The following is a 141097-nucleotide window of genomic DNA, read 5'->3' as shown; positions in this document are numbered from 1 at the left end:
ATTCCCGTGTTATGGTAATTACAGTGGCCATTTATAGCGGTCGAGTTCCAGAATACACCAACAGTGTTGAAAACATGCACCAATAGTGTAATAAAACACACAACAATGTGATTTTTCCTATTCCGGTGTTTTATGACAAGTTTACCCTTACAGTTCGCTGGGTAGTAGAATGTGCGTGAAAATACTGGAAAAAATCTTGATTAATATGATTCATTAGATCTATCTAATCTAATGGTCTATAATTGACCATATGACCACACCTAATAACATGGCCACTTATATATATATATATATATATATATATATATATATATATATATATATATATTATATAAGTGGATCATATATACATGTGTGAGTATAATTGTAAGATTTTGATTTGCATGGGTAAGTGTGATGTGAAAGATAACAGAGAATCAGATATCCCAGTATAGTCCTCAATTATTTACCCCCCAAATATAGCATATACAGCTTAGCTTGCTGGATCCACGTTAATTATGATTTTCAAATAATGTTTTATTCGATTTGATTTAGGTGATTTGGAGACAATCAATCCATGTAAAGTGACAATGTTTGACAAAGTCTTGACATACTAAGAAAAACTCACTAACATTAATAAGTCATTTTTTATGTCACTGATTTTTCTTTGGAAGTTGTCAGATGAACCCTAACGAGTTTTGGGGCTCAATATATTGAATTGACATGTTGATGAGATTAATTGTAACTTTTAAAAGCTTATAAATCTAATTCATTTCTCGTATAAAGTTCAATTCGGAGGTTTATTTGAGCTCATTTCCTTATTCAATTAAAATATTTGATGTTTAGATAGAAATTGTGTTCATTAATATTACTCTATGCTAAGCCACTCTACAAACACAAAATCTAATTTCCCGGCAGCTAAAAGTGTACTACGTATCGATCATGCATGTCTATTTGTCTAGTGAACTAACTTCCAATTCTAGCTGCATTATATTGCGTACTACTCAAGTAAACCCCCAACTTTACTTATTTTTATGAGTTCTACTACATGTACTCCCCAAATTTACTCTCTAAATTTTACTCCCTGATGTGACAGATTTTGATAAGTTATTTATTTATTTTTTTATGTGAGACCCAATACAAGTGTCTACATAAGGTTTTGTGTTTGGGAGTACAAGTTGGGAATACAAAATGAGAGTACATGTAACATTTTCCTATTTTTCATAGCTCTACATACATTCCTATGAAATATTAAACGTATTTTACGACGTTATACCTTATTGTTAAGTTCTAAAATCAATACTTATTAGTTAGATTAATTAGTTACCGATTGAATGGTTAAGAAAAAAAAAAAGTTACCGATTGAATATTTAATTAAAGACAGATATAGCCAATAATCGAATTTGTGGGGCAGGAAGTGACTCTCCTAAATGGGAGGCCATGAATTCGACCTCGGTGACAGTTTGATATTAAGGATTTTTGAGTCAATTATTATTAAATTGCATAAAGGCTTAAAAGATTAAAAGGGCTGAATTTGTACACAAAACGCTAAAGTATTTGTGAATGATTGAATTCATTGTTGAGTGTTAAAACTCATTATGGTTATGCATTGTTGGATAAATTATGTTCTTGTTTTGGCAAATGGAAGTAGAATGAGTGACATGATATGACTTGTATTGGCGAGAGGGGCCAATTATGCTTTGGACTCGGGTCCAAAACAGAGTCCTTTTACTTTAAAATGATGTCGTCTGAATTTTTTTTTTTATAAAAAAAAAAAAAGAAGAAGCTTCCTTTCTTGTCATTAACTTGTCATTTGTCTTTAAAATTCATTCCCTTATATTCACAATTTTTTTAACTCTATATTCATAATTTTAGAATTGAATATTCACAATTTTTTAACTCTATATTCACAATTATATCAACAGTATAACACAATTTTTGAATCTATATTCACAAATTTTGAAATATATATATATATATATATATATATATATATATATATATATATATATATATATATATATATATCATTGCGCTGAAGAAACGGTGCCACTGATGACACCGTTATTCCAGGCGGGCAAAGCTGGGTCGTTTTGGACCTGGGTCCATGGCATAACAATTGAGGTGGGCAATTTATATCGTGGACTAAGGTCCACATAGCATTGTGGATCCGACTTGGATCAAAATGGCGTTGTTTTGATCTTTAATTTTAACTGATTATGCAGTTTTCTCGTTTCTAATGTCTCTATACAGCTACTAATCTATCCTAAGTATAGAATTCGTACTCTTAAGGTTTAGAATTTCATAATACAGGACACAAAAAACTCACACCACATACACATGTAATATATATTTACTTTTATTTTCAAATCTGATTTAGGTAGAGAATTTATGTTCTATAGGTACACAAGACATAAATTCATAACATAAGGCACATAATATGTTGTGTGTTACATAACTACTAATCTATTCTAGGTACAAAATTTTATATCACAAGACATACACATATTATATAATGTATTTACTTATTTTCAAATTTGATTTAGGTAGAGAATTGTGTTCTATAGGCATGGAATTTCACAACACAAAATATAAATTCATAACATAAGACACACAATATGTTGTGTGTTACATAGCTACTAATTTATTCCAGGTACAAAAGTGATACTCTTAAGGTACAAAAGTTCATAATACAAACACAAAACAAATACACATGCTTTAAGTTTAAACAGATATGTAACGTGAATTGAACAACTAAACGTTTGTTGTCAAAATTAAATCAAAAATGACGTCGTATAGGACTAGGGTCCACAATGCACTGTGGACCCTAATCCATGGTATAAGGATCCGTCAAGCTAAGGGTAGGTAGAAAAAAAAGTATAATGGTCGGTCGGATGATGGATATAGTCAACCCTGACCCACCTCGACCAAGTGTCAACCTACTTATAAAAAATATAAATAATATTTTTTTTTCTTTTTTAAAAAACTTTTCATTAATGTTATCTACCAATAGTTGGTCATCATAATAATTTAATTTTCACTAAAACACAATAGATAAAGAAACAAAAATAAATATGATGGGTAGAACATTCACTACTGGAAATTATGAAATTTTTGACCACCTGAAAGTGATCTTAAATCAAGTTAAAAGTCTTGTTCCGACCACTTTTGGTATCCGGAAAAACCTTTGTTGCTATTTCCGACCACTTTTTGGTATCAACTTAATTTAAGATCACTTTCAGGTGATCGAAAATTCCATAATTTCCACTAGTGATTTTGGTGGTTCAAAGATCAACTTCCGCCTAAATGGCCAGCTTAAGCTCATATTTTTTCGAGACTAATTGAGGATATGCATCGTTTCACTCATGGAAAGTACATCTAAAAAGATTTTGATCTGATTTTAAGAGATCACTTTCTTAATGATTTAAATTAGGAAATTACTTTAATGTCCATAATTTGTGGGATTTACTTCCTAGTTTAGGCTGAATATTTTAATTAGTCAATTGAAATGTAAAAGTACCCTAAAAAAGGACTTTGTAAATAGTTTTGAATCTTTTATACCCAAAGCAATAATAGTAAAGTGCATTATATTAACCATTGAAGTCTGTGATTGAAAGCCTCTCTCCCACAGGGTACAAAGTGACGAATTGAAGGTCGTCGAATACCACCGTGAGGAAAAACACAAACTTTTCATCATCATCAACTTTACATATTACAATAAATATTTCTAAAAAAATTAAAAATAATTACCATAGGACTCCTTTGCTTCATACCCCATATTTTTGAGTTAGCTAGTTAATAATAATAACACAATATATATAGGGAAAGACTATGATGTTTTCTCTTCTCGTCCTTGAAAAGAAAATACGGGGGTCAATTTTAACCAAACAAAAAACCGTCTTTTTTTTGCGACGAAAATAACCCCATTTTCCGATACTAGGAGTAAGAGACACCGAAATTGCGGTTTGTTTTCTTGGGTTTTTACCTAAGCATTGACGTTAGAGATTCGAAGACGTGTTCGTCGCAAGGGATGGTGAGACCCATGTCGTGATCGAAGCCGAACTCTTCCTCGGCTCGCCGGAGAAGGCCCTGGAACTCCGGCCGGGTCAAGAAAGAGATGGGAACAATGTAGCGGCTCCGGTTAGCTCCGACGTAGACGACGAAGTGTCCCTTGGGCACGTCGAGGGGGAGGCCGACAACCTCGTCTTCATCGTCGTAGCCATGATGTTTCTTTCCCAAGCTGGAGCAGCGCTTGACGATCTGCTTGATCATTGCCTTTTGCGACGATTTGTTCGATTTCGTCACGCCCATTTTGGGAGGAGCAACTTTAGTTTCTTGACAAAAGGTGGAGACTAGAGAGACACTTTTTTGTGTTCTCTCTTGGGAATAAATGTTGTGTTAGAGAAGAAGAAGAAAAGAAAGTGTGGTGGGAATGAGAGGAGTGAAAGGGGTATTTAAATTGGAAGTTGGGGATTGCTATTATTACTTTCAAGGATAAAAGAGTAATATTACACATTTTTACTTTTTTACGAAAAAAATTGCAATCACTATTTAAATACATATTTTGAGTGAAATTCGTTTTGTGACCCTAGTCAGAAGGTTCGAAGTTTCACCCCTAAGTGAAGCTCGCCTTGTGACCTTACCAGCAAAAGATCAAACATGTAAATCAGATTAGGTTATCTATAGCTGATTGACTCAAACCAAGAAGGTCACTAGTTAAATAATTTTCACAGAGAGTTAAACTTGAAATCTTGTAATTATCAAATTAATTGTCTAAATAATTTTTATTCTTTTTTTTTTCCTCTTTCTAATAAAATCAAAATGTGTGACAAAAATTTTACTCAATAAGAACACACTAATTATTTTTGAAGGTAAAGAAAGTAAAAAAGAGAGGGCATGTGAGGGTGTGGGGGGCAAAGAAGAGACAAGAAGGGTGTTTTTGGGGGGAGAGCAAAGGCTTAAAAGGAAATGGTGGGAGGCAATGACATTGGGCTTATTGCCATTTGTTGGCCTCTATCTAGGACAAAAATAGACCATTTATCTCATTTTTCGAAAAAGATTATGTTATGTGTATTTAATTTAATTAAGTTTACCTCATTAAATGCTCTCTTAAAAGTAAAGGAAAACGGTAGCTGTACCTTTAAAGGACACTCAATTAGGGGCGGCATAATTTGGATCATCTGAATTATCATTTGAAATTAATCTAAACTAAATTTTAAATTTTAGATGAATCTGAATAGTTATTAGTTTAAATATTTTAAAATTTGGTATATTCAAACATAAATTTGATTCGGATATCGAGTATTAAAATATATTTATACCCGAACTAACTGAAATTTTATTATAAATATAATAATATAAATTATATATTTAATTTTAAATGTATTTCATAATTAATAATATCTTAATTTTCATAAGTCTCTTAATTAGTAATTATTCTTTTGTCTTATTTTTAGTTTCATAGTATATGGAAAAATATAATAAATACAAAAATAATAAAATTATTAAAAACTCAATATTGATAAAAAATAAAATTTTAGGTATATCAAAACTAACTCGGAATAATTTCATCCAACGAAATATATCCGAATTAAATTTGGTTCGGATATCGGGTGTCAAAAATATCACTTGAAATTTTCATATATCCGAAATAAAATTTCGATGTCACCTGAACCGAACCGACGCCCACACCTACATTCAGTTCACAAAATGTATTATTACTTTGCAGAATTACATTTTAAAATGTAAAACCAAATTATGAAAATATAAGATAACTTAGTTTGTTTAGTTAAAATTGTAAGGATGTGTCTGAACAGATGGTCAGGTAGGTAGATTATGATTTTTAATTTATATTTGGATAGTTATGCGTTCAATTCTTGCTAACACTTTCTTGGTTGAGTCTATCATATAAGGTTTTTTAAGTATACAGACCTTTGAATAATAATTATGGCTTCCCACCTCATTTAAAAAAAAAAAATCATTATAAAAAATTATATATGTGTTGTATACAAGGCAAAATTGAGATATTTAAAACTAATAGTACAATAATTAAGAAAATGTAAGTAATGGCATTATCTTCATTATATCTCATTTTCTTATATGACAATAATGTTATAATACCATATGTTAGTTTGGGAAGAATAGTACCATATGTTATCACATAACTTGAACAACAAAATATACTCCTAATTACAAAAAAGTTATGATTTTCATATCTCGATAACAGCAAAGTCGTAAAATATTGTTGCAATTTTATTCATATTTTCCAATTAGCATGTATTTTAGGTTAAAGTTACATATAGATATTCTTTTTTAAAACTAATTGAGATTCATAGTTTTGTTGTTCAACGACTAAGAATTATAAATTTTTTACAAAGTTAAGAATATACTAGATAATAACACTTGGAAAAACAATTAAAACAATACAACTAAAAAATTAAAAACATATTTTCCCCAAAAATTTGCAATTTACAATTGTAATGGTCAAATAAGAGAAGTGGATAATTTCTTTAAAAATAACTTTTCATATAATAATCGACAAATCATACAAAATAAGTAAAATAATATTAAAAAAATATAATATGACATATTCAATCAATATAAATAGATAACAAAAATCAAACTCATAACTTTTAAATATGTTTCGCTTGCTTGGTGAACCTTTTCGGGGCTTTAAAGCAGTTTTCTAGTGTGTAATAATTCCTTCTTCCACCTCTAGCCAGGCGGTTCCATGTCGGGGTTTAAGTAGAAAGTGGACAACCATCATAACATCCACTACTTTGTTCTTTTACTATAAGCACTTACACAAGATAAAGATATGTATTTTACATAAGACACGTGCAGAGAGTTTATTGAATAGTTATGCTGTGCATCCGTACGTACGGATGCAAAAACGACATGGTTTTATTAAAAACGTGTGTCTTTTCTTAAAAAAAAAAAAAAAAAATCAGGTTCGATTCCCAGCAACAACATTATGTTGTTCATTCATTCTGGAATTTTAGTTCATAGATTATGGAATTTCAGTTCATTGATTCTGGAATTATAGTTCATCGATTCTGGAATTGTAGTTCATTGATTTTGAAATTTTAGTTCATAGATTATGGAATTTTAGTTCATTCATTCTGAAATTTTTAGTTCATAGATTAGATTCTGGAATTTTAGTTCATAGATTTTGGAATTATAGTTCATCAATTCTGGAATTATAGTTCATCGATTCTGGAATTTTAGTTCATATATTGTTGCTGAGAATCGAACCTGATTTTTTTTAAGGGGAGACGCGCATTTTTAATAAAACGACGTTGTTTTTGCATCCGTATGCACCATGCATGGTGCATACGGATGCACATCGTAATTTGCCGAGTTTATTCATCACATATTCACATAGTTGTTTTTCTTAATATAAAATTATTTTACCAAATTTATAATGTATTACACTTTAAATCTCTTTGGAATAAGTTCAAATAAGCTCTTAAAATTATCTGAAAAGTCAATTAGGCCTCTAAACTTTTAAAAAGTGTAATTACATCCTTTAACATGTTATATTATAAACTAATAACCTTGTGTTCTAGTGGCACAAAGTGATTTTCTCATATCCGGTCATGAGTTTAATCCCCCGTAGGAGCGGTATTGACTCTTTTTGCTTCTGTAGGTTGAGAAAGTAGTAGTTTATGAACAGATAATAGTACATTGTAACAGAGTCAGTGGTATTTAAAAAAATATGTTATATTGAAACAACGAAGCCAAAAAAAACTGATAAATGAACTACTATTACATGTCATTAGGGTTTCAACATCAATTTTATCATCTCCGGCGGCCGGTGACAGTTCAGTACGTTGTCACCGACCACCGGATTGTTGCCAGAGATGATAAAATTGACGCCATAATTCTAATGACATATAATAACAAGTTATTTGTCGGTTTTTGAATTTCATTACTTCAATATAATATGTTAAAGAGCGCAATTGTACTTTTTAAAAATTTAGAGGTTTATTTGACTTTTTTCCAATCTCTTTTAATTTATGGGAAGAATCGCAGCTGCTACCCAAATGGTGATATATAATACTTCAAATCTCCTATTACTGCAACTTCTTGATATTGATGATATATATTTTTAATTGGTACTATATGCATTTATTTTGATACAATTACCTAAAAATGCTAAACAAAAATTTGGAATACATCTCACTTGAACTAAATGTATGGTAGAATTTCTATGCAATAAATTTTAAAAGAGTTAATTCTATTTGCAGCTCTACAATTTTAGATTGAGTTAATACCCAAAATGGTCCCTCGACTATACTATAATTACTAATTTGGTCCTCAACTATCATTCTTACCTAATTAAGTCCTCAATTATGTAACTTTTACTCAATTAAGTCCTCAACTATACAATTCTTACCCAATTTAGTCCTCAACTATACAATTCTTACCCAATTTAATCATCTGTATTAATTTGACTGTTTGTTGACTGTCAAAAGTCGTGATAAAATTATAAATTTACAAGATTTCTCCTTCCTCTCTATTTAGCAGCGCCAAACCATGCAGTAATACACTCCGATCAGATTTCGATCGTCAAAAATCGTTGGAAATCAAATTCATGGGCTATTCGATGCATAACCACTACTTCGATACTGACAGGTTTAGAACCCAACCGGAGCTTATTGCTACATGGTTTGGCGCTGCTAAATGAGGAGGAAGGAGAAAACTGGTAAAATTACAACTTTATTTCCACTTTTGACAGTCAACAAACAGTCAAATTGACAAAGGACTAAATTGGGTAAAAATTGTATAGTTGAGGACTTAATTGGGTAAGAATGATAGTCGAGGATCAAATTGGTAATTACGACATAGTCGAGGGACTATTTTGGGTATTAACTCTTTTAGATTTGAGATTACAACTTTTAGTTAAAATGCATATGGCTATTGACTTGAGAAATTGTTCCAAATTTGGGGAAAAAATATTCATCACGTTAGGCTCTCAAATATGTTATTGAAAAATTAAAAGTAAACGACTTCATAAGTAGATGACAAATATGTTGGGCACATATGTATCTGTGAGATATTTAATCAATCCAAGGTGTTGAGGAGTCAATACTTGAATAGGGGTACGATCAATTAGTTTTAACGAAGTATCATTGCATTCATGCCACTCTTACTATGGTACAATTTGAAAAGTACAACATTTTCTTTGATTTATGAGAAAGTCTTTAATTATTATTCAAAGGTACGTTCTGAGTAAAACACGTTTTGTAATCCTAGCCAGCAAAAGACTATAAGGAGATAAACTAGAGTTCAGTGAAGTTTGTCTAGTGATCTAGCCGACAAAAAGACATAAGGAGATAAGTCAATAACCTAGGTTGTTCATAGTTGACAAGCTCAAATCAAGAATGTCTATGGACAACTCTACCGAAATATTAATTAAATGAGTTAATTACCGATTTGGTCCCTCGAGTACGAGGATTTAACCAATTTGGTCATCAACTTTTAAAATTTCTCAATTTAGTCACCAATTATGCCTTTTTTACCCGAAATGGTCATAACCGTTAGACATCCGTTAACTCGAGACCAAATTGATAATTTTTCTATAATCAAGTGACCATTTCAATAATTAAATTTCAGAGAAAATGATGCATGTGATGATCGAAATGGTGCCTTGACTATAGTAAACTTATCAATTTGGTCCTAAGTTAAAGGATGTCTAACGGTTAGGACCATTTCAGGTATAAAAAAAAAATTAAAAAAAAAAAAACATAGCCAGGGATTAAATTGAGAAATTTTAAAAGTTGATGGTTAAATTGGTGAAATCCTCATAGTCGAGAAACCAAATCGATGATTAATTCTTAATTAAATTTAAAATTTTATGATTATCAAATCAATTATCTTATCAACTTGGCTGGAGTTTCCTATCATATTCAATATAGTTAATTAAACATGAAGCTATGTTGTTAATCTAAAATGTGGCTTCAAATTTGGCAATGGGTTTTGGATTTGGTGAAGAAGATAGGTGGGCGGTTAAAGATTAGGGGTGCAGCGCCGAAAGATTGGGAACCGCTCTACGAGAAAGATCTAACAATCACAGAGGTAAGAGGTTAAGGGGCTGTTTACTAATTGGAAATTTAAATTAAAAAATAGAAAACATAAAACATGTTTACTAACATAGTTTTTCATTTTGAAAACTGAAAATAATTTCTAAAAATTTCTGAAAAATTGAAACACACTTAAAAACTGTTTTCGAAATAGAAAACAGAATCATCTATCATTTATTTAGTTATATGTTACTATAACCACATTGCTATGATTGCATTCATTATCATTTTATTTTACTTATCACGTACTATCTTCTATCTTTTCTACTTACTTATTTAAATATAATTTATTTGCTTACACTTTAAAGTTAGACATTATTTACATTATCAAAATTAAGAATTAAACTCTATATAATGTCTAAGATTTTGATTGAACTCAATAGATTATTATTTCGAATATTTTTAATTATGTTACATCATAATCAAGTTCGGTCCAGATATCGGATATTGAAATTTCACATATATTAGAATTCAAAGTAAAAGTTATATATTCATATACATGTCATTCAAATGAATATATCAAAAAAAAAACATTATAAATATTAACTCAAACAAATATTAATATTATCTAAACTAAATTTTAGGTGAAAACTGAAAAATTAGAAAATAAAAAATAAAGAATAGTTTTCAGTTAGTAAACAAGTTTTCTAAATAGAAAACAGAGAATGAAAAATAGAAAATTAAAACTGAAAAATTAAAAAACAAAAAATAGAGAATAGTTTTTTGTTATTAAACGGACCCTAAGATTCCTGACAAGGGAAGAATCGCAGCTGCTACCCAAATGGTGATGTATAATACTTCAAATCTCATATTACTGCAACTTCTTGATACTGATGATATATATTTTTAATTGGTACTATATGCATTTATTTTGATACAATTACCTAAAAATGCTAAACAAAATTTGGAATATATCTGACTTGAACTAAACGTATGGTAGAATTTCTATGCAAAAGAGTTAATTCTATTTGAAGCTCTACAATTTTAGATTGAGATTACAACTATTAGTTAAAATGCATATGGCTATTGACTTAAGAAATTGTTCCCTATTTGGGGAAAAAATATTCATCACATTAGCCTCTCAAATATGTTATTGAAAAATTAAAAGTAAACGACCTCATAAGTAGATGACAATTGACAAATATGTTGGGCACACAAGCTATTGAGAGAGAGAGAGAGTGTGTGGAGATAAAAACAAGTACAATTTGGAAAGTACAACATTTCTTTTGATTTATGAGAAAGTCCGTAACAACTATCTAAAGGTACGTTCTGAGTAAAACTCGTCTTGTAATCCTAGTATCCAAAAGACTATAAAGGAGATAAATTAGGGTGAAGTTTGTCAAGTAATCCTAGTTGACAAAAATACCATAAGGAGTTCGATAAACCAATAACCTAGGATGTTCATAGGTGACAAACTCAAATCAAGAATAATGTCTATGGACAACTCTAACGAAATATTAATTAAATTTAAAATTTCGTGATTACCAAATCAACATGGCTGGAGTTTCCTATCATATCCAATATATATAGTTAGGGATATTAATTGCACCCGCACCCGACGGAGAACTCGATTTCCCGCCCCTACAGGGACGGGGATGGAGACAAAAATAGGGGATAAGAATGGGGACGAGGAGTACTCTCCTCGCCCCGCCCTCGAGATATATATATATTGTGTGTGTGTGTAGCCACACAACACACATATGTATTACTTTGTATATAATATATATAATTTTAGAAACATTCTTATCGTTGTATGTCTTGTATGTCATGCTTATGAAATACATATTTAGATAAGATGTTTAATTGTAAAATATTGAATACTACTTTCATGTTTATATGCGTTATTTATTTAAATATTTTTTAATGTTTAATTTTTAATTTTCTTATAACTTATAAATGAGGTGGGTCCGTCTCTGAATAATCCCGGAATGAGGGAATTTTTCTCTTCCGATCCCCAGCAAGAATAGGGACGAAAACGGGAAATGAGAAGAAAGTCGAATGCGGGGATGGGGGTATGTCCTCCGCCCCCTATCCCGCCCTGTTGACATCTCTAAATATAGTTAATTAAACATGGAGCTATCTTGTTAATAAAATGTGGCTTCAAATTTGGCAATGGGTTTTGGATTTGGTGAAGAAGATAGGTGGGCGGTTAAAGATTAGGGGTGCAGCGCCGAAAGATTGGGAACCGTTCTACGAGAAAGATCTAACAATCACAGAGGTAAGAGGTTAAGATTCCTGACAATGGTGTGCCGGCCTGAGTTTATGTTATGTCCGTTTCATGCTAAATACTATTGTCTGCTAGCTACATATATATATATATGTATGTATGTAATAATGTGTGGGGAAACCTTATTTGCTTATAATTCTGAATGGGACATGATTTCGACCAGCTGACATGTTCTAGATCAACATTGTTGTGTGCTTGAAGAGCAGCAAGGAAACACCATAAAGAATAACTCATCAATTCTCTTTTTACGTATACATATATACAGCAAAGAATAAAGGATATATATGTAGTTTGCTATATTTCTTGATTTGTGTGTCATCATTGTTTGTAGAGAGTTCTATTGTATCACGCTTAACCACAGAGTTTTATGGTGGGATGACAATGGGGCGGGGCGTGGCGGGGACTATACTCTCTGTTCCCGTCGCCAAAATTCCAACCTCGTCCCCGTTCCGATGGGGAATTAAAAATAGTCCTCATTCCCGTCTCCGCGGGAAATTTGACAGAGATAGGAATTTTTCATTCCCGATCAGCTTTTAGTCAAAAATTTTAAATTAGTGTAATTTTTAATTTTAAAAACTAAAAACTTAAGTATTAATTTTAAAAAATTAATATATATATATATATATATATATATATATATATATATATATATATATATATATAAACTTATTTTTTATTTATTTTAATTATAATAATTATTTAGGGACGGGGAGGGGTATCCCCATCCCCGCCGGGAAATTGCAAAAAGTCCCCGTCCCCGATTCTCGAAATTTTTTTCCATCCCCGTCCCCGTCCCCTACGGGGGCGGGAATCCTCGACGGGGACGGGGCACATTGTTATCCCTATATGGTACCTAGTTGTCATATCCTATTGATCGGGTTAGCTGAGTTCAGCCCCAGCTCAATTCGAGACGTGGCGTTGTAGCTTATCATGGAGATGTGTGGTTAAATGGTTACGTTAATGTTCACCTACTTATCACTAATTAATTTTTAGTAGGATAATATGACAAACAGGCACCATAGAACTCTGTGGTTATCCAACAGCTTGTAACTCAATGATATTTCTGTGGTGTGATAAAATTAGTAGTACTCAAAAAAAAAATTATAACTATTAAATAAATATAAATTCATAATATATAAAAGTAAAACATTAATTACACTTTGAATTACTGCCTCTTATGTAAAATATCAATTCCTTACCTCATGCATTATTGAGTTTCATTGAATTCCTAACCTCATGGCTTTTACAATTTCAAAGTTTTTATTAAAACTTTGCAGACACTTATTAATTAGCAGCTGTCTTAGGAACTGTATAATTTAAGACCAAACTTTGTGAAAATGAGACATGCACCCACTCGGCCACTCTATATTATAAGGTCATGAATTCAACACCCTTAGCTTATATATCTCATATCTTATCCTAGCTACTTAGCTAGGATTAAGGAGCCCCACTAATAAATAATAGTAATTAAAATACTACATGCATGATTTTTCTTTGGAAAAAATCACTAATAGTTAATTGGTTTATTAATTAATCGGCCGATAGTCAATCATAGCATAGCCCTTTAGGAGGGATGAAAATGATGTTTGATGTCTTGAATGGAAGTTGACTGAGCGAAATATGATTCTTGTATCAAAATATTATGAATTTGATTATTGTGATACGGGATTTTTTTAATGTGATTTACTTTTTTCTATATACTATTAAAAGTAGTGATTGTGGGTTTTTCTTGTCACCCAAAACAATGATGCTTAATTAGTTTCTTTGATTATTATGAATATCATTTTGGTGCGATTCATTTTTATCTGACGTATATGTAAGCTATTCTATATGAGCATGGTTTGCCCAAACATACTACCGAGTAGTGATTGATCTGGAGCTACAAGCTAGCTAAGTTGGGTTCGAACATGAAATCTTCAATTTGGGAGAGAGCCACAGTTATGCCGCTCAATCACAAAGCTTTTGGCATCATCATAGATATTTTCTTAACACCCTACTAATGTTATGTACTCAAACTCGAGGGAAGACCTCATCCGATCCACAAGTTTAAGTATCATAATATCTTACAAAATTACCTTTAAACAAAACAAAATATCTTACAAAATTAATTAATTATAAGAAATCATATTAACCGTACTTTTTTCACCAATTTCATCTAGAATTATCTTTTATACTAGTTTTTTTTTTTATGCGCATTGCCCGATTAGGATAATGCCCAATATTTTTTTTTTAAAGTACTTTAAAGTATATCAATACAAGGTTATATTGGAGTTGTTCATGCATAGATAATTGAATGTTGAATTTGCGTATTTAAATAGGTAATTCTAAATTTACAAATGCAAGATAATATAGTCAAGATTGATTATAATTGTCAATAAAATAATTGTATAGATATTGTTGAAACCAAATACGGGACATAAGGGAGAGCAAAGAAAAATTAGGGCATAAAATATTAAATATATACTAATATTGAAGAGCTAACTGTTGATTACCAAACAAAGACATTGCGTGGTAGTTTCCACTTCAATTTGTTGTGTGATTTGAATACTCTTTTTGACAATAAATCCCCCAAGTAGTTAATATGATTGGTTTAATTATTTTTTTTTTATTTTTTATATATTTTTAAAACAATTATTATTATTATTATTATTATTATTATTATTATTATTATTATTATTATTATTATTATTATTATTATTATTATTATTATTATTATTATTATTATTATTATACCCTAAGGTTATTTTACATGTTAATCTAAACAGCTAATTTTTTCAAATATCTTTTTACCAACCGTTGATATAATTCGCTACCGCTAACCGCTAACTGCTGATTGTCAAACAAGGACATTGCAAGATAGTTCTCACTTTAATTTGTTGTGTGATTTGAATACTCTCTTTGTCAACAAATTCCTCAAGTAGTTAATATGATTGACTTTATTAATTATATTTTTTTAATTTTTCATGGTATTAATAAAATATTTGGTAAATAAATATATAGCATTACTTTGTATTATAACTTTGATATTTAATTAAAAAATAGTGCACAAAAAAGATAATAGACAATGTAGTGAATATAATCAATTGATGAATTTGAATGTAAAGAATTTTTGTATTGGAGAAAAATAAAGACAATATAATTAATAAAATTATTTCTCTTAATTAATTTATTGATAATGAATATATATTTTTTAATAAAGACATTGTAGGGACAATGTAACGAATATAATCAATTGATGAATTTGAATGTAAAGAATTTTTATATTGGAGAAAAATAAAGACAATATAACTAATGAAATTATTTCTGTTATTTAATTTATTGATAATGAATAATTTTTTTGGAATAAAGACATTGTAGATACATAATTCTAAATTAGAGAAATGCATATGTATTTTTTTTGTAGCACTAAATTATTATAATAATTTAATAAGAGTAAAATAGAGTACTAATTATGCCAAGTTTGATTGGGATGGGAGTTTGAACCTAAGACTTTTCTTAGGGGGGTGTATTCAATCATGACTTTTGTAGAGTTTTAAAGACTTTTAAAATGATAGATTTTAATAAACTTTGATTGACTTTCACAGAGTCGTTTAAAACTTTTTAAAACTTTATAGGACTCTATAAAAGTCTATATAAAAAACATTCATAGACTTTTATCAACTTTTTATTTTAAAAAGTCTACAAAAGTCATTGAAATTCTAAATTGAATACACCCTTACAAACTTTCAATGACTTTGATTCTTATCATTTATAATTTTCTTACAAAACATTTATAATATATCATAAAATTCTTCTTATTATATAGTTCTTCACCCACATCAACATTCTCAAGATTATTATTTTTTATCCCTAGTATGCTGAGACTTATATGCTAATTACTTATTATTCAAAAAAAAAAATGCTAATTACTTATATATATTATTAATAAACATCAACAAAAAAAAAAAAAACTATTTCATTAGAAAGTCATAACAATATTATACAATAAAATTTATAATAAAAGAATTGATCAAATAAAATATTTAAAAATATAATTACAAGTTCCATAAAATAAAAAAATAAAAATCTAATATTAATAATATATATAAAAAAAATTATACTTGATATATTGCTAGACATCTATCACGCAGAGTACTATTATTTGCAATAGCAATTTAAGACTGCAAACAGCAACAAGGTGCTATTGTTTGTAACCCCAAATTGTTATGGCGAACAGTAGTTCGCTATTCGTAGTAACTTGTTCGTTAAAAAAGGAAAAATATATATTACAAATATAAGCATAAAAAGAATAAAAAACAAAATATATAAGTATTTATATGAATATTATGAAACTTATACTAAAATTTGACAATGAAAAATTTGCTTTGTTCATGTATTTAGAGGGAATTAGAGAAAGTTAGGGATAAAAAATTTATAGAAAAAATAAAAATCAATATAAACAAGCAATAATGAAGTAAAAATAATATTATTTCAAATTTTTAGATGAAGATTGTAAAATTTAGGAGAGAGAAAAATTAGTAGAGTTTAGGTATGAGGAAAATATAGGATAATGAAGAAAAAAATAATTTTATTGAATTTAGATATGTTTATAAAGTTTAAATAGGGAGAAAAAAATAGAGTTTTAATAGAGAGAGAAAACATTCAAAGTTGTAAGAAAGAAAATTTTGAAATCTTGGGGTTGATGGTTGGATTTCAACTATTTATATTTGAGAAGAAAAAGTCTACAAAAGTCTTAAAATTAAAAAGTCTACAAAAGTTCATAACTTTTGAATACCACATGACTTTTAAAGACTCTTTAAAAGTCTTAATCGAATACTATACGACTTTTAAAGATTCTTTAAAAATCTTGATTGAATACCGCCTGACTTTTAAAGACTCTCTAAAAGTTTGAATTGAATACCTCCAAACTTTTAAAGTTCATAAAAGTCTTTAAAAGTCGATGAAAGTCATGATTGAATACACCCCCCTTACTAAAATCAATGAGTAAGTTACCCGTGAACTAACAAAAATTAACGAAAAAAATAATATTTAACGAAAAAGTTAACGGATAATCATAGGAATAAGGGTCAAATAGGCCATTGAACTGCACACAATAATGCAATTAGGCCACTGAACCTTAAAAAACAACAATTAGACCACTAAACTAACAAATTTCATTCAATTAGTCTAATTTACAGGTTTTATAGGTTAGTAACAGGTCACCCAAAAAATTTAAATTTTTTTTAAAAAATTATTATTTAAAAAAATAATAAATTAAAATAATAAAAAACGTTTCCTCGCTCTGCCAGAAACGAAGAAACTCGTCTCCGGCGGAGACGGTTAAACTTTTTTTTTTTATATTATTTTTAAATAATAATTTACAAAATATATTTTAAAACTTGGGTGACCTGTTACTAACTTGTAAAACCTGTAAATTGGCTTAATTGTATGAAAATAGTTAGTTTAGGGACCCAATTGTTGTTTTTTTAAGTTCAGTGGCCTAATTGCATTATTGTGTGCAGTTCGATGGCCTATTTGACCCTTATTCCGATAATCATATTCATTAATGATAAATTAAGAAATCTTAAGAAAAAATTAAAATCTTATCAATCTGAGCCATTCATTTGATTAAAAAATTTAACCATTATTTTTTCTACCTATTATAGACCTAACTCTATTGGGCTCTTATTACTATAGTAGATATGATAAATTTCCCAAAAGTTGTGAACCAATCAATTAAGGCCTTAAATTTAGTAGAGTGGTCCATGAAATGTGAAGGAACCAGAAGATAGAGTGATAGATGACCAAAAGAAATAAATCCCATCTGTACTACTAATGTATAGTAACTAGAAACCACAGGCATCATTATCACCAGCCAGCCAGCCAGCCCCAAAGTTTAATGAATACGCAGTAGAGCTAAAAGCACCACAACCCATGTTCCATGGCTCAGATAGTGAGATGAGAAGTTAAGCACACAACATGCATATATGTTATCCGTACGTACCACCACCTTAATTTGCTTAGCTTCGTCGGTAGTCACATGATGTAGGTTTCAATGTTGGCATCAATGTTTAAGTATCTTAAAGAAATCATTAAGACATTTATGGAGATTCTTAGGTGGACGCCTGAAAGGTCAAGTCCAACACTAGTTGGTTAGGAGATTATTGGGCGGATCGGAGGTTTGAAGGGTCAAGTTCAACACCATGCCTAAAAAATTGCGGCGATGGGTTGCTATATATGCATGTATATAAAGAAATAAAGTTACATCTTCGTTAAGTCTAATTAAAATGACAAATCTAGGAGGACTTGGACCGGACAGCGTTGGAGAGCACCTTATCCACCCGGTTGTTGCCGAAAGTCATTGGGAGAGCTAGTATTTTTTGGTCAGGCCCTGAGATGTTCTGAGCAGGGTCTAACTGTAGGAGGCACCTTTATAGGGCATGACGGTCAACGGTTGGAGAGCACCTTATCCACCCAGTTGTTGCTGAAAGTCATTGGGAGAGCTAGTATTTTTTGTCAGGCTATGAGGTGTTCTGATCAGGTCCTAACTGTAGGAGGCATCATTACAGAGCACGACGGTAGGTCCTAACTGTAGGAGGCACCTTTACAGGGCACAGTCGATGGTTGGAGAGCACCTTATCCACCCGGATGTTGCCGAAAGTCACTGGGAGAGCTAGTATTTTCTGGTCAGGACATGAGGTGTTTTGAGTAGGTCCTAACTGTAGGAGACACCTTTAAGCCCGTACCATACTCTAGACTAATCCTCATTCACACCGGGCCAACCCAATTAAGGGAAAAAGTACTGGTCAAATTAATTTTTCCATACAATATGGGATTTGGACTGTACTGCAGACCTTTCTTAAGGGATTAGAGTGCATGACCACTCACGCCAACCAAGCTGGTTGGAGATCCCAAACTAATATAAATACTTTGAACACTTGTCTACAAAGGACAATGTGGTCTTTCCTTACCACACCATCATTGTAATTGCAACAAGCGATGAATAGAAAGAAACAAGCATTTTCCTATTCTGTTACACTGTCTCATTCATGTCATTATCTTGAATTAATCAAAATAACTCTTCGTTTTAATTATTCTCATATGACATATCACACAATGTAACTTACCCACCAAAACTCCAGGGTAGGTGCAATAGACATTATCGAAATTAAGATGCAATTTTATTTTGGTACCACCCAAGCTAGCTAGCTAGCTAAGCCGCAGCCTGCTATGGCTAAAACAACCAAACCAAACAAAAGCAAGCAATTTAATGATAGTAGCTAGGTACCACGTTATCTTGGTACGGCTAAGTCCGGTCTTCCCTGTCCCCTTATGCTCATGTCCTGTCCCCATTCAATTTTGTTTCGTTACAAACTAAATTGGCTACTATTACATGGTACCATACTTCACTCTACCTTGTGGTGGCATGTCTATATATATACTACGTCTCCTATATACACTAGGATTCGAGATATTTATAATCTAATTTAGTTGTAAATTTGATTTTGATTTTGTTAAAGTATTGGTGTACGAGCATTTAATTAAGCCATATAATTTAGTTAGGACATATTTTGCGATTTACCTCAGAGAAACAATGAAGGGTCGTGTTCAAAGTTATAAAACAGACACTACTGGAAATTCTGAAATTTCCTACCACCTGAAAGTTATATTAAATTAAGTCGAAAGCCTTGTTCCGACCACTTTTGGTATCCGGAAAAACCCTTGTTGTTATTTCCGACCACTTTTTACTTTCAACTTGATTTAAGATCACATTCAGGTGGTCAAAAATTTAATAATTTCCAGTAGTGAGAGGACGACATACAGCAATCTAAATCCTAGAATATCAACCCGACAAAGAGTTGAAGTGTCTGTTTCAGGACAAAGAGTTGGAGAGAAAAGGAATGAGAGTAGTGGAGGCCATATATCATTATATATATCCCATGTTCTGCGACTAAGGTTGGTTGATGAGCGATGGCGGCCCCTCCGAAAGGCACATCGTTGCATGTTTTATTGTTTGGCTATGGGTTTCTGACTCTCTGGCCGGCGTTGCAAGGTGACCCAAAACTTCATTTGGTGAGAATGGCTTACCACCTAACCCACCATGCATTATAAAGCGGATAAGGTCTGGAGTTACACTATGAGAATAGGGATTAGGGCACAAGAACATATAAGGTCTAGTGTAGTGAGTAGTGGTGAGATGATGTCTCTAGTAGCGCAGAGATTGCGCTATTTATACTGGCGGTGTTGACCAACGACGTGACTATTGGTGATAGGTAGGGTTGATGTGGTGCTCCCGTCACTGCTGGAAATTATGGAATTTTCGACCACCTGAAAATGATGTTAAATTAAGTCGAAAGTCATGTTCCGACCACTTTTGGTATCCGGAAAAAACTTTGTTGCTATTTCCGACCACTTTTTACTTTCGACTTGATATAAGATCACTTTCAGGTGGTCGGAAATTCCATAATTTCCAGCAGTGGCGAAAGATGGTAGTCAGCTAATGCTTCACGTCAGGCGGCACACTAAGCCTAGTTACGTTATCCCCTCAAGCTTCCTACCTTATCGCATCATAGGATCCTACACGCCCCGATTAATTAGGATGTCTTATAAGTTATAACCCCATCAATATATACATACTTGATAGGTGGTGTAATTATGTAAAATAATTGAAAAGTAATTGAGAATTAAAAAATTGTTGTTGAATCTCTAATCCCAAAGGTCCCTCAAGCCCGACATGACAGAGCATATGAGAAGAATTAGAAAATTATTCATCTAGGCAATAGAGTCTTTTAGTATTATATTTCAAATTGGATACACACAAACACAAGTTCACACCCACATTTGACATTTCTAACAAAGTAGAACAAAGGCGTTTTCAAACCCCTCATTTCAAACTTAATTCCACATTCAAACTAGCGCACTCATTTCTTAACTTACTAGAAAATTTGAATCCATCCAAACCGATTTAAATAACTAATGAACTTCACTCAAAATAATGTATATCAAAATAACCACCAACAACGTACCAAAAATATCCTAACATATTATTAGTTTAATTATTTTTTAAACTAGTCAACTTAGCAACCTACCCTAATCTAAAGGGCAAAAGGTTCAATTTTATATCGTGCACGGGGGCGCGCGTCGCATTGTGCGCCCTGGTGCAAAACGACGTCGTTTTAGATTTTATTTATTTTTTTATTTTGGAAATTCTGTTTTCCTGTGTCGGCTATTAATTTTTTTAAAAAAAAAATTTCATGTTTCGAAAATGTACATAATTGTATTCTAGAATGTACATAATTGTATAAAAGAATGTACATAATTGTATAACAAAATACACATACTTTATTTGAAAAGATAATACACATAATCTAACATAATACATAATACGCATAAACTCTTAGCATAATACACATAAATTCCCTATTTCGGATGTACATAATTGTATAAAAAAAAATGCACATAATTGTATACAAAATGTACATAATTATATTAAAAAAAATGTATATAATTGTATACCATAATGTACATAATCGCATCAACTCCCTAAATAACTTATTAAAACGACGTCGTTTTAGAAGACGCAAAGCACACAATGCTATGTGCGCCGTGATGCAGGGTATAACAATTGTCAATTCTCCAAGCCATACCCATGGAACCTTTTTCCCATGATGTGATCATGCATAAATAATTAAAGTCCATTTTCTCTGTAGAGTGGCCCATACCTTCGGTGCATAACACTATACGGATTGGGCCTTGTCGGATGGTGGAAATTTCTAAGGTTCCCCATTTTTCATGACAATTTATATCATGGACCAGGATTTGCATACATTATGGATCCTGGATCAAAACAATGAGTTACATAATTCATACTCGTACAATCGTTATGCTATAGATCCGTGTCCAGCATGCATGCTGGACACAGGTAACAGTGCCGTTAGGCACTGTTATCTCTTTTTTTTTTTTTTTTTTTTTTTTTTTCTTCTTTTTTTCTTTTTTTTTTTTTTTAATTTCAGACCGTTTCGTTATAGGAGTATATGTTCATAATTTTATTACTATATGTTCATAATTGTAAGTTCATAATGTCAGAGCTCTATGTTCATAATTTCATAACTGTACATTCATAATTCCGTAACTGTACATTCATAATTCAATAACTGTAACTTCATAATTTTCGAAACTCTATGTTCACAATTTTAGAGCTCTATGTTCATAATTTTATCACTATATGTTCATAATGTCAGAGCTCTGTGTTCATAATTTCATAACTGTACATTCATAATTGCATAACTGTACGTTCATAATTGCATAACTGTACATTTATAATTGCATAACTGTACATTCATAATTCCGTAACTGTACATTCATAATTCAATAACTGTAAAATCATAATTTTCAAAGCTCGATGTTCAAAATTTTAGAGCTCTATGTTCATAATTTTATCACTATATGTTCATAATTGTAAGTTTATAATGTCAAAGTTCTGTGTTCATAATTTTATAACTTACATTCATAATTCCATAATTATACATTCATAATTCCATAACTGTACATTCATAATCCCATAACTGTACATTCATAATGGCACAAACGAATAACGCCGTTAACGGCGTTAACGACGAGACAAAATCAAAAATTTTGTTTTTTTAACTGAAATGATGCGTTTTCCCTGAAGACGACGTCGTTTTGGACTCGTGTCCACAATGCATTGTGGACACGAGTCCACTGCATAATTTGCCATACTCGTAAGGTACAAAATTTCATAACACAAGACACATGCACATGTTATATATTTACTTATTTTTCAAATCTGATTTAGGTACATAATTTGTATTCATAGACATGGAATTTCATAACATAACACACATAAATTCATAACATAAGACACAATTACTAATTTGTTTCGGGTACATAATTCATACTTTCAAGATACAGAATTTCATAACACAATACATAAAAACTCACAACATAAAATATATACGCATGCCTCAAGGCTCACAATGCACTGTGAACTCTAGTCCATTGTGTAAGGATTTATTTTTAATCCTTAAAAAGTCAAATAAAGCATACTCATTTCAAACAAAATTTGAAAATTTACTTATGAAACTATGCCAAACACTCTAGTCGTTATGTTTGTCCAAAACAACAAGCTTAATGGGTAGGTTTATTCGTTCTTTTTATACCAGGGACAAACCTGTTTTTTCAATCAGTTTTTTTTATAAAGTCATTTTGTATGTAATCACCTATCAGCTAACGATTAATTTACCAAATTTCTTTAGCTAATATTATCAACTAGTCAAACTCACTAATCTAATCAATTATCAGATACCCGCTAACAGCTATTAACCAAACACTCTCATATTATTTTTACTAAAATTTAATCCGATTACTAAATATTTAATTTTGATTCCATGTATGAACCACATCTCCTTGAGTACAATTGTAATGAATATTTTACTAAACTAAGATCATGCGCAGAGCATGGTAATAGATTAATTGACGAGTTCAAGAATATAATAGTGAGTATTGTTTATTAGATTTTCTCTTCAAAAAAAAAAAAAAAAATTGTTTATTAGATTTTAGGTAGGCAGTCTACTTTCCCACAGCCTGGGAGGGATCTGAGGCTGCCCAATCCCTGCCAATTTTCCTCTTGCAAATTAAATTGACATAATTTTAAAAAAAAATTAAAAATTTCTCCACCAAGCACAAAAGTTCTCAGGCACTCCACAGATTTTATACTTGTTTGTTATTATTTTTTTACTCGTTCAGTTTCATTTTATACGTCTGATTCAATTAAAAAGATTAGATCAAGATTTTTTAAATTCAATTTTTTATGATTTTAAATTTAGTATTAATATATAAAAATTACATATTTACAAAGTACATTAAAAGTATTATTAAACACACAAAAAAGAATACTAAAGAAAATAAGCAAAGAATAACGAATTGGTTTGACTAATAAATAATAAACATGACTTGTAAAATGTAATAGGGGGAGTATTAAAATCGAGTTGAAACTGTAAGAATATGATAGCGAGATTCACATTTGAAAGTGAGTTAAAATTGTACGTAGAAATGTAAAGAAAATAAATAAAGAATTATAAATTTGATGATGTAAGAGTATAATCAATTTTTAAAAATAAAACACTATATATCATAGGAATAAAGATAGTATGAGCTTTGAATCTTGAATTGATGGATAGGATTTCTTTCATATGTTGCCTGCAGATCTACGTAATGTACTTTAAAGCCTCCTTTCATGAATAATTTAACTGTGAATCTGTGATGTATGAACACATCTTGACCTAATTCTGCTACAATTTAACCACTCATATAATTTTATAATTAAATAATTAAATATATTTTAATACCCATGACTATTAGAAACTGGAATAAATAAATAAATAAAATATATACACACATACCAAGATAAGAATTGAAAGAGACCTTATATGAAGTTAGTTAATTTTTTTTTTTGAATGCTGCTGGCCATATTACATTGTAGTATCTGTTCATATACTTTCTCAACCTACTGAAACACAAAGAGCCAATAACGCCTCCACTGAGGCTCGAACTCACAACCTTCCAAATGGAAGTCCAACCCGGATACCATTAGACCACATAGTCCTGGTTATGAAGTTAGTTAATTAATTAAACTATATACATATATGATATGAAGTCATTGATGACGCATTGTCAACTATTAAGGTAAAAACAATAATAAATAATAAAATATTTGCATTCATTACTAAAAAAAACACAACAAAAATATTGAATATAAAAAATTGTATTGTTACATTTAATAATTTAACAATTCACAGTTTGATACAAATAATTCTGTTACAAATACGAAATAGTAATTTTCTAGTGAAATATTCATTTCACTTAAGAAAAAAATGTTCCCACATTTTTTTTCATCATGCAGCGTGCAGTGTGTAGGAATAAGAGAGAGTGCTTATAGTATAATTCTTGATTTTAAAAATATTGTGTATAGTAAAATTTGAATTGATAGTGCCAGTAATAATGTTACAAGTAAATATTTAATTACGAAGAGAGTAATAAGTAGTAGCATTTTTTATAATAGAATTTATGTACAAGATTTAAGTGTGCTCCCAGCTTGTCATCATATTTATATTATTTTAGAAATACTTTGTCTAATTAAAATAAAAAGGTTGTTTATAAATATCATATTAATAGAGATGATATATAATTTATTTTAACAATATAATTTCATATTTTACCATAAATATATTTATTCTTTGCTCTTACTAAATAAATTTTTTGAGTCTAAGGTATAAAGGTCACCTACGAAATTCATCTCAATAGTTAATATATGGTATAATAATGTTAATAAAAAATTATTAAAATCGGTTTAATAATTATAATAATGGTTGGCAGACACATACGTTTCTCTCATTTTTCACGACAAACTTCATCCTCAAGTCCCTCAACTAGTAGGAAACGTCACCATGACGCCATTGCATATCCGAGTCTCGACTTGTACCACACCACCTACCGTCAAGGAAGTAATTAATTAATGAAAGCTAGGTATGGATTATGGAAAGAAATCATCATTTTTATTTTTTTAAATGATGAAAAAAATACTCAAAGTTGATAAAACCTTTGTCCTCCAAATGAGAACCACTCTTCCTATGAAAACATGGGAACTACCTTATGTAACCCGTAATGATAGATTGTACAACTGCTACTACTTGATTGTATAACTTGTAATAACATATTGTGCACCTAAAAATTGAGATCAAAATACACTGTAGATTATTTTTAAAAAAAATACAGTAACAATTTCGTAATTAAGTTAAACTTATGATTGTGCAACATGTAATGCCTGGTTGCGCAACTACTACGACTGAGTTATGCAGTTCGCGCATTTGCACCGGGAGCCTGGTTCTCGTGTGTGTGTGTGTGTGTGTGAAAGAGAGAGTATATATATATTTTATATATATATATATATATATATATATATATATATATATATATATATATATATATATATATATATATATATATAGAGAGAGAGAGAGAGAGAGAGAGAGAGGATCATCTTAGAACAATAATGTCTTAAGTGAGAATGTGAGAACTCCATGACTACACACAATCTACTATATGAATACACACACAACTATTCTAGGGTTTTTACGGTCATTCAAGCATGTCTGGGAGTAGATTGTGTGCACTCATACAGTAGTTCGCTGTTTCTCACCAAATACATATATGAAAACTAGTAACCCTATGAAAATGAGTAGAGTAATCTAGTCCGTCCATATACGATGATTAATGGCTAGAAATTAGAAAAAAAAAATAGAAAAAATGTGATGATTTTTCTATAATTACGAGGTTACATTTGAAAACGTTTGATATTGCATTCGCAGATAATTAATAATGCATACAATTAAATCCGATACTATTGACACTAATCTCAATTGACATTGTAAATAATTTTACCTATGTATTATGAATTTTTCAATAGTTGAAAGGGTGAATAGGTCCAAAATTCATTACCCTTTTCCCTAGGGCTAAGGGTGTGGTTAGATACATGTATTCTTGATTCTTCCTTTATCTTTTTCTGCTACCTTCCAAGAAGATGAAAGAAACCTAACTCGTTTTTTGTGTGTATGATGAGAATATGAGATGTAATATTAATTTCCATAATAATCACATCAAATATATCTTAATCATTATGTTAATTAACGTATAAATAATAGGGATTAAAAAACCAAGCATTGGTCAAAGACTCAACCGATATATAATTATATATTGCTTCATCACCACTTGTCAGTGCTTCAAATAATAAAAAATAATTAATAAATAGATAGGAAGAAAGTTCATACAAACTGCATTATGTAAGCTCCATGACTTTTGAGCCACACATAATAAATTGCTTGATTATTGGAGACGCAATTGAGCCTAATGAAAGCAAAAAATTTTAAATGAAAGTCAAGTGAAGGGATATATAAAATTAGGATCAAATGAGAATATGCTATTTTGTAAAAAAAAAAAAAAAAAAAAAAAAAAAATTAGATTGATATGATTCATTAGGGATGATATGACAGATAAAGTTAAAAATTTAGAAAGGTTCGGATTAATCTTATATGTTCATATGAATTCATCAACGATGGAAGGTTTTAATAAAATAATATGAGATTAATTTTATAAATATTTATTTTTGATCAACGATAAGGGTACCCTACCACTCAGAGCTAATTTGGGCTCATTGCCCTTGGAATCCCCATCAAGTCTACATAAACCTATGCCGATGGTTGATCGAACACGATGACTCCATTCTTCTTTGAAAGAGCCAATCTAGCCACGTGATTGGTCACACCAATTGTGGAAAAAATGAGAAAAGTACAGTGAAATTTTTGTAATTACGATGGTAAATTTGGAAACGTTTTTTCATTATTATAGATTATGAGTGCATTATTAGTTATCCACGAATGTACTATCAAGTGTTTTTAATGCATCGTCAAAATTACAAAAATGCTATTGCCTTTTTTCATTAATTTTTAACCCTTGATCATTTTAAATCGGCAAACTACACAGAAGATGTAAACTGTATTAAGATGACTACACAAAAGAAGTAAACTGTGGGAGCCCCCCAACCGGGCCGGCTGAAGCTCAACACGGACGGAGCTATGAAGTCAAATACGGGAATTGCTAGTGCTGGGGGGCTTATTCGAGATGAACGTGGTCGTTGGGTTAAGGGTTTTTCAACTAAACAGCGGAGCTATGGGCCTAAGGGAGGGTCTACGACTCTGTTTGAGTGAAGGGATTCACAAGATTTGGATGGAAATGGGCTCAGCGACAATGGTTGCAATTATGAACAGGGGGATCTGCAAGGAAGAGACAGTCGTTGCTTTAGTCAAAGACTGCTTCGACCTCATCAACAAGTTCAACATGGTTAGAATTACTCATATTATGATAGAGGGAAATCAATGTGCGGATTGGCTCGTAAACCTTGAACAAAATATAGATTGGAGAACTCTCACTCTGGATTCATCCCCGTTGGATCTAATGCTCTTCTGGACGCCGATGTCCGCAGCAGGTCGGTTCCAATTAAGGATCAGATAACGCCTTCCCTTGAGGGCGTTAAACGTACCCCCCCCCCCCCCCCCCCCAAAAAAAAAAAAAAAAGTTAACTACATTATGAAGATCACTACTACACTACGCGATAAACTCACACGATCAATAGCGTACAAAATCAAACTTGTAACCTTTAAGTAGGAAAATCATATTTCACCCACATGATCACTCTTTTCAAAACAAATACATTATATGTATATTTAAACATTTTATTATTTTCTTGTAGGGACCCTTGTGCACCCAGCACCCCACCACAAGGAATTTAAGGATTCTTTTGTTGTTTCAACAGTCAAAAGAATGAATGCAAACCTCATCAACAAGGAAAAAAGGGGAGTTTTCATTTGGAATATCCCAACGACCCAATTGGAAAATTAAAGAAACTCAAGAAATCATCACAAAGCATAATTAATAATTTAATACTACTTTATGGAAAGGAAAGGCAAAATATAATGAAAGCTAAGTAGGAAACAACACTTTCCTAGCTTTCCGATTGGTGGCTGCAGCACACATTTCAACAGTTGTGAGGTTCTTCTTTGAATTTGCACATACTTTTAATTTGCTAAAAGTTGGGGTTGAATTGGGGGGAGGGGGGGGTGAGAATAATTCAATTCTAGTACACACAACAACCTTTGACGACACATATAGCACACTACAGTTGTCTGTACGAGCTTAACTCACTGGCTCGGTAGATATTATATTTGGGAGAAGAAATCAAGATTCAAATCTCGACAGCGATAATGTAACAATTATGCTCAAAGTGAATAAATTCATTTGTGCGCACCAGCATTTGACCATGTCTGCAGAGTCATTCGTACAGTTGCTTCAATAGTTCAATTCAATCTCTCTCAATTTATTGATGTGATTTAATGCGTTTAGCTCTCAACTAATTAAGAGGAATTCAACCTCATCTTATATATGTTGTTGTTTGATTCATTTTTATGAAATAGATTTATTCTGTTGTTTGATTCATTTTTTAAATCACAAAATATGTCAATTACATTCATTGTGTAATCTTATTCCTATTACTTCTATTTTCATTATATGAATCAAATTATGTAAAAAGTTTTTTTTTTTTTTCAAACATATAAGCACAATCATTACTTATATAATATTATATAATCATAATTAAGTATCTAAAAAATATTATTATTGTGGTGTGCTGCCATTGACCTTTTCATTTGAAATGTTCAATGAAAGGAAACAAACTATAAATTGAAGTAAATTTCTCAATTCACCTAAAAAACGACACGAGTGTAAACCTAATTAATGAATGTTTATTAGTCAACTAATAAATACGAAAATTTACATGTTATAAATTAAATATAATTATTGGATGGTTGAATATTGGAGGACCCATCCACTAAGCTGGTTTCTTCGAGTTGACAAAAGGAGGAAAAAAAACAGTTATTATGTCTATCTATTATCATACCAAAAAAAAAAACAAAAAAAAAAAAAAACAAAAAAACAAAAACAAAAAAAAAAAACAAAAAAAAAAAAGAAAGAAGAGAAACTCATCATAATTACTATTTGAGAATATACACTGAATAAACTTATTCCTATAATATGTTTTTGGTCTATCTATAATCATATTAATCATTTTTGCAAGTCCACCAGGCCTATGCACACTTTTTAACAGGTGCGAACAATATTTTTTGTGTTCGCACCACGCACAAAAAATGAAACTTGAAGGCTTAATCGTTTTAGTATCTTGGAAAAATTGTAGTATAAATAGTAGTTTTACATGTTTTACCCATATCTGAGTTTAGACTTGTATTGTTATTCTTCTATTTCGATTATAGACAAGTATACTGAGATTTTTCATTAACCACTTAACTAATAATAGGAATAAGGGTCAAATAGGCCATCGAATCGCACACGATAATGCAATTAGGCTACTGAACTCAAAAAAACTACAATTGTGTCTCTAAACTAACCAATTTCAAGCAATTTGTTCAATTTGTAAATTTTTTTCATTTCTAACAGGTCACCTTAATTAAAAATATTTTTTAAAAATATTTTTTAAAAATAATTAATTAAAATAAACTAAAAATAAAAATCAAACTCTACCCTGATTTATATTATAGGTTAAATATTATCACTGGAATTTATGAATTTATTATGATGAACGTGCACCACTAGCTGGTCCTAGAAGTGAAGTTTGAAAAGAATGATCAGGGATCGAGTCTCACCAACGGCAATGTAGGGTAAAGGTCTAGCCTTTGATTTACATGCTCACAACTACTCTGTCGGGTTGGTTTTCAACCTTTTGAAAAGAAAATTATTAGAAGACTTTAATTAATAAATGATTGTTTTTTAAAAAAAAAAGTTAATTAGAATAAATAAAAATAAAAACTTTAAAATCGAACTTCTTCGTCAAGCTCAGGGACGGACCTACAGTGGGGGCAGTGGGATCAGCTGCCCCCACTCACCCCACTATCACCCCTTATATAACCCTTGTATGTATATGTGTATATATAGTACAAGTTTTGATTATGTTCATATTTTGTTATGAATATTTTTATAATGTTTTGATGTGTTTTATAATTTTCTTATATCCAACATTATTTATAGCTATAATTTTTAAGTGTTTCATTTTTTTTTCTAATTATCAATTTTGCTTTAATATTTTGTCCCCGCTGAAAAAAATTCTTGGGTCTGCCACTGGTCAAGCTTCTTCGTCCATGGCAGCTTAGATGCCATGCATGGACAAAGAAGCTATGGCAGCCAAGTTACCATGGACAACTAACCCGCAGCTTAGTTGTCATGTTTTTTTCTTTAGTTTCTAAATTTATAAATGAATATTATTATATAAATTTTTATAAAAAATATTAATCTAACTGGCATTTTACATGGCAAGTTATTTAGAAGTAACATAATATCATAGGTCAAATAAATTAATTGTACAAATTTAATAAATTTAAGGATCTAATTCGAGTTTTTTTAGTTTCAGAGACCTTTATTCCTTATCCCTTCTATATTTAATGCATGGATAAATTTTTATTTATTTATTTATTTATTTTCCACTATTTAAAAATATGAGTAAAAGGATAATAAGTTTTGTAATTACTAAATAATTTAATTTCAATAGTATGAATGTATGATAACCAAAAAAAAAAATGATAATGGGTATGAAAATTTACCTCTTCATAAATTTAGACGTGTTTATAGGATTTAAAATATAGTTAGACAAAATCATAAATTTAATCATAAAAATAAAAAATCATGTGACCCATGCCAGGTTTTGCCAAGAAGAATTTCTGTGGGAACCACCTTATCAATCGCAACACGTGGCGCCCTGCGGTTTCAGTGTGCCCCACATTGGGAGGGGGCGGACCCGGAGCGGTCGATCTGACTGATTGTTGTTAGATGCCGGATGGACGGTTCTGATCGCTCCCTCCCACGCGCCAGTTTGACGGCAGGTCTTGGGCCCCACTTGGCGACGCAACATCCCTTCGTACCAGCTCTATGACTCTATGAGCTTTATGCAGAAAATGACACCATTTGGATAAAAGGAAAAAAAAAAAAAAAAAAAAAAAATTCTACCGTCCAAATTTAGCAATTTATCCATTTACAATTATATATATATATATATATATATATATATATATATATATATATATATATATATATATATATATATATATATATATATATATATATATATATATATATATATATATAATAGTATATAAAATAGAGGAAAGTTCAGGTGCGCCGGACCCTTCTCGCGCGGTGGTGCGACATTACCAATAGTTAAGTAAATATACATCATTAACATTAGAAAATGCACTACAAAAACACACACAAATTAGGTACGCATCACCAAAAAATACCATTAGATGTGGGTAAAAGCACCATACAGTATTCTGAAATACATCATTAGGGGTGGTGAGTTATATAGTGTATTTTTTGGGTGTGTTGTGTATTTTTGCATTTCATTGTGGTGTGTTCTCCTTACACTGTTGGTGCTTATCGTTAACACTGTTGGTGTATTCTGGAACTCCGCCGCACGAGAAGGGTCTGCCGCATTTGAACTTTTTCCTATAATAATAATAATATAAATCTAAGAGCCAATAATGTTAGGCCCTTAACGAAAACAAAAATATATATATATATTGTTGTAATTGTTTGTTAAAATTAATGGTTCATATTATTTTGATTTCAATATTTTTTTTTATGATTTTCCTTATTTACCTTCTATTATATTATTTGCTTCTCTTAAATAACCTTTCATTCTGTTAGTATAAACTTTACTAACGGAATATTCTGCTAACTATTTATTATTTATTAATTTACTCATTAATTTCTATAAGAAATATCTTAGGTTTGAACCTCATCACAATCAGAGTTGAAATAATTGTTAAACATATACTACTAATATGTTAAATTGTATTAAAAATATACAATATAAAATTTAACATAAATTTTGGTTAAAGAATTAGTCCTACTAAATACATAACATTCAAAGTTGAGCATCGATCAAAGATTATAAATCACCAAAAGTAGTATTTATTTAGACTACCGTTATTACAAACTTAGAAACATTTATTTTAGTGACAATTATAATCACTCTCATATATTATCTTGCATTTATATACTTTGAATTACTAATTTAAATAAACAAATTTAACATTCAATTACATATGCATGAACATCTCTTATATAATCTTGTATTGATATACATTGAAGTACTTATTTAAAAATAATTATTGGGCTAGGTCCAAATTAGAAAAATCCTAATCTATAGAGATAAATGATTTATGAGCTTTAACGTTTAAGATATAATTAGATGAAACAAGAAAATTTAAATAATAATAATAATAATAATAATAATAATAATAATAATAATAATAATAATATCAACAATTTTTAGAAAACCAATTTCTATTCTCACTTATAATAACCAAAATACCCTTACATTATCCATTGTTAGAAAGAGAAACCAAAATAAGAGACGTTGTGTGCTCTAGAAGATACAACAATGTGCATTCGAAAAAGAAAAAATGTACACTAGGAGAAAGGAAAAAAAAAATACAATAAAAAACAAAAAAATTTAACTTACATAAAATTACCATAATGCCACCGTATTTTTTTTTAAATAGCTTCATTCTTAACACTTGATCTGAACTGAATCAATAGATGAGATTAAACACTATTTTTCACCTAAGAAAGTTTTTTGCACCTGATCCGTTATATATATATATATATATATGTGTGTGTGTGTGTGTGTGTGTGTGTGTGTGTGTGTGTGTGTGTGTGTGTGTAAAAGTTTTTAACAATTAAAAAATTGACCCCTTATTTGTTTTATTAAAACTCTTAACTATTGATGATTGTTTTATTAAAACTTTTAACTATTGATGAAGGGGTAAGAACACTCTGTTATGATGAAATGAGAACAGAGTGTTCTTGCCCCTTCATCAATAGTTAAGAATTTTAATAAAACAATCATCAATAGTTAAGAGTTTTAATAAAACAAATAAGGGGTCAATTTTTTAATTATTGAAAATTTATATATATATATATATATATATATATATATATATATATATATATATATATATATATATATAAACTTCGAGATTTACAGTTCTACACCAAATTATACCATTCTGCTAACAAAGAGCCTAACCCTAACTCTAAATCAAATTGGTGGAGCTCATCCCAGATTGTTTAATTTGAGGTAGTGTAAGTAAGAAGTGCATAAATCTTTAAAAAAAAAAAATTTTGAATATGGTTTATTGGTTGAAAAGATGTGTATAACTTAGTAAAGATAAGAGTCTATTTGGTGCAATAATGATGGAGAGAAATTGCCAAGTGTGTGTATAGTAGTGGAGAAGTGGCATTTGATATTTGGATATAAGAAGGGGCCAATAAGGCCAAACAACTAACAAAACACAGCATTCCCTCCCTCCTCTACCTAGTAAGACTCCCTCTTTATCAATTAAATTCTCTTCTTGCCATACAAATTTCAGAGAAGTGCAGAAAACTTGCTGACCCACCTCTAAACTCATCCACACCTATTACCAATCCATCTCTCTCTCCCTCTATCTCTCTCTTTCTCTCCTTGGATTACTACCAGAAAGCACCAAGAACAAAAGGGTACTACACAAAATTGCTTTTTTCACAACTATGGAAAACACCCACCAGTTCCAATCCCCATCTCCTCCTTCTCATCAGCCCACAAGGCCATCAAGATTCAAGAGGGTCTGTGTTTTCTGTGGCAGCAGCCCTGGCAAGAACCCTAGTTACCAGCTTGCAGCTATCCAGCTAGCAAACCAACTGGTATGTCATAAAGTTAAGGTCTTTCTTTTTGTCCCTGCAGAGATGAGTGTTTTTACCATGTTCCCAGAAAAGATGATAGTTTATACCATGTAAAGTTGAAGTCTTTTTTCCCCCTTCACACAATTGTTCTTTCTGTCATGTTCATGCAAGAACCAGAAGATATATTTATAGCCTTTTTGTGATCTAACTAGAAAGTGGTTTGGTGCTGTTTATGATTGAGTAAACCAGAAACAAACATCAGACCCTGTTCCATTTTCTTTGTTTTTTTGTTTTTTTTTTTTTTTTTTGTTTTTTTAAGTTACTAAAAAATCCTACCGACACTACTCGATGGTGTGCACGGGTTGAATCCCGCTTTGTAATCCTAGCTGACAAAGGATTACAAGAAGGTAAACCAGCTTAGGTTGTCATGACAGATTTAAACCTAAAAAGCTAATAGGCAATACAGTCTGACCAACTTGACTGGTTGTCCCTTTTTTGCAAACATGATTGGAATGCTAATGTTTTGTTTATTAGCAAGTAATGTCAAGAAAGATTTGCGTGTAACTTTTCTTTAATTGATTCAAGTTGTAATTAAATTGTGTGCTAATGGAAGCAATGCCCTTTTTTCTAATCATATAAAAAATTATTTTTTAAAAATTGACAGGTTGAAAGGAACATAGACTTGGTTTATGGAGGTGGGAGCATAGGCTTGATGGGTCTAGTTTCCCAAGCTGTTTATAATGGTGGAAGACATGTTTTAGGGTATTTTTTTTTAAATTCTTTTCTATTTTTTTCTTGAAATTTTAATCTATTTTCTTCTCCCCATTTGTTAATGTTGTTTTGTCTCCCTTCCCTTTGTGTTTTCTGACAGGGTGATTCCTAAAACTCTGATGCCAAGAGAGGTAATTTGTTATGTTTCTTTAATAATATAACTAACTTGTGTTATATATGTAAAGTCAAAATCTTTAGGAATATATACTTGAACCCATCATTCTGTTTCGACCCGAATCGATTTTATCATGTAAAGTCAGAATTTTTAGAAGTATATACTTTTAACGCGTTTTATCTGGGTATGTTAAGGCCTTGAGGGATAGATTCAATGTATATTTACGCAATTATTGACCGTTTAAAGTGTATGGGATGATTTAAAAGTTGAAAGTTGATGAAGATGTGTCCCTAATGTTACCCACAGATCACTGGAGAGACAGTGGGGGAAGTGAGAGCTGTGTCTGGTATGCACCAAAGGAAGGCAGAAATGGCCAAACAATCTGATGCTTTCATAGCTTTGCCAGGTACGGTTGGCTCTAATAAGCTATTTTTTTTCATGTGGGTCCCAATACAAGTGTCTACATTAAGATTTTGTGTGTAGAGTAAAAGTTGAGAATATAAAGTGAGAGTACACATAGCATTTGCCTTTACATTATTATGTGTTTCAGGTTCAAAAACAATGATTAACTTGTTTTGTCTAGAAACATGATTAATGTTGTTGCTGTCACATCCTGTTTGCTTGCTTTCAGTATTGGCCTGGTTCTTGATTTGAGATTTAATCTGGCAATTAACTGTGCTTAGTTTTGTCCTAATCCCATCTTGTTTTGGGATATGATAATGACCTGCAGGTGGGTATGGAACTTTAGAGGAGCTCCTGGAGGTCATAACTTGGGCTCAGTTAGGCATTCATGACAAACCGGTATAAATGTCTTTTCGTCTTTCATTCAGTAAATATATCGTAAACAAAAGTCAGTCCATAACTAACCACGTGTGATTCGAGTAGAAAGAGCTTGTTTAGTCATTTCTCCTTAAACAAGGTCGGATGCTCAACTCTGGTATGTGCACATTAAGACCAAACTTTTCTATGAATAAGAGTCACTCTGCAGGCCACAAGCACAAGCACGATCCGGGCAAAATCCAGATTAGTCTCGCAATAGTGAAAATACCATATAGTGTAACTCGAGAAGGAAGAGCTCGTTTCTCTCCTTAAACAAAGTCTAGATTTAAGGTCAGAGGATCAGCTCCGGTATGTGTGCATTAGGACCAAACTTCATATGAATAAGAGTCAAACTCTGCACGCCATGACCCGGGCCAAATCCAAATTAGTCTCGCAATAGTGAAAATACCATATACTATAACTCGAGTAGGATAAAGCTCGGTTCTCCTTAAACAAAGTCTAGATTTAAGATCAAAGGATCAACTCTGGTATCAGTAGTATGTGTGCATCAGGAAGAGTCAAACTCTGCATGCCACGAGCACGACGCAGACCAAATCTATATTAGTCTCACAATAGTAAAAATACTATATACGGTAAAAATAAAAAGTTTAAAATCGAACATTATAAATGAAATAACAGACAGATTGACAGTAAGAAAGCTTGTTCTTATGGAATGTAACCATTTAGATATTATTTGTGGTGTATGTATAGGTTGGTCTGCTGAATGTAGATGGGTACTACAACTCCCTTCTGTGTTTCATAGACAAAGCTGTCAATGAAGGATTCATCACCCCATCTGCCCGCCACATCGTCGTATCTGCCCCGACTGCCCAAGAACTCATGTCCAGGCTTGAGGTACAAGAGTTTTTGTAGGACCAATGATCTTAGGTCAAACAGAACTCATGAACCATGTTGTTTATCTTAAACTAATCCTATGTATGTTGTGTAGGACTATGTCCCAAAACACAATGGGGTTGCCCCAAAGTTAAGCTGGGAGATGGAGCAACAGCTGGGCTACACGACGACCAAGTCAGAAATCGCCCGTTGAGATCTGAGAATCTTTGTACAGGGAAAACACATTTTCCACAATTCTTGAAAGGCAGATAATTTCTATCACACACAGGCAAAGTTCAATGTAGTTTTAGTTCCACAGTTCTTTTAGCTTCCTGTGGATTTTTTTTGTTTTTTTCGGTTTTTACCATTGGGTGAACAAGTAATTTATCAGTCAATTTGTAACTGTTTGATTCACTTTGTCAAGTAGTGCTACCCAAACCTCAGTAATCAGCAATAGTTTGTTTGTCAAAGGAATGTTTAATGATTGGATTTTTGTGTACCATTCTGCTCTAATCCTATGATTAATGTCTTTCTTAGTTAGGATTATGTCTGTCAAAGGAATGTTTAATGATTGGACTTTTGTGTTCATTCTATTCTGGGCAACGAGGGAAACCCGCAGCCACTACCCAAGGGCGTGCACTGGATAAATCCCGTCTTGTGACCTTAGCCGGTAAAAGACCACAGGGAGGTAAATCAACCTAAGTTGCATATAGCTGATCGGGTCAAACCAAGAAAGCTCGAACTTGTAATCTTGTTTTAATTCTACTCTAATTCTATGATTAATGTCTCATAATGAACAAGATTAAGAATTTAAGCCTGCAAAAGTATGTTTAACTTCATAGAAATGAATAGGAGCAGAACTGGCAGATCATAAAAGCCTTTTTTGCTTAAACATAGATTATATGTTTACACACTACAAAACTCATTTTGCTTTAAACACAAACTAATAAGGGTACAACATAGAAGTTGATCCAAATAATGCAATATCATATCAGAGATGTGTGCACACAGCTATATATACGATGACACGAGCGAGATAACGGTGGATTGCGTGTGAAGCCTACCTCAAGTGAAAGAGCGAACAACTGAAGAGGTCGTAACCAAACCTGAAAGAAGGCCGACGATGATTGCACTGTTGTAGGTCGTGGGCTCCGCTTGCATCGAGTTGTTCCTCGAATCAATATACGTCTCGTTTAGAAATGGTCCACCGACGAGTCCCCCAACCGCAACGTTGGGGTTAGGTTGGGTGGATTCGAGCCACTTGAAGCCATCTTTGCACCCGGTTGTTGCATCGGTGGGTATCGAGGCTCCTCGATGGTGAACGTATTTCGGGTAGTTGTCCCCATACCCAACGAGATAACTCATCTTCATTGGATTGTCACCCAAAACATAATCAGCCTAGACAGAGGAAAACACGTTTGTCTAAGTCCCGAGTACCACTTGAATATACATATAGTTCATTCGTTATCAATGTGAGTGTAAATTTTTTGGTCAGACCACGAGGTGTCCTGAGCAGACCCTAACTGTAAGAGGCAATGTTGAAAAAATTGCTAGGCGCCTAAGGACCGCCTAGGTGGGCGCCTAGAACGCCTAGGTGGGCGCCTAGAACGCCTAGGCGGGCACCTGGGAGGCCGACCGCCTAATCGGCGCCTAGGCGCGATTTTTGCAACACTGGTAAGAGGCACCTTTAAGCCCCTACCATACTCATACAGTCATACTAATCCCCGTTCGCACCTAGCCGGCCCAATTAAGGGGCAAAGTGCTGGCCAGATTGATTTTTCCATACAAGAAAAGGGGTTCAAACTCCCGACCTCTCTTAAGGGACAAGAGTGCACAGCCAATGTGAGTGTAAATTTTGGAACGTAAAGAAAATGGCACCTGTGACATGGCAAACTTCCGCAGATCAGACGGGGTATAATATTTCCCATCGCACGTTATCTTTGCAGTGCGAGACGAAAGCATGTAATCGCTGTAGACTACAGCTAAGAAGGCCGAGGCTACCGGATGCTGCAAAGCGTTCCATTGGCTTATCCATACTAAACCCGCTGCAAATCCAAACGGTCAGAGTTAAGCAGTGAACACACTAAAGGTTGATGCTAATACGAGAATCGAATGAGGGAAAACGTAAAAGACAGAAGATTTACAATCGGTTCTGCTGGAAGTGGCTGTAGGAGATTTCGGTAAGAGCCCACACATAACTGCTTCTGCAGTGCTCCTATACTTCAAGAGAACTTTCGAGTTCGATAAATCCTTTGAACTAAGTAAACTTACCCGGGACAAGAGAACCTGCAATACAATACGATTCGAGTCATTCACCTAATTAAGAACGAGCATTCTTCAATTCACCTAATTGAGAACGAGGAAATAGACAAATACCTGCACTCCCGCGAGTTTGTTATCCCAGCTAAACCAGGTTGGATTTCCAAAACTAGCAAATTCGTCCCCGTTGTCCCCGGTCACATACTCATGATACGATTGATCTCCCGTTGCATGATAGAGCCAGGTCGCTGCCCACAAGAGTTCATCACCGTATCCCGTTGAGTTATAATACGTGGCAACTTTAGGAATGTTTTCACTGTAAGATCCTCTGTGTTTGTCAGCAAAAGTAAACAACTGTTTAGCGTGCTTCAGAAGCACGCTCGAGTATTCAGAGTTGGAGGATCTAAACACGAGGGACGCTGCTGCCATAGCTGCCGCAGTTTCAGCTGCAACTTCGGTTCCCGGGACAGAAGCGTTAATTTGGGTAAGAGGCCTCGATTCAGTCATGTCTTCAGGCCTTTGCCAGCATTTATGGTCTAGGTCGGGATCACCCACCTGGCAAACCATGAAAAAACGCCAGTATAATTGATTACCACTGGCAGACACAAAGTGGACCGAACAAGTTCTGATACCATGTTAGAATCAAAGAAACCATACTAAAAGACCGAATACAATCAATTAGCTAGTCTAGCCATAGCCTTATAAACTCATACTTTTCTCTCTTATTTTCAATGTGACTCTTAACAAAACCGAAATAGAACATAAGCAACAAAAGTACATAAACGGGAAGATTAGAGCAACCTGAATGTAAAGGACGTTGTCATCAGGATGCGCGTTGACAAGGTAGTCAGTGATCCATTTGAGCGAACCTTTGGCGGGTTCTAACTGTTTCACTACCGCCATCTGATCACCATACTCGAGGATCGTCCACGCCAATACTGTCGCAGTATACGCCATCGGGAACCCGAATTTCATAAGGTCCCCAGCATCATACATTCCTTTACTCAGATCTAGACTCGCTGATTTGCCATCTTTGAGACCGGAATCCCCTCGCCACGATATTTTGTTGTCTACCAACTTCCCAGCTGCAACATCAATTCGCTTTTCAAGCCTCGGATACACACACTACTGAAAATTATTGAATTTCCGACCACGATCTTAAATCAAGTCGAAAGTCGAAAGTCGAAAATAGCAACAAAGGTTTTTCCAAATACCAAAAGTGGTCGGAAAAGGACTTTAGACTGATTTAAGGTGGTCGAAAATTCCATAATTTCCAACATTTCCAGCAAACGAAAAACACATAACTAAGGGGCAACCTCAGTCAAATTGGTCAAACTAATGACTTGATAAGTACAAGGTTTCAGTTCAACTCAGATTTATTTACCCAAAATAAAGATCCAAAAACAAAGAAACTTAAAGAAATATAGAAAGAGAGGCTGAGAGGTTTTACACTTCTGAACATCGAAGAACTGCATTGCGATCTTGAGGGCGTCGCCGTATTTCTGAGTAACGGCGCCGGGAGGCCCGGGAACAGGGGCGGCATCCGGCTCCGACGAGCCGCCGCCGCCGTGTTTCTTCTTCACAAGCACGAAAATGGAAACCCCAATCGCCGCCGCAACTATCACCACCAGCAGCCACCCGCACCAACCCCCTTTCGACCTCGACTTATCCCCCATTTTCTCCCCACCTGCATTCCCAACAAAAACGACCCACCACTCAGATCTACATTGACTTGCCAAAAAGCTCCAATCTTTACCCAAAAATCAGCAAAATATATCACCATTAAGTAACATAGTTCGAGAGTACAAGAGTTCAGTACCTTTTATACAGGAACTTCTTTGAGTTCTTCCCACAAAAATCAAATCTTTCTTCTTTTCTTCTTCTTTTGAGCTTGAATGTTGAGAATGGAAATGTCGGTGAGAGGAGTGGAGAGATGTATGGTTGATAGGGGCAGAGAAAAACAGTTGGTGAGTCTGTAAAAATGGGCTTTGCTGATGCAACACAGCACCGACAGTTAACCCGCTGACGATGATTGTTCGATCAAAGATCAAATGTATTGCTTCAAGTTCAGGTTTTGCCGGTCAGGGTGGAAATTACGAGAATGCCCTGCTATTATTTGTATGGAATCTTGTATTTGGGGGTGTAATTGACTGCGAGATTCGTGGGTACAAACATCTCACCATAGTCCATAGCGTACTAATTATTATTATTTTTGGTCTAATATGTTTTATTTTTAATAAATTATAGTAAATAAAACATTTATTAACAAAAATGTTACACCATATTTTGAATTCTTATAAGCGCATCACCATCAATGATTTCGTGGGAGATTTTGGCAGGTTTTAAATCTATGTGGAGAAGAGAGAATGGTGAATTCCTCCTGCAAGACCTAAGTTTTTTGGGAGAGAAGACAGAAGACAAATGTAGTTGTGCCCGTTTCACGCACATACCGTACCCAGCTGGGCGCGTGCAATGCAAGTGTCGACTGACGCGTTAACTACGTTGCTTTTCTTTTTCTTTCTTTTTTTGCATAACATTTACTTTTTCTTTTTTTTTCCCCTCTTTTTTCTTCTTCTCTCCTTGTTGCTCTAAACTAGAACTATGCACACAACAATGTCACATCCATTCTCTTTTTTTGTTTTCATTGACCAAATTCGAATTTTGCATATAAGTCTTGGAGTACATGTACACTAGTGCTCACAACAAGATCAAATTCATACCTTCTTTTTTTTTTTTTTGTCATTAGTATGATTCATATACTAATAGTCACAGCAAGACCCTTATTTTGTTCCGTAGTAAGATTCAAACACTACATTATTACGGCTAATAACATACAACTTATATGTATTCCAATTAAACGTAAGTACAAACCTAAAATTATATATTAACTAAAAAAGCGAACTTAATTTTTTTCTTTTATATAAATAACTTTATCAATTGTATACCAAAACTTTTACACCTTTCAGAATAAAGAGAGTCCATCTTATATAGAAAATCATAATAATAAAGTGTTTTTGGGGGTTGAAGGTTATGGAGAGAATGAGAGATTGAAGTGAGTTTCCATTTGTAATTTGTTCGGCAGCTGCGTGCTCAAGTAGATCAGCCTCGTGGACCAGTGATGATTCGGCATTTCGGCGAACCCTTTGCAATAAAATGTATTATATCGGTTGAAATATTTTAAAATCTCGAGATAAAAATAGTGTCGATATGTCCGAGTGGTTAAGGAGACAGACTTGAAATCTGTTGGGCTTTGCCCGCGCAGGTTCGAACCCTGTTGTCGACGATATTATGTTTTATGGTTCAGCCTTAATTATAGACTTATACTTCGAGATATGCCTATTTGTCCCGAGAAGTCATCAGTGTCGATATGTCCGAGTGGTTAAGGAGACAGACTTGAAATCTGTTGGGCTTCACCCGCGTAGGTTCGAACCCTGTTGTCGACGATACTATGTTTTACGGTTCAGCCTTAATTATAGACTTATACTTCGAGATAAGCCTATTTGTCCCGAGAAGTCATCAGTGTCGATATGTCCGAGTGGTTAAGGAGACAGACTTGAAATCTGTTGGGCTTCGCCCGCGCAGGTTTAGTTAAAAAAAAAAAATTTCGCGCGTGTTTTGCCGCGTTATTTTTTTTTTTTGATTATGAATGTACAGTTATGCCGTTATGAATGTACAGTTATGCCGTTATGAATGTACAGTTATGCCGTTATGAATGTACAGTTATGCAATTATGAAATTATGAAAACAGAGCTCTAACATTATGAACTTACAATTATGAACATATATAGTGATAAAATTATGACCATGGAACTTTAAAATTGTGAATATAGAGCTTCGAAGATTATGAATGTACAGTTATAGAGTTATGAATCTACAGTTATGGAGTTATGAATCTACAGTTATGAGATTATGAATCTACAGTTATGGAATTATGAATGTACAGTTATTGATCGAATTATGAACAAAGAGCTCTAACATTATGAACTTACAATTATGAACATATAGTGATAAAATTATGAACATAGAGCTCTAAAATTGTGAACATAGAGCTTCGAAAATTATGAATGTACAATTATGGAGTTATGAATGTACAGTTATGAAGTTATGAATGTACAGTTATAGAGTTATGAATGTACAGTTATAGAATTATGAACGTACAGTTATGGAGTTATGAATGTATAGTTATTAACATATAGTAATAAAATTATGAACATATACTTCTATAACAAAGTGATCTGAAATTAAAAAAAAAAAAAAAAAAAAAAAAAAAAAAAAAAAAAGAGATAACAGTGCCTAACGGCACTGTTACCCGTGTCCAGCAAGCATGCTGGACACGGGTCCAAGGCATAACGATTGGGTTTGAACCCTGCTGTCGACGGTAATATGTTTTTACTGCTTCAGCCGTAATTATAGTTCCAATATGCTTATTTGTCCCAAGATGTCATCAGTGTCGATATGTCCGAGTGGTTAAGGAGACAGACTTGAAATCTGTTGGGCTTCGCCCGCGCAGGTTCGAACCCTGCTGTCGACGATCATGTGTTTTTACTGCTTCAGCCTTAATTGTGTCCCCCATATGGCCATATGCCTATTTGTCCCACATCGAGGGAAGAGGAAATCCAGCATTTTAGAACAAAAAAAATCATTTAAAAGTGTTACTTGTGCCATCGTTTCAATTTTCAATAATTTGGAATAAAAATGTTGTTCCAAACGTTAGTCAAAACGGATTTGCCACAACATAATATAATGTCATTGTTTACCGAAAGAAAGAAGACAAGGAGAGTAAAAAGGGCCACTTAATAATAGAGAAAGATAGTAATAAGAAAGGAACGCAACTTTTTCCATTATAAAATGGCTACATTATATTTTTGTATTCATTATTTATTTCAATATTTCCAGCAAAGCTCCAGCTCCGATTTATTGCTAACTAAACTAAATATGCTTTCTATTGCAAGTCAATCCAACCTTCAACTGCTCTGAGAAAACAAAAAGCTGTATAATTAGAGTATATACAGTGTCTGCTATAGGCTTTGTTTCTTCTGCTGTTCCAACATCATATCTAGGCTACCGGAACTTGTTATCTGTTGTTAAGAATCTTCGCGTCCCCATAGTTCTGTTGCGCTGACCACCTGATCTGAGCACAACCAGTAGTCATCGCCAAACTGCAGATTGAGAAAACCCCGAGGTTTTAATTGTAACATCATTTCATGTTGACTGATGGAGTAGATATACGGGAAATACAAAGATGGTACTGCTATGGTGTGTACTTACACTGGCATGAGAGGGCATTATCTTGTGAATCTGGGATAGCTTTGTGGTGTTCAGGGTCGAAGTATCTGAAGAAACTGAAGACATTGTGATGTCCATTTTGTTGTCTCCGCTACCCTTCCCAGTTAATGAATCTGAGGATATTGCATGCTTGACGTTAACATCCTCATGTTGCCCATCTTTTTTGCTACACGTGCACCAAAGATAGCCAGCAGAAAGTGATTAGTAAGCACGTCTGTGGATTTTTAATGTTTTCTGAGGATGGATTGATTTGATTCTATACACCAAATCTCAGTACAAGTCAACAAAGAGAGCTAGAGGGAGAAAGGGGATGGGATTATCTATCCACAGGCTAGACTTCCAATACGTTATAATGAATACCTCAAGAGGTACAAGTCTATTGGCCCGGTTGTGCTTCGAACAATAAGCCTGTAATGCTTCTCAGGGAAAACACCATCCTACTCACACAGATACCCAGAGTGAAACACAGTATACATGATTTCATAATGCTAAAAGCTCAGTTACGTACCTCACAAGGATCAGGAACTTTAACTGAACTTGCATATGGGGCTTTTACAGCTATAATAGTTTGATCCTGTGGAACAGTATGTGCTTTTAGAACAAGAAACCAAATAATGTACATGTACATGGGCACATTACACAAGAGATACCAACCCTGAAGCGTGGTAGGCTCATGATATCGTCCTCTGTCAAAAAGAGGTTCCTGGAAAAGAGTCAAAATGGATGTCTAGGAATTAGTAAGATGAATAGTAAATTGCAGACATGAAAAAGGGACAAAGAGCATACTTCTGGCAATTTAAATCAGATTCAAGGGCCCTTAATTGCTCTAGCTTTTTCCTGAAGAGTATATAAAAGACATTAGCCCTGTATTCTAAAACTGATAATTCAAAATCATCTCTCCTGTACTCTGATGGCTGGCAAACCTTATGCAATAATCAAGCTGTTGATCTTCAGTATACAAGTGTTCAACTTCAGCCTGTCATGAAGCTAAAAGCTGTGAGCACATGGAGATTAGAAAAATATATGTTTCCTTTTAAGTTAAAAATTATAAATACAAAACTAATTTGTTGGAAAAAACAATGGAATAACTCATAAGGCAGATTCAAACCCTCTGCCCCAAAGAAATACAGTCGTTATTTCATTCCTAAAACTTAAAGCCTTTATGGAATAGTCATTCCAAACTTTTAAAGAATAGTGCTTCACTTGCAGCAAATTTATACAAATACAAGTAGAACATTTCTAAAGAATAGTGCTTCATTCTTAACATTTTGTTCAACGGTAAGACAAAACTAGTAACCAGTATGCCATTGCACTTACCTTTTCTATCACCAGCAATAAGACTTCAAAGTTTTAAATCATGCAATTCACTGAAAAGTAAAGGTTGATTGGAATGGAGGTATTATTTGTTGCATAGGGTTTTTTGATACATTTTAGCTATATATGGTCAGCAGATAGAGTTGGTTCAAAATGGAAAAAACAACATAAGAGACAGCTTCTTCTTTTTTTTTTTTGGTGTGGGGTGGGGGGTGGCGGAGGAAAATGGCTTTCAGAAATTGGATTATTGTAGAATATATACAGAAACTATAGCAGTAACAGTCTTTAATTTTTTGCACTTAGAATACTTCACATGCAAAGATTACACATTATGTTTACTGTGAGTGCATTGAATTTATACATACATCACTGCAATCAAATACATTTTCATGAATGAAGCATTTGTATAAAGTTTAAAATATTAAGAAATTACAAGCGAAGAGATTTTATAAATTTGAAGAGACCACCTTCAGTCGATAGACTTGATCTTGTAACTCTCTTGATTCAGTTGTCTCAAATCCTCTGTGAAGATCAATCTAGAGGTCATAACTCAAAAGCATATAACAATATAAAAAAACATGAGAAAAATATCAGCTATTTTACTTCCAACGCATGTGATTCTTTTTAGTTTTCTCTATTACGCCCACTCCTTCAAGCACATTTGTAATATCATAAATCCTCCTCTTCTGCACCTGCATAGAAAAGTATACTCAAAAGAAGGGAAGAGAAACAAAAATAGAAGAGGACAGAGAGAATTTTAACTGAGGATCACTAGTCAAAACCCAGTCACAAGTTTGCTTTGTAGCTTATAATTTATGAAATGCTTCACCTCCAAAAGATCTGCAGAACGGTTCAGATCAAGGGTGCCATCTTCAGCTTCCTGGATCAACTGGATAAATTTTTTGGTCAACAAGCCTGACAAAAATCATCATATTCACGTAGTTAAATCTTGCTGTCAGTAGCATATTTTCCACGAAAATAACAAATAGATCAACCACGCATTTTAGACATCTAGCATTTACTATGGTTGACTTACCCAAGGAATTGTCATAACGACAACTGCCAGCTACAGTAAGGCTATCAAGAGGATCTGGTAGACAGGCAAATGATAAATGAACAAAGTCAGTGTCCTCAAAAACAATGCAGCATCAACTCAAAATGCAGTGTATTCTCTTCATGTAACCTGAGTTTATTCCCTGAGTGCCATACTTGGCACGCTTTGTAGCCCTTGCTTTACGGCATTCTGCAGCAAAAGTTGCTTGTTGAAGCAGAGAATTATTGGCAGTCTCAGCAGTCTTTTGAACTTGAATTGTCAGAGTTTTAATATTATCAGCCTCAGAGCAGCCAGTCACATTTTTCTTAATTAGACAACAAAAGATTTGTAAGCTAAGATATAAATATGAGACTTGAAGCAAATTTATATTTGTTCTTACTTACAACAGAATCCAAATAGAATAAAGAACCAAAATTGAATCAAATCAATGGACAGAAATCATAATATAAATATGCCAACAGCAGTAATCTTGAAACCACATTTCTAAAAGTACTAAACATCCCCCCTTTCCACCATATCATAATGGTGGTTTATACTTTATACTTTATAGAATTCCACCTAGAACTCTAGAAGCGGATTCATGCAATTCTATCTAGCAGTTGTATTTAATAATAATAAATGCGCCCGCAATACAAGCCAGGAAAGCAAGCACATTTTTACACATGTTCTTCAAAAATGCACAGGTGGCACAAGACTAACAGTTTAGCCAACATGGCAATAAATCCTAACTTTATCCAGAGATACAGTCAAGAAAACATAATATAAATATACTATGCATTTCCACACAACATAAAAGCAAATGAGGCAAGAAATCCAAGAATATGAATTCTGATCACTAGCAATCTCCTCAACACAGCTCTAATTTGTACCGACTAGTAAACCAAGGTTAAGAATCCACACATCATCGTATACAACTGCAAGTGAGATCATAAAATGATGAACCAAAAATTGCAACTCAAGAGCATGCAAGCAGCAATAAGGTAGCACTACAAGAGTAAAAACAAGTTGAAGAACAATATGCCGCAAACAATCTAGCAAAGTTAAGGCTCAACAACACAACGCAGAGATAGAATTACCAAAATGACAGCCTCGAATTAACCTAGAAATGAATTTCGGAAATTCTAAAAGCAACAAATATAGCTTGATTAGTTTCCGATCATGCACTGAAAACAAAAAGAGAGAGTGATGCGCAGATACAAGTGATGTAAATACTGACAGGAACAAAAACGTCGAGAGGAGCGGAATGCGGCTGAGCAGAGGCTAGAGGCGGAGATTCCGTGCGAAAATCGGAGACGGCGACAGGATGAGGAGGAGGAATGAGAGCGAAATGGTGAGGCCGACAAGACGGAGGAACGAGGCGCGGAGCTTTGGAATCCAGATGAACTTGGGAGAGCGTCAGATTGAGGTCAAGGTCGAGGTCTTCTCCAGAAGCCGCCATTGCAGAGTGAAGAGTAACCGACGAAAAGCAAACAGTGTATGTATCTTTGAAGATAGATACAAATTGATGTAGAGAGAGAAAGAGAAGGAAGCAAAAGGGAGGAGGGTAGAGAATTGTAACTTCAAAACAGCGGGAATGACGGAGGGGTGGAGGGCGGGATTGGGGAAGCGGTGAGTTCGAATCAGAATTTGCCCCGCCTCCGCTCCTTCTCTCTCCTCCACTCCTTTGACGGGTTTTAGGCCCAAATCACCTTAAATGGGCCTGTAGTCGGCTTCACGTTTACATATTTCCAAGTTCAAACCTTAGTCCGATCCATATACTTATCCGAGGATTGTGTTTTTTTGGCTGTTATCCCGCACTATGAACTTTCCCAGATTCTTCATGTCGTACCTTAAACAATCTGAAGAAGTTTATAGTGCGGGATGATACTCCAGTCATTTTTAAACTCAAAAAAAACATAAATAATTATTCATAGCATAATTATAGTTATTGTTTGATATAATCGTGGAGGCATGTGACCTTCTGTTTAAAATGTTATTAATAATGTCATCAGATCATAAGATACTTCACAACATTCTTTACCTCTGTAATTTCTGTATTTGTGTTAAATATTGTGTCTAGATAATATTTCAGTATGATTCTGTTTGAGTGGTTGACTTAGCACTGTCGTAGATAAGTCAGTAGATCAGTGAATCGTCTTGGTACGGAAATTAAAACAAACAGAAGTAAAAGATACAAAATATTGTTTACCTAGTTCGATACAGTGTGTATCTACGTCTGGAGGACGTCACCGTTGCGTCCAATCCACTAACTCATAATCCAATGTACAAAGATAGAGAAAAACGATCTCACCCAAGTGCCCCACACAAGGTCAGTACCCAGTCTACAGAGGTTTAGTGGATTGTTGAAGTCGGAGAGCCGCGCATCCAGAAGTCCAATGAAATCCCTTCAATGGAGAGCTAATTCTGATGCAGTCCGCTTCACTGACGCAGTCCCACGTTGTTACCACAACTGAGTGATCTTCGCGTCCACTGGTTTAAGCATGATTGATTCTTCTCAAGTTCATCTTCTTAAGCACCATGAACTGTATTTCTTGAGAAGGGATGGAATAGCCATAGGTGGGTATTCTTTTAGTATTGAGAGTGTTGGCTTCAAAGCATTCAACCCTAACTTGTGAAGGCTTGTATGCATAAATACTTATTGTCTTTAATTCTCTCCAAAAATAGCTCTGGTTGTAAAAGGTAGGACTTGTATAGCTAATCAATCTTGATTCTTTAAGGAGATTTCGTCCATGCCTAAGGAGAGATGATTTACTGATATTCTTTCTTGAAATATAACCTCAAAACCGCGTTTGCAAGCTCATACGCGTCTTCAATATATAGATGATCTCCAACGATTTTAATTTTGAGACGCTCTGTCGGAATATCTGATCAATCAGAACTTCAGTCTTCAAACTCTGATAGACTCTAAAACAGAAAACCTATCTAATTTGCCATAATAATTTTGCCAATTACATGTTGGGGTTTTAGACTCAAAACACTAACAACCTCAATTCTCATAGGAGTCCCCTATCAAGCAAAATCCTTTGCACCACCTGTTCTCGACATCTGTTTTCAACAAGGTTTTCGTCACTTATATCCTACAAAGTCCTTAGTGTGTGTATATGGATAACTTATATTATATTCACGTGTAGTTCACAAATCACACAAAAAAATATATGGGCGACCGACTCGACCAAAGTTTGTTAGTAATAATTGAACTTGTGACCAATCTTGTAGAAGACCCTAGTCAGGAGCTCAGTGGGCGCCTAGCGCATAGAGCACCTAGGTGTTGCTTAGGCGGCCGAGTACTTCAAGTATTCGTCTTCACTTTTCTTAATCGGAGCGGGGAGTTGTTAGACTATTATAATCCATCAAACTAGTTAACTGCATATGTTAGATGGTTAGTTGAGTACATGGTTGCAAGAATATAGAATAGGAGTAGCCGAGCAAACAAAAAACAAAATACAAAACAAAAACACTCGTCCGAGTTGAGTGCTGACTAGGTCGAGTTGGGCACCGACTCGGCCATGTTAGGCACTCAACTTGGCACCTAGTTGCCCAGCCAACTAAAAGTCGCTTAGGGTTGAAATCGTCTCAGCCTAAGGGCGCCTAGGCGGCCGCCTAGATCGAATGTTACAATACTACATACCTGTGACTTTAATTTTTGATACGAGAATCATATTTTATCTACTCGTGACCGAGATGATAGGCTAATAAATATAGTATATAAATAGGCCCCACGGGTGTGGCGGACACATAGGCGAGTGAAACGTTTGGGGAACAAAATGTGCCACTCATCATCAGAGATACTTCATTAAGCCCTTGCTTTAAGAAACTAAGACAGTCAATCAAAATGCTAAAAAACATATTTATATATAGCGTTTCAATATTAATTTGGTTAAGATGCAGCAGCAGCTTTATCTCATTCATGCATTTCCTCCAAAGTATCATTTTTTTAAAACACCTTTTCATTAATCTTGGTATGAACAAGTCATTGCTTTAAGATTTGTCGTTACATGAAGATTATAAAGCCTTCACCAAATCATTACCAATTCGATATGGTGTTTTGTTTTCCAGCTTGTCAATTATAATTACCAACTAATGTAGCAGGATTATGGTTATGTTGTGCATATGAATAAGGTATTTTTGGTTCAATTCATCCTAAGTCAAGTCAAATTGGAAAGTTTATTATATTCTTAATAGAGTCCTCTCTCAATCTGAGATTGAGTCTAACCGTTTAAGCTTTAAATTAAAGTATTTAGTGAAGAAAACTCAATATTTTATTGTTTTCAATAGGGCTGTTAACGAACCGAACATAAACGAACGGAGGTTGTTCGTGTTCGTTTGTTAAGGAATTTGGAGTTTTCGTGTTCGTGTTCGTTTGTTAAGGAATTTGGAGTTTTCGTGTTCGTGTTCGTTTGTTAAGGTTTTTGAAAATCTTGTTCGTGTTCGTTTGTTAAGCGTTCGTTAGTGTTTGTTAACGTTCGCGAACACGTTAACGAACATTTTCGTAAACGTGTTTGTTAACGTTCGTGAACACGTTCGCAAACGTGTTCGTTAACGTTAACAAACACGTTCACAAACATGTTCATTAACAAGCACGTTCACGAACATATTTATTTACGTTCATGAACACTTAATAAACAAACACCTGCACATGTTCATGATCACAATTCGTTCGTGAACAATAAATAATCTACGTTCACGAACAATAATCAAACAAACAATACAACTACATAACTAATATAATATAATATATATGTTTGTGAACATGTTCGCGAACATTATTAAACGAACAAAAACGAGCTTGTTCACTAAGATTATTAAACGAACATAAACAAGCTTGTTCACGAACATTAGTACACGAACACAAACGAGCTTGTTCACGATCACTTAGCAAACGAGCTTACAACTGTTCAAGCTCTGTTCGTTTATTAACCGAGCTCTAAATTTTGTTTGTTAATGTTCGTTTACCTTAACAAACGAACGCTTACTGAACATAAACACGAGTAGTTTGCCGAAAGCTCTGTTCGCTAACACCCCTAGTTTTCAAGTAACCTTGTAGTTACCGTAACAATCACAAAAATTAAATAAGACTGTCTTAAATAAGAAAACAAATAATATGAACCAATTCAACCAATACTAACATAAATCTTCATCAATGGTCACATCTATCTAGTGAGTTTTAATTAACATCTTTATATGTACAATGTATAGCTACATTATATATGTTTATAATTGCAGTCTGGGACGGACAGCAGAAACCCAAGCAAATGATTTGATCACATGCAGGACATCAATCTTTCTTTCCTAAATATTCCCATCGAGTATCATATATGCAGCCTATCCTCTCCAACAACCATAATATATAAATCCAGGTCGGTTGGTGTTAAGATTATATAATGAACAAAAACACATGATCGAACCCTAATAATCATAATGTAAAATTTAAACCCAATATCGTAAGTTCTTTATAGACACAACTCCACTAATCCTCTCACTTAATGGACAGCTAAATCACCATAATTTATTACTTCAGTGACAGCCCTAATAATCATAATGTAAAATTTAAACCCAATATCGTGAGTTCTTTATGAACACAAAATACTGTACTAATCCTCTCACTTAATGGACAGCTAAATCACCATAATTTATCACCATAGTGATCCTGTCAGGCTAGGTATATGAGGGTGTGGGGTGAGGGAATTTCGATCAATTCGCTTTTTGTGGGCAAGAATATATAAATACAGACCGGGGTGGAGAATCATCAGAACCCTAGCTCAATAATCTTTTTAAACGACAACGTAAGACCGACATGATAGCACTGCACTTCCCGGAGACATTTCTGGCAGTCGTGGAGAGAATGTACACCGATCATTACAAGCTGCCGGAGCAACAGAAAGATCATCGCCGCCGCGGTGACCAGACAACCTTCGTTAGCATTCAAATAGGAACGACAAGTACTGCTAAACCTAGTACTAGTAGTTCCCGGCAAGTGCAGGTTAATAATAATAATAACAAGCTGAATTTTTCGAGCATGAAGTTTTTTGATCGTTTTCGGAAGATTGTTATGCGGCTTTTGTTTTCTTCTGTCCCTTCTTCTTCTTCTGGTAGGGGTGGTGGTGGTGGTAATCGGGCGGGTTCCGGCGCGGCGGCGCAGCGGCGGAGGTCGTGTGATCGGCCGGAGACGCCCAAGTCGTCCTGCAGCTCCTCCTCCTATTACTACTCCTCCAACTCGCACTACCACGAGGCCATCGCCGATTGCATCGAGTTCTTCAACAAGTCGTCGTCGCAAGAGGCGGCGTTTGGCGGCGGCCGCCGATCTGATGCTGTGGTGTGATTTCAATTCGAGTGCTTTTATTTCATTCCAATTCTGCTACATGTTCTCCCAAATCTTACTCTCTTAATTTGTAGCGCGCTCTAATAAACTATTTTTGTAATGTGAGTCACAATACAAGCGTCTAGATTTTGTGTGTAAAAATAAAAATGAGGAGCAGTGAGAGCACACATAGTATTTTCCTTTGTTGTCATCATTTTTTATATATATATGTCTTATTTCGTGTCATGTTCATCAATTGTACTTTTCTTTTATATATATAAATATGTTATAATTACACGGATTGCCTTTTCCTCCGTGGATTCACTGAAACAAGTAACCCATAGTCAATTACTTTATTGCTGAAAATATTGTCTCAATTGACTGAAATGTTGATCGCTAGTGACCTGTAATATCAGTGATTTTTTGACTTTATTGCACCAAAATACAATATACTCACATTATTCAAGCAACACAACAATACATGTTCCATTATGTGTTTGGTACGAGGTTTACTTATATTAATAATCAAAAATTAAACGACCGACAAGATTATTAACTATGAAAGAGACATTATATGTGATATGATTTCATGATGGTTTCCATTATGTCTTTGGTACGAGCTCAAGCTCTTGATGTTGCAGCACCCTTTATCCTGGAGAGAAGCCCTCCGATCAGCGGGATGGATGATCTGTTCTTCTTCTTCTTATTCTTCATCGACGGGAGCCTCTCGAGCCGGGCGTCGTCACTTTCCGGCACCATGACGCGAGCCACGACGGACGGCGGGTTCGCGAAAGTCACGTATCTCTTCTTCTGAAACTCCACATTGTTTTCTGGTTTTGTCGTATCTGCAGATTTGAGTTCGAACTCGGTGGAGACCTCGATGGATTTGAGGTCTTCTTCGACCACCACCGGCGCCGCCGCCGCTTGGTCGGATTTCTTTTGCTCCGCCTTGAGTTGGCGGAGCTCCTTCTTGGTCCGATCGAGCTCGTCTTGTAAAGAGGAGAGGCATGTCGCCATTATCAAGCTTTCTTCTTGAGCCTTTTCTAGGGTTTGCTTTGTCTCCTCCAGCTCCGCCGTTACGTTTCCGACCTCCGTTGGAACGCCGCCGTGGTGTTTACCCGATCCATACTCATTCATCTGCCACCATTTTTTTTTAATCAACACTCAACAAATACTTAAATCATTAAGAACATTATATTCCTCAAGTTCACTTTATCACTTATCATTAACATCAAGCTCATTTTTTAAGTTATGACTAATTAATCAAGTATCGACTGAATTAGTTTTTCTATCAAATAAAAGTTCGTTACCTGTAATTTTTGTTACTAAGTTATATCAAGTTTGAGTGCAAATTGAGGAAAAGAACAAAGGTAAGGTTAGTGGTTTATATATATATATAGTTATTACTTGAGTTGCGGAGTTTGAGTGCAAATTTAGGGAAAGAATAATAAAGGTTAGTAATCTACACTTCTAGTTATTAAGGTGTAGAGTTTGAGTGCAAATTAAGAGAAAGAATAAATGTTATTAGCCATCTACACATTTATGGTTACTAAGTTGTGGAGTTGGAGCTGAGCATGCACGGGTTTAGCTAGCTCACTGATTTAATAGGTAATATTTAAAAAAAAGAGATCAAGATTTAAACTTCAGATATTCTCTTATGTCGGGCTGGTGTGTGAAAACCCTTCGGAAGTTAGAGATTCAACTAGGAGAAAAAGTTATGGGCACTTTATAACTTGGTAGAGTCTAAAAGTAATTACACTTGTAACATGAATAATATTAAATTTACCATTTTTCTATAACTCAAACATCAAATTAAAAGTTTAATTCTCTCAATAAAAAAAAATCAAAATTGATTTGTTTAGGATGCCTTTTATTTTAATGTCTAAACATGAGTAATAATATCAACCAAATAGAAAAAAAAAAAAAAAAAAAAAAGTTCATATAACAAAAATGGCCATTATTTTTGTAGGTGACATATGAAAACTCAGCTCGCAACAGTCACTACTTAAATGTGTGAACAGATGAATTATGTTTTCGTATAATACTGAGTTACTAAGTATTCTTTGGTTATGATGAATTGAAGTGTTAATACCCGTTTGAGTTTGGTGGCATAGAGTTCGCCGGCGAGAAGAGTGTCGCCGAACATGATGACAGCCTCCTTGACAGACCGGAACGGCGGACTTGTGTCGATCTCCGCCTTCCTCGTCATCCTCACCGACCTCGCGCCGCCTTGTCCTTCCATAGCTTTCAGCATCATATCACACGTATAGTATGTGTTTGTGAGAGAAATCTATAATATAGCATTCAGCATTTACATCAATAATAATGGAGCTATATATATATACACCTACTCACATATGTATGTACTGTTTGGGTGTGCTCACAAAAGAGTGCAATGGAAGGACTACGTTTCTTCACATCCACTTCACAACTATTCTCCATCTGTCGGAATATTCCTTTCTTTAATTGGTTACGGATCGGAGTATTTTTTGTATGTACATATCCAACAGAGTCAATTTCATTTCAACCCCGTCAGTCAACGACCAAACAAAAGTAAAAACAATTACACAAATCAGTTACCCGCATGGACAGCTCAACTGGTCGTGGGGTGAAGTAAGCAAAGGTAAAGTCTAGTCTCTATGATTCAGTTGATTTACATCATCTCAGATGCTCTGTCGGGCTCTCGTACTTGAGTATCTCAATATACAATTTTTCACAGTTTTTGAGGACAATATGACTTATGTGAAGGGGAAAGAAAAGATGCATTCTTCATGCAAGATTAGTTTTTTGTGGGGTCCACCAAGAGAGATAAAAAAGAAATACTATGCGCAATTGCGGGCAAATTATGCTCTGGACCCGTGTCCACATTGAATTGTGGACACGGGCCCAAAACGACGTCGTTTTTAAAAAAAAAACGCGTCATTTAGTTTAAAAAAAAAAATTCGCGCGTGTTTTGCCGTTAACGGCGTTATTTTTTTTTTTTGATTATGAATGTACAGTTATGCCGTTATGAATGTACAGTTATGTCGTTATGAATGTACAGTTATGCAATTATAAAATTATGAACACAGAGCTCTAACATTATGAACTTACAATTATGAACATATATAGTGATAAAATTATGACCATGGAGCTTTAAAATTGTGAATATAGAGCTTCGAAGATTATGAATGTACAGTTATAGAGTTATGAATCTACAGTTATGGAGTTATGAATCTACAGTTATGAGATTATGAATCTACAGTTATGGAATTATGAATGTACAGTTATTGATCGAATTATGAACAAAGAGCTCTAACATTATGAACTTACAATTATGAACATATAGTGATAAAATTATGAACATAGAGCTCTAAAATTGTGAACATAGAGCTTCGAAAATTATGAATGTACAATTATGGAGTTATAAATGTACAGTTATGACGTTATGAATGTACAGTTATAGAGTTATGAATGTACAGTTATAGAGTTATGAACGTACAGTTATGGAGTTATGAATGTATAGTTATTAACATATAGTAATAAAATTATGAACATATACTTCTATAACAAAGTGATCTGAAATTTAAAAAAAAAAAAAGGAGATAACAGTGCCTAACGGCCCTGTTACCCGTGTCCAGCAAGCATGCTGGACACGGGTCCAAGGCATAACGATTGGCAATTGCGTGAGTGGGCTGCACAGACCGTGCCCAGCCCGTCAGATGTTTTTTCTCTCCCGGGCCAAATTAAACTTGGGTTTTTTTTTCCTCCTTTTTCTTTGGTCTTTCCCTCCCCTCTCTCCGCATCTCAAAAACCAAAAAAAAAAAAAAAAACACTATTATTGGAGATGCTCTATAAGTTAATTTTCTAGTGTGAAGTAAAAATTATGTGTATAAAATGAGAGTAAAATATAGTATTTTTCATTAATATATGTTCCTTGTTTCAATTTCCACGTCACCTTTACATTTTACACCTCACAACCTTTATGATTATTATATTATCTTCTAATGTAATATTTTGTTTCTTTTTAATTTCCTTTTCTCTGATCTTATACAAGAATACCCAAAATGTCACTCACCGCCGGGAGCACGGCCGTCGGAGCTTCTAACGTCGGACGTCCATTTGCTAAATTGGTGTCTCGACCGCGGGAGATAGTGGCCGTACGATGTAGTCTCAACTATGGCGTGGCTGCAATCTTGACTAAGCTGCAGAAGGACTGTGCCACTCCTCTCCCAGTCTTGCGCCACGTGGCTGATGCCATGGCTGCCGACATGCGAGCCGGGATTTCCGTCGACGGCGGCAGTGATCTGAAGATGATTCCCAGCTATGTCGACACTCTACCAACTGGGTAACGTTAAAAATTACTGTTTTTTCTTGTTGGATTTTCTGCACTGGCTCTGAGGTTGCTTTTCATTTGTGTTCTTGATTTACAGTTTGATAAAAATGTTTGCTTTTTCTTGGGTTAAAGCTTGTTTAATCTATTGTATGAATTTATAATTTGCAATCGCAAGATTCAAGAAGTAAATAATTGGGCAATTTCAGCCAAATTGATTAGACTGTTAGCTTGGTAATCACAAGTTTACAATGATCATGGGAATACAAGTCAAAATTACTCAATTTTGACTTATTTGACCACTATTAACTGTTTTACTTGGTTAAAGAATCAATATAAGTGTTTGATTAATTAGATTTTTGTAATAATTTATTGCTCCAAAATGTTAAAATTTAAATTTCGATAAGCTTTTTGAGAAAGTTAATTTGCATGTAATCAGCTATCGGCTAACAGCTAATTTACCAAACACTTTTCTACAATCAACTAATGTTATCAACTAGTTAAACTCGCTAACTCAATCAGCTAACAACTATTTACCAAACACCCCCAATATCTACTCCTAGCGGGAGCAGCCTATTGGCTTTCTTGATTAGGGTTACAAGGCAAGGTTTTCTCAGACAATGGTTCATGAATCATGACTTTTAACACTCCCATGATGTTTTCATAGGAAAAAGTTTGTGTTTTTCGCTTCCAATTTTACTTGTTTTGAGTATTTACCTGTCTTTTGGTATCCATTGAGGGTTTGAGTTTTCCACTTTTTTAAGGAACGAGAGAGGATTATTTTATGCATTGGATCTTGGTGGTACTAATTTCCGGGTGTTGAGGGTGCAATTGGGAGGGAAAGCAGAGGGCATAATCGCCACCAAGTTTGAGCAAGTGGCTATACCACCGGAATTGATGTGTGGAACTTCCGAGGTTTGTTTGTTTCATTGTTTGGTCTGAATGTTCTTCTATAGTCTTCACATTTGCATTGATTGAAAGTATGCCAATTTGTTCTAGGAGCTTTTCGATTTCATTGCCTCTGCATTGGCGAAATTTGCAGAAGAGGGAGGAAAGTTCCATTTGCCACTCGGAAGGGCAAGGGAAATAGGATTTGCGTTTTCCTTCCCTGTGAGGCAGACTTCTATTAACTCCGGTGTTCTAATCAAATGGACTAAGGGTTTTACTGTCTCTGGAACCGTTAGTATTTCTTCACTCGTTTTTCACTGGCAAATTTTCCCATGCTGCTATATAGTTCAGTGAAGATGATTAGTAGCCTTCTTACTAAGATGAATAATAATATATCTATATACTGTGGTCTTGAAAATTGAAATTGCTTTGATGTGAAAATGTGGGTATTTTTATCATTAGGAGATGCAAGTAGATATGCATATAGTTAAGAATTTAGACTTTCAAGCATTTGAGGCATCGGGAGATGTACAAATCATTAGCTAGTTCCTAGAGCTGTCAATACGGGCTGGTGGGACGGGGCGGACCAAAAAAGCCCGCTCTTTGGTGGGTTGATATTTTCGAAACCCGCCCCCTACATAAGTAGGGGGTGAAATCGCCCGGCCCGACGGGCAAAACCCGTTTTGATGGCTCTACTAGCGCTGTCAATACGGTCTGACAGGGTGGGACAAACCAAAAAAGCCCGTTCTTTGGTGGGCTGTTATTTTCGAAACCCACCCCTACTTAGGGAGCGGGACGGCCTGACCCAACGGGCAAAGCCTGTTTGACGACTCTACTAGAGCTGTCAATACGGGCTGGTGGGGCGGGCCGGACCCAAAAGCCCACTCTTTGGTGGGCTGCTATTTTCGAATCCCACCCTCTACCTAGGTAGGGGCTGGACGGCCCGGCCCGGCGGGCAAAGCCCGTTTTGACGGCTCTACTAGTTCCTCAGTAAGCATATCTGATGGCGTTCATGGAACAGGTGGGGGAAGATGTGGTTGCTTGTTTAAATGCAGCTATGGAGAGGGCGGGATTAGATATGCGTGTGTCTGCTCTGGTACTTTCCTTTCGAAGCTTCATATTTCTCAGAAGGCCATATTGCATTCACCGAAGTTAGTTAATTCCTTATTCTTTTTGTGTTTCCATAATCAAGTTAGGTCAACGATGCCGTGGCAACACTGGCTGCAACCCGATACTGGGATGAAGATGTCGTGGTTGCTGTTATTCTTGGAACCGGAACCAATGCTTGCTACATTGAACGCATGGATGCTATTCCTAAACTGTCAGAACAGACGTCAATATCTGGGATAATGGTTGATAAAATCTTTTAAGTCCATATAAGAAAAATACTTACTTTACAGTGTATATGGATTGTGATTATAAATGAGTATACTTTCAGATTGTGAGTACCGAGTGGGGAGCATTTACGGGTTGCCTTCCTTTGACCGAGTTTGACAGAGAAATGGATGCAGAGAGCCTTAATCCTCGTGAGCAGGCAAGTATTTTCGTTGTAAATTACTATTACTATCCCCCGTTTAACCATGAAACGCTCTAACTATAGAGTTCTTGGACTTCCAAACGTGCATGTTTCATCGCATAGATATTCGAGAAGACAATTTCGGGCATGTACCTTGGAGAAATTGTTAGAAGGGTACTGGTCAAAATGAGCGAAGTTGGCTTATTTGGAGGCTCTCTCCCGGAGAAATTATTCACGCCCTTTGCTCTCAGGTAAAAAGTTCTGATATTTTCGTACTCGTAACATGTTGATAACAAATGTGTGGGGAAATAATCGCTGATGTCATTCTCTGTGATAAACAGTACACCAGATATGTGTGCAATGCAGCGGGATACTTCCCGGGATCTTGAAGGCGTTGGGTCAATCCTCTACGATGTTCTTGGGGTATGAATTGGTAATTCAAATGTAAAGCTTGCCGATTTCCAGTCTTCATGATTAAGTTCTTGTCCTTGTTAGAAAATTTTGATTCATTTCGGTGAACTTGCTTACTTGCAAACTAGTTTTCCTTTTATTACTTCGATTTTTATGCACATTATTCTTCTGCTGATGAACTATTCAAGAATGGATCAGGAACTGATAATTGAAGCATGTGCTCCATCTCAACTAAAAGCCTAAGCTGATAGTTGGATTGCACATTTATGTTTATGTTATATTATATTATATGCTCAACACTGATGCCATTAACAGTTCCTCGTGGAATCTGATCTCAGGTGAATTCTGACTTGTGTGCGAGAAGGGTAACTGTGGATGTTTGTGAGACTATTGCGAAACGCGGTGGCCAACTGGCTGGTGCAGGAATTGTCGGGATTCTGCAGAAGATGGAGGAGGATTCTCGAGGTCTTATATTCGGGAAGAGGACAGTAGTAGTGGTAGATGGAGGCTTATATGAGCATTATCCACAGTACAGAAGCTACCTCCAAGAAGCTATCGTCGAGCTTCTGGGTTCAGAAATTTCGAGAAATTTAGTCATACACCACTCGAAAGATGGTTCTGGGATTGGGGCTGCTCTCATAGCTGCTGCAAACTGTAAGTATGAACATGACAGTTAAACCTTAATTTTACTGCAAGAAAAGTTGCGATTCTTGAAATAGCTACACTTCCGCCATGAAAGACAGCCATGGATTCTCAATTCTCAGTTTTTCTTATTGTATAATGCAGTATGAAAATAATGAACAATTGGTTCCTCTATGATGAATAAAGAAGCTCAGCCATGTTCCAGGATTAACATTTACTATTTGCCTCTACAACATACATGCCCCAAAGGGGGGTTTTTTCTGATCATTCAATTGCTAAAAAGGGTAATAACAGATACCATAAGAATTTTTCAATATATATATGTGTGTGTGCTCAACACTGGCTACTGGCATTAGTTCTTGCTCAATATGCATCTACAAAAAGAAAAGAATAAATCAATGGTGATCGTTCTAATGGTGACCATTGCAGAGCATTTGCAACGCTGGGATGCTGTTCGGGTAGAGTCCCCGGGCATTCCCTTCAAAGCCATCAGGTAAACGATAGTACTGTCCTCTTACCCTTGAGCCTGATAGCGATGAGGAAATGGGCATAAGCCGCTGCTGCTGTTCAAGTGAGATGGGAGCGTGCTTGGAGGGAAGCGTGTCCAAGGAAGAACGAGAGCCTGGGAACATGGTTTGAGCGGATTGGAGAAGGGGATGCGTGTTTTGTCCTCCGTTTTGCCACTCCGGTATATGGGAGGCACCGACTTCACCATGCTTGTATGCAGCTGTGAGGTGGGTAGGCCAAATTTGTATTTCTTGCCTGTGGAGTTGTAGTCTTGGTGGAACTGTGGCGTCTGCATTCCCAACTTGTGGCAATAGAACCTATAGTCACCATAAGAACACTCCTTTCAGCTTCAAGAACACTTCTAAATCATGCAAGGTATTAGTAATTATTTGTTTGGGACAACTCCAACCAAATTGGTCAGGCTGTTGGCTTAGTAACCACAAGGTTACAAGTTTGAATTCCATCAGGGGCAGCCTATCGGCTTTTTTGGTTTGAACCAGTCAACTATGGGCAACCTAGACTGGTTTACCTCCTTGTGGTCCTTTGCAGGCTAGGGTCACAATGCGAGGTTTACCCAATGCACATTTTTGTGTGGTGGCAATAGAACCTATAGTCACCATAAGAACACTCCTTTCAGCTTCAAGAAAACTTCTAAATCAGGCAAGGTTTTAGTAATTATTTGTTTGGGGCAACTCCAACCAAGTTGGTCAGACTGTTGGCTTGGTAACCACAAGGTTACAAGTTCGAATTCCAACGGGGGTAGCCTATCGGCTTTCTTGGTTTAAGCCGGTCAGATACAGGCAACTTAGGCTGGTTTATCTCCTTATGGCCCTTTGCAGGCTAGGGTCACCAGGCGAGGTTTACCCAATGCACACTCTTGGGTAGTGACTGCTGGTTTCCCTCGTCATCCAAAAACAAGAACAGAAACTATGTGAGGAACATGTAGTTGAAGCAAGTCACCTGATGAGCTGCAGCTGTTGAAGAAAGCGGGCCAAAAGAAGCAGATGAATAACGATTCTGGGGAAGCAGGAAAGATAGTTGCTGGTTCTCTGATGCTATGTGAGGAACATGTAGTTGTTTTGAGGCTTCAATGGTTTGTCCAGCTCTAGTAGCATTACTACTGCCATTAACCATTCCTTGAGTGGGAAACGACACGAAATCTGGGTTCTGCAGCTATACACGAAAAGAGTCCATCACAGCAGACAAATGACTAAACGAACAATACATCAATCATGTTGAGTATGAATCCAACCTGTTTTGAATTCGATAAATCTTGTCTCTGGTCTTGAAGAAGCTTCTTGTGTAAAAAGATGGCATTCCTGACCTCATTCGTAGTCTTCTCCACCACAGAACAGGCAGCACTACCACTAGAGAAAACTGTGTGTGAATCATTTATCGTACCAATTAAGCTGTCATCAGTTACGCGAATCCCTTGCTTTGATCCATTAGTTTGAGTCGATTGTGCAGACTGCAAGAGCAATTTGTCCGCCCTCTCAGATATCTGCAAGGCTTTAATGAGGCGGCATACATAAACATGAGTACAACATCTCTTCCACGAGTTCTTCAAAACAGCAGGAACTCGACCATTCTGCATTAGTTAAACTGAACTGAACACATCATACTAATAAATTTATCAGAGAATGTCAAATGATATAAATCTTTGCTACGGCACCTTTTCAGCAAAAGGTTTTGGGGTTTGAGTTCGAGCAGTGAAAGCATTGTTTCCAAACCATTCAGGGCATTTGACATCATATAACCTAAATTACCTCAATATATTAGAAACCGAAGAACTTAGCTTACAACGACACAAGAGTGAGACGAAAAGAGAATTACTCCAATGCAGGACTAAGCATATTAGAAGAACACGAGCTTGCTAGACTCAAGCCTGGCCATAATGAACCTAACAAAGAAAAAACATTAGTCACATCACTCATAATGTTAGCCATGGTAAGAAGCAATCCTTAGAAAAAAGTTCCATTGAAGATTTGAAGTACCACTAGTAGCATTGGTTTCTTTCTCCTTGGATTTGTTCTCAACCTCGGGTTGCATTCCATATGTTGCTGCAGCCTACAAAATATTAAAAGAAAAAAGAATCGTATTGGTTCCATTTATTACTAAAACATACAGTAGTTCTATACAAACATCGAGGTTAAACTTTAAAGCATACTGGATTCAGTCCAATCTCCAGTTTCTCTCTACCAGCTGGACTTCTCTCAAGTTCAGACCTTTGCGATATCCTAAAAGAGGATCAATTACACATTAAGAGGATAAAATACCAGAAAGACTTTTATAGGGAAAACAGAAAGAGGTATATACCGGTGTGGCAGATGTAAATTAGACCAAGCAGTGGAAACGACATTGTTTTCTGATATTCGTTCGGGTTTAAAGAAAGCAGCTGGGGTCAAGTTCACTTCACAATTATCGGTATTTAAATCAATTGGTAACTCCATGCTGACAGGTCTATCAAGCTGATTGTCTGATGATGATTGGGACTTGATTATTTCTTCAGCATTTGGCGACTGTTTTGAAGCCTCATCAGTTAATTGGGGGCTCGTTGTTGTCCTAATCTCTGTTCCCATTTCCAAAACTACATTGTCGATGTAATAAATTCAGTTTAAATGAGGAAACAATAGCCCGATAACATAGAAGGAAGCTATGAATTGAGAAACACACCATTAATTGAAGGCACAGAACTCTCTACTTCAGGTGATGGCAATGATTTTCCTTCTGGCAGTTCATTATTGCATCCAGTTTTACATACACTTGTGTCTGGAAGCATAGCAGCCAGAGCATACAAAGTTTCAGCCACTTCTTGCTCATCTTCGGTGATTGATCCCAAAACCTCCTTATTTATACACCTATCTAGGACATCCTGAGTTGTATCCTACAGAAATTTCAAATGTGGAAACTACATTAGTTTCACTAGTTTTTTTTTTTTTTTTTTAATAATTTTTTTGGGGTTCTCCCACTTTTAAGAAAGAAATAAGGAGGTAAATGAGATTGGAAGCAGGGTGAAAATATAATATTTTGAAGCTATGAGAGTGTACCAAATTCATTTTGGATTTCTTCGCATCTTTCTTAAGCCTTCCAACTCCATTAGACACTTGGTTCAACTTCGGGTTCCCAAGAAAAGGCGACACTTGGTTCAACTTCGGGTTCCCAAAAGAAGGTGATGAAATGGATTCGTGATTTCTCTTCTTAATGGCTGCTATTCCAAAGAAAAATCTTGCTTTAGTTTCTCAACAACTTGAAGCATAGTTCAACTTTTCAAATATGTTCAACAAAAACATATTTTTATCATATCAAAACTTTGAAGTGGATCAAATCTACTTATAAACTGCAAGCTGAAGGTTAATTTTGCAAAGGAAATACAAATGTTTGCAAAGGTCAATGAGACTAAAATTTTCAGCAGAAGAAAGGAAAGTTTTACATAGAATCTTTTTTCCTTGCTCTGTCGCTTTAGAGAAAGAAAAAGCAGAAAGGAAAGATCATATAATTAGTAACAAAGCCTTGGACATGAGGAAGTTTCCCGGAATTCCATATAAGCAATACATCTAAAACTGTGGGCTCCAAAAAATCCTATCTTCAAAAACATTAACAATCAACCATTCCAGTAATGAAAAATCTAAAATGTCACACCTGAACGCAATTTTCGAGGAACAGGGGCATGGTTTACTGTATTACATCCTCCAGAAAACTGCAAGATTTCAAACTGAAACTGGATTAGTTCATACCAAATCAGCAATTATAAAGCCTAATATAAATACTTCACTGTTTTTTGGGTGACGAGGAAAACCCTCAGCCACTATCCGAGAGTGTGTATTGGATAAACTCACCTTGTGACCCTAAGGACCACAAGGAGGTAAAATCAGCCTAGGTTGCCCTGACCGGCTCAAACCGAAAAGGCCAATAGGCAGTTCCAACTGGGAGTCAAACTTGTAACTTTGTAGTTACCAAATCAACAATCTGACCAACTTGGTTGGGGTTCTCCCAATACTTTACTGTTAACTTGTGCAGATGTCTCATAGTACCTTTCTGGGAAGCTTCAATCTCTTACTATGATTACCATCTCCAGGCTGAAGCTCATCTTCACCTCCAGACTCAAAGCAGCCCATTTTGCTCACTCAAACTCAACTCCTCAACAACAGTCACTATTCATTCTTCCATTTTTCTGCAATTTATCCAAAAAGTAAGACCTCTTCACCAGAACCCAAATCAGTTCCAGACTGGATATGTAGGAAGAGAACACAATAGCAAAATAAAGAACCCACCTACTCTAAGAAAACCACTCCAGAAGTACTTTCTTCAAAAAAAATTCCCAGAAGTCACTTAATGTACAATAAAGAGAAGAACCAAACAAGCAATATGAATAAGAATATTTTCAGATAAGGACAACACAACACAGAACACACAACAACAGGATGATGATGATGATGATCTTTTGTTGTTTAGCAACCGTTATTTCGATGAAAGAAACAAAGAGAGTAACTTGAACAGTGATAATTATCATAAATTATTTTCTTTTTTCAAAAAAACAATCGCTACTGTGCACCCATTTGTCCATTTGCAAAGGAAAAATATCAAAATGACATCAACTGAAAGCTTATTTCAAGGCCCAAATTTGATCCCAACCCAAACCTCAATCAATGCACCCAAACACCAACCCATCCCCAGATCTTTCTTTAGTCTCTCCCTTTAGCCTTATCTAACTAAAAAAAGTAAAATACTGATTAATAAACTAATAATTTTAAAAAAAAAATTACAGTATTTAAAATTAAATTACTGCTAATAAACATAGCGAAGAAAAACATAAACATTAAATAGAAAAGAATTGATGTAAGGTTAAAACTTAAAAGCTGGGAGAAAGAAAAGTGAAACATGAAGTCCTTTATGAAAAGAGAATCTGATTCTTCACCTAACAAAACCTCTGAGAAATGGAAAAGGAGCTCAAATTATTATTTTAAAAAAGAGTAAAATACAAATATCTACAAACCAGGGATTTGACAGAATGAGAAATTCAGAAAGATCTTCATTCACTGCGAATTAATGGCCACAAAACTCATTACGATTCTGCAGATAATTACAGAGTAGTGCTCTACAAACATTCAAATCTCCATTTCGTACAGAAATTTCACGCATTTTCCAACGAAAAAAAAGGGCTAAAAACCAGATATCACACAACTCGCTCGAGAAAATGCGAAGCAACATTCGATCAACGAAAAAAACATTTCTTTCAGCTTCTTCGTTGGATTTCTTGAGAAATTTTCAGTTTTAAAAGAAGTGGTTCACACAAATACCGACCTATTCCCCGATCAGGCGATCATCAAAACATGAACACAGAGTCTCCAGAAAAATTCAGCTTGGAAACTGATTGCAATCTTCAACAACAACAACAAAGAAGAATATAAGAAAGAAGAAGAAATCAACACAGAATTTGTGTTAACGGAGTGATAACCGACTCTGAGCTAACTTTATTCCTCTCCTTCACTCTCTCCAGAAGAAAACTGATAATAATTACTCAACAGACAGACGGAAAAAACGAAGCTTTCGTTCGCCTTCTGCAAAACCGTCACACGCGCGCTCTCTCTCTTCTCTCTCTCTCTCTCTCTCTCTCCATATCTTTTGTTCAGAGATATATTCTGAAGGCGTCGCGCGATCTGACAGCTCAGGATCGGTTGAGAATGTCAGCCGTTGGATCGGTGATGAAGGAATCTCGCGTGTCAGGGTGGTTGCCACGTAGGACTGAGCTTTTGGCAGCCGCGAGAGCGTCACGGTCCATGCATGTTGCTTACGTGGACGGTCAGGATTCATTGTCGAAAGTTTTAGCCCGCATCCGATCGTCTGTTTCACGTAGTTCTCGTGCCAAGTACGGAGTACTAGGACTCCCAGAAGTACTTCATTTTTTTTGATACTATGTAAGGTGCGGTTTAAATAATCAAAGATCCATTTTTTATAACAAAAATATTGAAAATCTCTATAACACATTAATTAATGAGTGACTCTCATGTGACATTGTCTCATGGATCCTAATTTATTAAACGGGTCGAGTTAAATATAAATGTAATATTATAAAATGTTTTTCTTTTAAACTTATATGAGAATACCTTTGTCACACGGGTAATGATGAAAGCCGGCCTTCACAGTCCATAGTGTTACAAAAATGTCGACATATTCTTCTCTTTTCCCGAATAAGTAAGGTTGTATTTGGTACACTACCACAACGAAGTATAAATATTCGAATTGGAAATAGATTTACATAATCAATATATTACACTTAATTAATTGTATGTTTTTTATTTTAACTTTTTTTTTTTTTAAAGAATGAACTTTCAACAAACTTAATAAGAGTCAATAAATTCTTTAAAAAGAACAGAGCCAATAAATGTTATTTTGATTTTAGTATAATTAAAATGTTGGTGTAATTGTTAATTGAAATAAATGATTCATATTATTTTAATTTTAATATTTTTTATTATTTTTCTTGTTTGACCATCTATTATATCATTTGTTTTCCTAAATACAACGGCATTCCGTCAGTGTAAACTTTAATAACATTCCGTTAACTATTTATTATTAAATTACTCATTGATTTTCATAATGAAGGTTTCAGGTTCGAACCTCATCCCAATCAAAAGTAACATAATTGTTAAATATATACTATGAATATGTTAGAGTGTATTAAAAAATACAATATAAAAATTTAACATGAACTTTGGTCAATTAATTAGAATCACGCATTTGGCATCGATGAAACAGTACACCTAATTTACAGTATATATTCAACACAAATGAGAAACTATGCATCTTATCATTGTTCTCGGTTGTGGGGGGGGGGGGGGGGGGGGGTGATTTGGTTTTGTTTTTTTGAAGATGCACTAGGCCAATGCACTAAAATTGCAGTGAACTACACCAAGGGACTAGATTATATCAAAAATTCATTTATGGTGGAATTGTCAATAAAAGGAAGCATGGATCACGCCAATTAATAGGGTTTTGTGTTGCATGCAAAAGTTATATTTGGGTACTATCTAATGAGGGTGCTTAATTTTCCTATAAAATTGCTATTGCACCTGAAAAATTTTGACACGGGTCATAGTTATTTTTTCTTGAAATATTTACTTTTATGAAAAATTTGATAATCTTACATTGATATACGTCAGGATACTGAATAATAATTTTTTAAAATTCTACTAACTCTATTACATTGTAGTATCTGTTCACACATACTTTCTCAACCTAATGAAGCACAAAGAGTCAACAACGCTTCCACTGAAGCTCGATCTCATGACCTCTCACATGGGATAGGATACTGAATAATGCTTTGATAATTCTGAAACACTAATTTAAAACAACACATTAGGTATTGGATTATTCGCGCAATGCGCCTGTGATAACTAGTAGGAGTAATAAATTTGATGGTGTTCGTGGGGGTTGATGAGGATTATGATCCTCATTTCCGGGTGCATGATATTGAGGTCCGACTTAAACTATTATTTATTTTCTATTTTTTAATTTTCAGTTTTCATTCATTATTTTTATTCTCTATTTTCTATTTATAAAATTTACTAATATCCACAAAAAGACCATGGACCACTAAAACTAGACATCTAGACAGATACTCGAATAAAGTGGCATGTTAATTAGTACATATTCGTTATTGAAACATTGTTTTCTATTGTATAGTACAACACACTCTTAGCTTCCTGCATATATAGGAGTAATACTACACATTTTCCTTTTTTTACTCCCTGCTGAAGTGTCATTACACATTTTAATTGATCTAAAAAATAGTGGCTCACTATTTTTAGAAAAATATTACATGCATTCCCATTTTTTACTCTCAACTTATACTCTGTCCGTCTTACAAATTCTTGATGTAGACATATTTTCTGTGATCCACATGATAAAAATAGCCCATTTTTGTTTGTCATGTCATAGAGTAAAGTGATGGAGTAGAATTTGACAATATATGTAGTAGAACTCCTATTTTTATTACTTCATTTTTTTCCAATAAAATTTATACACGTGATATACTCCATGAGAATATGAGAATACATCTACTATTATAGAAGCACTTCATATATATATATATATATATATATATATATATATATATATATATGGTTGCATTCACATGCAAACATCCTTAAAATACAAATATGTGGACATATACCGTGCACATACCTAAATGCGGGTGTCCACACATTCGTGAATTACAGTGCACACATTCAATGTAGTATGTATATGTGAATCCAAAATACCTGGGTCAGTATGCACACGTCCATAAACGACAGTGCACACAGACGGACAGAAATGTATATATATGCAAAGACTACTGAACCAAATTACATGAGTGGAAACCAGCTAGACTGAATGGAAACCTGGTAATGAACCATGACAAGAAGCAGAACCACCAGCACCGCCAACCCCCACGGCGCGATCCCGCCGTCACCGCCGCCCGACTGGTACACCGGCCGCCCATACGGATAGAACAACCGGTAGCTAACCAGCCTGATATACACCAACAACACCACCAGCAAAGGCACCAAGAACACAAACATCCTTAAACTGCTCTTCGTCCTCGCCACCTGCGCCTTGAAGTCCAAGTACGTAGATAAACACATGAAAAACGCCACCAGCCCGAAAAGCACCATTAATGGCAGCGGCGGCGCCGTGATTGACTCCACCGTCTGATCTCTCCAGCTTACCCCTCTTCTGCCTCCCCATAACCACCCCATTATTTTGCTTCTCTGATCTCTGGTGTTTTTGGCAGTGTAATATATTGAGGAATTGAAGAATATATATATGGGTTGGGATTTTGGGTGAAAAGTTTGGGCATTTTGGCTAACTTTTGTGGATACCCAAATTGCAGGTCGCATATTTAAAGAAAGGGTAGGTGGATATATTCGTTGCTTAGTTGGGGTTTTGTTCTGTCATATCCTTTTGTTATTCTTCGTTGATAGTTGCTAAGGAATCTTGATTCTGTGTGTGTGTGTGTCGTTTGAAGGCTTGAATTGAAGCCCCAATCATGTTCATTCCAATTGGAAATTTCTAGTCTTAATTTCTTTAGTAAAATTTCGAAAAAAAAATATTTAGTAAAATATGCCATGACACCTCATGGGATATTGACTCTTTGAACTGCAGTAATGGTATTGATTTTTTGAACTACGGTAATTTAGAGAAAGTATAAAACGTATATTACATTCTAATAGAGTCAATAGTATTAAAAAAAAAATAATACCTTATGAGTTGAGGGTCAGATTTTTTTAGTATGATTCATCTGATCTCACATGTGTATTTACTAGCTATTAAACAACAATATGATTTATTCAATATACACATTTAGATATAGTAATTACAAATTTATTTCATATATAAGTTATGAATTATAAAAATGTACCTTTAATAAGCTCTCAAGTGTTGATAAACTAGCTGATCATTATGTATCTAGATAATGAACATTATGAGTTAGAATAATTTAGTTTATTGATTATAATTATGTATTTATGTGTTAGAATAATGATTTTTTAAAGATAAGATAATGTATTTTATGAGTTCGAATAGTGCAATTTATGCTTTAAAATAATTTATTTTATGAATTATAAAAATATATGTTGCAGCAATGGAGTTAAGGAAGGTGCAATGGAGAGGAAAATGCAAGTCGCGTGAAAAAAAAAGGGAGACGGCGTAGTTTTGAACGACGGTCCATGCAATGACAATTTATATCATGGACCATGGTCCACATATTATTATGGATCGAAACACCGAGGTACAAAATTCAAAATCGTAAGGTATAGAATTCATAACACAATACAAAAAATCACAACATAAGACATATACACATGTTATATATTTACTTATTTTTTAAATCTAATTTAGGTCATACATATTCATAGACACAGAATTTTACTATACAAGATACAAAAATTCATAATAACATGGAAAATGATCAAATATGCCATTGAACTTTATTCGAAAGTGCATTAGGCCCCTAAACTTCAAAGAATTGCAATTAAACACTCAAACTTATCATTTTAGTACATCTATATCCAATAATCGGTAACTTATTTGAAATAACCGGTCATCAAGATTCCGGCGATAATTCCAGAGATAAAAAAAAAGGAATAAGGTTCAAATTGGTCACTGAACGTAACCTGAAAATGCAATTAAGTCACTGAACGAAAAAAAGGTGCAATTAGGCCACTGAACACTCCAAATGTATGCAATTTCACCTCATAGCAGGTTACCATCGATTTTAGCAGGTTACCTACTTACGTGGCAGCTGAGTTGGCATTTTTAATAATTTTTAAATAATTTTTAATAATAAAGTTTTTTTTAAAAAAATTAGTTAAAACAAAAAATTTTAATTAATTAATTAATTTATTTTCAATTTTTTTTAAAAAATTATTATTAAGTTATTAAAAATTATTTACAAATTATTAAAAATGCCAACTAAGCTGTCACGTAAGCAGGTAACCTGCTAAAATTGATGGTAACCTGCTACCCGGTGAAATTGCATACATTTGGAGTGTTCAGTGGCCTAATTGCACATTTTTGGGTGTTCAGTGGTCTAATTGCATCTTTTTTTCATTCAGTGGCCTAATTGCATTTTCAGGTAACGTTCAGTGGCCAATTTGAACCTTATTCCTAAAAAAAAAAAAAAATCCGACGACTCTTTGAATTTCTTTTTAAAAAAAAAGTCCGGCAACCGTGACCGATTGTCTTCTCCAGTGAATAATATCATAAAAAGTTACTGGCAATTTAATTTTTTTTAATGGTCGTGAACCGTGGTCAATGGTCATAATTTTATCGGTAAATCAGACTTAATTGAGCCATTTTGACAAATTTAAATATGATAACTCAACTGAGCATGAACCACATAAGCTAGACTCGATCCCTAATCATTCTTTCAAAGTTTTACCTCAATGACCAGTTGAGCTGCCCATACGGGTTAAATACATATTTGACTCTTTCCCTAACCAAAGATACCATTACTAATTTGTTTCAAATAAATAATTTATATATTTTGCATACATATGATATGCTCAACGGTCCAAAGTGCAACTTTCAACCCTAGTCTGTCCCAAGCAATAACGCTCCTTACATTGCGCCAATCCGGGCTTAAATCAGCAAATCAGAACTGAGAACCGGAGAATTCCCCTCCAGAAACCCTTGTTTTCATCTCTTCAACTCCCCAAATTTGGGTAATTTTCGCTGTCCTTTTCGCAATTGAAATGCCTTCTGAAGATTCAAAGGCCTTGAAGAAGGAATCCGTCGAAGATGAGGAGGAGGAGGAGGAGGAGGAATGCATTGGCGCAATGCTGAAGAGCCGGAAGAAAGAAGGTTCCGGCGGCAATGCCGCCGTGAAATCTCAGTCAGCCAAGGCCAAGAAACCGCCCGCTAAAGCGAAGGAGGAAGGCGGTGCTGAAAAGCCCGCTCCCAGGAAGAACTCGAACAAGGCTCCTGATAGTAAAGCTAAAGCGAAGAAAGAAGAGGCCGATGACGATTTTGAAGAACCTAAATCCAAAAATACGGCTAATAAAACTGAAAAGGTTTGTTTTATGTCGTAAATGGTTTATTCATTTAGGTTTCAGAATTGATTGTATGATTTGTGTGTTTTTGTGTTTGTGTATTGGGTTTAAGGTGCAGAAAAAGGCGAAGAAAGAGCAGGAAGAGCCGCGGAAGGGGAAGAAGGCAACTAAAGAAGCAGAGCAGAATGGGAAGAAGAAGAGAGTGAAGGTGGTTTATGATTTGCCTGGCCAGAAGAGAGACCCTCCAGAGGAGGTATGCTTTTGCAAATAGGAAAAAGTGTCAAATCACGCAATGAACTTATTGTTTTCGTGCAATTGAGTGAGTCAGTACAATCAAAGAAGCAAAATATGCGCAATTGTAACTGATCATTTTGCTTGCTACTAAGAGTGAAAGATTGAAATGTTTTCAACTTAAATTGCATTAAAAGAAATTAAAAAAAAAATGTTTCAATTGCTTGTTTGATGTTTTGATTGCATACTTCACCCAATTGCACTGTATTCTCTGGGAATGTTTGCAGCTAATGGAGAATTCTTTTGTTTTGTTTTGTTTTTGGTTGCAGAGAGACCCATCGAGGCTTTTTTATGAATCTCTGTACAATCAAATTCCAGAAAGTAACATGGCTGCAGTCTGGTAAGTATCTAGTGATTATGCTTTGGAGCTCATTATCCGTCTAGTTTACTATGCCTTGCCATCATCTTTGATTTATATGGTTCTCAAGCTACTTCAATTATGGTATTCTCTAACTTGGTTTACAATCTAGGATTCATGGGAAAAGGGATTTTGGTGAATGTTTGGTCTAAGATCAAAGAATAATTGCTTTAGAGTCAGCATGGAACTTGTTTTAGATTCTCATAACTTAAAATCAAATTTGAAACTTAGCCCAGGAATATAATCATACATGATTGATTGTCAAGGGCATATTAGTGAATGGGTTAAAAATTTGTTTCCCCTGTGTTTGTATGCCATTTTTACATTTTGTCATCTATGCTTTCCATTGCAATGCTATCAGAGCTTTGTGGGTTTTCCAAAATGTCAGATTTAAACCCCAAACAAATAACTCGAAAATGTCTTCTGGGCAACTACATTTGAGAAGTGCTTTCCTTATCTGCCAATTTGTTATGGTACTGGTGGCACTTTGACTTCTGATGGATGCCACCTTCTTTTATCTGTTTTTCCTCTGTTTACTCGATGCTTATAATAAAATCATTTTGCGTTGAAAATTTGAAATACAAGCTACTTAACCAAGACTTATAATTCGGCCATAGGAGAAAGGAAAAGGGAAATGAGAATAAATTATTGTTGATTCAGTGCATCCATTCTCTTCATAGTTGTTATACCCCAGCTTCTTTTTTAGAATATATATCTGCGAATGAGTTGAATGGCTTAAGGCTAATCATTGTTGTTATGGATTTCAAAAGCTTTGCTTGCTCGATGGATTCTGAATATATATTTTCATTGACACGTGTTGTAGCCAATCCCCACTCAATATATACGCTTCATATGTATGTGATCTGCTTCGTGCAGGATGATGGAGTCTGGTTTGCTATCCAAGGACAAGGCGAAGGAAGTTTCCGAGAAGAATCCGAAAAAGGCACAGCAGCAGAAGCTCGGTTCAGCAAAGAAATCTGGCAAGAAAACCACGCGCGCTAAGAAGACGCAGACGCCTTCTCCGGCTGTCTCTACACAGAGAAAGAAAGCTTCTGGATCTGAAGCCAAACCGAAACAGTCAAACAAACGCAAGAAGGAGGATGATGATGACTCTGATGCTGAATCAGATGATGACTTTGTTCTGGCTCCAAGAAACCCAAAGAAACAGAAGGCTTCCTAGATTCTTTTTCATTAGTGAATCTTGGTTTTTCTAACCTAATTGAGAGAGAGAGAAAGAGAGATGCTCATTTCTGCTTCTGCAGCTACTTCTGGGCACCATTTTCTAACTAATTTTGTTAAAACTGGATTCTTTTGAATATTAAAATGTTAACAGTATTCACTCCCCTATTTCTTCAACCAATACTGCAATCCTTAAACTGCAATTGAATTATTAAATAAACAAAATGTGTAATCAAGACATTTTCTCAATTTCTCTCGGTAAAATTGCTTACATAGTATGTACAAAAAGTTTTCCCTTCATATGTTGTGCTAATTTCCATTTGGAAAACAATACTACTTAATACTTTCAAACTCTACTCCGAACTTCTACTCTCTCACAAATCTTAGATGTAGATAACTTTTTCTGGACCCACAAGATTAAAATGTCCTATCTAGAACTCTTTCCATTTGCATGTTTGGAGAACCTAGGTAAGAAGAGAAGAGGGTCAACTTTTCCTATTTCGCTAAATAGCTTGTAACTCAATTACACCTCTGTGGCTTTTTTAAATAGAATGTCACAAATTCAAATCTTAATAGAAGCAGTAGATATTACATTGTAATAGAGTATTTTTTTTTTAAAAAAAAAATCAAAGTTAAGGGAGTTATGGCACAAAAATTGAAAAGATGAGATATAAAGTGCAATGGAGGAAAAAGGGGGGCATGGTTGCAAACTGCAAAGTAGATAGGGGGTCCTTCTCAGCTTCAAATAATTTCTCTCTAACTTTCAAGTTTCAACACATTTTTCTTTCAAAAGTATTGTTCACCTTGGTCCGAAGTCACTCCACAAATGCTTGTGTTTCGGCCACTTGTTTATTTTGTCAATCTTATTACCCTCTGTTTCAGATTCTTTTTTCTTTGTTTATTTTCTTTAAAATTCTTTATTTATTTTAAAAATTGATTTGTTGTGTGCTAATAGTACTTTTAGTGACTTCTAAATATATAAATTTTGTATACTAATACTAAACTTAATATTATGAAAAATTAGATTAAAAATTACTTCAGTTAAACCTCGTTAACCGAACTAGACACATAAAATGGGATGGAAGAAGTAATTGTTTATTTCCTAGTTGCACCACACTAAAGACCCACCAATTATTATTCCATGAACTATGGTCCATACAACTGTATAGACCATAAATAAAAATTACATTTTTAATATACTAATAGAGCATTATTTGAGTATGTAAAGTATATTATTTTGTATATTATCAAATAATGTACTTTTAGCATATTAAAAATTACGTTGTATTCATGATCCACAGAGTTGTGTGGATCATGAGCAATACAAAAATGTGCCAAGACCCAAAGCCTTATTAATTAATAGTTATTGTGTGGATTGTGGTCCACACAGCTGTGTTGATTATTCAAGTATTTTATGGTTTGATGGCAGACTATTCCAAACGAAATATCAAAAATTCAAGCGGCATTTCAATTAAAGATATTAGCATAATAATGTTAAATAGATACTGCAGATAAGTTAAATTGATTTTATTTTTTATTTTTTTAAAGTTATTCAGTGTAACACCCTACAATGCAATTACTAGATAAATATCCGTTTCATGAATCATTATTGTGGTTGTAATTACTTGCTCGTAAAGCATTTAATTGGGCGTTTATCTACGCCATATTGGCTCAACAAATAAATAAACATTTGTCGTGAAAGAAGTGACAGAAATACAGAATAAATAAAGCATGATTATAGTATTAAAAAGTCATAAATTTAATTTTTATTAACACCTTTAACATTGAGTCAGTCACACACAGGATCTTTCTAATTTAGTTTCTATCCATACTTAAAAAAAATCTAATAACTAAATAATTTTTTAATGATTAGTAATTTCAAGCAATCAAAACAAAATAGAAAAGAAATTTTTTTCTCTCAATCTCTCACCTATATATTTCTTACCCCAAAAGGCTCAATCCCCAACCCTAAGGCCCCCCCACACTCCACCTATATATTTCTGTTTGATCATTTGCTTATCCATCATTTAAATTAGAATAGAGATAAGATCAAATAAATACTCGAACTATTTGAAAAAATGTAACTAGATCAATTAATTCAATAAAAGTTTTAATTAATTAATTGAACTTGTAAAAAATTACAACTTTACTATGTTGACTTGTTTTTATATGTAAAGATAAAGATAATTTTTTTAAAGGGAAAATAGTGGATATTATTAAAGCAAATGCTCAATACAAGGAGGAATCAAAGATAACTAACATAAAGGACCAGGTTGTGAATGAGCAACTCGTGCTAACACATGAACAATGTTGCATCTTTGTATTTTTATTACTACTATGGTTGCTGATGCTGCTGCTACTATATATATATATATATATTGTTTATCGTTGTCTATTTATCCCGTAGTACTAAATAATTATAGAGGTTATATACATATATATATATATATATATATATATATATATATATATATATATATATATATATATATATAGAGGGAAGGGTTCATGTTCGGGTGATACTTCCCGTGCGGTTGGACGCACCTTAAATATACAAATCACCATGCACCTTAAGCACACAAACAAAGCGCCTTAAGAACACAAATCACTCACATTAAGTACATAAATCACGCACCTTAAGCACATAACAAAGCACATTAAGCACCCCACACACTTAAGATTTTAAAATGGCTTACATCAAGCACAAACTCACGCACATTAAGCATAAAACCTAGACACATTAAACACAAACCTCACGCACATTAAGCATTAAACTGACGCACTTTAAGTATTAACTCACATGCCTTAAACTTCAATAACTACTGACATTAATCACTAACCCCACGCACTTTAAGCACAAACCTCACACACATTAAGCACAGACCTCACGCACCTTAAGTTTCAACATACTGACATTAATCACTAACCTCACGCACCTTAAGTTTCAACAACTACTGACATTAATTACTAATCTCACGCACCTTAAGCACAAACCACACGCACATTAAATTTACCTAGATGCAAAAATTACCAAAATGCCACCGCATTTTTTAATTTAATTTTGGTAATCTAAACGTTGATTTAAGTAAAATCAATGATTCTTCTTTCACTGCATAACCGCACCTGGCACCCTCAACCGCATAAGAATCCCTATATATATATATATATATATATATATATATATATATATATATATATATATATATATATATAAACATGTCTTTAGAAGAAAAATAAGAACAAATCTCACTTTTACATCTAGAAAAATTGAATAAATCGGATTTTTTTTAAACACGGTGATATTTTCGTAATTATCACAACCTTTACTATGAAAACTTAGACACTAAAATTTACAATACTCATACTTTTTCAGATTTGTACATTTAGTATCAAAAGATTGCACTTGCAAAAATGCGAAAGTGCATTACACTTAGATATTTGATTTTAGAGTTTATGATTACGTTATTGGTTTTATTTGGTTTAGTGGTTCACTTTTTACTATTTAAGATATAACATTTACTATTTAGATTTTAAAAAATTTAATATTTACAATTTAGATTTAACATTTATTTTCTCGTTGGTCTTATAAAATTCACAAGTTTACATATTTAGCTGATAAAAATTACATATTTCTCATATATACACACACACCCACAACTTATTCTAAAATTATTGGTATTAGGAAACTTTCCAACTTAAATAAGGAATCATACAACTGATACAATACTGCAAGTCGTTGTGGGCGCACGTGACCGTCTCACCCCAACACCAATCATCATTCTATTCTATCGTCGCCGCCGCAGCGGCGTCGCGGCCTCGCGGGAGCCTTTAAAAAACAAAAAAGAGAAAAGAAAAAAAAAGAAAACGTAAAGACCCAATAAACCTATGTTTTTATGATCGAATAGTAGAGCATAAACCCTAGGAATTGCTCTATCTATATCAGAGCGCCACGTGTCAATCGCCCCACCCCCGTCTTTGGATTTCCCTCATATACCCAAACCATCCTTCCCTCTCCCCCTCCAAACCCAAATCTCTTCCCTTTTGAGAGAGAGAAATTTGTACTGTGTTAGAGAGAGAGAGAGAGAGAGAGAGAGAGAGAGAGAGAGAGAGAGAGAGAATGGAGATGAAACGGAGTAATGTCTCTCCGACGTTGTTCGACGACGACGAGATTGAAGTTGCGAACATTCTGCTCGATCTCCGGAACCTAATCCGACAGTCCGATGTTCGCTTGAAATTGCGCGGTTTTACGCTCAGTTGGGGCTGTAAGCGGCGGAGATCTAACACTAACCGGAGCGCTACCGTCTCTCCTCCGCCGCCGCCGCCTCCTACCACCGCCGGCGTCAACTCGCCTTCTCCTTCACCGCCGCCGCCGGAGGATTCTCACGCAGACCCCGAAATTCCGGCAATTAAAACCGAGGTCTTAAGCCCCGCCACGCCGCTCTCCTTTTCCCCCAGTGAATCATCTGATGAGAAACCCGTCATCGTCTCTTCACGCAAACACTCCAAGAAAAGGGTGAATTTCGTGATCTCCATTTATATTATATATATATCATCAACTCTTCTCTTTTCTCTTTAACCCTCCATGATAGCATACAATTTTTAAAAAAATTCTCTGAGGTTTTCTTTTCTTTTACGATTTATTCGGAGAAATTATAATTAATGCGATGTTTTCTCTGTTTGGTTGTGGACTTGCAGACTAGAGAGGAATGGATGAAGAATCTTGATGAATTAAACCAGTGCAAAGAGGCGCTTATTGGGGTGAGTTGTAATTTCCTCATCACAGCAATTTTTTTTAATTTTTTTTTTTTGAATTTTGGTGATACAAATCTATTATTTATTTATTTATTTTTGTTTTTTTGGGTGATTGAATTGAATAGCAATTGGAGACTGTGAGGGCATATTACAACAAACAAATGGCTTACAATCTGGAGCTGAAAGCAAAGAAACAAGAGGTTTTTTTGATGATAATAATAATGATTTCTGTTGTCTCCTGTTTTTTTTTTTTTCTTTAATATATTTTTAAAAAATATTTTTTTGGGTATTTATTGAGATGAGTTGTATTTTATTTTTGTTTTATTTATTTATTTATTGGTTTACAGATACTGAGTATATCGCAAAAAGTTGAAGAGCCTAGTGGGCCGGATACAAGGGCAGGGCAAGGGTATCCGCAATATGAAAACCCAATAATTATCGATCCATTGGGCCAAAGATATCAATATCAGTTTGTGCAGAACGGCCCAAGGCAGGATTTGGTCTCAGCCCAAAATGGGATGGGCTACGTTTTAGGCCCAATTGGGATTCCGGATCTGAACGTTTCTCCAGAGGAGACTCTGGTGGTGGGGTCTTCGCAGCCGTTTGATGTTCAGAGAATGGAGGGTGGTGATAAGAAGACCAGATACGCGGAGGCTCGGAGGAACAGAATGGTTAAGAATAAGTTGAAGATTAAGAGTGGGTCCCATTCCATAACCCTTCCATGCCGAAGATGATAACTGCATTTTTTTTTTTTTTCAATTTATTGTTTTCATAGGGTAGTTTGCCTTAGTGGCTATTGGCTTATTCTCTAAGTGTAAATCATATGAGGTTTTGGGAAGATTTTTTGTTCAAAAATTTTGCAGAAGTTGATGCGACAATGTTGTATCATTTGACTTAGAAATGAAAATCATTCTTTAACTATAAATTTTGTGGTGAATTCAGTTAACTGTGTAATTTATGATTATCAAGTCCAATAATTTATCAACCACTTGTTTGGATTGCTACATTAACCAATTAGACAATTTTCATCCAGTCAAGAACAAGATAGAAAAACTTAATGGCCCTGTTTGGTAAAAAATTGATCTATAGGTCAATTTTGGATTATTTGACTACTATTAATTGTTTGGTTTAATTAAAATATCAATATAAATGTTTGATTAATTAGCTTTTTGCAACTCCAAAAGGCTAAAATTTAAAATGCTACTCCAAGCAACTTTTTCAATTAGCTTTTTGAGAAAAGAAATTATACCAAACAGCTATCAGCTAACAGCTAATTTACCAAACACTTTTCTACAATCAGCTAATGTTATCAACTATTTATACCCTCCAATTAACACAATCAGCTAACAGCCATTTTACCAAACAGGTCCAGTAAGTTATTTTTTCTTGTGGGTCTCAATACAAATGTCTACATCAAGATTTTTTGTGTGCAGAAATAAAAATTAGGAGTACAAAATGGAGTACATATAACATTTTCCAACAGAAATCAAGAGATGAAATTACAATTTGATGAGACAATAAGAAAAAACGTTAATGAAAATGAAAGGAGAAAGAGGAAACAGAGTTCACATTACAGAAAACAAACAAGGATAAAACAACAATAATGTATGGTGGTGTGGATGTTCAGAGGTCGTCGTGGTCGTCGGCGCCGTCCTCATACTCTTCGTCATCCACAGTGGCGTCTTGGTATTGCTGGTACTCTGCAACCAAATCATTCATATTGCTCTCGGCTTCAGTGAACTCCATCTCATCCATTCCTTCACCGGTGTACCAATGCAAGAAAGCCTTGCGCCTAAACATGGCGGTGAACTGCTCGCTCACCCTCCTGAACATCTCCTGGATGGAGGTGGAGTTGCCGACGAATGTGGACGCGAGCTTGAGCCCGGTGGGGGGAATGTCACACACGCTGGACTTCACGTTGTTGGGGATCCATTCGACGAAGTAGGACGAGTTCTTGTTCTGGACATTGATCATCTGTTCGTCCACCTCTTTGGTGCTCATCTTCCCTCGGAACATGGCGGAGGCGGTCAGGTAGCGGCCGTGGCGAGGGTCGGCGGCGCACATCATGTTCTTGGCGTCCCACATTTGCTGTGTCAGCTCCGGGACTGTGAGAGAGATGTATTGCTGTGATCCGCGGGAGGTCAGTGGCGCAAAGCCAACCATGAAGAAATGGAGGCGTGGGAAAGGGATCAGATTCACTGCCAGCTTCCGGAGGTCTGAGTTCAACTGCCCTGGGAACCTCAAGCAGCAGGTTACTCCACTCATTGTTGCAGAAATCAAATGGTTCAGGTCACCAACTGCAAATCATTTTATTTGTCTGGTTCGATTAAATATGTTATGTATAAGACATAAAATAAGATGTAATATAGTCAGTGTTGCAAAAATCCCGCTTAGGCACCGTTAAAGTACCGGCCGACTAGTGTATCACTATAATCGATGGTCTAGGCGTCTGGCGCACCGATTAATGGGAGCCTAAGTGCTAGGTATTGACCGGCCGACTAGTGTATCACTATAATCGGTGGTCTAGGCGTCTGGCCGGCTAGGCACCGACTAGGTCGCATAGTCGGCTGATTAACTATTGTTCCATTCATTTTTAAATGAGTTATTTCATTCAAAACGATACCGTTTTGAGTGAAATAGCGTCTAGGCACACTAGGCTAGCGATTTTTTCGAGTGTAGTTAATGTTACTCACAGCTTGGAGTGCTGAGCTTCAAAGTTCTGAAACAGATATCATAGAGAGCTTCATTATCAAGGACCATGCATTCATCTGCATTCTCCACCAACTGATGAACTGAGAGTGTGGCATTGTATGGCTCAACAACAGTGTCAGAGACTTTAGGTGATGGGAAAACAGAGAAGGTGAGCATCATTCTATCAGGATAATCCTCCCTTATCTTCGAAATCAAGAGAGTTCCCATCCCAGAACCTGTGCCTCCTCCAAGTGAGTGACAAACCTGGAAACCTGCAGACAAAATCAAAAGGAGGAACAACAGTCTGCTTCTTTTCCATCTTCCTATTTTCTCAGTATCAGTGCATAATCACATTTGCATTGATATTGAATTGAAGTTTTTCCATATTCCTGATAAATAAACCAAACAATAGTCTGCTCTACAAAAGGAAAGCATTAAACAGGTCCATTAATCTTCAACTGACTCTAAACTAGAAGTGCAAGTAGTAGCCAGTAAATGATCATTAATATCATGAATCTCATTGGAAGAATCATTAAAATTCATCAGAATCTACAGAACCAAATCAATTCGAAAGTGGAAATGTTTGTTCAGACAAATCACAAACAAATGCTGAAAATTCAAAAACAAATTACGATGAATTGGAAAATTACCTTGCATACAGTCACAATTCTCAGCCTCCTTACGCACAACATCGAGAACGGAATCGATGAGCTCAGCGCCTTCGGTGTAATGTCCCTTGGCCCAGTTATTCCCCGCACCGTTCTGTCCGAAGACAAAGTTATCCGGTCTGAAGATCTGGCCGAACGGTCCCGATCGAATGCTATCCATCGTACCAGGCTCGAGATCCATAAGGACGGCACGCGGCACGTACCGGCCACCGGAAGCCTCATTGAAATACACATTGATGCGCTCGAGCTGGAGATCGCCGGCGCCGCTGCCGGCGTCGCCGCCCTTGTAACGGCCGGTGGAGTCAATGCCGTGCTCGTCGCAGATAACTTCCCAGAATTTGGAGCCAATTTGATTGCCGCATTGGCCTCCCTGAATGTGTAAGATCTCTCTCATGATTAATCAATCCCCTCTGTATATCTTTTTCTGGAATCGCAATCAAATGGAAAACTGGAAGGGCGATGAGGGAAATTGGGATGAAGAGAGGGAGAATATTTATATTCCAACCATTTCAGCGTTCGAAAGGCAAGCGGGAAAACAGACAGCATAACTGATCGAGAGTGGAAATCGGATGTGGCCCCCACGTGGGTATCAAACTATCAATATATACACATTATTAAATGATAGAGACATTATTAACCATCAAAATATTAATGTATTGCCATATAATTAATTAACAATTAAATCGTGATTTTTTTTAATAAAAGATACAAATTTCACTTGACACTACGAAAAAATGTGTTTTAATTGATCATATATAGGGTTTAAGACTATATTACTGAAAATCAAAAAGTAGAGGCAATATCATCACTAAAAAAAATGTATCTTTATAATCTACTAATAAATATCATAACTAGATTACTAATTAATTTACAATTTAGGGTGTGTTTGGTTCGCACATAGGAATCGAAATCGGAATGGGTATCAAATACTTGGTAATGGTAATGGGTTTTGATGAAAGTATTTAACATGTTTGGTAGTATGGTGGAATGAGAATGATTACTAATAGTAGTGCTTGAAAATGAATAAGGGAATGAAACCCTTATTATATTTGGGTATGAGTTTTTCAATTGATGGGGTATTCGAAACCCATAGTAGTGTTCTAAAAACCTATCAACCAAACAACAACAATCATTTTCATACCCATTCCTATGGGCAAAACCCACCAACCAAACACACCCTTAGTTTAATTTATATAATTTGAATTATATTATATGTAGTATACATTATTTATTTCAAAAGTTGTGACATAAAGTTTAAAATATTAATTAAAATTAAATTGTAAAGTGTGACAATAATGGAGATTTAGGCCCTCTTTGGTAAAATATTAGTCTATTAGTTAATTTTGGGCAAAAAGTAACTCTGTTTTCCGCCGTTCCGCACCCTTCCGCAAAAAGTAACTCTGTTATTCAGTTTCATTTTGTATAGACTGCAGTTTCAGTTCAACACAACTACAGTTTCATTTCGATATAACTACAGTTTCATTCAATATTTATAGACTCAAATATGTGAAAATGTTATTTTATTTTATTTTATATGCACTATAGTTTTATTAAAACACAACTACATGATCATTTTGATTTAATTACAGCTTCATTGTACAAATACACTCAAATATGTGAAATGTTATTCAGTTTCATTTTATATACACTGCAGTTTCATTTGATAATATAAAAATACTACGTGAGACAATGTATGCTTATATATACTGTAGTGTCAATTGGTGTTTAATACACCAAACATGTGGACTCCGTTAGCGGTAACGGCAGGCCGTTTCTTTAGCGGTAACATGTGGAAACGGCGCCATTTTTTTACCACGGTGCATGTGCACCGCGGTCTAATTGCCAATTTTGGCGTATTTGACAACTATTAATCATTTGACTTGGTTAAAAAATCAACTCTAAAATGTTAAAATTCAAAAAGCTACTCAAAGCAGCTTTTTCAATTAGCTTTTTGAGAAAAGAAATTATACCAAATAGCTATCAGCTAACAACTAATTTACCAAACACCTTCATACAATTAACTAATATTATTAACTAGTTATACCATCTAATCAACCAATCAACTAACACAGCTAACAATCATTTACCAAACAGGACGTTACTGTTTATCATCTTTAAAAAGGTGTGATTTGCAAACAAATTACTCAAACTTTAAGTTAGGAGTGCATGCAAGTTTGCAGGACTGCTGCCAGCAAGGATGGCCCCTATAATTGTTGTGGAGGATGAGGTGGTGGTTATGTGTTCCCCGTTGGAGCCCAATATAGTTGCGGGGTTAGATGGCAGGTCCATTGCAAAAGTTTAGTCATAGTCATGTATTTTTAATATGAAAATGACGTTTTATTCACTCGATTACTTATTTCCAAACAATTTATTTAGTATATTTAGTTAAGGGAAAATTGTAAAAAATGTCCATTTATAATATGTCAATTATCAATGTCACCATTGAATTATGAGTGGTGTAAATATTGCTCATCAATTATCAAAATGGTGCACATATAGCCCCTCCCGTAACGGATCTGTGGTTCCCCACCGCTGTCTATCGCTGGTACTTCGAATCGAATGAGGGAAAAAAACAACTAAATTACATATTTATTACGACTTAACGGTGTCGTACACTAACGGGGAACCACATATCCGTTACGGGAGGGGCTATATGTGCACCGTTTTGATAATTGAGTGACAACATTTACGCCACTCATAATACAGAGGTGATATTGATAATTGGCATATTATAGATGGCATTTTTTACAATTTTCCCTTTAATTAATGATATTGATATAATTTTGAATAATTACTCTTCAATTTCTTATAAATGATTAAATTTGATGAATATTTTTAGAGTTCACGAGCCATAATTAATAGGGGACAAGACAAAATTATAAAGTTGATTTTCAAATCGTAACTATTCAAACTCAACTGGACAATCATTATACTGTAAATCAGGGGGCCCCGCGCCTCCAAAAACGACGTAGTTTTGTATTCTGTTATAAAATTATGTGTTTTCAGGTATAAAATTTTGTACATTCGAAATTAGGGATTTTTATCTTTTTAAAAAAGATTATGTGTTTTTAGGTATAAAATTATGTATTTTCAGGTATAAAATTACGTGTTTTCTATTATATAATTCTGTACATCCGAAACATGGAAATTTTCAATTATAAAATTATGTGTTTTCTATTATATAATTCTGTACATTCGAAACATGGGGATTTTCAGTTATAAAAATTATGTATTTTCAGATATAAAATTATGTGTTTTCAGGTATAAATTTTTTTGTTTTCAAGTATAAAATTTTATGTTTTCTATTATACAATTCTGTATATTCGAAACATAATTTTTTTCTTAAGAAATTAACAGCAAACACGCGAAAAGGATACAAAACGACATCTTTTTGAGCCAGGTCGCACAATGCACTGCGCCCTGGTGCACAGTATAATTTGCCTCAACCGGATTAGAACATCCATTATTGGGACGTTATGCCATGGAACCGTGTTCACCATTCATGGTGAACACGGTTCCAACGGTGTTAGTACACCGTTATCTTTTTTTTTTTTTTTTTTTTTTTTTTTTTTTTTTCTTAATTAATTGCGTGACTTTTCTTCTTTATTTTCAAATTTTGCGGTTTCACTTTAATTTGAGGTGAACAAAGATTTCGGACATTCATCAATTATGAATTCATGCCTGCACATTCACTTTGGAACCATGCCTACACATTCCCGTCCGAAATCACGGACATTCATAAATTATGAATCCATGCCTGCACATTCACTTTGGAACCATGCCTACACATTCACTTTGGAACCATGAGATTATGAATTTTCTGTTATAAGATTATGAATTTTCTGTTATGAGATTATGAATTTTCAGTTATGAGATTATGAATTTTCTGTTATGCGATTATGAATTTTCTGTTATGAGATTATGAATTTTCATTACATTCATAATTTCGGACATTCATAAATTATGAATTCATGCCTGCACATTCACTTTGGAACCATGCCTACATATTCCCGTCCGAAATCACGGACATTCATAAATTATGAATCCATGCCTGCACATTCACTTTGGAACCATGCCTACATATTCCCGTCCGAAATCACGGACATTCATAAATTATGAATCCATGCCTGCACATTCACTTTGGAACCATGCCTACACATTCACTTTGGGACCATGAGATTATGAATTTTCTGTTATAAGATTATGAATTTTCTGTTATGAGATTATGAATTTTCAGTTGTGAGATTATGAATTTTCTGTTATGCGATTATGAATTTTCTGTTATGAGATTATGAATTTTATAAAATTCATAATCTCATAACAAAAAATCCATAATTTGATCAAGCGCGCGCCGTTAACTCCACATCTGCGAAATTTTTTTTTTGGCCTAAAAACGACGTCATTTTGCCTTGTATTCACCATTCTCCGTGAACACGATTCCATGGCATAATTTGCGTCCATTATTGCCTTAAACATTTTAAAGTTGGGCTTCGTAACGGAGAATTGGGCCGATGAACAAATGAGGCAAGGCCCGTGGAGCTCAAAACAGTAGATCATTGTCAGATAAACCCTAGATAAAGCTCCTCCTTCATTCCTATTTAATCTGAAAATGAGAAGAATCCATCCATCATATCTAGACGGAGTCGATCCTGTTTCTGTTTCACATCTTCTTCTTATTTTCTTCTTCTTTGTTGGTTTAGATTAGATAGAATTAATTAAAGCATTTACGAACGATCCGACGGGGAATTCGATTCTCCGACGTCCCGTGTGATGAATTTGGATTCAATTACTCACGACGGTCGTCCGATTCACCTCCGGGTGCTGTGATGCAATGATCCAAAATACCTGACGGTTGTTTGATCGGAAATTGTTGTTTTGCTTGCTTGTCATGTTTAATGTAGGAATTATTATGATTTTGGTTGTTTTGGAGGCGAGCATGATGATGATGAACACAAGTTTTTCCGATTACTGGCATGAACGGAATATTAAACCTCCTACTCATTCTGAATGCTTGCTTCCAATCTTCATTTTTATTTTCTTTAATTACTAATTGCACCAAAGCCTATTGGGACAAGCTAGTGAGTAATGATGCTTGGATAGTAATTTTAAGAATTATGCTAATGGTGGTCTTTTTTGTTTTGTTTTGTTTTTTTTCATCTAAAAATAAGTATTTTTCTATGGCGTTGTTGATTTTAAAACTTAATTTCTTTTAACTCTAATAAATAGTACAATTTGATAATTTAATTGAAAAAAATAAAATAAAGACAGAATTATGAGATTAACCCTTTCATTTTGTGGTGATATTGGGATTGTGTCATTTATTTGACACATTTTTTGTAATTTAATAGAAACTTCAGACTTGTCAATGGGACTCCATAAATTGGTAAAATTGTGTTGGCACATACTAGGCTAGGGCTATCTCTACCTTTAAAAGTGAGGCCTTTTGCAAGATAATGTGGCTACATAATTGATTTTTATTTTTTGTTGTTGTTATTGTGAACATCTCTAGTAATTGTAATTTTTTTAGAAGTTTTTGCGAGTGTGATTAGAAAAAAAAAATGAGAGTGAAGAAAAAAAAATTTGAAAAAAAAAAACAAAAAAGAAAAGAATAAAGATTTATGCGCCCTCCCCCCACATTGCATTAGTGCATGCGCTCAGACGTGAGTTTTTTGTGGAGACAACTAGCAAGAGTCCTAAAATCTTTTTTCCTCTGCATAAGCTATATATTTGTTCTCCACATAAGTTATATTCTCCTAAAAAATTAAGTGCAATTAAACACCTTTGGAGGAAGGGAGAATGATGGTCTATTGATAAAGTAAAGGACTATTGGAGGTAAGCGGTTAATTAAGAAACAAGCTGTATGAACTGCACCTAACTAGTATACTTTCTTTGGGAACTTTCATTTGAAACAGCAAGGCTCGAGCAACCTCCAACAGATGGTGATTCTTATGTTTTGTCACACTATTATGTTGAGGAGTGCTGACACAAACGAGAGAAATAATTGATCCTCAAAATTTGAGTAAATTCTTGATGAGGATGCTCGTAGGAGTAATGTAAACTTGATAATCTTGTATGTTTGCAAAGTATAAAAAATTATTATTGGACTTTTTAAAAAAATTTATTTTATTATTATTTTGTTATTTTATTGCAGAGTGATATGAAAAGGATACTACTTTTAAATGTGAAGATTCCAATTTGAAAGTGAATATAAGACTCTATTTTAAAAGTGGAAGAGTATTTCAAAGAATAGCCTAACATGTGGTGATATGTTCAATTGCACTATTTGCTAAAAAAGAACAAATTTCAAGGAGCAGTTTGCAATAGATGTGAATGTTTAAGATACCTGAACTTGTGACACTAGAAGCTAGCCAATGGCAACCTCCCACGTAGACAACAAATCTTCTTCAGTCTTCACGGCATGCTAAATATTCCAAGTAAGCCGGTGACTGCTGACTTGGACAAATATAGTATCATTTCTTTTATAATAAATAAATAATAAAGTAGGGTATGACCATTTCAATTCAAATTGCACCAAAAAGTATTACAGCCAGTGGGTCCCGTTAGTCTGACTGATGTTAATGCTTCCTTGGACGAATTGACCTTACTGCCCTTTGAAAACTATTCTCATACCATTTAATAAAGGAAAATATTATGGCTCTATTTGGTAAATTGTTGGCCTATAAGCCAATTTTAGTAACAAATTTGATTAAAATAATTTGATCACTATTAATTTGATTAGGAAAATAATTTAATCACTATTAATTATTTAATTTGGTTAAAAAATAATGTTTGGTTAATTAGCTTTTTGTAACTTCAAAATGCTAAAACTAAAAAATCTACTCCAAACAACTTTTTCAAACACCTTTTACAATCCGCTAATGTAAGTCACCTATCACGAGGAGATAATTTTACACATTTTGAAACACGCTTCTATTTGGTATCAGAACCAGACCAAAGGTCATGAGTTCGAATCTCGCCACCCATAAGCGACTACGGTTCATTTGCTTGGAACTCACCGCATATAACTATTAATGTGACTATCAGCACAGCTTCAATTTGGTGATGGGAAGTTGGGAACCCAAAGGGTAAGACTGGAAAATCAAGCAGCTGAAGGCTGACGCTGTCATATAAAATCGAACCCGCGGAACAATGGGCATTGACTGATTTCCCGCCTGCTTTTCTTTCAGACTCGCACTGTTTTTTCCCAGTTACGGAGTATTTTTTACTCACTTTCTTCAATTCTCTCTTTTCTGATCAGTCAAACAAATCCAAAACAAAAGAAGAAGAAAGAAAGAGTAGAGTCTGGGTCAAGTCTTGTTGAGGCAATCTGAGAATTCAATTCCGAACGTATCCTGAAATCCAGAACAGATTTCTCGTTTCCCCTCGTCGGATTGCGAGGTATTAAATGCATGCCCTTATGCCCATCCATCAACCCCACAAATTCCCTCACCCATCACATTTTTCTCCGCCGCTTTATAGCTATTCCGTGTCGTTTCTGCTGTGAAAGTTTTGATCTTTACGTGTAAGCTTTGACGGATTCGTTGTTTTGATTCTTTAAGAATGATTTTGTGATTGATAGGCGGAGAAGTTGCAGAAGTTTTGGCCTTGGGTTTGCTTTTTTTTTTTTTGTTCTAAAATTTTAGGTTGGATTGGTAGAAGCATGGGGGCAGTGTGTCCAGGAGGAACGGCGCGGAGTAGATCCGTGGTTCACCATGAGAGAAGTTCAGGGCGGCCGAGGAAGAGTAAGGCAAGGAAGAATTATGAGGGCAATGAAGATATGGATGCCTCTGGGGAAATGCAGAATCTTTATGATTCTGGTGAATTGAGCTTCTCTGGGGAGTTGAAGCCCTCCACTCCTGCAAGATTTGGGGCTGCTAACATGGTATGCACACACAATTTTTTTTTTTTTTTTTTTTTTTGTTTTTTCGGTGACGAGGGAAACCTGTATCCATTACTCATAGTCTGTCTTATGATCCTAGTCGACAAATGATCCCGAGGTAAAAAAAAAAAAACCTAGGCGATCAATAGATGATTGCCTCAAACCAAGAAGCCTAATTAGGTATGACCTTAGCTGTCAAAGGATCACAAGAAAGGTAAAACAACCTAGATTGCTCACCGGCTCAAATCAAGAAGGCTAATTTGTTTGATCACCCTGGGAGTCGAACTTGGAATCTTGTGTTTTCCAAGTCAATAGTTGACTAACTTGGTTGGGTTGTCCCCGTATGTATACACAATTTGAGTTTGGTGTAGAGTGCTGGTTTCTTAGTCATTGTTTGTTCAATGATTACTCTATGATCTATCATTTTGTATAATCTGGTTTCTTTATCATTGTCTGTTCAATGTGATTACTCTATAGTCTATCATTTTGTATGTTTGTATAATAATCCTGGTGTTTGATCATGTGAATCATTGATTGGATGATCATGTGAAAATTGAAAGCTGGCAGGGTAAAGGCTGTCCATTTGGTCGATTCTTGAATAAGTTTTTGTGTGAGTTGAGGTTTTGGTTGATTCTTGAATAAGTTTTTGTGTGAGTTGAGGTTTTGGTCGATGCTTGGAAAAGTTTCTCGTTACTGGAGTAACCTATTCTTGTTGTGACAGGCATGTCAAGCGAGCTCGTTTCTTGGAAAAGCTAGCATAGTTGGCCTAGAGAAGGCGGTAGAAGTTATAGACACATTAGGCTGCAGTGTGACGAATTTGAACAACAGTGGGTTTATTTTCGTTATGGGATCGAAAGGGAATGGAATATCTATACTGGCATTCGAGGTTGCTAATACCATCACCAAAGCCGTAAACTTATTGCAATCTCTATCTAAAGAAAACATCCAGTACTTGAAAGATGAAATCTTACGTTCCAAATCCGTACAAGAATTGGTCTCTACTGATAAGAAGGAGCTGCTCAGTATAGCTGCTGCTGACAAAAGGTTAGCATCATCGCCACTTCATTACTGCATAAAAGAAAGTTGTTAGAAATGGATTGACCGTTTTATGTACTTTTTATAGGGTGGAATTTAAAGTTTTCTCCCAAGAAGTAGTGAGATTTGGAAATATGTGTAAAGACCCGCAATGGCACAACCTTGATCGGTATTTCTCAACGTAAGGCAGATAGATACTTCATACCATGAATTAGCCGAGGCAGTCTGGTAATTTGCGTGGATATAAATCTCGTTTTATGTTTGCGTATTTCAGGTTGGATTCTAACCCTGTAAGCCATGAACAATTCAGAGAGGAGGCTGATATGACTATGCAAGAATTGGTGACTCTCGCTCAGCATACTTCTGTAAGATTATTGTCTTTTTGCTCGATATTTTGCATTCTTTTTATAAAGCCTACTCGTTTTTATAGGTATGATTAATCGTGCTGAATCTGCAGGAATTGTATCACGAGTTCCATTCTTTGGACCGATTTGAGCAAGACTATCGGAAGAAAATTGTGGAATTAGACTCTTTAAGCCTACCTCGAAAAGGTTTGTTGCAGATAATTGAGAACTATTATTACTATATGCGAGATTGTCGTTTCTTGATTGGCCAAACTTTTCCTTCTCATTATAGGGGAGAGTCTCATGATGTTTCACAGTGATCTAAAACATCAAAGAAAACTCGTGAGGGGATTGAAGAAGAAATCCCTTTGGTCGAAAAGTCTGGAAGAGGTCGGTACTTCTCAAAAAATATTTTGCTCGTCTTGAAACCTAATGTTCCCTTCATGGAAATAGGAAATTGCTCGTTTCTTGATCTTCTCCAATGCTTATATAGGTTGTCGAGAAGCTTGTGGATATCGTGATCTTCATTCATCAAGAGATCTTGGAAGCATTTGGAGATGGTGGTATAATAGCTTAACACCTTCTCTCGACTCTCATCTATATTCTCTTTAAGAACATTGCATAGTCTGTTTAAGGTTCCCTTTCTTCTGATGCCATGCTTTTAAGCTTCAGATCGCGATAACCCTCGAAGTAAAATTCGTTTTTTTGACCAGGATTGATGCGTGTGGGCAAGGAGCCTGCAAAGAAACGAGAAAGATTAGGCGTGGCTGGTCTTGCTTTACATTACGCTAACCTAATCACTAAAATAGATAACATTGTGAGTATGAAAATGACTTTATTGGTTTGGTTAGTGTAAACGCGTTTGCTTAATGAAACTAAATATATTGTCAGGCCTTACGCCCTACTTCTCTTTCTCCGGGTGCGAGGGATGCATTGTATAACGCTTTACCACCTGCTGTAAAAACAGCTCTTCGTTCTCGGCTACAGGCACCAGATATGAAGAAGGAGGTTTGTCTTCCAGATTTGTTCGACCATTTTTCTTCCATTATCACATTTTTTACTCATTTTGCTACATACACAACAAAAATGAATCATTGGGAGCTGTTTGAGACCCAATTTTCTTCGGCTATGTCTGGCAAACCTAGCTGAAAAGGTAGCTGAAAGCTGAAAAGCTATAAGCTAGAAGCTGAAAACTGAAGAGCTGTTAAGCTAGTTGATTATGAAGTGTTTGGTAAATAAGCTCTTATTTTAAGCTACTAGCTTATTTTGGTAATATTTTCCAAAATAAGCTATAGCTTATTAGTAACTTAAAATAAACTATAAGCTCCTAAATAAGCTTTCTGCCAAACATAGCCTTCATCAATAAACAATATGTATGTAACATCAAATATGTGCTGTACAATCTTCCTTTTGCAGCTCACAGTTGCTCAAATCAAAGCTGAAATGGAGAAGACGCTCGAGTGGCTTGTTCCAGTAGCTACTGATACAACAAAGTATGTAAAACGCGTGTTTCTTTGTACCCAAACAGCTAAGCATTCCATTCTTTCTGTTCTCCTGCAAATTCAAATTTCGCATATTTAAACAAATTTTGCTTCTTTTGCTGGCCACTGGAGCACAGAGCGCATCAAGGATTTGGATGGGTTGGAGAGTGGGCACAAAACGGGTCAGTAAACGAAACGACTTCCTTTCCTCTCCTTTCTTTGCAACTTCTTAGAGGAACTTAACGGTGTTCATTCTTGACTGCAGAAACGAGCTTCTGGAGAAGAAGGGAGGAACCAAGAATAGCTTCATCCATTTACAGACGCTTTACCATGCAGACAAAACCAAAATGGACTCTCTCATCCTCGAACTCGTGGCATTCCTTCATCGTCTCATCACCCTCGTGAAACTCAACGAGTCGAGGGCTCTGCCCGCGAGATCACCCACGCACAAAAGCCTCGCTCTGCACATTGAAACGCCCAACGCAGCCCAGCTTTCTCTGGACGATATAAACCTTCTGGAAGAAGTCACGAGAAGGAGAAAGCTTATGGCTCCTGGAAGAAGCAAGAGCCAAGAATTCTCGGCCCCCGAGAAGGGAAGGAATCAGGCTCGGGCGCTGATCAGCAGAAGCGCTGGCAGCTCTCCTCGTGCAAAGATCGAACGCCCAAAGGCGAATGCTAATGCATTGGATATTCTTGATGGGTTACATTCAAGGTATTGAGTTCTTTGATAACATAGAGAGATCAAACATTGATTTTTTCATTAAATTCTGTACTTTAGGATGATTTTGGTGATACAGAAGGTGTATTATGTTTAGGTTGCACAGATCAATTGTATGTCCCATCCCGTCGCGGAGTAGTTTAGGACTGGCTCACGGGTTTTAACCACTCCGTGATTCAGAACTGACTCACGCGTTTTGGCCATCTTGACAGCCTTAATTGTATATCATAACTGAACAATCAATTTCTTTTTAATGTCGTAAACATGTTATTCGATAATCATGGAAGCTTATCATTGCAATTGCCTAAGTGCTTCCAATTTGCTCCTTATAAAAGCGAGGAGGCAATAACTTCTTCGGGGTCTCCCCTCCCTATTGATAAAAAATATTGAATTTCATATAAAATTTTAATGATAAAAAATAGACACAAACTAAAAACAATTTCACAATCATTGAGATAGATTCGGAAAGAACCAATCTTAACCATACTACTAGTGTCTGGTTGAGAATAACATAGGAGAAGTGTCTGGCACAAATAATACAAGAGGGCAAGTGGTAGATAAAGAAAAGCTAGCTATGTTGACTTTCACTCATTATATTCTTTTACATTTATCCAACAAGGCAACAATACCTAGTTTTAATTTTAAAATAAATTTTTTTATTTAATTCATAATAGGAACAATTAATTCATATTTATCTAATAAATATAAAACAAAATTATTATCACGCTAGAAAGTAAAATTAGAAAAGAAAAAAATAATGTTTTTTGTTTGTAGTAATGTTTTTGGTAGTAGTAGTAGTCAAATATGTAATTATTTAGTCTTGGAAAAGGTGGCCAAATAGGTGTATTGATTTTTTGGTGTACATAAGGTTTTCACAGTCAGATATCGTGATTAATTCTTTTCCTTCGCTGAATTGTAGGCAACTATTTTGGATGGAACAACTGACCTGGAGATTTAAAGCTGCTTCATACTCAAAGTCAATGATCGAACCCTTGACCTTTGGTTAAGGATGTATGAGTCCATTTCACTCAACCACACCCCAGGTTTAAATAGGTGTAATATGATTATTGTGCCATAAAGTCACAAGTTTGATTCTTATCAACAACCTTCCGGTCGAGCCTATGGTGCATAACCTTCTTATATTATAATTTATCTCTCATGTGTAATTTGCGAGCTATTAAAAATGAGTAGAGTTTACCTAGTACACACCCGACGGTAGATTTCCCTTGTTACAAAAGAAATATAAATATTTAATATGAGTTCAACGCTTTGAGTTATTGTGAAATTTTACTTAAGAATCTTAATTTTAGGTTGAGTGTACATGTATAAAGGAACATTTGACATTAATTAATTACTTAATCATGTTTATGTTAACATTAACAAACCTGGTACCAACAAGAAATGTAGGGAAGCACCGGCTTTCTGACAATCTGCGGTTTCTTTTTTCTTGATAAGGAAACCAAACCGCCGACGCCCATGTGCAGTGATTGCTTGCAGTTGGATCAACGGTTGCCATATACGTTGCACCTTCATCTTTTATCATTCTTCTATATAGTTTTCTATATCATAATGCAAACCCCTATTAGTCCTTTAACTTCATTAATTGTAAACCGTGGGCGGAGACCCAAAGCTTAGTTGTGTAGGTCCTACACTATTTAAGTCGGAGAATTTAAATTTTTAAAATAATTATCTGACTACGATCATTTCTTAAATTGGTCCTATGACCTTTAATTAAACTCAAGTTAATCATTTAACTATCAGATTTTAAGCTAAATTGATCATTTGTTAGTTAGGTGTGACTGTGAATTGATCTCCCCTAGCGACATTTATCACAAATGTTGAATTTAGTTTTAGTTACACATATTTCTGAAGCCTTGATTCTTGGTAAAATGAGCCCCTCCCTTAGACCATAAAGTTTTGTTGTCAAGCCATTTGATCTCTCCGTTTAGTTTTAACTGTGAAATCAATAATTCATTTCCTGTAATGATTCTATACCAGGCTTCCTATACTAGTTAACCATGACCTTACTTTACAAACATAAGCTATATTCATTTTTAGTCAACCCTCTAACATGCATATCAATAATTGTATACAAATAAAAATTTTCTATGACTCAAAGTTTTTTTTTTTTTTTAGAAATGCCTATAAACTTCAAATATATTAGATAAGTACTACATATGTGACTTTAAGTAATCTGATTTACAAGTGATTTTTTCATAAAATTAAAAGAAAAAAAAAAGTAATTAAGAGCAACCCCAATAAGGGGGTTGTGCGCATGTTTTGAGAAAAAAATGACAAGGTGGAGGAGAGAGGAAAAATGAGAGAGATGAGAGGGTGTCTCTTGCAAAGATCCAAGATTTTGCAGAAAAATAGGACCCACATCAAAGAAATTTCATCGTGTCTGCCTCGTGTGAAAGCCAAATTTGTGCCCAATGGGCATGTGCATTGCACGCGCCCACTAGATACGTAAACGGCTCAGTTTACATCTTTTCTTTTAAAATTAGATTTGTTTTTATTATATTTTTTCTTTTTCCTCTTATATTCTTTTTTCTAATCACGCTTTTAAAAATTACACCAAAATCCTAACTATTGAAAATGCCCAAGTAAAAGAATTTGTATTAGACATGCAATGATAGTAGTCCTAGTCTAATAACTAAGAGACAGCGACAAAATGATTCCAGCTGTCCAGCTGGCAGTGGATGAGGAGAGTAAATTAAGGATGTCTGACATAGTGACTCAGCAAGCATCCCTTATCCATAACTTTTGGACACGTGGGCCCACTCAAATGGATAAGTCCAAACTAGGCCCAATAGAAATAGCCTTCTAGATCCAATTCCACGCCGACACCGCATCACATCCAACTGTCTCTTCGCAACTATAAATACTCCCCATTAGTTGAACCGTCTGCTATCCAGATTACACTTTTATCCACAACAGCGAAATTTCAACGATCCAATTCATAATGGCTTCCACATCTGCTTCGTTTCTTCTCTCTTCTCCGTTCGTCGGTTCCGCGATTTCCGCGGCGGAGGTTGCTCGGCCGAGGTGCGTCAGTTTCCGACGGCCGGTTTCCGTCTCCGCCTCCTGCGCGACGGCCGAGAGGACCGCGCAGACTCCGCAGAGTTCGCTATACGACGTTCTAGGGATTCGGACGGGCGCCTCGGGCCAGGAAATCAAAGCGGCGTACCGGAGATTGGCTAGGGTTTTGCACCCCGACGTGGCGTCCGGCAGCGTAATGCGGGAGTCGGCGGCGGCGGCGGCGTCGCCGGCGGAGGATTTCATCAGAGTTCACGCGGCGTACTCCACTCTCTCCGATCCGGAAAAGCGCGCCAATTACGACCGCTCGCTCCTCCGATCTCGGCATCCTGCTGCCTCGGTGAGAGGATACTCCGGCCGCAGATCTGCTCTTAGAAAATGGGAGACAGATCAATGCTGGTAGCTCCGGCGCCGCCGCAGATCGCGGAAATTCATGTTCTTCTTCTTTGATAGGTGCAGATCTCAACACTTTGTACAGAATCGACTCGAATTTGAGATTCGAGTTTGTAGCTAGGTTTGATGCTAAAGTTCATTGTGATTTACATTCAGACGCTTATTTTTGAAGTCTGAATCCGTATCATGAATGAAACAAAAGAAGTTTCTAATTTCTGCGGATTGTTTTGACTTCTGAACTGCGTAATCTGAAACGTCACAACAATATTTGACTTCACAGAAATTCAAACACTTGTCTAGAACTAATTGGATAATCAACAAAATCAGACTCTTCTGTAACGTTTGGCACCTCTTCCGGGTCGCGCTGCATTTTTTTGAATTAAAGTATCTCTTTTAATATGAGCATACCGATGTTGAGATTTCTTCAGTTAATAGTCAGAATTGAGACTGGTCATGACAAATAGCGATAAACTTTCTTGGAAACATTCTTTGCACGCTATAAACTTTTCTGAAAGAGTGACAAAGCTTTAACCCGAAACACAAAAATTCATAACATAAGAAACAACTATTAAGGATTGATATTCAGAATTTCAATCCTTAGTAATTCATAATACAAGATACAAAATTCATACTTAGATACAAAATTTCATAATACAAGATACAAAATTCACTATATACACCAGGTCCATAGTTCACTGTGAATCCGGTCCAATGGTATAAGGATTGATATTCAGATATCTCCATCAATATTTTTAAAAGGTAAAAAACATGTTTGATCAAATTGGTTCAAAGCCTAACCTGAGTAATAAGTTGCTAAGCTATGATATAATCAAATTGGGGCTCCAATCATGCTATACACCCAATTTTGAGACCCACCCTCACTGGGTTGCTACGTGTGATCCAAACAAACTGGGCCTTGAGTCAAGCAAAAGCCCAAATTTGAAGCCCAACATCATCTCTCCAGCCCATATCAACTCTGTAATTACCATATAAGCATTTTGTTTACGAGTGTGAGGCTCATAAGAAAAACGACATTGGTAAAATGGGCTTTAGTTGTGTTGTCTGGGATGAGAATGGCTCTTTAGAGGTAATGTTTTGGGCTGAGTTCACTTTCAATTTGGATCAGATCAAAGTGGATTCGAGTTCTCATAAATAAAATGTTTAATTTAATATATTATACACTCAAAACGAATAATGAATAAATGAGAAATTAATTTTCAATCATTATTATACTGTGAATCATGATATATAAATTCATTTTTAGTATACTGTAAGTTCATTATATTAGTAAGTTTATTATATTTTTGATATATGTTCATTTTTACTGTATTACATAAAAATGAACTTGTAAAACGTTAAAAGTAAACTTACAATATACTAAAAATGAACTTGTATCAGCTCTTACCTTAACTTGCAATATGGATCATGGTTCCCTATATAATTTGCCAAATTGGTTTTGGTGGTCCAATCACATTCCAAACATAAACAATAATACAGTGCAGAATTCATGATTACTTTGTCTTGTTAGCTGATTGCAGACATACATAATTAATTTACATTTATCAATTTATTCATGTTGTTTCGGGTCTAATCGTAAAACTAAGGTGGCATTGAAAATTTTAGGTATGTGACGTATCACTTTTAATCTCAACTACTTTCAAAATCGTATCAAATTGTGAATCTCTATGTTGATTATAGAGTGGTGTTTTCTTCCTCCTCGATCTTGTCCTTTTCAAGTGTTTGTTCTCTAACAGATCACAAGGATTGTGGGGGTGACATTTGCTTCAATTCTCACCATTAGTTTTTATCTCTCTGTGTGTATTGGCCATTGGTCTCACTTCTTTGCAACAAGAGAGCTGATGAAAGACATGGCCCATGGGACATGAACTCTTTTGTCTTGGTCGAAAACTAACAATAGAAATTGCTTGAAATTCAATGTGTTCTGAATCATGCAAATACAACATTATATTATTGTTACTTGCAGTGTATGCCACCAGGCCACTAGTGACGTTATTTGTATTGAGGTTAATATTACCAATTGATATATAAGATAACGATTTTAAAATCGTTGTCTTTGAGCGTGACTTACACCAACACCATGTTTAACTAACAATCGTTTATAGACAGGTGCGGCCCTGCAGAGTCAGGATTTATTGGTGAATAACAAAAGAGAGGATTGAGCCGCCACTGCTCGTAGCCTGAGTTCACCGCGGTTGCCATCATCAACTGAGGAAACGAAATAGAGGATTTAGCTACCATTTAACTATAATATTTAGAGTTTTTGTTGTGGTGAAGATTGATAGATGAATCCTCTCCAATAAAGAATAATTCATTAAAAAAATCCAAAGATTTAAAGAATAAAAAAGAAATGAAAAATTATCTATAGACTTCAGCTTGAAAATTGAAGAGAAATTACTTGTGTATCTGCTATCTGCCTGTTAGGTTTGGATGGTTTGAGTATAAAATTTACTCTAGAAACTTTCTTGAAGGGAAAAATATTTTGGTAAGGAAGGCCACAAAATAACTATTATAATACTATAATTTTTTTTTTTTTTTTTTTGGGGAGGTCAAGGCCCCTACTGGCTGCTGCTCTATACTAATAAAAAAAATAAAATTTAGGGGATAAGCTAAGGTCCCTTGCAACTCTCAAAGTGGCTCCACCCCGGTCTATAAACAATGATTTTTAACCGTTGTCTTTAATATAAAAGACAACGATTTTTTTAGCGAGACTTATAACAACAATTAATGGACAAAATTCGTCTATAAATATCATGTATAAAAGGGACAAATTTCGACTAAATTAAATAAAACACTATAGTTCTACGATTCATCCCGAGTGACCTATATATTTTCTTCTCATTGCATTGTCTTTACAATCTCATTTGTTACTATTATGAATAAACACCAAAACACTCATTCATGCATGAAATAGGTGAATGTGAAAAACAAAAAGGACTGACGGCATGCACGTTTCATACTTTTCCGGTTTTGCTGATGCTTACCGTCAAGAAAATTTTCTGTAATCGACAAAAAAAAAAAACCAAACCCTCAGCCATGCATCTTTTTCACAGTCATATGAGTCAGCATTAGCATATTTTCTTGTTCGAGTTTCAACATTAATGGCTAAACAACCAAGATTGAGTGCTAGGTTTTACTTTTAAAAATGTCGGACTTTTTCTCTTCATCGGCGGCGGCGTAGAATTCTGCGACGGAATTGAATCAACCACGTTCCTGACTGAGAGGTTGTTTTCACGTTTACGTTGGATAATCTAAACTTTTGTTAGTTTTTTTTTTTTCATGTGAAAAAAGCAAAAACAAAAAACCAGAGAGTTGGTGTTGTTGGGTAAATGGATGAATGGAGTCTTGTCAGATGTCATTATCTGGAGAATAGTTAGGCCAGCTGTATAAGTGCGACCATTATCTGGACAACCAACTTTTCTGGGCATTAAATATATAAATGCAGAATTATTTCTTATCTGCTGTGTCACCAAGGTTGAATTGATGAATTCCTTTTATTTTCCCTGTTTGTTTTTCTGTGATCTGTGGATATTTGCAGTTGGATTGCACTGTTCATGCTGGAAAATGGGAGAATGAAGATCTATCAACAATTCATGCGTTCAGGTGGTCGACCATTTGAGTTATCCGCAAGCAACACGTGGTGGACTGTAGTCGCTTATCGGATGACGTAGAGATTCGAACTCAACCCATGACCTTTGATCTGACTCTAATATCAAGTTGAAGATAGTTGGTATTAGAGATGATAGTTGGATTGCATGTTAATGGCTATATGCTTAACAATACTGAATACTGAAGAGATATGATGGTAGTTGGGGTTTGGAGAGGGACAAGGGGATAAGGGTATGGGCAGGTGATGAAAAGGGGGGAAGAACAGATCAGAATAGACATAGATATGTGGTGTATTGTTGAGTGTCTTTTGCGCAGGGAAATCATTGTTAGTTGGTCAAATATGCACCGATAAAGATTTGACACAACCAAAATTTGACACTTCTTTCAGCTTTACTGTACATTAGGTGGCTACTGCTGCAAGTCTTGAACCACTTTGATATATTGACCATTGTGGAGAAAGAATAAAGACCGGTGAAACAGATCGGACCCAAAAGGATTGGGCTTGCCAGGAATCTAAACTCTATTCTTGCCACAATAGCATGCATGTAGGGTGACCAGGAAAACCTGCGACGGTTACTCGAAGGTGTGCACTAGATAAACACGTCTTAAGGGGTTCCTCACATCCTGGCTCAACAGAAGGAACAGAAGATCTTTTTGCTTTGGACATAATTCCACACTCGAGGGCAATGTTGAAAAAATCGCTAGGCGCCCTCTAGGCTCTTAGGGACCGCCTAGGGCACTTAGAGCGCCTAGAACGCCCTGCCGCCTAGCGCGATTTTTGCAACAGTGCTCGAGGGTGTGCACTAAATAAACACATCCTAAGGGGTTCCTCACATCTCGGCTCAACAGAAGGAATAGCGGATCTGCCCGCTTTGGACATAATCTCACACTGTTGTCACTGAGATTCAAACATTGATCTTTGTTGGAAATATAGCATTAAAATGGTTTTTAAGTGGCTATTTTGTGGTACAATTATCTGTGAGGTCCACTTCCGATTTGGGTCGGGTCAAAGTGGATTCGGGTTCTTCGTAGTGAGACGAAGAGATTGATATATTGTACGCTCAAAACGGATAATGGGTGAATGAGATATTGATTCTCAAAGTAGACCCATTGAGTTGGAAAAATGAAGGGAAAAGTGAGCTTTGTCCCACATTGGTTTGGGAAGAGGATTTGACCCCCCTTTTATACAAGAGCTCTTTTAGAGCTTGTAGAATCGTATAGCATAGAGGCTCTCTCGTGCGGGGGAGAGGGGGGGGTGCAAATCAAATTTCAACTAGAGATGCGGAAATTGGCTGGCTTGGGGTCGAAACAAAGCCTGTCTAGTTTCATGGCCATCCATCCCTATATAAGAAGGCAACGAAAGGAGTAGAAGCACAAAAATTTCGTGTCCCTATATAAGAAGGCAGAAAACAAGCACAAAAACTCTACACGAAATTTTTGTGCTTCTACTCCTTTCTTTGCCTAATTGTGTTCAAGGCTGTTGCTCTAGTTCGCCGGGTTCGCTCGTTTTGTGCTTCTACTCCTTTCTTTGCCTAATTGTGTTCAAGGCTGTTGCTCTAGTTCGCCGGGTTCGCTCGTTTGGGTGCTACGTCGAACTGTAGCGCGTTTTATCCTGGGAAACCTAGGTCACGGCGCTCCTAGCACTTTTGGGAGGTGGCAAATAAGATTTTAAGGAAAGAGTGGTCTCTTGACTCACGCTAAAAACACGAGCCAATCTTTCCTTCTTTCGATTTTGGATTATGCTTCTAAGCAAAAATCCTCCTTTTATGTTATAGTTTGGTTAGAATTATAATCTGTGTATTATAAATTCCATTTGGTTGATATGTATATATCTTCTCCGTAGATATTCATGCATATAACCATGGTGGTCTGATTTATATATATATATATATTTGTGTGTGTGTGTGTGTATATATATATATATATTTCAGATATAATATATCGAATAATATTTTATATACTTCGTGTGTGTATATATAAATATTATTTTACGATATTAAATCGCTTTTTGGTTCATTATCACCAACAATCTTTTCTCCCAAATAGTGCCTACTGAATTGAGTTAGTCCATATGAAATAAAATGGAAATCCATTTTAGTACCAAAGAGAGATATTCAATTATTCATCCCTAGCAACAGAATCTAACGATTATAATTAATGGAGTCAATACAAACTAAACAAATGAATATGATGACTAAATAACTTGCTATGAATAATTTAATATACCAAAACTTATTGAACTATACCCAATAAGATACAAATATCCATTAAAACTCAACACCATATGCTACTATATATGTTGTCCGATAGATACAATTGGACTCGACCAACTGAATTTATACTTTATTTATAGTATATATACCTATGTCTGTTTATCCATTGAAGTCAACCACGTTTTGAATGTGATTCCAAACACAAATATATTACAACATCGTACCTTCTTATGATCTTCGTATAAGATAAGGTGTTGACCAGCCAGGTGAAACACAGTTTCCAGAAGCTCAACGCAAGTGGAAGATCAGATGATCAACTTTACCTAAGTGCATGGCTGCTGGGTCAAAACTATATGGATAATGTGGACTGCACCATATATTATTATATAGTAAAACTAAAAAAAAACATTATATTGACTGAGGTCTAAAACGACAACTTGGTTTTCGTGTGGCGTTTGTATTAATTTTAACGTGTTTTACTCAACTATGTCGGCGGCTCCACCCACCCGGCGGCCATTGGACAACTCTGTCCACGAAGTGGCCCGATCTTTCTCTGTCCGTTTAATGATTCAGGAGCTGGCCCAAAAGAAATTGTCACTTGTGAGAATCGAATCTGAATTATTTCAAAATTCTTCTTCATAAAGAAAGCCCATTTATCACTTGAGCTCTCATGTTGGGTTAGCACTGGACAACGTTGTTTCATGTTAGGTTTCTTAGCTCTTTGCACTCGTCAGAATTGGACAACGCTAGATTGGTTCAACAGCCAATTATAAGTGAAGACAAGAATGCCGTATAACTTAGGCAAAAATTCATTGGATCATCAATAATTTCTGGAATTTTGAAGATAATGAAACAAATATCTAACCAAACGTTGAAACCTTAAGAACAAGAAACCCAACATCAACACGCTAAAGTGCAAGATATTTATTTCCCTGTTTTATATCAATATCCTGCGACCAAGGGTATTAAATGTTTGAAAAATTGCACTTTTACTCTTTTAAGATATTTCTATTTTCTGTTCTTCAATTATTCAGAAAATTCAAGAAATTTTTCAGTTAGTAAATAGACCGTAAGGCTTTTCTATTACTACGTATAATTTACATCTAATATGTACATTATTACATAATAGTGAGTTTACTCAATACATTTTTGAGTAGTGATTGTCGATTTTCTTATCATTCAAAAAAAATGTGGTCTCTTATTTGCCTTTTGAATTATAGATATGATACTTCTACTTATGGAGCGACTAAGGCCCTGTTTGGTAAATTATTGGCTTATCAGTCAATTTTGGCTTATTTGATCACTATTAATTATTTGATTTGGTTAAAAAAATTAATATAAGTGTTTAGTTAATTAGCTTTTTGCAACTTCAAAATGCTAAAATTCATAAAGTTACTCCAATCAATTTTTTCAATTAGCTTATTCAGAAAAGAAATTATACTAAACAGCTATCAGCTCATAACTAATTTATCAAACACTTTTATACAATCAGTTAATGTTATCAATTAGTTATATCATCTAATTAACTCACTCAGCTAAAAGCTAACAACAAGTCGGAAAATTTGAGTTATCAAAAAAAATTTTAAAAGTCGAATTTAAATTTAATCAGAATAATTAAGTAACAAAAGATGCAATTAGATCTTAAATGTATAGACTTCACTGTATACATATATAACTTAATTTTAAATTAAATTTTCGCTTCGAGATATTTCCTTGTCTAGTTTCAATGTTTTCAGACAGATTTCTTTCTTTCTTTAATTTCTTTTGTCTTTATAAAAAGCAGGCTAGCTAGTGTGACATTAGGATGTAGTATGAACCGTAGATTCATGTTGAAGCAAAGACAGCCCAAAAGGTTATGTGAATCTTGCTGGGTGTTATCTCTTATCGCCAAAACCGTGGATAAAGTGAAGTGTAGTCATGTTGGAGTTGAAAGGTATCAATCTTGACGATAGTTGCAATTTGGAATGCTGATGAAAAAGGTTTTGCATGAGGGATGACACTAACCTAGTACTAAGACTATGCACCTAGCTCCCATGACAATGGTTCAGCAGCTAAAAAGTTGTATTTAAGTGTTTGGAAATCCGAAAAATGACTTCTGGAAGTCATTTTTCGGATTTTTGGTGTTTGGCTACACCTGAAAAATCCAGTCAACGGAATTCCGTTGACTGGGGAAAATGAGGCCAATTTGGCGGAAAACGACTTCCGCCCAAAATTTGGGCGGAAGTCGTTTTCCGCCTTTTTTTTTTTTTTTTTTTTTTTTTAATTCTATGGTTTCCGGCGGAACTGGGTTCCGCCAGAAACCATAGCCTATGGTTTCTGGCGGAACCCAGTTCCGCCGGAAGCCATAATTTTTTTTTTTTTTGTTTTTGTTTCAAAGATTTAAAATAAATTTTTAATTTAGAATAAAATAATTAAAATATTTAATTATACCATTCTACTCTCATTTTCCAAAAAATGAACCAAACATACCAAAACAGTTTTCCAAATGCAACCAAACACTGGAAACGGAAAATGTTTTCCGGAAAATGACTCATTTTCCAGAAACCATTTTCCAGAAGTCATTTTCCTGCTTTCCAAACGGACCCATAGGACTGGAATTGGATTGAGCTCCTTATATATTAATGGAATAAATTAACTCGGGTGACCTGAATTAATTAAATAAATTATTAAAAAATAAATAATAAAGAAAAAGTGTTTATAAAGATTTATGTCTCAACGAGCTTTGACCAGTTGAGGTTGAGCATCGAGCTCGACCTTTGTAGCCGAGGCCGAGTGCTGAGCTTCGCCCTTGGCAGCTTGGGCCGAGCGCTGGGCTTGGTCTCGGGGCTCCAAGGGGCAAACTATATCATGCACACCCTGGTTCAAAAACGACGTCGTTTTTATAAGCTGGTGGGGAGTTGACGCGACGGACACCATTCCGTGCGTCAAACCGTTACAATTTTACTTAGCTTGTTGTGTTTATGTGTATTATGTTCAGAGTTTATGTGTATTATGTTAAGAGTTTATATGTATTATGTTAAAGGTTTATGTGTATTATGTTAAGAGTTTATGTGTATTCTACTATACAATTCTGTACATAAGAAACATGAAATTTTTTAGGGAACACACTGCATTGTGCGTCCTGATGCACGATATAAGAATTGGCTCCAAGGTCCGTTGGACTTGCCATGCTCCGCCTTATCGGGTCGGTTCGTCCCGAACCCATTTCTAATATATCCATTATCATATATAAAAGTGTACAATTTAATGTTGAATCTTGAAGCTGGACATGTTTGATTGGCCTCTCATGGACATTAGAGCCAAGTTCATTCAGTTTAGAGATTAGTCTGGTGAAATTGAGATGTACTGTTATTAAAAAAATAAAAAAGTATTAGGAATATATTATTCAATCAATTATAGAGTTGGTCTAGCTAGATAGGGTTGCAATTTGAGACTTCTAACAACTAATAATAAACAACTACCTACTCGTAATAAATAAGCTAGGGAAAAGATAGATGCTAATTTTTGCAATAAAATTATTCCTGGGCATTTCTTTTCTAATCGATGTGACAATTACTTTGTCAAATAGTATGCGTTTATGATAAATAAATGTTCATTAGTTTTTCACTTTTGTACAATTATGTCACGTTTATAAATAAAATAAAAAATAAAAAATAAAAAATTGTACAATAATGTGAGGTTTAGGCTTAAATAAATTACTGATACTGTTCAAAAATATTTATTTGGTAAACCTTACACCTATGTAATAACTTATATAAACCATACATGAAAAGTAAATTGTACTAAAAATTAAAAATCATATGCAACAAACTCAATTACAAGCGTGTTAACAATAATTAAACTCGTTACCTTTTTTACATTTATTTTCTTGTATAATTTTATCACATTAATCAATGTGACAAATTGCACGTTCATTATGTCAATATTCAATAACATTTTGATTTTTTTTTTTTTTTGTTCATCTAGCAACATCTACAAAGCAATAAATAGTAAATCCAAAAAATCTTTTGGAACATATAAGTCAATGAATTTGACATAGAAAGTATTAAACACAATTAACATCTCGCCGCAAAAAGCCAAATAATTTGCGGTGCCTAAAATCAATTACAGCAATATTTCAAAATAGCATTTATCACATTTGAAAAGATTTGGAGTTGTTAGTCGGAATACACGTTCCGATTTATAAAAGAAATTCCAACTATTACATAAAAGATGTGTACCAACAAAGGATCACACCACAAATAAGTAAATCAATATCAATTCAAATAAAGAAATCGAATTTCAAACGGGTCCTTGATACACGTGTATATGAGTAATGTTAGATACACTTTCTAATTGGAAAGTAAATGTAATTTTTAATTAATGGTCAATTATTAATTCATGGACACCCAATGAATAGAAGCCACATCATTATGTTACCTCATGATGTAGCTTATATGTCCGCATGAACAACTCAGTTAGTCATAGGGTTGAAGTTTAGGAAGAATGACCAGAGATCGAGTTTCACCAGCGCTAGTGTGGGAACAACCTCTCAAAGTGAGGGGACTTCTTGTGAGGCAGTAAGCAAAAATTTGGCCTGTGTGGGTCAACTCAGTTACCATGTTTTAGATCCTCCCAGATACTCTGTCGAGTCAGGATGACATTCTGATTTGTTAAGTTTTAACAAAATTTTTAGGTGTCAACTAGGAGAGAAGGAGGGAGGCAAAAACAAAAACAAAAAAAAAAAAAAAAACAAAAAAAACAAAAAACAAAAAAGAAGAAAGAAAAGAGTTGTGTGGTTCAACTGAGTTACCATGCTTTATATCCTTTCAGATACTCTGTCGGACCGGGGTGGCATTTTGATTTGTTAAGTTTGTAGCACAAATTTTTAGGTGTCAACTAGAAAGAAAGAAAAGAGTTGTCATGAAAAAAAAGCTATTGTTAACGCGCCCAGCGTGCATGCGTCCGGCTGAGCACTTCTGTGCACTTCACGCGAAGAAAAGGTAATTTTTTTGGTGGTGCCTACTCAAGGAGAAAAAGACCTTGGTCTTCCGTGCAAGAACCAAAACACTCTCCCCCATCTCCCTCTCTCCTGCACATAAGCATTACAACTTCAAAAACCACCGTGGTTGTCCTAAAAATAGCATTTAGTTACCAATTAGATGTTGTCATATCAAGAGGCATGAATTTTAGAAAAAAAATGAGGGATATATATATATATATATATATATATATATATATATATTAAGGAGTAGGTGCGGTAATAGGCTTCAGGTAAAAGATGGGGTTTAATCTCGACCCTTGATCTAATCAAAATTAACAGTCCAGATTAAAGAAAACTTTAAAAAAAAAATATTGCGGTGGCAATGTGGTCATTTTCCGTATTGTTGAAAGTTAATGTGCGTAGCTTCTGTGTTTAATGTGTACCGAGTTTATACTTAAGATACGTGGATTTCTGTGCTTAGGTGTATTAGCTCTTCAGTTGGGGGTGGGAAAGTCAGAGTCGAAAAGAGGATTCCTCACTTCTTTCTCTCATTCAAAACCGTGCATGAGACTTTCATCTCACACGGCTCATAAGTGATAAAAGAAAGAAGATGGGTTCTTCTTTCTTTTTTGATTACCTTCCTCGCGTATGTATAAGATCGAATCCATTCGATTTCTAAAAAGGATTACTAATCCTGAACTTTTCGAGGAATCCTTCATCAGTGGTTGTGAATGACTGATTTTTTCAATCTTTTCGACCTTGGTTCTGTAGGAGCAAGTCAGAAAGATTGAGAAATAAATCCATCTGATTTCATTCGTTCTCAATAGCCCCGAGATGATCATCTTAGGGTGATCCTTTTGTCGACGGATGCTCGAGAACTTAAAGTGTGGTTTTTCTTGAAACTTAAGTGCGTTAATCTAAAGCTTTAAGTGCTTCTTTCCATAACTTAGGCTGTGTCCTTTTTACTATTTAAGGTGCGTAACTTTTGTGTTTAAAGGTGCCTCAGTTATTTAGTAGTCTTACTTTCAAGTTTGTCTAACCAAAAATTAGAATAATTTACAAAAATATCATTGCATTGATGAATGATAATTTTATGTACAGGTGAGATTATATATATATATATATATATATATATATATATATATATAATAACAATCAGGTGTCTGAAAAATCTTCAATCAATCATGAAAGAATCAAGGCAAGTGAATGCATTGTTTCTACATCAATAAACAGATTTTTTTTTAATTTTAGTGTCTGCCGAATCTGACCCGACCGCCATTACTGCAGCGAAAGATGCATATAGAGAGATAGATATATATATATATATATAAAACTCTCCCACTTGCACTTCCTCTCTCTCTACAAGATACTGTAAAAAAAGGCAAAAGCGCCGGCTAGCCTTTTACAGAGCTTTGTTCTCTGGGCAATTGGGCCCCATCCACGCAAGTATGAACGTTACTTCGACCAACTTTTTCGCCTATATATATAAACAATTCCCATTCCTTATACCCCAAAAATCCTTACCTCTCTTAATTCACATTTTCAGCATTGAAGAGAAGAAGATCAATTTGGTGTTTTTCTGCTCATTTCTTCTTCTTCTTCTCTGAAAATGGCACAGATGCGGTTCTGGGCTCTTGCTCTGTTTCTAGCCTCCGGAGATCTGTTGTTTTCAGGTGAGGATTGGACCGGAGACGAGAATTAGCGACATTGTGATCTTAATTTGACTTATTCAAGTTATGAAAATCAATAATTGAATTTGAAGTTTTGTGGTTACTAGGTTAAAATCCACGACTAATTTGGCTTGAATTTATGTGTTTGCTGAATGTTGTTTGGTGTTTTTGATTGATTGTAGTGGTGAATTCGTCGGCGACTTTTACGATGATAAACAAGTGTGAGCAAACGATTTGGCCGGGCATTTTGTCGAACGCCGGAGTTGCGCCGTTAGATACCACCGGGTTTGCTTTACAGGCGGGCGAGTCGAGGACGATTAATGTGCCATCGAGTTGGGGAGGTCGATTCTGGGGGAGGACGCACTGTTCGCAGGACTCCACCGGGAAATTCACGTGCGTGACGGGCGATTGCGGCTCCGGTCAGGTGGAATGCGCCGGCGGGAACGCGGCGCCGCCTGCTACGCTGGCGGAGTTCACGCTGGACGGGCACGGCGGGATGGATTTCTACGACGTGAGCTTGGTGGACGGGTACAACCTCCCAATGCTGGTGGTGCCGCAGGGCGGGACGGGCGACAACTGCAGCAGCACGGGGTGCAGGGTGGATGTGAACGGGCTCTGTCCGTCGGCGCTTAAGGTGACGAGCTCCGCCGGGGAGAGCGTCGCCTGCAAGAGCGCATGTATGGCCTTCGGCGACCCGCAGTACTGCTGCAGCGGCGCGTACGGCGCACCCGACACCTGCAAGCCCTCGTCTTACTCGCAGATGTTCAAAACCGCCTGCCCCACCGCCTATAGCTACGCCTACGACGATAAGACCAGCACCTTCACCTGCGCCGGCGCCGACTATACTATCACCTTCTGCCCATCACCCAACACCAGGTACAATCCTTTCTCCAATTCCCTTTTCATAACACTATCTTCTATATTTCTCATCTCATCAAAAATGACATTTTTGTCTATTCATATTTATAATTACAAATCAAATAATCTTTTATAATCTCGTTTCTAGTAAAACAATCTAAGTTGCTCATAGCTGATCAGCTCTGCTCAGAGTAAAATCTTTTTGATTACCAAGCTAACAGCTTGATTAACTTAGTTAAAGTTATCCTTAAAATATTAAATCGTGTTATTTTAAAAAGTGGGTTAAAGTAGATAGTAATTTAAGTCGGTTAAGTATGAGGTCGGGAGTTCGTGTTAAAGAACTCCAACTCTATTGAGGTTAGACTTTTGCTTACTATACATAAGGAGTTTCTTCACTTTAAAAATCGTTGGTGAGACTCGATTTTGAATTATTGTGACTAATTGAGCTGTCCATACAACGTGACAAACAAAAAAATCTTTATGATATGGTTGTTGGAAGGTCATGGAGTGAAAGTCAGATAGTATGGGTGGGAATCTTGGGCATCCACCATGAGTGCACCACCACCTATATTCCTTCATCAAGTCGCAACCAACCTGTTTCTAGTTGGCATATATCTCTTTTCAACACCAATCCAATTTTTTTTTTGTTTGTTTTAAAAACACACCAATCCGAATATAGTCCCCACTCTTCCATATTTAGCCCTTCATTTTTGCGTGTTGAATTGCCCATTTGCCCATTCTCCACCGACTTATAGTCATCCCATTTTACCCTGTTCACCTCTCATTTAAGAGAGCAACTAGATACCATTAGACCACAAGATCTTTGGTAATAATCTTACAATTTAGAACAATTGATGAACAATAGATAAATATATAATTATAAGAGCGAAAGGTTAAGTATCATAAAATTTGGTATAAATCAATATAATTTATCTTTCTATATATAATTCTATGAGATGAGATAAGAGTTTTTGAGACGAAAGATTAACTTGGTGTGAATAATAAAAATAGCAATGCTACCGCCCACTATGGAATTGCGGGCTACGCTTTTCCCTGCCAAACTGCGTTAATTAAAGCATTAAAAATGCCTCTATTCCGTTAGGCAAAACGGTCGGCGATGATTCCGAGACCGTCTAAAACTGCGTGAAATCTGCATTTTCTTCTGTCCATACCTGTTTTCGTCGTTTTCGAGAAAATAATTTTATTTTGTTAAAAAAATATTGTTTTCGACGTTACTGACGATCATATTAATAACTATATTGCAGCCAAAAATCGTCGAATTCCGGTGCCGGCGACAACGGCGGCGGAAGCGGGAGCGGAACGCCGGCGGGAATCGACAGCACGATGGTGTACGACGGAGCATTGGACGTGAGCAGCGCATATTCAGTCACGTGCGCCCACGTGTTCGGGTCTCATGCCGTTGCCGGTGCCGTCGCTTTCGTAACAGCAATGTGGCGGTTGTGTCAGCTATTCTAACGTCTCTTTTAACCTTTTCTTTTACCGTCCGCGGCCCACTACCGTCAAGATCCGGCCCATATAGCCTGTCGGACTTTTGGTGTTATGTCACGTGTGGACCACATGCCTTTTCCATGGGCCTCGTCACCCGGCCCATGTGACTCGGAATTGAGTCACTAAAAGCTTGACGCGTCACCAACCCCCACTAATTTATTATTAGTGAAATCTCGAGCGATATTCATACAATATATTATTTATTATTAGTGAAACCTCGAGCTATAGTCGTATAATATACTATTATTATTATTATTATTATTATTATTATTATTATTATTATTATTATTATTATTATTATTATTATTATTATTATTATTATTATTATTATTATTAATGTTGAAACCCTGACCAGATTAGGCACACCCAAACCAAATCAGGCTTAGGATACAAAGAGAGAGATTATTTAGTTTGGAATTATTTTTTATTTTTATATATTGTATTATTTAGATAAGATTGGGATTTAGAGGGGATATTCGTTTAGTAGGTTTAGAACATGTTGTGTAAATTATGATATCATTCCAATAATGAAAGAATTATTATTATATCTTTTTAATTTGTTTGTATTCTCAATGTGTCTTTCTCAATTTTTTTTTTTTTTTTTAATTTGTATGAACAAAGAAGCCACTTTGAGAGAAATAAAAATATTTGATGGACAAAGGGGAATCACTAAAAATAATTTAATTTTAATAATAATAATAATAATAATTGAGATGATGATGTTAATCATTTGGATAATGTAAACAAAAAAATGTGTGTCAAAGGGGGTGGATGGTGATGCCCTGCACTTCACTTAACAACATGTCATGTGTTGCCTAAAATAACATTAAATTTGTGGCAATGAATTGAAGTTTGTTTTAGAGTTTTGGGATATGTGTATAATCTAGGGATGAAAATGAAGTTTTAGTTAAAAGTCCATCTCTTATACGAGTTTTTTACACTAAGTCTTTTAAATATGATTTTTTTTTGTATAATATGTAAATTATTAAAGTAAAATAAAATTTATCTGTGGATCATTCAAATAGTGACGGCAGGTTTTTAACTCACCCCTAAAAAATATATGTATTACTCTATAAAGAAAAAAAGAAGAAGAATATTTTATACTATATTCAAGATTATATTTTCTTTTGCTTTAAGGATAAGTCTCTTCCATTTCCTTTCCCTTTTACTCTTCTTCCCTCATCAAATTATTATTACTCAATTCTTTCTTCTCCAATTGCATAGCTTGCAAGAAAGCCAACTTCCATGGTTGTTTATTATGCTTATCCGGTCTACTTTTTTACCCATTTGGCTTGCTTGCTTGCTTTTATAGCAATAGCCTTATAAGGAAATAATGTTATATATATCTAGACACATTTCAAAATAATCAAATAAAGATAATGACGATAAGATTTGAATTTAAATTTACTATTTGGGAAAGTAACGTAATTTTCCGCCAAACTATACCCTAAACACAAAAGTTGAAAGATGGCACTCAATACATGATCCCTTTATTTACAAAAGTTGATTACATGTTATTTTTAGTAATATTTGGTTAATATTAGAGTGATTTATACTTTCTAATAGTATATGGTATTATCTAGTACCATTAGAAATCATTTTCAATAATACCATGGACAATCATTGACTGTACATGGTATTTTTTTGAAAGCATTATGATTGTACTAGATATATAGTTTTATTGGTAATAATTTTACGTTTCTATTAATACCAAGTACGTAAAATCTATGATAGCATTATGTGAAACCATTCGAGATTATATCATGTACAATCATGAATTGTATTGGTATTGTTGGGATTAATGATTTTCAATTATACCAGGTATAATCACGTACTATTAGAAAATATTCTAATATTATATAGTTGTCAGTTGTCATTATATTTTAATAAAAACAACTATCATTCCAGATTTATCAATTTTTTCAAACAAAATAACATATACTCCATCTGTTTCATTTACATGTTATGTTTACTTATTTTTTAATATTTTAAATTTATTTTAAAATTTAATTTCTCATGTTTAATAGTACCTTTAATGTAATTTCTTAATATATAAATTTTATACACTAATAATAAACTTAATATATTATGAAAAAATTAAATTAAAAATAACTTCAGTAAAATTTCATTAACTGAACTAAACATATAAAATTAGATGGAGAGAATATCATTGACTTTTAAAAAAAATTGTTGTTGTTCTTGTTGCAATCATAATGCAAAATACACTGTATATTATAATTATAATTATAATTATAATTATAATTATGAAGGTCCCGTGGATTAGACTTGTTGACAAAGAAAAGTGGCAGGACTATGACCACGTGAAATTTAATTATTGTGATGAGGATTTTGACAAGATTTATACCTCTCTTGTCTCGACCCAACTCAAAAATAAATCTTAAAGTTTTACTTTACTAGCAGCAATAAAGTGCATTGTTCAATTATTCTCTTTATTTTTTATATTACCGACATGATATAAGCATGGTCGTAATTCGATTCCGATTTTGAACCGTAAATTCATGGTTCTAAGAAATAATAAATTAAATCTGAATCAACAGTTCATGTTTGAATTGCGGGTTCAAAACTTTTTTTTTTTTTTTGTAAATCTTATCTAGCATATATATATATATATATATATATATATATATATATATATATATATATATATATATATATATATATATAAAAGACGCTCATATGTGGTCATGTCATTAGGTGTGATCGTGTGGTCGTATCTGTGTCGTTGAATCAGTTTAATCTAACGGCAGTGGTTATTCTGAGGATTTTCGCGCGTTTTGGTAAGTGGGGGTGTTATGGTAATTATAGTGACCATTTATAGCGGGCGGGTTCCAGAATACACCAACAGTGTTGACTGTAACGTTTTCCCTATATTGTTATTATTATTATTAAGTCTATTATTATATAATAACAATAGTAATTTAAGTGGTGCAAATCAATAGGCTGACTAAGTATTAGAACTTAGTCAGCATTAGGTAATTGGTTACCTACATTGATGGGATGTAGGTTATTTAGACCCCTAAGTCCTCTCACTGCTCGGTTGACGTATCATACACCTATCTAGAGTCACTGAGAGAAGTGAGAGAAACATAACTGAAACTTACGCAGATTTTACAGCAGCCCGAGGAACTTCTGCAACGAGTCCCTGGTGATCAAGAATCAAAGCTATGGCTGGAGGTTGGTGATCCGAACTCTTTTCATTAGCCACGTATTTACCGTTTATTACGTGGATTATGTGCTTACATTTGGTATCAAGAGCCAATTTTATCTCTGCCTAGCCTTGTTTAAATTGCACAATTCAGTTTTTTTTTACATATGCTATATTTTCATGTATAATTTAGAATATGTATGCTCTGTGCAATTGTGTTGGGCTGCTGGAAAAATTGTGTGTTCTTTTTCCGCATTTAGTTAAAAAAAAAAAAAAAATTCCAGTTTTTTTTTTCCCCGTAAACCTCTGCGCAATTTCTTCGCCGTTTTTTTTCTTCCCGCTCGCCGGCGAGGGGAGTGCTCGCCGGATTCCGTTCACCGGCGAGGCACACCCCTCTGCTGGCGCAGGCCGACTCCCGTCAAGGACGGCAGTGGTGGCGGCACTGGGTTGCTCCCGATAGTGTCGCCACCAACTGCCTCCTTCAATGGCGCGGTGGTGGCCGGCGGCGGAGACAAGGGTGAGGCGTGGCGGCAGTGACGACCGGTGGCGGTGGTGTTGGAGCCGGGTCCTCCCGGCCTCTCCGCCGCTGCTTCTTTCCGTCTCCGCTTCGGTCCTGCTTCTCCGCTTCGTTTCCTCTGTACGCGATGCGCAGATGAAGGAGATGATGAGACTTGGTTTTTGGGCCGGGTCTGGCCCAATTCGGCCAGACCTAGGCTCCAAAAAAAAAAACAATTTTTTTTTTTTTGGCTTTGGGCTTGCCAGAAATTTGGGCCCAAAATTTTTTTTTTTGGGCTTGCAGGAATTTTTTTTTCTTTTTTCTCTTCATCATATTTAGCTTCTTCTTAAGGGTTTTATTCATATGGTTTTTTTTTTTACCTAAAGTTAATATTAAATTATAATTCTTGATCAAATTATTCTGTCTCAATTTGTTGGAATTTTAATTTAATATTGAATTTCAGTTTAAATTGTATTCAGTATTGCAATTTAATTGTGGAGCATGAGTTATAACATGCATAATCTGAACATATTTTATTGTTTATTGCGTTAATTATTTGATTGTTATAATTATGCATATGTTAGAAAAGCATGTTCTTTAAGTATGCATCTAGTGCCTTTAGGTCTAAATTATATGCCTATTAAGCATGTTATAGTGCCTTTTAGGTGAATTTAGTGCCTTTTTAAGGATAGATTAAGCATGTTAGTTTACTCATTTGGTTATTGCTCCGCTCGTGTCTTTCTAAAGCAATGAAGCACATAAAGTAAATCAATGTTCTAGTTTACCCAAATTTAAGGCCTTATCCACAGGTTTATAACCATATTATAGATCATCCAAACAATTTTACTTCAAATATGAGAATACATGACTTAGGGAAGTTTCTTGGGGAGGTATACTAGTTCTATGGCCCTGGCTTAAATGCCTTGTTGCTACTAGTCCCCTTGCAACGCTACTCTGTCTAAGGAGTTGGTATTTAACCGAGTTTCGTCTCGACCAACTTTCCTGGGAGTATACCTAAAGATTGTCTATCATGTTTTGGTTTAATTTGTTTGCTAGGCTTTAAACTCCCCTTTGCCAAGTGATTACAGTTTTGTAATTAAAGAGTAGCCACAGCATCTTTAATTGCTTAAATTGTATTCAGGTTAACTCACATAAAGAGTTGGCAATATCCTTGTAATTAATTCTATATGATATGGCGAAATTTAGCCCACAGGCAATTTTGTTGTATTTGTAGGATTGATTAGGATGAAATGCCAGACTATGATCATAATTTGCCCACAGGGATTATGTATCGGCATATAGTTTTGGTAGTTTTGTCATCAAGGGTGGAAACACCCAAACCGTACCCTTTCTGGTTTTCACCACTCAGTTTGGTAAATTCATTATGCGTAAAAATTTAGCCCACAGGCAATTTTTATGGCATTTGAGTTTATCTTTTGCATAAGTTTGCATTGGCAAAATATGCACTTTAGTTCATTTATGCCTCGAAAATCAAAACTAACCAATTCATAATTTCCTTTCAGAATTTACCCCAACTAGCTCACCCATCCATGTTCCAATGCTTACTGCTAATAATTATAGCCAATGGAGGGATTCACTCCTGATCTACTTTGGCATGAAAGAGATGGACTATGCTGTTTACAATTCAGAGCCCCCGGCTATAACCGCGACGAGCTCTCAAGAAGCCAAAGACCTTTGGGCTAAGTGGGAACGATCCAATCGCCTGTGCATATTTTTCATTCAGTCTCGGGTTCCTAGTAATATACGTCGCACGGTTGATACACTTAAAACCGCTCAAGGGTGTATTGAGGCCATTGACAAGAAGTATGAAACTTCTGACAAATCCCTAGCAAGCACCTTAATAATGCAGTTCACCTCCCTTCGTTTTTCTCCTGCTGATGGTGTGCGCAGTCACATAATGCAACTAAGTGACATTGCAGCACAGCTTGACAAGTTGAAGATCAAGCTGCCAGACTCATTTGTAGTGCATTTTGCACTCAACACTCTCCCGCCTGAGTATAGCACCTTCAAAATTGCCTATAACACACATGACAAGAAATGGTCTATTAATGATCTTATTAATAAGTGTGTGCAAGAAGAAGGGAGACTACGCCAGGAACAAAAAGGGGAGAATGTCATGCTTGCTATAGCCAAGCCTAAGGGAAGATCTGGAAAGCGCCACACTACAGCTAAAGGGAAAGCAAAATTATCCCCTCAGACCGACATTAAGAAAGCACAGAAATGCTTCTTCTGTAAGAAGAAGGGGCATATGAAGAAAGACTGTGCGAAGTTTAAGAAGTGGATGTCTGAGAAAGGTATGATCTCTTCCTTTGTTTGTTTTGAATCCAATATGTCAGACGTTAATGCTAACACTTGGTGGATTGATTCTGGTTCAACAATCCACATTGCAAATTCTTTACAGGATATGCAAAATCTGAGACAACCGATGTCAAGTGAGCGAAACATCTTCTCCGGAAATAAGATGGGCTCGCCGGTTGAAGCTGTAGGGACTTGCAAGCTGATTTTAGAAAGTGGCTTCGTCTTGAATTTAGAAAGGACATTTTACGTACCAACTTTTTCACGAAATTTGGTTTCCATTTCGAGGCTTGTACCTTTGGGATTCAGTTTTAACTTTTCAGACAAGTATTTTAAATTCTTTTATAATTCTACTTGTATTGGAAATGGTACATTGTCTAATGGTCTTTATTGTCTTCACTTACAAAACGTTGCAAGTTATGATTCCTTACATGTTCAAACTGGCACCAAACGGTGTAGTGTTAACGATAAATCTTCAATGTTGTGGCATCGGAGATTGGGACACATCTCCCTTGATCGCATTAAAAGGTTGGTAAAGGATGGAGTACTTTCTACTCTAGACTATACTGATTTTGAGACTTGTATAGACTGCATAAAAGGCAAGCAGACTAACAAGTCAAAGAAAGGTGCCAATAGGAGTTCAACATTGTTAGAAATAATTCATACTGACATATGCTGTCCAGATATGGATATGCAAGGTCAGAGATATTTCATTACCTTTATAGATGACTTCTCTAGATTTACCTATGTGTATTTACTTCATCATAAGTATGAAGCATTGGATGCCTTTAAAACCTTTAAGGCTGAAGTTGAAAACCAATGCAAGAAGAAAATACAAATAGTTAGGTCAGACAGAGGTGGTGAATATTATGGTAGATACACAGAAAATGGACAAGCTTTGGGTCCGTTTGCTAAATTCCTTCAAGAGCATGGGATTGTTGCCCAATACACCATGCCGGGTTCCCCGGATCAAAATGGTGTTGCTGAAAGAAGGAATCGGACTCTTTTGGACATGGTGCGGAGTATGCTAAGCAACTCCACACTTCCAAAATCATTGTGGACCGACGCTCTCAAGACGGCAACGTATATATTAAACCGGGTTCCGACCAAGGCTATCTCCAAGACACCTTTTGAGCTTTTCAAAGGTTGGAAACCGAGTTTGCTTCATATGCGTGTTTGGGGTTGTCCGTCTGAGGTGAGGATTTATAACCCACATGAAAAGAAACTTGACCCGAGGACGATAAGTGCTTTCTTTATTGGGTATGCACAGTCTTCTAAGGGTTATAGGTTTTATTGTCCAAAACATACAACTAGGATAGTGGAATCGAGAAATGCTAAGTTTCTTGAAGATGACTTGATCAGTGGGAGAGATCGATTTAAGGACTTAGTTCCTTTATTTGATCATTTTGACTCTTGCCCTTCAACGTCATCTAACGGAGTTGCACTTATACGCAGCGCGCCTTCAGTCACACCTGCGATTGTACAACCCATTATTGAGATTCCACAAGCTGTTGAAACTCAACCATTGGAAGAACAAGTTCAAGACTTACAGCAACCTCCTGAACTAGACTTCGAGCCAATGGTTGAACCAAATCAGGATTTTCAGCAAGATCCTGAACCCGCACAGACTGAAGTTGAACCAATTCAAGAACTTCATCTAGTTCCTGAAGAGGAAATGGCGCCACAACCTTCACAAGGTACTGGTGTTACAACATTAAGATGGTCTACTCGGGTAAGGCGCTCGGCAGTTCCTAGCTATTACGTATCGTATCTACAAGAATCTGACATTGGAGCTGAAGATGATCCCATAACATTTTCACAAGCTACGAATTGTGCACAGTCCGATTTGTGGTTAGAAGCCATGAAAGATGAAATGAATTCCATGAAGAGTAATGGAGTTTGGAACCTTGTTGAGTTACCTAATGGGGCCAAGCCGATTGGCTGTAAATGGGTATTTAAAACCAAAAGAGACTCATTAGGTAACATTGAGAGGTTCAAGGCCAGACTCGTTGCTAAGGGATTTACTCAAAAAGAAGGAATTGATTACAAGGAGACTTTTTCTCCTGTATCAAAGAAAGATTCTCTTCGAATCATTCTGGCTTTAGTTGCACACTTTAACCTTGAGTTGCAACAAATGGATGTGAAAACCGCGTTCCTAAATGGTGATATAGAAGAGGAAGTTTATATGAAACAACCTGAAGGTTTCTCTTCTAGAGGGGGTGAGGATTTGGTGTGTAGGCTTAGGAAGTCCATATACGGTTTGAAACAAGCCTCCCGTCAGTGGTATATTAAGTTTGACGGGGTCATTTCATCATTTGGTTTTGTTGAAAGTCCCTTAGATCCTTGTATATACCAGAAAGTTAGTGGGAGTAAAATATGTTACCTTGTTTTATATGTGGATGATATCCTACTCGCCACTAATGAGGTGGGGATGCTTCGTGACGTGAAACAGTTCCTTTCCAAAAATTTTGATATGAAAGATATGGGTGAAGCATCTTATGTCATTGGCATAAAGATTCATAGGGATAGGTCCTGGGGTATACTGGGTCTATCGCAGGAAACCTATATTAACAAAGTTTTGGAGAGATTTCGGATGCAAAATTGTTCACCGAATGTTGCTCCCATCGCAAAAGGGGATAAGTTTAGTTTGGACCAATGTCCTAAGAATGACTTGGAAAAGGAGCGTATGAAAGATATTCCATATGCTGAAGCGGTTGGATGTCTTGGCTATATTCAAGTTTGTACAAGGCCTGACATTGCCTTTGCCGTCGGTATGTTGGGGCGGTACTTGCATAATCCGGGCATGGATCACTGGGGAGCTGTGAAGAGAGTTCTAAGGTATCTCAAAGGTACTATAGATTTCAAGTTGGGTTTTAGGCAGACGGACATCCTGGATGTTGTTGGTTATTCTGATGCGGACTTCGCTGGCTGTGTTGATTCTCGGAGGTCAACTTCCGGGTACGTCTTCATATTGGCCGGTGGGGCTATTTCATGGAGAAGTGTTAAACAATCCTTAATAACTACTTCTACCATGGAAGCCGAGTTCGTGTCCTGTTTCGAGGCTACTTCGCAAGGTGTGTGGCTCAAGAATTTCATCTCTGGACTTAGAATTGTGGATTCTATATCTAAGCCACTTAAAGTTTATTGTGACAACTTAGCTGCAGTCTTCCTAGCTAAGAACGAAAAATGTGGGAGTCGAAGTAAACACATCGACATCAAGTTCTTAGCCATTAGGGAGTGTGTCAAGAATAAAGTTGTATTCATTGAACACATTAATACTGAGTTGATGCTAGCAGATCCCTTTACTAAAGGCATGCCTCCATTTAAATTTAAGGATCTGATTAAGAAAATAGGACTTTCGTCCTCTTTGTAATTTGTATATGCATTCAGTTGAATAATGAAATTCTTTTGCACTTCAGTTTTTCAGATACTTCAGATGTTTTCTTTGAGTGTGTACACAATTCAGTTTATCTCAATAAGGAAACATACTTCAGTGGACTTGAAATGAACATATGGTTTGTTTCATTAAAGTTTGATTACCTAAAGTACTCAAAGGCAATTTGCATTTGATCATAATGGATATTACTTGCGCTAAGGAGGACATATCATTATGGTTGGTGTAAATCCTGTTTTTGAGTTCCGCATTTGCACCAAGTGGGAGAATGTAACGTTTTCCCTATATTGTTATTATTATTATTAAGTCTATTATTATATAATAACAATAGTAATTTAAGTGGTGCAAATCAATAGGCTGACTAAGTATTAGAACTTAGTCAGCATTAGGTAATTGGTTACCTACATTGATGGGATGTAGGTTATTTAGACCCCTAAGTCCTCTCACTGCTCGGTTGACGTATCATACACCTATCTAGAGTCACTGAGAGAAGTGAGAGAAACATAACTGAAACTTACGCAGATTCTACAGCAGCCCGAGGAACTTCTGCAACGAGTCCCTGGTGATCAAGAATCAAAGCTATGGCTGGAGGTTGGTGATCCGAACTCTTTTCATTAGCCACGTATTTACCGTTTATTACGTGGATTATGTGCTTACATTGACAACATACACCAATAGTGTAATTAAACACACCACAGTGAAACACACTAATGGTGTATTCCCGTGTTATGGTAATTACAGTGGCCATTTATAGCGGCCGGGTTCCAGAATACACCAACAGTGTTGACAACATGCACCAATAGTCTAATAAAACACACAACAATGTGATTTTCCCTATTCCGGTATTTTATGACAAGTTTACCCTTGCAATTCGCTGGGTAGGAGAATGTGCGCGAAAATACTGGAAAAATATTGATTAATATGATTCGTTGGATCTATCTAATCTAATGGCCTATAATTGACCATATGACCACACCTAACAACATTGCCACATGTGATCACCCCTTTATATATATATATATATATATATATATATATATATATATATATATATATATATATATATATATATATATATATATATTCCTTTTCTATGTTCGGAATCGGAATGCATATTTCGATTTCTATTTCTAATAAATCAAAATCAGAATTTTCTGAGTTTCAATTTTAAATTGTAATCAAAACTGGTCTCACGATTCTAACTCAATTCAGTTGCTATAGTGTCCGATCGGTTTGGTTCAATTCCTAACATACAACTTTATAAGAATTCTCATAAAATTATTACACATCTAATCCTAATAAATATTAAATAATAAATAATTTGAGATGGTGGCAAAACTAAGAAAATGACATTCACTCAATGGCCGACGTAGCGTAGGAGAGAAGAGACAGATTTTATTTGTCATCTTTGTGCCGACATAACCATCTCTTGATGAATGACTGGAAAAAGTAAGCTACTAATAAATTATATTTTAATTCAATAAATTTTTATATAAAAATATTAATTTATATTTATATTATTATATTATATACGGAGTACAATACAATATAGTGGTGCCAGAAAAATGTTCACTAACAAACTCGTTTAGTACGTATTCGTTTAATAATGTTTATAAACATGTTCATACACACACATTGTGTTGTTTGTTAAGTTAATATTGTTTGTGAATATAGATTATTTACGGTTAACGAACGTAGGTGATTATGAACATAAGCATCATGTTCACGAATGTGTTTGCAAATGTTAACGCACATGTTCATGAACGTGTTCGTTTACATTAACGAACGTGTTCGCGAACGTTAACGAACACTGATCAACGCTTAACAAACGAACACGAATAGGATTTAAAAAAACCTTAACAAACAAACACGAATACTCTAAAAATCTTAACAAACAAACATGAACAACCTTCATTGATTTATGTTTGGTTCGTTAACGACCATTCCTAGATTCAAATCTCGTCGATTGACTTCAATGTACCAATTCACTAACCTTAATTTTTCGAGTAATGAGGAAACTCATAACCACTACATAAAGGCGTGCTGATTCAAGTTGACCTACTTTTAGATTTTTTTTAAAAAATCCATACATTATGTAAACAATATTCACAATCGTTATATCCTACACCACGGCGCACATAGCACTGTGCGTCGCGCGCCTCCCAAAACGACGTCGTTTTGCGGTAGTGTTGGGAGGCGCGGTAGGAAGTTGCTGAGATTATGTGTATTTGTTCACAACGTTATGTGTATTTGTTCACAACGTTATGTGTATTGGTTCATACAGTTATGTGTATTTTTTATACAATTATGTACATTCTTTTTATACAATTATGTACATCCGAATCAGAAAATTTGTGTGTATTATGTTAAGAGTTGATGTGTATTATGTTAAAAGTTTATGTTTATTATGTATTATGTTAGATTATGTGTATTATCTTTTTAAAAGAGTATGTATATTTTGTTATATAATTATGTACATTCATGTATAACATTATGTGTATTCTAGTATAACATTATGTACATTCTTGAACAGCAGGTTTTTTTTAAAGAAAAAACTACTGCCATTCACTGGGGCGGAAAATTTCAAAAAAAAAATAATTAAAACGACGTCGTTTTGCATCTGGGCGCATAGTGTAACGCGCGCCGTGGTGTAGGATATAAATTGCCCAATATTTATGAACCAGGCCCAATATCAGTTGGAGTTATTGGGACTTTGGGAGCCCAAAATAAAGGTCCAAAAAGTCAAGTAAAGTTCACAAGGCTCAGTTCAATGCATCTACGTATACCTTTGATGTGATACACCTTACCACAACAAGAGTAATAGTGTAATTAATACCATTCATTCATACCCTCAATTTATTTTATTTTTTCACACTCTACTTACGTGACATATTCTAATTCAATTAAAAAAAATAGACAATAATTTTTGTTACTCTCTTTCTCTTCTTTAAAAAAAAAAAATTAGGGGATGTTTGGTTCATGGAAAATGTTTTCCAAATGTAGTTTTCCTTAAAGTAGAGGAAAATGTAATTTTCTTGTGTTTGGTTCATGGAATTCATTTTCCATTTGGAAAATGAATTCCTCAAATTTGAGGAAAACAAAATCCTTGGTTGGACCAAGGATTTTGTTTTCCATGGAGGATGGGAAGAAAAGTTGAGATGGAATGCCTATTTTACCCTTACTTTCTTTTTTAATTATATTACTCTTATTAATTTGTAGGGGCATATAGGTCTTTATACTCATTATTCCTTACAATTCCAAATCTAACCAAACAATAGAATTAGTATTCCGAGTAATTCTTTTTTCACCAACCAAACAATGAAATTCATCTTCCTAGTAATTGTTTTTCCATGGAATTCCAATTCCACTTCCCTTAAAATATTTTCCGTGAACCAAACAAGCCCTTAAGGTATGACTTTGACCCATTAGATGAGATTGAAGACTACTTGTGTGTAGAATGTACATGCAGGATGAGAATTTGAAAACTGACGGGGCGACTCACGATTTATCTCATTCAGTAACTTTTAAGAAGAAATTTTTGAAAGCTTAGGATAAGTCTGATGTAAATTGAAATATCTAATATAATAAAAATAAATTAAAATCATGGGGTGTGGTGAGAGTTTTAGTGAATGAGATACATCATTTTCCAGGAAAGATCGAACCCAAGATTTCATGCAAATTGAGGGTGATCAAAGTGGGGACTTATTTATCCCATTTTAAAAATCTATAATATTATCCATGCAATGTTACGTTGTTTTCACTACTTTATTATTATTATTTTCTTCGGAAAATCTATTTCTTTTTCATCGCTTCTTGCTTTTATCTTTAGAAGCCAAGTACAATTGCCTATTGGAATTGCCATCTGATTCAGACATGAATATATATGTTACGTTCATCTGATCTTCCACAACTTGATGGAGCTGTGAATGTTAGACTATGGTTTTATTATTATTATTAATATTGTTATTATCTGATGTATTCTAGATTAGTCCTAGTCTATTGGCTATTAGTTAGTTTTCTCTCCTGAGAGTATTAATTGTAATCTGATTCTGTTATTCAATCGATTATCAGTTTTCATATTCATCTGGTATCAGTTAGCCGGGCAAAATTCTCTCAATTTTTTTTTCTTTCTTCCCGTCGACAATGTCGAGTAGTTCCGAGCGTACCGTAACCACCATCTCCTCCCCAAATAATTCCAACACCCTAACGAGTGCGCACCACTTTGTGTCACTCAAGCTCACACACAGGAACTATTTATACTGGCGAACGCAGGTGATCCCGTTTCTTCGGGGTCAAGGCTTGTTAGGCTTCGTAAACGGTACGCGGTCACAACCATCGCCATTCCTGGAGGTTCCCGCCGGCGACACCTCCAGCACTGCTCTCCGGCACTGCTCTTGTGGATTGAATGAGTTTAAGACAATAGTTTTAAAATAGTAAATTTTGTGTGTGATGGATTATATGAATTCGGGGGTCCGGATTATACAATCCGAATATATGATTGAATATAATAAATTAAATGAAGAATAAAATGATAATACGGGTAGAAATAAAGTACGAATAAGCGTCATGAGGACGAATATTGTATTAATTGAATGTATAATGCTATTACAGAGGTTCAGGACATGCAATAACAAGACAACTATAGTAAGAAGGTAGAAGATGCCCTGATTAGGACATCAAGGAGGGATTTTATAGCCTATGTCGACATAACAACCCCGGAGAAACCGTTGGAGATGCCCCCAACCGCATTGAGCCGCAACAATAGCCGCATGACTCGGACTACGCGGAGACCTCGTCCCCTGCCGAGCCCGGAGCTTGGCCGAGCCGACCCCCACGCAGGCCGACCCCGTGGTGGCCGAGCCTACGTGGGCTGACCCTGGGGTAGCCGACCCCAAGGTGGTCGGGGATCCCGGGATGGTAGTGGTCGAGGACCCAGGGTGGTACCGAGGACCCCGTGGTAGTACCGAGGACCCCGTGATAGTAGCCGAGAACCCCGTGATAGTAGCCGAGAACCCCGTGATAGTAGCCGAGGACCTCGGGGAGGCAGACCCATCCATGGTCCGTCCGGTCGCGTGCGTAGTCAATCGGGTCCCGGGTCTGATTCACTTCATATTACGTCGTCTGGATTTGCTCCGTAATTATTCCATCAGTGTGAACATTAAATTTAAGTGTTGAGAATGAAAATGTATAGTGAAATAAATAAATAAATTTTGTTGATGTGATTACTAGTTATATATGAATGCATATGGGTAGTCTTTGTCCCCTAGCTCGTATTTCTAGGCTATTTGTTCCCTAGCTCGCATTTTCAATGGTCGTCTTCTCTAGTGGAGAAGATGATCGGATCTGTTCGTTTTTTCCACTGGAAAAGGCAACAAGACGGTCGTCTTATCCATTAGAAAAGATGACCAGACCAGTCGTCTTCTCCATCGGAGAAGGCGGCCAGAAGGTCGTCTCCTTTAACGGAGAAGACGACCAGACTGATGGAGAAGACGATCGTCTGGTCGCCTTCTCCAGTGAAGAAGATGACCAGACTGTTGGTCGCTTTCTCCACTAGAGAAGACAATCGGTCGGTCGGTCGTCGTCCTCTAGTCGAGAAGGCCGAAGAAGTATTGAGAATTTAATTTTATTTTTTTAATGACTGTGGACAGTGGTCAACAGCCATAATTTTATCAGTAAATCAAACTTAATTGATTCATTTTAATATATTTGTGTGTTTAATTATATTTTTTAAGTTTATGAGTCTAATTATACTTTCAATTAAAATTTAAGAACCTATTTAACCATTTTCCTAAATTTTTTATTATATTTAAATGAGGACAAGGGCACAAAAGTCTTTAATCGCTAGTATAGTGCGCAATTTTACGTAATCGCCTTTAGTCCTTTACTGTCATTCCTAGCTGCCATTGCATGTGCATGAGGAGATCACCAAGTAATGGAGTGTTTAGACTTTTTAATGTTTTATTTATTTATTCTTAATTTTTTTTTTTTTTTTTTTTTGTCTATTATGAGATTGATTTTGAGCAAATGCATGGCAGTTCACTGGGCATTTTCGTTTCAACACTTTTAAAACTAATTTTATATTTTATTTATTTATTTATTTATTTATTTATATTTTTATTACTTTTTTTTTTTGGTGGCTTGGCCTAATTATACTTATAAGTATAATACACATATACACTTCAAACATTTGTCTAGCTAGGTCAAAGCTATCCCTAGCCTCCTCCCTCCGCCCCTAGGTCTTGCATATTTTATAAAGGAATCAAATAAGGGCATAATTGTCCCGAAAGGGGTGGTTAAGAAGGTGGAACAAATCAGAAAATTATGAATTTGATAAAATAATTATTTTTTTTAAAACAAGGATTGAACTATCTAATTAAGATACCCTTAATTAGTAGGTTGTCTGTCATAACTCACAAATTTCCTCCTTATGTAGGACCGTAGTGACCAACTGAGCTGCCCACGCAGGCAAACTTAAAAACAAATCGTCGACAGTAGGATTTGAACCAGCGCAAGCAAAACCCAACAAATTTCAAGTCTATCTCCTTAACCACTCGGACATATCAACCTGTTTAAAAAAAGAAAGAAAAGAAAAAAAGAAAACATATGCCGCAATTCTTGTTGATGGGGTGTGCGGCACCTACCTATATACGGGTTAGTCAAGTGAGTTACGTCACGTGTTTAAACTAAGTAGACTTGAATGAGTAAAACGTTTCAGATGACAAGCCACATGTCGATTGTCTGCTTGAGCAAGGTCCACTTCCGGCATCCATAATAGTGAAGTTTTTTTTGTGGTTTTTGAAAAGTTTTGGTAAGTGTGATTAGGAAAGAAAATATGAAAAGGAAGAGAAAAACGAGAAAAATAAATAAAACAAAACTTTTTTTTTTAAAGAAAGAAAAAAGAGATTGTCAGGCGCGCCACCGCGTGCAGTGCACATACATTTGATGTGCGCAAAACGCGCACATTAGCTGATGTTTTCCAAATGACCTGCACTGTTCCAAAAACCATTCTTGTAGGAGAACAAAAGTCATTCTCTCTGCTTCTTCTCTTTCCTCCACATCACCTTACATTATCCAAAAACCACCAAATCAAATCTGCATTGGTATGGATGCTTTAACATGAAACACTTACTATACCGTGGTCAGATATGATCGAAAATTATAGTATACGCTTAAGTTCCTATATTCTCATAATCAAATATATCATGCATTATTGTATACCAAGAGAGTGGAGTGAGAAGATGACAATAAAACTTAGCTAATAAGGCAATAATCAAATGGGATATTCCTTCAAATGTGATGAGTAGGGCAAGAGATTAGATGCATAGATGAAAAGTGTGGATGGGAAAAAAGAAAAGAAAAGAAAAAAAAGTTAACACAAAAAACACATAAGCATTACGTTAGTTACCCATCCAAATCTGGTCTATCTAGATAACGCATATATATATGTGTACACTCAGACATTCCTCAATACACTCTCACCCAAACATCATCACTTTCTACGATACACTACATTAGTCCACTTCAACATCTTTTCAAGATTCACCCATCAAACCATTCCTATAGGCTCGTGCGTTTTTATAAAGAACCTTCTTTAATCTTTTTTTTTTTTTTTTTTTCTTCATGTCTGTTAACTGTTATATATTCAAATCTGTCACCACATCAGCCATGTTCATATTCATCCTGCCCTTTTTCCTAGCTTTATTATATATTTTTGCGTACCAACTATCATATCTTTTATTCATTTGCCATGCAAAGATGGATCAGTATTGCATGGTGGGTCATTCCTACTTGTGCTTTGCCTTTTGACCAAATATATGGTTTCAAAATTTAATTTGCTTTGAGGGCGGTTTTTAGATTTTTGTGGTTCCGCTCTTATAAATAAATGAGATCCTGCCAAAAGTGCAATCTTTAAAATCAATACCATAAATTTTTAAGATGAAACACAATAGTCACGTATTTCTACCATTCTTCCATGGAATCTTTTAAGATTAATTGTAATTTTTTTCCTGTTTTAAACTTTTAATATCTTAACTAACTAGGTGTAAATAAAAACTTAGGAGACTTTTAAGATAGTGTACATATTATTTCACACGCCTAGAAGTACTGATCAAGTATTACCTTGTTTTTACTGACTCTCAAGTTCCTTATACGAGACCCAGATTCCTAACAAGTGAAATAACCTTGAAATACGAGTCTGGGAAGTGAAAAATAATTGCGAAAATGGTTTCAATATAAGAACAAGAATAAGACGTGAATTTCCTAAGTTACCCCTCCAACTTCAAAGGGTTTTTGAGTTTTCCCTCAGATTAAGATGAATCTCTAACATTGGAGATTAAACGCGTCACTTTTCTGTGCCCAGGCCTTTGCCGCACATAGCCAAGCTAACACTGTTTACGGGAAAGTCTGGCCACTATTCAAAAGTGCACCTTGGGTGAACTCCTCTTTGTAATTGTACTCTACCCGGCAAATGACAACCAGAAGGTAAACTAGCATAAATTGTGCCCACAGTTGACCAACTCAAACCATTAATAATAATAAACAATCTCACTAAAGAATCGAATTATAACCTTATAATTAATGAGACAATCGTCTGATCAACTTGATTGGGGATGTCCCCTGTCGTGTTTTCTAGGCAGAAATAATTGAAGGTGTATTAGATGAAGGGGGTGTATTTGAATTGCGTTTATTTCAATTTTCGTTTTTTTTTTCCTACTATGTAGTTTTTATTTCCAAAAAATGTAGTTTTTATTTCTCCATTTTTTTCTTTCAATTTAAAAAATACATTTGCCAATACGTACATTATTATTTAAATTCTCTGTTTTTATTTCACCTTTAAAAAAAAAAAAAAAACAAATTCTAAATTACTAAATACACTAAAGTGTAATAGGGGTGTAAATGAGCCGACTCGCGAGCCGCTCGGTCAAAGCTCGAGCTCGAGCTCAATTGGTGCTTCCCCGGAGATGCCACTGGCGCCGATAAGCAGGAGCATCAAATCAGATGCCACTACCGAAGTTTGGACTTTTGAATTTTTAAAGTTTTTATTATTTATGTAAAGATAAAATAATATTTATTATTAATTGAAATATGAATTCAAATAGGTCAAACTCGAGACTAAAATCGAGCTCAAGTCAAGCCCAAGCTCAAGCTCGAACTCGAGCTCAAGATCGAGCTCGAAAAATTGCCGAGCCGAGCTCGATCATCATTTTTTGAGCTCGCTCGAGCTCGAGCCGAACTATGCTTATCGAGCTCAGCTCGGCTCGTTTACACCTCTAAAGTGTATTAGGAGAGTGTTTGTTAAATAGTTGTTAGCTAATTGGGTTAGGGGTTTGACTAGTTGATGACATTAACTTATTGTTGGTAAATTAACTGTTAGCAGATAGCTAATTACATGCAAAATGACCTTATAAGAAAGTTGATTTGAAAAGCTACTTTAAGCAGCTTTTTTTAATTTTAGTGTTTTAGAGCAACAAGCTGTTACAAAAAGTTAATTAATCAAAAAGTTCGTTAACTATGTTACCAAGTAGAGCCATCTATTTTAAGTATTGCATGAATAACGTACGTAATACATCACTTTGGTAAGCATTCTCACTTGCAACCGATCTTTAGCTTCGACGATTGTCGTTGTGCGTTTATGGATCATTTCGTCACCGTCGAAGATCAAACGCGACATACACTAATTATATAAAATTAAATTAAACTCAAATGGTAGATGAAGTATAATTCTCGTATAAAAAAGTTACAAATTTGATTATTATTAATACTTTTTCAATCGAACCTGTCACACAAAGTCCCGTACAATTTATATCTCTTGTGTGATTTGTAAATTATTACACATAATAAGAACTTATCAAATTTACACCAAATTTCCTTTTTAAAAAATTATATACTTTATATGTGTATGTTCTTCTTCTCCCAATACTTTATATATGTTTGCTAGTCAAGTAGTAATTTAATAAAGTTTATTGAAAAACAGATGAAAGAGCTCTCAACTATGACTCTTATCTGCTTGGTATACAAATGTATATTTACCACGAATTCCATGAACAACTTTTTTCTTTTTTAATTCAAAAATTAATATGGATGAGATGAGATTAGATGAGATCAAGTTAGCCTCCAATCTTCCCATGCAAGAAAAGAAATATAATTGGGGGGTGGGGTGGTGGGAGGGAATATACTTATTAGTTGTACATTGTAATTTGTAATTAAATTCAATTGTTAAGATATATCATATGTCAAAAATATTTTTTAATTAATTATCATTTGAAATGCCTGTTTTTATCTTGCTACTGGAAAATTTGAGATTTACGAGCATCGAAAATTGATTGAAATCTTAGAGTTTGTGGTATTAAAAAAATCGTGATAACCACTAACTTTCAGATCATTTTGAACATTCGAAAAATTATTTGTCGTTATTATCGTATATGGTCTTAATTAATTAATAACTAAAATACTTTATACTCTTAAGAAAATATAAATAATAACAAAGGTGAGGGAAAGAGGGATTTGTGTTAAATGGATGTTAAAGAGGCGATTAATTAATTATATTAAGTTGAGAAGTTTGAGATTAGATGAGAACTTTGTTGTGAGGATGAGTCAAATCTTTAATTTTGTTAATTGCAATGTAAATTAAAGGAAGAAGAAATATTAGTGGCTAATCCAAAGTATAATTAAGTTTAAAGATGAGTGTGATCATGTACACCAACAATAAAGGACGACTCTGATTATCCAAATAGCCTTTACACGACAGAAAAACATGTTCATACCAACATGCATGCTAATCTTCTTTATAAATTTTAGGATATGCATGCAAGGTTGTCTTTTCTTTTTTTTTTTTTTTTCTTTTTTTTTTTTTAATTTATAATTTATTTAGATTATGATTTGACCAATAATCTTGAGGTCGGAGATTGAATTTGGTTTAGTATATAGTTACAATCTAGGTAGCTAGAGTTTGATTACTCCTTTTGTGGAGTTATAACTTATAAGACAACCCAGTTAGTAATTAAGAATACAAACAATAGACCCATTTAGCCTTGCATTTTGGGTGATTAAACTGACCTACTCTGGTTGGGAGACTTGAATTGCATGCCAACAAGACTAACTTACTCTTTTAAGAGTTAGATTTGGTTGATTTATACTTATCGCGATATAGCTCTCTTTAATTTATAGAAAAACTCACATCTGCAATTTGAATATACACTTTAGGTGTAACCTATCTTGTGATGCTAGCTAGCCGACAAATGACCATAAGCTAAAGAGCTAAAATAACATAAAGGTTGTCCATAGTTGATCGGCTCAAACCAAGAAAATTAATAGATAGCTTCCATGCATATATGCACGTTGTCGGAGGGTATAGCGTTGGCCAGGAGAGCCTCCGGAGATTGGCGGGGAAGGAGAACCCGAGACCCACCCCTCGAGTTCGGGCGGCGATGGCGTCGTCCATGCTGCAGCAGAAGCCAACGCTTCAAGCCATGCTTGAGGACTCATTGATTACGGCTCTCTGATTTGGGGGGAAAAAAATAAATTGGGACAAAAAAAGTGCTAAGCGTCGATCGAAAAGAAGAAGCTTATTTAAAAGACGAGTTTGTCCTTAATTTTAAGACACAATTAACAGACAATCTAATAGATCAGAGGACCAAAGGAGGTTATTTTTTGAAACTCGGAAGACGTCTCCTTATCCATTTAAAACTTTGGGGCCATAATGGATGGATAATAGCACAATACTCGAAAGATTTGCATGGAAGGTATTAACTCATTTATTTGCAATTTTTCATGATTACAAAGCTCACACCTGATGTAACAACTCGTAACTTTTAAATACAAGAGTTATATTCTATGCACTTAATTAGTCGCCTTTTCGGGGCAATTGTATAATAATTAACATATACTCGGTAGTGTGGTAATCACATGCGAGCAAGCAGTTTTTGAATAGCCAAGTGATGTAAGTAGGTAATTAACTATATACTCCGTAACTTTTTATGATTTCAACCATATTTTTTGGTCAACGGTGCAGTGTGCAATTGTCCAGATTGAGGGCGTGGGTCCACTATCCAATTTAGTGCATTCCATGACGGTAATGGGGACAGTGACGTGGATTAAATCTTGCTTTTTCCTTTTTTTTTTTTTAAAAATAATTTAATTTAATTTTAATTTTAAAGGTTGAAGCTAACGTGTTGCTGATATTTCACAGTATCCTTGTCGTTAAAAAGGAACAAGTTTAGCCAATGCCTTATAGACGGCTACACAAACACCTTTAAACACCCTTGCTTCATCACTCCACTATACTCCCCTACCATATATATCTATATATCAATTCAATTAATTAATCGATCCAGAAAAATTAATGGTACGGTATAAATTTGTTTTGTTACATTTTAAGTAAAATGGTTTGATTCACTTAAGTATGAGGTTAATAGTGTTGAACATATAATCATTAATGTGTAATCTAACTATTTATTTAAGTTTTGGATTGAGATGGAACACAGGTTTCAATTTGATATCAAAGGTCATGAGTTCGAATCTCTGCGTTACGGGCTAGTAGAATTATATTACTGAATGAATAGGAGATGTGGCTAATACCCAAGACATAAAAGAAACATTTTATTCGGGATAGTGAAATCACAATCACTCAACCAAAAAGAAGTGATAACCTTTTAGGGTTTTGCCGTCGTCCCTTTTTTTATTTTCCTGTTCATTTAATTTATTATGGGTTCTTACGTACAAACCATAACCCCATTAATTATATTCCAATTAATTAACCTCCTTTCACTTCTCTCACACCTATATATAACTCCAAATATCCTTTCTGATTCCTCCCTCTTCCTCCTCTCTTTCTTCTTCTTCTTCTTTAATTTTCAGTTCATTACCAAAGCCAGCTTTCATCTCCGAATGTCTTCTGCTTTTTCTTTCGCCACTGCCATCGCCATTATCCTCGCCATCGTTGAAGGTAAACGAAACATATATGATAACTGAAAATTAACGACAATGTTACAAGTTTAACTCCTAGCTTTCGGAGCAACTTATTACCCTTAATTTCTTGGTTTGATCAGATCAGTTAGGAGTACACTGCTGGAAATTATGAAATTTTCGACCACCTGAAAGTGATCTTAAATCAAGTAGAAAGCCTTGTTCTGACCATTTTTGGTATCCGGAAAAACCTTTGTTGCTATTTCCGACCACTTTTTGCTTTCAACTTGATTTAAGATCACTTTTAGATGGTCGGAAATTTCATATAATTTTCAGTCTGATTTGCGTCATTGTATTCTTTGGCTAAATTTACAATGTTGCATGGGTTTTTCCGGCGAAAACCCTGGATTAATGGTTACGGGTTTTCCTCGAAACTCAAAAAAAAAAAAAAAAAAAAAAAAAAGACATAGAAAACTAACAACTATATAAAATGAACGTAGTATCATTTGCCCATTCTTGAATTGTATTTGCATGAATTATAATTTTTGTTTTTTGTTTTGTTTTTTTCAGGCGTTTTTGGGGCTTCTTTTACGTTTATTAACAGGTGTGACTACACAGTATGGCCGGGGATTCTTGCAAATGCCGGTAGTGAAAGGTTGGATAGTACCGGGTTCGAGCTCGGGCCAGGCGGGTCGCGGGAATTCCACGCGCCGGCGAGTTGGTCGGGTCGGATCTGGGGACGGACGGCGTGCACCTTCGACGATAGCACCGGGCAGGGAAGCTGCGCCACCGGCGACTGCGGCTCCAACCAGGTAGAATGCAACGGCGCCGGCGCGACGCCGCCGGCCACGCTAGCGGAGTTCACGATCGGGTCGGGGGCCCAGGACTTCTATGACGTCAGCCTGGTGGACGGGTACAACTTGCCAATGCAAGTGGAGGCCGTGGGCGGGTCGGGCGCATGCGGGTCGACCGGCTGCGCCAAGGACCTGAACCGGATGTGCCCCGACGAGCTCCGGGCAGCGGACGGGCAGGCATGCAAGAGCGCCTGCGAGGCGTTCGGGACGCCGGAATACTGCTGCAGCGGCGCGTATGGCTCACCGGCGACGTGTAAGCCGTCGATGTACTCCGAGATGTTCAAGAGCGCGTGCCCGCGGTCGTATAGCTACGCCTACGATGACGCCACCAGTACGTTTACGTGTAGCGGAGCGGATTATAGGATTACATTCTGCCCTTCATTAACAAGGTAATTAATTAACCTTAATTAATGTTTTATTAAATCTCTAAACTCCAAAACATATTCTATATATACACAATACATTTTTATGATCCTTTTTATCCTTGTCCTCGTCATTGTCGGCTGATTTTTTTTTTATTTTCTCCACATTATAAAATTGTTTTTTATGAATTTTTAAAAAGTATTTTATATTTAAATGAGCATGTAAATATGTCTCACTCATCGAGATTTAGTTTTTCTTTTTGATATATTCGATAAGATAAAGATGTTAAATCTGAACTAAGTCTATTCAATTACCCTTTCAATCGAAAAGATGGAGTTAATAATGTTTTAGCTTTTCAGCCATATCACTTAAAAAAAGTCAATTTTTATAGTGATTTGAAGAATTGGTATATATAATACAACCTAAAATTGAGTGATAATTTAAAGTGTGTAAAGTATAATTTTTGTATTTAGAAATTACAAGTGATTTTTAATTACCTCTAATACATAGAAATGTAATTGTGATTATATATAGGTTAATCAGTTACCGTTGATATATAGGTGGTTAATTGAGAGAATCTTTTTAGTGGCTTCATTTTTGCTTCTTATCTGAACTTCAACTTTTTTTTTATAGCTTTTTCCACCTGTCACCTGTGTGCATACAGATCAATTTATCTTGTTTATTTCATTTATTTGTGCAACCATACTATAATTTTAGGAAAATTTTTAAGTACCAACCCACCTATCACTTTTGCACATGATACAACTAACCTAAAAGTAAATAGAAAATATTTTGAATTTGTATAGGTAAGGGAGATAATGTTTTCACAATATTCGGCATAAATTTAAAATTTTTACTAATACTTTTGAAGGTGTACTTTTTTTTTTTAAATGTTACTGACTCTATTACATTGTAGTATCGGTTTAAATATATTTTCTCTACCTAATGAAGCAAACCGAATAACATAAGAAGAATAATGTATTATGTTGCAGCCGGAAATCGTCGTTGTTGCCGTCGTTCAGCACAGGCGTGGGCGGAAATAATGAAGATTCGGGTCCGCAGGACAGTATGTTTTCGGGTCGGTCATGGCTGCCGGGTTTCCTGACTGGGGATTCGTCGAGAATGACGTCACAATTCGGCTTGCATTCCAAGTCTCCGATAACCTCAGCCATTGCATTTTTTATTCTTCTTTTAATTCACTTATTACAATTATTTTTGTTATAATAATATATCTATCTATATTACTATATATTCTCATTTTATTGGCTTTTCAATTCCCCGGATCGGACATGCATGCACATGCATTGCAGACTTGTACGTAGATTATACATAAGACATTCTAGTCCACAAGAAAGCAAAATGAGTTATATACACATTGTACATACACTTCACACACACACTCTCTCTCTCTCTCTATTTTTGTATCCAAAATAAACCATAAAAAACATTAATTGTTTCAGATCAATTTGTTGGTTATTTGCTTTTTTGTGTTTTTGTTTTTCCGATTGTCGGAAGTAAATTTTGAGTGAAATTTCTGTCTATTAGATCAATACTTCTGAGATACGTTTGTGGTTGCATCAATTATTGTAATGATTTGTCGGGATGTAATCTCTAGGTGTAGATGAAATGTGGGATAGTACGTCGAAGGCCAACATGTTGGGAGTCAACAACATCGGCACTAAGATTATTATTGCAGAATATAATCCATATTGTCTTTTGTACAGCTGTGTATTGATCAGAGTAGCACTACCAAATGTAACTTTCCACTTTCGGTGATGACATTTTAATCCCCAGAAATTTATGAATTATTTATACAATAATAAAACATCACTCCCACCAATCAAATGATCACTAGGAGAATCTGATTTTATTTCATGCAAACTTTAAGGTGATTTCATTTCATGCAAACTTTAAGGTTTGAAATGGTGTGTGAATATACAACTATGAGTCACGTATATGAGGAATCGGCACTTAACAATTATAAAAAAAAATCTTGAATTCTTCTTCATCTTTTACAAATGGACTTGACTTGAATTTTAACAATCTTTGAACATTATTAATGAAGAGTTGCCTTATTTGTTTGGACTTGTGCTTTGTAATTGGTCCAATTGGTACTTGATAGTACTAATTCACCGGATGTCGGTTATACGTACTAAATATAAAATATATGTATGAACAAGAGGAAGAACACAAGAAAATAGCTCAAATTCCCTTTTTATTCATCTTTTGTTTTTGCAGAGAGAATTTAGAGAAAATGGGGAAAGGGAGAGCTTAGAGTGAGAGAGAGAGCTCATGGCTCCAAATGGGCCAAAGATCCCCCCACTTAGAGGGCTAGAAGCCCTTTTTATAGAGCCACCGAGGTGGTGAGTTTGACCCATCTCGGATTTGACTCGTCACCTTTGACCCCGACCCGTAGGCCAAGACCCTAACCGCTCGACCCGATTCGATTATACACGGATCCAGGGTATATAACTTATCAGTACTCTTAATAGATCTTTCTTATGTTGGGCAGCATCATCCTTCCCTTCTTAAAAATGATTCGACCTCGAATCTTGTAAATGTTGTCTTCAATCCATGATATCACTTAAAATGGGTCACTATAATACTTTCTTCCATAACTAAGATTTAATTTTTGAAGAGTTTCAGACTTACCAACAGGAATAGGTGAGACCACAAACCACAAGGATTTCAGGGGAAGTGTAAATAGAGACGGATTGTAAACAAAATTATGATATTACATAGCATAGCAAAGCATTGCACAAAGACTAAGCAGCGTAAAACCGTACCATACCGAGTGAAAAGAAATTTAGAAGACAAAATTCCTGGTAAATGTGTTTACAGCAAACTAGTATCAACTCTAACACTTGGGGTTCTTCGTTAGTCTTTTTAGGACTGCAATAAACAAGCTAGTCACAGAAGACTTGTTCTTCAAGATAATCTATAACTCATCCTTGATTCCATCAGCACCATCTTCTGCGTTTTCTGGGTTAGACTCTGCTTCTTTTGAGCTGGTTTCGGCCTCTTCTTCAACTTCGTCGTCTTCCTCAACCACAGCGTCAGGGCTGATGTTGAGACTGGACTTGACAGAGTTGTAGATACGAGAGGCAAAATCCTTTGGGTCAGGGACGTTGAAGCCACTCTCCATGAGAGCGGTTTTGTAGATAAGCTGTGCTGTTTCCTTTGTACTCTCATCCTGTTGAAAGAATTTTTTTAATTTCATTAAACAATCAAAATTTATGAAAGATGGATTTGACTATTAGAGTATATAACACAGTTTGTTTGTTTCCACCATACCTCTGGGTCCTTTACTACTCTCTCACGGAGCTCCTTGATGATCGGGTGACGAGGATTGATCTCAAGCACCCTCTTTCCACGCATATATGCCTGCTTGCTAGCATCTGATAAGGTTTGTGATTGCATGATTCTCTCCATGTTTGCACTCCAACCGTACTTCGATGTTACCACAACACAGGGGGTGTCAGCCAAACGGTTGCTAATTTTCACTTCATCAACATTGTCACTGGCCAAGGCACCTTTCCACCATTTGGTTAAGTCTTTGAATGATTCCTTCAATTCTTTGGCTTTTGAATCCTTAATCTTCAGACCCTCTTTGGACACATCCTGGAATTTCTTATCTTCATAATCCATCAAATACTGCATCAGGTATTCATCCACAGGATCTGTGAAGAAAATGACCTGGAGGAAATAAAGAGTAAAGACAAATGGTATTAGTTCATGTGGAAAAAATAATAATAATAATAATAATATTAACAATCTAAGATATAACATTAATAATCATGTTTTGACCTCAGGACTTCTTAAGAAGTTATACCTCATAGTTTTTCTTTTTAAGCCCCTCAAGGAAGGGAGATTTCTCCAACTGTTCTTTGCTTGTTCCTGTAATGTAGAAGATGTCCTTCTGGTTTGCTTTCATCCTTGAGATGTACTGATCTAGTGAGGTTAGTTTACCATCTGACTTTGTGCTGAAAAGAATAACAGAGCAAGCGGATCACCAAATGACAGTTTGGTTATTTAAGCTGCAAATCAGACAAGACTAATATAATAGGAAGCTATGAGCATACGTCTCGAAACGAAGAAGTTTAGCTAAACGGTTCCGGTTAGTTGCGTCCTCTATAATTCCAAGCTTTATTGACTTTCCAAACTCATTCCAGAATTTTGCATATTGACCTTTCTTCTCATTTTCATCACCAGATTCCTCAACATCTGTTGAAAATCAAGAGTAATCAGATTATCATTATTAATCAATGAATTGATGTCACGATGTAAGAGAATAGAACATCAAAAACCTTTTTTGTCCTTGTCACTTGATTCATCTGGATCCTCATCAGCAAGTCTGCGGATCATATCAAGGGCTTTGCGGATGAGTTTCTTCTTGATTGTTCTTAAGCTGCTGTGTTGTTGAAGCATTTCTCTTGAGACATTCAGTGGTAGAGTGTCAGAGTCAACAAGACCCTGGAAAAAGAACCAACCACCGTCAGGTTAATCTCAGCACCAATCCTTTATGGGACATAGTGAAGTTCGGAAGTTTGAAAATTACCAACAGAAAGTTCAAGTATTTTGGTAACAATTCATCAAATTCATCTGAGATAAAGACACGTCTGACAAATAACTTCAAGTTGGACTTCTTTGAGTTGTAGTAGCTCTCGTATAAATCTTGGGGAGCCTTTGGAGGAACAAATAGAACAGCCTTAAACTCCACATCACCTTCAGCTGTGAAGTGACTCCATGAAAGG

At 35.3% G+C, this 141097-nt stretch overlaps 18 protein-coding genes and 3 non-coding genes across 31 annotated transcripts in view; 13 read left to right on the top strand and 8 right to left on the bottom strand.

The window, feature by feature from the left end:
- Positions 1–3547: 3547 nt before the first annotated feature.
- LOC109152853 (auxin-responsive protein SAUR50-like) lies at positions 3548–4380 on the bottom strand. Its single transcript, XM_019300519.1, has one exon. It carries the CDS (start codon positions 4288–4290, stop codon positions 3961–3963), a length of 330 nt encoding a protein of 109 aa, XP_019156064.1. The 5' UTR covers positions 4291–4380; the 3' UTR covers positions 3548–3960.
- Positions 4381–34241: 29861 nt separating this feature from the next.
- On the top strand, positions 34242–37681 carry LOC109153212 (cytokinin riboside 5'-monophosphate phosphoribohydrolase LOG1-like). Its single transcript, XM_019301048.1, has 7 exons — positions 34242–34650; positions 35294–35391; positions 35501–35531; positions 35822–35921; positions 36246–36316; positions 37046–37189; positions 37284–37681. The coding sequence occupies exons 1-7, from the start codon at positions 34498–34500 to the stop codon at positions 37380–37382; spliced, it is 696 nt and encodes a 231-aa protein (XP_019156593.1). The 5' UTR covers positions 34242–34497; the 3' UTR covers positions 37383–37681.
- A 338-nt stretch (positions 37682–38019) lies between these two features.
- LOC109153211 (endoglucanase 10-like) lies at positions 38020–41510 on the bottom strand. Of its 2 annotated transcripts, none has more exons than XM_019301046.1 (7): positions 41244–41510; positions 40878–41110; positions 40229–40512; positions 39545–39982; positions 39313–39454; positions 39047–39213; positions 38020–38566 (listed from the first exon to the last, which is right to left on the bottom strand). In XM_019301046.1, exons 2-7 carry the CDS (start codon positions 41101–41103, stop codon positions 38234–38236), a joined length of 1590 nt encoding a protein of 529 aa, XP_019156591.1. In that variant the 5' UTR covers positions 41104–41110; positions 41244–41510; the 3' UTR covers positions 38020–38233. The 2 variants fall into 2 exon arrangements, with proteins under 2 accessions (XP_019156591.1, XP_019156590.1); XM_019301045.1 differs by having other exon boundaries at positions 40878–41114; positions 41247–41510.
- A 1118-nt stretch (positions 41511–42628) lies between these two features.
- Positions 42629–42710, top strand: TRNAS-UGA. Its single transcript has one exon. It is a non-coding gene; the product is annotated as a tRNA-Ser (tRNA).
- Positions 42711–42788: 78 nt separating this feature from the next.
- Positions 42789–42870, top strand: TRNAS-UGA. The gene has a single exon. It is a non-coding gene; the product is annotated as a tRNA-Ser (tRNA).
- A 1006-nt stretch (positions 42871–43876) lies between these two features.
- On the top strand, positions 43877–43958 carry TRNAS-UGA. The gene has a single exon. It is a non-coding gene; the product is annotated as a tRNA-Ser (tRNA).
- Positions 43959–44243: 285 nt separating this feature from the next.
- LOC109153179 (transcription factor E2FC-like) lies at positions 44244–48703 on the bottom strand. The gene is made up of 13 exons (XM_019301003.1): positions 48298–48703; positions 47211–47385; positions 47064–47117; positions 46857–46942; positions 46631–46719; positions 46495–46549; positions 45637–45689; positions 45500–45550; positions 45368–45416; positions 45222–45287; positions 45074–45150; positions 44696–44879; positions 44244–44586 (listed from the first exon to the last, which is right to left on the bottom strand). Exons 1-13 carry the CDS (start codon positions 48517–48519, stop codon positions 44512–44514), a joined length of 1236 nt encoding a protein of 411 aa, XP_019156548.1. The 5' UTR covers positions 48520–48703; the 3' UTR covers positions 44244–44511.
- A 4151-nt stretch (positions 48704–52854) lies between these two features.
- LOC109153181 lies at positions 52855–53495 on the top strand. Its single transcript, XM_019301005.1, has one exon. It carries the CDS (start codon positions 52876–52878, stop codon positions 53398–53400), a length of 525 nt encoding a protein of 174 aa, XP_019156550.1. The 5' UTR covers positions 52855–52875; the 3' UTR covers positions 53401–53495.
- Positions 53496–53875: 380 nt separating this feature from the next.
- Positions 53876–55703, bottom strand: LOC109153180 (WEB family protein At1g75720-like). The gene is made up of 2 exons (XM_019301004.1): positions 55472–55703; positions 53876–54516 (listed from the first exon to the last, which is right to left on the bottom strand). The coding sequence occupies exons 1-2, from the start codon at positions 55634–55636 to the stop codon at positions 54001–54003; spliced, it is 681 nt and encodes a 226-aa protein (XP_019156549.1). The 5' UTR covers positions 55637–55703; the 3' UTR covers positions 53876–54000.
- Positions 55704–57375: 1672 nt separating this feature from the next.
- LOC109153178 (hexokinase-2, chloroplastic-like) lies at positions 57376–61659 on the top strand. Of its 3 annotated transcripts, XM_019301000.1 has the most exons (10): positions 57376–57706; positions 58456–58606; positions 58691–58870; positions 59601–59675; positions 59776–59931; positions 60018–60113; positions 60219–60346; positions 60437–60518; positions 60845–61160; positions 61578–61659. In XM_019301000.1, coding segments are annotated over exons 1-10 (1467 nt in total). In that variant the 5' UTR covers positions 57376–57425; the 3' UTR covers positions 61580–61659. The 3 variants fall into 3 exon arrangements, with proteins under 3 accessions (XP_019156545.1, XP_019156544.1, XP_019156547.1); XM_019300999.1 differs by lacking the exon at positions 61578–61659 and having other exon boundaries at positions 57377–57706; positions 60845–61329; XM_019301002.1 differs by lacking the exon at positions 61578–61659 and having other exon boundaries at positions 57581–57706; positions 58431–58606; positions 60845–61329.
- Positions 61174–67262, bottom strand: LOC109153177. 2 transcript variants are annotated; one of them, XM_019300998.1, is made up of 14 exons: positions 66957–67262; positions 65687–65826; positions 65295–65367; positions 64703–64863; positions 64329–64539; positions 63972–64242; positions 63823–63892; positions 63650–63722; positions 63489–63555; positions 63328–63412; positions 62908–63243; positions 62616–62828; positions 62244–62262; positions 61174–61956 (listed from the first exon to the last, which is right to left on the bottom strand). In XM_019300998.1, exons 2-14 carry the CDS (start codon positions 65768–65770, stop codon positions 61559–61561), a joined length of 2061 nt encoding a protein of 686 aa, XP_019156543.1. In that variant the 5' UTR covers positions 65771–65826; positions 66957–67262; the 3' UTR covers positions 61174–61558. The 2 variants fall into 2 exon arrangements, with proteins under 2 accessions (XP_019156543.1, XP_019156542.1); XM_019300997.1 differs by lacking the exon at positions 62244–62262 and having other exon boundaries at positions 61174–61972; positions 63632–63722; positions 66957–67261.
- A 2738-nt stretch (positions 67263–70000) lies between these two features.
- On the bottom strand, positions 70001–70393 carry LOC109152740. Its single transcript, XM_019300389.1, has one exon. The coding sequence runs from the start codon at positions 70391–70393 to the stop codon at positions 70001–70003; it is 393 nt and encodes a 130-aa protein (XP_019155934.1).
- A 2317-nt stretch (positions 70394–72710) lies between these two features.
- Positions 72711–75195, top strand: LOC109153038 (nucleolar protein 58). 4 transcript variants are annotated; one of them, XM_019300774.1, is made up of 5 exons: positions 72711–73207; positions 73305–73310; positions 73341–73439; positions 73747–73817; positions 74712–75195. In XM_019300774.1, exons 1-5 carry the CDS (start codon positions 72890–72892, stop codon positions 75013–75015), a joined length of 798 nt encoding a protein of 265 aa, XP_019156319.1. In that variant the 5' UTR covers positions 72711–72889; the 3' UTR covers positions 75016–75195. The 4 variants fall into 4 exon arrangements, with proteins under 4 accessions (XP_019156319.1, XP_019156318.1, XP_019156317.1 ...); XM_019300773.1 differs by having other exon boundaries at positions 73299–73310; XM_019300772.1 differs by having other exon boundaries at positions 73305–73439.
- Positions 75196–78928: 3733 nt separating this feature from the next.
- On the top strand, positions 78929–80691 carry LOC109153037. 2 transcript variants are annotated; one of them, XM_019300770.1, is made up of 5 exons: positions 78929–79105; positions 79136–79527; positions 79710–79772; positions 79892–79966; positions 80114–80691. In XM_019300770.1, exons 2-5 carry the CDS (start codon positions 79138–79140, stop codon positions 80498–80500), a joined length of 915 nt encoding a protein of 304 aa, XP_019156315.1. In that variant the 5' UTR covers positions 78929–79105; positions 79136–79137; the 3' UTR covers positions 80501–80691. The 2 variants fall into 2 exon arrangements, with proteins under 2 accessions (XP_019156315.1, XP_019156314.1); XM_019300769.1 differs by having other exon boundaries at positions 78929–79527.
- A 524-nt stretch (positions 80692–81215) lies between these two features.
- On the bottom strand, positions 81216–92411 carry LOC109153035 (tubulin beta chain-like). 2 transcript variants are annotated; one of them, XM_019300766.1, is made up of 4 exons: positions 92401–92411; positions 83108–83535; positions 82460–82729; positions 81216–82063 (listed from the first exon to the last, which is right to left on the bottom strand). In XM_019300766.1, the coding sequence occupies exons 2-4, from the start codon at positions 83517–83519 to the stop codon at positions 81390–81392; spliced, it is 1356 nt and encodes a 451-aa protein (XP_019156311.1). In that variant the 5' UTR covers positions 83520–83535; positions 92401–92411; the 3' UTR covers positions 81216–81389. The 2 variants fall into 2 exon arrangements, with proteins under 2 accessions (XP_019156311.1, XP_019156312.1); XM_019300767.1 differs by lacking the exon at positions 92401–92411 and having other exon boundaries at positions 83108–83537.
- Positions 90348–94807, top strand: LOC109153034. 2 transcript variants are annotated; one of them, XM_019300765.1, is made up of 13 exons: positions 90348–90523; positions 90705–91007; positions 91726–92048; positions 92128–92220; positions 92314–92404; positions 92497–92590; positions 92676–92773; positions 92877–92946; positions 93097–93200; positions 93275–93391; positions 93800–93876; positions 94002–94046; positions 94130–94807. In XM_019300765.1, exons 2-13 carry the CDS (start codon positions 90786–90788, stop codon positions 94581–94583), a joined length of 1788 nt encoding a protein of 595 aa, XP_019156310.1. In that variant the 5' UTR covers positions 90348–90523; positions 90705–90785; the 3' UTR covers positions 94584–94807. The 2 variants fall into 2 exon arrangements, with proteins under 2 accessions (XP_019156310.1, XP_019156309.1); XM_019300764.1 differs by lacking the exon at positions 90348–90523 and having other exon boundaries at positions 90573–91007.
- Positions 94808–97481: 2674 nt separating this feature from the next.
- Positions 97482–98230, top strand: LOC109153040 (chaperone protein dnaJ 11, chloroplastic-like). Its single transcript, XM_019300775.1, has one exon. It carries the CDS (start codon positions 97545–97547, stop codon positions 98019–98021), a length of 477 nt encoding a protein of 158 aa, XP_019156320.1. The 5' UTR covers positions 97482–97544; the 3' UTR covers positions 98022–98230.
- An 11949-nt stretch (positions 98231–110179) lies between these two features.
- LOC109153036 (thaumatin-like protein 1b) lies at positions 110180–113066 on the top strand. The gene is made up of 3 exons (XM_019300768.1): positions 110180–110487; positions 110667–111360; positions 112608–113066. The coding sequence occupies exons 1-3, from the start codon at positions 110424–110426 to the stop codon at positions 112816–112818; spliced, it is 969 nt and encodes a 322-aa protein (XP_019156313.1). The 5' UTR covers positions 110180–110423; the 3' UTR covers positions 112819–113066.
- A 5350-nt stretch (positions 113067–118416) lies between these two features.
- Positions 118417–119036, top strand: LOC109153041. The gene is made up of 2 exons (XM_019300776.1): positions 118417–118828; positions 118936–119036. Exons 1-2 carry the CDS (start codon positions 118432–118434, stop codon positions 118968–118970), a joined length of 432 nt encoding a protein of 143 aa, XP_019156321.1. The 5' UTR covers positions 118417–118431; the 3' UTR covers positions 118971–119036.
- A 16008-nt stretch (positions 119037–135044) lies between these two features.
- LOC109152677 (thaumatin-like protein 1) lies at positions 135045–137802 on the top strand. Its single transcript, XM_019300326.1, has 3 exons — positions 135045–135166; positions 135697–136369; positions 137336–137802. The coding sequence occupies exons 1-3, from the start codon at positions 135109–135111 to the stop codon at positions 137565–137567; spliced, it is 963 nt and encodes a 320-aa protein (XP_019155871.1). The 5' UTR covers positions 135045–135108; the 3' UTR covers positions 137568–137802.
- Positions 137803–139057: 1255 nt separating this feature from the next.
- Positions 139058–141097, bottom strand: part of LOC109153189 (endoplasmin homolog) — a 4952-nt gene continuing 2912 nt past the window's right edge. Inside the window, exons 10-15 of the mRNA XM_019301014.1 lie at positions 140902–141097; positions 140651–140816; positions 140426–140567; positions 140176–140326; positions 139638–140039; positions 139058–139536 (exon numbers count right to left, since the gene is read on the bottom strand). The exon at positions 140902–141097 is cut by the window's right edge and continues 20 nt beyond it. Coding sequence (XP_019156559.1) covers positions 139282–139536; positions 139638–140039; positions 140176–140326; positions 140426–140567; positions 140651–140816; positions 140902–141097 — 1312 coding nt within the window. The 3' untranslated portion in view covers positions 139058–139281. The remainder of the gene's footprint in view (positions 139537–139637; positions 140040–140175; positions 140327–140425; positions 140568–140650; positions 140817–140901) is intronic.

This window comes from Ipomoea nil, unplaced genomic scaffold (assembly GCF_001879475.1).
Source record: "Ipomoea nil cultivar Tokyo-kokei standard unplaced genomic scaffold, Asagao_1.1 scaffold2480, whole genome shotgun sequence".
NCBI lineage: Eukaryota > Viridiplantae > Streptophyta > Magnoliopsida > Solanales > Convolvulaceae > Ipomoea > Ipomoea nil.
Note: the sequence above shows the minus strand (reverse complement) of the source record. Positions and strands in the feature narration are given on the sequence as shown.

Coding starts and splice junctions, on each gene's coding strand:
- LOC109152853 (XM_019300519.1), bottom strand. CDS start 4,290: ATGGGCGTGACGAAATCGAACAAATCGTCGCAAAAGGCAATGATCAAG.
- LOC109153212 (XM_019301048.1), top strand. CDS start 34,498: ATGGAAAACACCCACCAGTTCCAATCCCCATCTCCTCCTTCTCATCAG. Junction 34,651..35,293: donor TCCAGCTAGCAAACCAACTG/GTATGTCATAAA, acceptor AAAAATTGACAG/GTTGAAAGGAACATAGACTT. Junction 36,317..37,045: donor TAGGCATTCATGACAAACCG/GTATAAATGTCT, acceptor GTGTATGTATAG/GTTGGTCTGCTGAATGTAGA.
- LOC109153211 (XM_019301046.1), bottom strand. CDS start 41,103: ATGGGGGATAAGTCGAGGTCGAAAGGGGGTTGGTGCGGGTGGCTGCTG. Junction 39,983..40,228: donor ACAACGTCCTTTACATTCAG/GTTGCTCTAATC, acceptor ATGGTTTGCCAG/GTGGGTGATCCCGACCTAGA. Junction 39,214..39,312: donor CACTTCCAGCAGAACCGATT/GTAAATCTTCTG, acceptor TTGGATTTGCAG/CGGGTTTAGTATGGATAAGC.
- LOC109153179 (XM_019301003.1), bottom strand. CDS start 48,519: ATGGCGGCTTCTGGAGAAGACCTCGACCTTGACCTCAATCTGACGCTC. Junction 47,386..48,297: donor CTCTCGACGTTTTTGTTCCT/GTCAGTATTTAC, acceptor TGTCTAATTAAG/AAAAATGTGACTGGCTGCTC. Junction 46,720..46,856: donor GTTCTGCAGATCTTTTGGAG/GTGAAGCATTTC, acceptor TTTTCTATGCAG/GTGCAGAAGAGGAGGATTTA.
- LOC109153181 (XM_019301005.1), top strand. CDS start 52,876: ATGATAGCACTGCACTTCCCGGAGACATTTCTGGCAGTCGTGGAGAGA.
- LOC109153180 (XM_019301004.1), bottom strand. CDS start 55,636: ATGATGCTGAAAGCTATGGAAGGACAAGGCGGCGCGAGGTCGGTGAGG. Junction 54,517..55,471: donor ATGCCACCAAACTCAAACGG/GTATTAACACTT, acceptor AAATGGTGGCAG/ATGAATGAGTATGGATCGGG.
- LOC109153178 (XM_019300999.1), top strand. CDS start 57,426: ATGTCACTCACCGCCGGGAGCACGGCCGTCGGAGCTTCTAACGTCGGA. Junction 59,676..59,775: donor ATATGCGTGTGTCTGCTCTG/GTACTTTCCTTT, acceptor TAATCAAGTTAG/GTCAACGATGCCGTGGCAAC. Junction 60,347..60,436: donor TTCACGCCCTTTGCTCTCAG/GTAAAAAGTTCT, acceptor TGTGATAAACAG/TACACCAGATATGTGTGCAA.
- LOC109153177 (XM_019300997.1), bottom strand. CDS start 65,770: ATGGGCTGCTTTGAGTCTGGAGGTGAAGATGAGCTTCAGCCTGGAGAT. Junction 65,368..65,686: donor GATTGAAGCTTCCCAGAAAG/GTACTATGAGAC, acceptor ATCCAGTTTCAG/TTTGAAATCTTGCAGTTTTC. Junction 62,829..62,907: donor ATTTATCGAATTCAAAACAG/GTTGGATTCATA, acceptor TTTCGTGTATAG/CTGCAGAACCCAGATTTCGT.
- LOC109152740 (XM_019300389.1), bottom strand. CDS start 70,393: ATGGGGTGGTTATGGGGAGGCAGAAGAGGGGTAAGCTGGAGAGATCAG.
- LOC109153038 (XM_019300771.1), top strand. CDS start 72,890: ATGCCTTCTGAAGATTCAAAGGCCTTGAAGAAGGAATCCGTCGAAGAT. Junction 73,208..73,298: donor CGGCTAATAAAACTGAAAAG/GTTTGTTTTATG, acceptor ATTGGGTTTAAG/GTGCAGAAAAAGGCGAAGAA. Junction 73,440..73,746: donor AGAGAGACCCTCCAGAGGAG/GTATGCTTTTGC, acceptor TTTTGGTTGCAG/AGAGACCCATCGAGGCTTTT.
- LOC109153037 (XM_019300769.1), top strand. CDS start 79,132: ATGGAGATGAAACGGAGTAATGTCTCTCCGACGTTGTTCGACGACGAC. Junction 79,528..79,709: donor GCAAACACTCCAAGAAAAGG/GTGAATTTCGTG, acceptor GTGGACTTGCAG/ACTAGAGAGGAATGGATGAA. Junction 79,967..80,113: donor TGAAAGCAAAGAAACAAGAG/GTTTTTTTGATG, acceptor ATTGGTTTACAG/ATACTGAGTATATCGCAAAA.
- LOC109153035 (XM_019300766.1), bottom strand. CDS start 83,519: ATGAGAGAGATCTTACACATTCAGGGAGGCCAATGCGGCAATCAAATT. Junction 82,730..83,107: donor GAATTGTGACTGTATGCAAG/GTAATTTTCCAA, acceptor TTTTGTCTGCAG/GTTTCCAGGTTTGTCACTCA. Junction 82,064..82,459: donor GAAGCTCAGCACTCCAAGCT/GTGAGTAACATT, acceptor AATGATTTGCAG/TTGGTGACCTGAACCATTTG.
- LOC109153034 (XM_019300765.1), top strand. CDS start 90,786: ATGGGGGCAGTGTGTCCAGGAGGAACGGCGCGGAGTAGATCCGTGGTT. Junction 91,008..91,725: donor GATTTGGGGCTGCTAACATG/GTATGCACACAC, acceptor TTGTTGTGACAG/GCATGTCAAGCGAGCTCGTT. Junction 94,047..94,129: donor GGAGAGTGGGCACAAAACGG/GTCAGTAAACGA, acceptor TCTTGACTGCAG/AAACGAGCTTCTGGAGAAGA.
- LOC109153040 (XM_019300775.1), top strand. CDS start 97,545: ATGGCTTCCACATCTGCTTCGTTTCTTCTCTCTTCTCCGTTCGTCGGT.
- LOC109153036 (XM_019300768.1), top strand. CDS start 110,424: ATGGCACAGATGCGGTTCTGGGCTCTTGCTCTGTTTCTAGCCTCCGGA. Junction 110,488..110,666: donor CGGAGATCTGTTGTTTTCAG/GTGAGGATTGGA, acceptor GATTGATTGTAG/TGGTGAATTCGTCGGCGACT. Junction 111,361..112,607: donor TGCCCATCACCCAACACCAG/GTACAATCCTTT, acceptor ACTATATTGCAG/CCAAAAATCGTCGAATTCCG.
- LOC109153041 (XM_019300776.1), top strand. CDS start 118,432: ATGCAACTAAGTGACATTGCAGCACAGCTTGACAAGTTGAAGATCAAG. Junction 118,829..118,935: donor GAAGTGGATGTCTGAGAAAG/GTATGATCTCTT, acceptor AATTCTTTACAG/GATATGCAAAATCTGAGACA.
- LOC109152677 (XM_019300326.1), top strand. CDS start 135,109: ATGTCTTCTGCTTTTTCTTTCGCCACTGCCATCGCCATTATCCTCGCC. Junction 135,167..135,696: donor TATCCTCGCCATCGTTGAAG/GTAAACGAAACA, acceptor TGTTTTTTTCAG/GCGTTTTTGGGGCTTCTTTT. Junction 136,370..137,335: donor TTCTGCCCTTCATTAACAAG/GTAATTAATTAA, acceptor ATTATGTTGCAG/CCGGAAATCGTCGTTGTTGC.